Source organism: Falco peregrinus, chromosome 1 (genome assembly GCF_023634155.1).
Source record: "Falco peregrinus isolate bFalPer1 chromosome 1, bFalPer1.pri, whole genome shotgun sequence".
NCBI lineage: Eukaryota > Metazoa > Chordata > Aves > Falconiformes > Falconidae > Falco > Falco peregrinus.
Genome location: NC_073721.1, coordinates 90613904 through 90758082, shown reverse-complemented (window position 1 = coordinate 90758082; position 144179 = coordinate 90613904). Strand labels below are relative to the sequence as shown.

Here is a 144179-nt window from a genome sequence, read left to right as displayed (position 1 = left end):
ATTTTGCCTTTGAAAGATGAATCAAGTAATGCTGACGACACTTACTCTTTCCTGTCAGACACTTCTTTTACTCTCAAGCCTGTCGATAGCTTAAAAGTTACATTATATCTTCTCCAGTTTTAGTGCAGCAGTTTCCCATTTGATTTCATATTCAGTTCATATTTGTGGAAGCAGGAGGGGCTCTTTACTTTACTTGATAAATGGTAACATCTGGCTTTGTGATGGGCCATCACCAGCATGTTTAAAGAGCTGCTGACGCTTCAGGGAAAACTTGGTAAAACATTTCATTTAGAGGCAATTCTAGTTATTTATTCTATTTTCTGCATTCCTTGTCCTCCGCTTTATACTAGGGACATTTGCATGAAAACAGACTGCAGCTCCTGAAGAGTTCATCTTCACATAACTTTTTTTCATCTCATGTCCTAATCACTAACCATGTTTGTGTCACAGCAATCATATCCATAGCAACCACTTATGATGTCACAGAAAATCAGAGTTTCTGGGAAGGGTAATGAATAGGACATAATATTATTAAAGGGCCAAACCCCATATTACACTACAGCAGCGTAAATTTGTTATAAGTCTGTACCAGAAAACAGAATTGTGCTATTGCTGTTCTATAACCACACATAGGACTTGACCTTTTCTTTTGATTATAGAAATAGAATGAGCTAAACATGCCTGAAAATCAGAATACTTATATAAATGCTTTAACCTGCCTGTATAGGTACATTTAGCAATTGAAAAAATTGGCAGGCGCTTTCAAAATCATTTTTTTGCACATTCTCACAGGCAGCTTCTTTCCTTGAAGCAACAGCAGGTCAAATACTACCAGAGGTGTAGACACTGTACAAACAAGGCTTTTCCAAATGCCAAAACAAACTTTTGACTCCTATATGAATTCTTTAAGTTTTACGCTTACAAATATTCAGCACAAAACTGTAAACAAATATTCCCCATTTCTTTAAGCATGTGTTCAGTAGCTTAGCCATAGCTGGAAATCATAAATAATTAGCAGGAACAGAATATGAGGATAGAGATCTGGCCCAAGCTTTAGAATAGGATTTATTTCTTTACTGTGTGTTAAGTCCTAAACCAGTCTGAATTTCATGCATAAAGCAAAAGGAAGAAAAGCTCTTCATGTCTATGACATTTACTCCATAATTCATCCATCAAAAAGGTGTGGAAGAGATTCTTCTCTTAGGTCACTGCTAGAAAACATCGGTTACAGGAAGCCCACTTCTGGGGATTGTATTAACACGCCCAGGGAGACAAGAGCAGATAAACTAAGGTTCTTCATGGTGGAAGAACTAAGTTGTGAACTTTTGGGTACTTCTCAGGAACTGCCGGCAGGATAGAAAAGCTTAAAAGAGTCCTGCACTCTGAGCAGTCATTCCTCATCCTGTCATTGCACAGGTAACAGAGTCTGTGCAGACGATGGTAAGTGCAGTTCTTGCCTGACCTTTATGTTTTACAGCCTCACCTAGAGAAGGGAAACACAACTTCAGCCATGGGAGACCCCTCTTGTCACCATTTTCCCAGAAGCAAATCCTACTGCAGCTGAGCTTTGCCTGATGTTTGATATATGCTGCAGCTCTTTTCATTTCTGCTCCCAGCTGCACCGTCTGGAAATACCCATTTATGCACTTTATATATGTTATTATAATGTGCAAAAACTTGGAATTGAAAAGAAGGTAAATAGTGTATCTTTATGCTATGTTACATTTTCTAGAAGTGCAATTGAAATATCAATCATTCCATTCTGGCTGCATTGATCGGTAATTTTCATTTTGTAATTTCAAATAAAGCTCCTCTCCACAGCAGCAACGGCAGCACTTTCCAGCATATAACTTCAGTTCATTTTAGCTTCATGACTTAAAGATCTTCTTTCCCCGTCATTCTTGAACATCTTTTAAGTGGTAATTCCACTTTTCCAATTAGATTACTGGAACATGCCAAGCAAATGGGCACCTTTTCCTAGAGCCACAACATCGAACTAACGAGCAAAGTTAGTGCAAACAACAGCTTGGGCTCAGTCCCTACACTCCCATTGTAGCTCCAACATTTAGAATGTGGATCTTTGCACATACATATGCATATATGTGTGTATATATTTATGGAGAGAGAATATATATGTATATATATTAAAATAATATGTGTATATTAAAAAATAAAAGTTAACCTTAGACAGCACTAAGGAGAGTGATTGTTCAATTTTCAAGAAAAGAGACTTGCAAAGGAATAAAAATGTTAGGAAATTAAAAAAAAAAAAGAAAGAAAAAAAAAATACAAGAAAATACTCTAAGTGGCTGAAGCCAGAAGTCAGGCATATTCAAATCCTGATTTACCACATAACCCCAGGCAAGTCACTTTTCTCTGTACCTCAGTTTGCTTATCAGTAAAATGGGGATCATAACCACTTAATTCAACAGGCTGTTGCAATGACATACAAATTCATTGCCCTTTCAAAATCTGTGTGAGCTTTCCTAATGAAGGACTCCTTTGAGATACATAGAATTCATAGCGGGAAATTATTAAAGTAGGAGTAAGGCTCATTTTCACTAGTTCTGACCAACAGCCTTCTGTGATAGAAGGTTTGTTTTACACATAAAAGCTGAAAATTCTTACAAAACTGACTAGAAGACTGACTGAAGGAGAGGGATGAGAGTGACATTGTCAGGATTGGTATTCTGCTTTTTAAAATTATTCCTATTGTATTTAAATAGCATGTACCAAAATACTTCAGGCACATCAGAAATATTCAAAACAAAGAAGCTCCAGAGAATCTTTACAAATGACAGTAAAGCTAAATTGAGAAACCAAGACAATATCACCTAAAAGCTCCATGAATCCAACATAAGAGACCATGTTATTAAATTAATTGTAATACATATGCAACATTTTACATATTATTTATGTTACTGCAGCACTTTAGTATTCAACTATGATTCAGGCCACGCAAGGCTGGATGCTGTGCTTAGCATACAGAGTGAAGAAAACATTGCTGAAGAGCCATATTTGATGTGGACAAAGGGAAGGAAGAGGTGAGGCACAGAGGCAGCTGGAGTGACTCGTGACACTTGTCACACCACAGAAGAAGCCAGGCAGTTTGGTATTCCAACCCATCTGGTTCTAAGCCATACATGCACATTCACATAACCTTTAAGAACGTGCTCTGACAATGGTGGCACAACCTCTTATATTAATTTTCAACAGATATTCACAAAATAAAATTCCATTCCAACAATACCTACCGAAAAACGTTACAAGCTATACGTTTATGGAAAAAAAGAACAGTCCAAACAGAAATCATCAGCATGTTTTATAAGACCTGAATGAATATATGGACCATTCTGTTTTCACAAAGCAAATCCACATGAACTCATGGGAAACCTTGTTCTTTGAGGCCAGAGATCAGCAGCAGATGACGGGAGATGATGCGCTCTCTGGGAGGGTGGCAGCAACAGTAGGGACTTTACAGCAAAGTTTTCCCACTGAGGCAAGGGAGTACAGGAAAAGGAGCTCCAGTCCCAACTCTGCCACCTGCCTTTCTGGTGACTTTGATCACATCACTTCATGACATTCAGCATTTCTTCCCCAGTCTTCGAGTCCATACAATCTATTCAGGTTATATACTCCATAGGGTCTACTGGGACTTCCCAGCATCTATCTGATGCCAACACTACCACCATTCACTATCAGTGGATGCGATGAGGAGCAACTCCAGCCAGAGACAGGCTCCCAGTCACCCAAGTTCACGACACCAAAAATGTTCCAAAGATGTAATAGCATTGTGATAGAAGATGAAACAGGATTCCAGGGGCATAAGAGACTCCATCTCTCCTCCTCAAGGACTTTCCATTGCTCAGCACCTCTGAGGTGATTTTGCATAGGACCATTTCCTGGGGGACTTCAGCCATGGGCAAGGCTGCTGCCCAAACTGCGTGTCAATTCTCCTGCTGCTCTTCATGCATTAGAGGACCTGCTACCCCAGAATCTCCATCACAGAATACAGTGGCTTCCATTGACTCCAACCCCTAGCCATTCTCCTCCTCTCCCCAAACTCTTCTACTCCTCTTTTCCTTGCTAAAGATACTGCTGGGCAACAATGTGGGGAACTGCAGCAGACAGGCCGTGCAAGTCAGGTATAGCCCAGATGCCAGCAAATGATGGCAGCCTGGCCTAGGCTGACCGCAGGCAGGATCAGAGGTTACAGAGGTAGCAGGGTCCTGAGCATGGGTCGCTTGCTGTGGGCCAGCCTGAAGAGTCCCTGTGCCACCAGCAGCCCTCAAACACAAGCTACAAGCTAAAAACCACATGTCCAAAACCCCTGCTTTCCCTTAAGAAACTGCCACCTACCATTCCTCCAAGTAACAGCATACTACCATTAATCCACTTTGAAAAGTATTATAATCGAGAAAATTATGTATGTAGACTTATGGGAGTTTAAACCATTATAAGACAACAGGAATAAGGGGGAGAACCTCTACACTTTAGCAGGAATTTCCTCACAGTCCTTTGCATGAAAAGAGGCCCTAGAGGAAAGTTTTAATTTTAAGGGTAGTGCCAGCACCTCTTGCCTTGCCACCAGTATAAGGGGCAGTGCCTGCAGGGCAGAGGTCCCTTCCCTTCCCCTACAGCATCCAGCAGGACAGCTGGTGGGGCTTGCATGGGACCGGCAGACATTTTGTCCCATCTGGTGGCGGAGGCAATGGCAGCTGACAGGAAGAGCAGGGCAGTGGCTCAGGCCTGAGCTGATCCTTTGTGCCACTGTGGTCACCGAGGACTGACACTCACACACAGCCCGCCAGCGCTGCGAGCCCAAGCACCCAACAACCTCTTCTGACTGTGCTTGCTGGCTGCTGTGGCACCTGTCCACCATCTTAACTGAGGCTCTGAGCTCCGTGTTCCGACTACAGCCTTTCAAAAGGTGAGAGTGGGTAACTGAGGTAAGAAAACAGAAACTTGATCCATTTTATGGAGTTGTCCTATTGTATGCTGAACCTAAATGGGTTTAAAAGAAAGCTCAAAACAAACGAGTAAGGAAAGCACTGCTTATGCCCACTAAAGTCTATGGCATCATTTCTGGCCATAGAAGAATCCAGTCGAGGGTTAAACACTCCCTACTTTTCCTCTTTAAAAATTTGGCTTACCCAAAGGTAGGCAAATACAATTAGTTGCTTGTATCAACCAGATGGATTCTTTCCTTATTTTGTGCAAAATCTCATTGTTTGGTCATAGTTAGCAGCATCCAAATGACAGTCTGCCCTTTCCCTCAGCTGAAACAAAAATAAATGTTTATTTACTTAACACACAGAGAACGTGGAGATATGGAAAAGCTGAGTGGTTTGCAGGCTACAGCACAGTTTTACTGAAAGAACTTGAGGAAACCAGTTCCTCTGCAACCAGTACTTTTAATGACAAGACTACATACATACATTCATCTCTCTTTTTTTTTTTTTTAAATTTAAACTTTGGCATATATGAAATATTGAAATAAAATGGGCAGAGAAACAAATAAAATATGCCCAGAGCCACAAATGGGCCTTTTTTGTTTGTTTTCCTGATTTTCCCTCCACTTCCCATCTCTGCAGTGTCTGCCTGCAATGATTAAGTTGACAAATGAAGTTCTGACTACTAATTAAATTGAAAATAGCAGATATACTGTGACAGTGATCTCTCTCTCTCTCATACATCACCAGTAACGGCAACTGCACGTTGCTTTCCCTGCTCAGCTATCTCCGAGCCAGTGGCACAAAGCACAGCTGACCCTATGCTGAGGTGGGAGGGAGGGAGCCAGTGAGTGCCTCCTCTTGCATATCAAGAGATGAGAGGAGGAGAGTTTAAATGTGCAACTATCAAAGCCTGGAATCATCACTGTGCTGGTACAAGCACTGAGGAGACACCGATTTTAACTTGTCCTGCTTTGGCATGGCAGAGGTTTGTTTACATTCCAGGACACACCTCGTGGCCCTGGTGACAGAAGATCGATGTAACAGCATATACATCTGTATAGGTCTATTTTTTCTCACGTCAGACTCACAAACCTGTTCCTCGCCTCCCATGAATTCTAGCAGCTCCATATTGGGTAAGAGGTGGTCAGTGCCAGAAGTAATTGCAGGAAATCTCTGTTATCCATTGGAATAGCAGCGTAGGGATCACTTCCCTTCCAATAGCACAAGGAAGGAAAGATACACCTGGGCTGTAGTAATCTCTGCTTCTACCACCTAACCTTTGCAGTCTTTTCTAACAATGGTAGCCATTTCTCAGATAATTATTGTCCTAACAATTCTTATTTTGTGATGTTTTATTTCTGTTCTGTGGATGTGGAACGCAGGCATATGGTTTAGTGATGGATTTGGCAGAGTTAGGTTTACAGTTGGACTCAAAGATCTTGAGGGTCTTTTCCAACCTAAATGATTCTATGATTCTCCCTTGGTGCAGTTCCTTTCATCTCCATAAATAGCAGAAATTTGAAAGCCACTCTGAATGCTCTGATTTTAAAGAAATACTTGATGCATATGAGCTGTGAAAATTCTAAGCCAAATAATCTCTGAAGTTTATGACTTATAGCCAAAGACAAATTGGTTTGACTATTCTCATTGCACCTCCTGCTTTATTGGGGTGGTCTATGGATTATCTTTCAATATGCTGTGCGGGATGTGACTATCCCAGCCAAAAAAAATACAATTATTTAAAGTAAAAATGTCAGTGTTTGTATTTACCTATACAGATCAGACACATGTACAAAAATACAAAGATATTTTATGAATGGTAATAAAATAATTTGTGTTTGCATTTGAGTCATTCTGAGGTTTTAATTTTTTCCTCATTTTGGGTTAGTTCATTTGATTTCATTATTTAAGTATTCTTTTACAGAATTGTCTTTCTGGTTTCTTTTTTAGTCATACTGAGCCACCCGTAGACTTCTTTCCTCATGAGACAAAATACTTCAACAAATGTTTTCCAGTATTTCTGTAAGGAAGAAAATTATAGCCAGCCCTATCCTACTTTGATGTTAGTAAATTGACAACACCAAGAACAATGACAGAATAAGAAGCTGTTACCAAAAGAAACCGAATGATCTCTGGCTGGTTTTAATTCTTGTCTTTCTGTCAGAATTTCCTTTTTATTTTGGAAATTATAAGGAGTAACGGGCTTATTTTTTATACAATGCAATTTATATTTATTTCTAGCAGGTCCCATCTAAACTGAAGCCTTAAATGAAGTATTGGAAACATTTAGGCATTTTCTTAACGCATCAGGGTGCAGAGATACACATAATCACTCTGACTGGAAGTTCTTAAGGTCAACAACTATTTTTTCATTCAGTGTTCAACCAGAGCCTCATACAACAGAAGCTGTGGTGGGCATCCAAAGTACAATCACAACGGCCAACTTAATCCGAGCATCTTTTAGGAAAATACCAACTGAAAGCCAGTTGCTGAACTGTTTTGCCTATTCCTCCCCCTTCTTTTCAATCTCACAAGAATGATGGACTCCTTTCACTCCAGAGAAGCTTTTGCTGATATACAGGATGGAAAGTTGATGAGATGGCCCGACCCATCCATGATGTCCATGCTGTATAATGCCCCCAGTCTTCCTCACACCTCTTCCTAACCAATTTAGTTTGCCTCACTCCTATGCACAGAAATATACTTTGCCCTTTATTCACCCAATTTCAAGGTTATACTCAAACACGTACTGGAAGATAAAAGCTTTAAATAATGTACATTCTCTCATTGTCCTTTTCATCGAGATCACAGGTGCATGACCTCGTCCCCCAGCACAAAAAGCTGTTGTCATGGAAACAGCTCAGGATGCCAACTTGACAACTGACATTCAAACCAGGAGGGACACCTTGTCTCCCGCCTCCCCCACCAAATCAGTGCATTTCAGCAGGGGCCAAATCTGCAGTATACTTCCTTGCCAGGGCTGGGATGCACACTGCTGTGGCTCCAGACCCACACACCTCATACTGCACCCCAAAAACTGCCTTGGGAAAACAGCATCTGTCACTACGGTCTAATCAAGCCAGCTAAGAGTATCCTTTGATTCAATGTTTAGCAAGACATGGCAGGCGAAGAGGAAGCCACCTTTCTGAATGGTTAGAACAGAGAATCTCATACCAGATCTCTCACAGTGCCAGTAAAACTTTGTTTCTTCCAGAGTGCCAAAGGATCGCCACTTTCCTAGAAGAAAATCACTTCAGCACTCTGCATTTCAGTTTCCTGCCTGTAAAATGGGGATAACTAAACCTATGGCAAGCCTCAGATAAAGAGCTTTTAGTAATCAGTATCGTAATCCATTTTTTTCTTATTCTATTTCCAGCTGTATCGATACTTTGTGGTAATTATTCACCATTTAGCTCATCTAATTGAGTAATAAATAGTCCAGGAAGCAGGAGATAGACTTCTAGGTAAACATGCTGAAAAAGTGGATGCATATTCCAGAGAGAAATAAACTAGAGGGAAAGGTCTCTTATTTATTTATATTTTGTCCCCCAGGAGATTTAATTGCAAAGAACTATATAGTTAAAACATACCCACACTCCTTGCCTCCTCCATACCTAAGGATTGAGGAATATGTGAAAACGTGATACACAACTTTAATGGAAAAAATAAATATTTTAGTATACACATATATATCCACACACATATATAGAAATAGAAATAAATATATATAATTGTGGCTGGGGGAAGGGAAACAAAACAGACACAACGGCATTTGCTTTCCTGTAGGCTTGTGCATATTCTCGTGCCTGAATGCTGTCTTGTGATCTCTACATAACCTTTGAAACACAAGTGCATATTTCACCCTTGCAGACTAGCACAACCATTTTTTTGTCATTCCAATTTCATTTCCAGTGCGGTGTGGACTGCGGGCTCAGCAGTCACTGGAGTCTGAAGTGACTCTTGGGACCTCCTCACTGTTCTATATGCAAATGGCCCTGCACCTGGGCAGCCGAGCGGGCTTGCCGACAGTTTAGTTATGCAAATCTGATTGATCGAGAGCATATTGCAGAAGAACACACGCAGGCCTGAGACACTGGCAGCTATATTTCACTGGCTAAATTCCCGAAGAAAAAAAAAAATTAAATGCCAAGCATTTTGATGCATATTCCTTTCAACCCCTGAAGTGCACTAGCATTTATTTCAGTATGTTTTCAACACTTTGCTTAAATGTTGTTAATGCGATTTCTTGTGCTATTGCTGAATTCACAGAAGGACTTATTTTCTCTGTTTGTTTGGTTGGTTTTTTTTTTTTTTTAAAAAAAAGACAAACCCCCAAAAAACAAAGCCACAAACAAAAACCTGAAACAACAACAAAAAAAGAGTTACTATGATGTCACAAAACAATAGGTCTGTCAGTTTATTTGAAATAATTCTCCAGGCAAATGGAGTAAATGCAGTGTTAAAATATAATTAGGTCCTACAGTACAGAGGACTGCAAAGAAACTGATGTACTGGCACAAGTTGCCCAGACTTTATTCTTTCTGTAACAAAAGGTAAAACAAACAGTGGGAATTTAGATTACATACTGTCACCCAATGTTGAAATCACTTGTTTCTATTTACCAAACACTGTATAAAAAGGCAAAGAAAGAAAATAAAAAAGAAGAGAGAAAATAAAAGATTCATCTAGGATCAACTTAAAATAATAAATTCATTTTTATTTAACAAAAAAGCAGCAAATAAAAAAAAAGACAACCCACCTATGTGTGAGCATGTGGAAACCTCTAATACAGAACACGCTTCAGGCATCAAGTTAATCTCAGTTTATTGCATACAACTGATTTATCTTCATTTATAAATGAGTGGTGAGCCCTGGTTCTAATATTTGCATTTCTTGTAGTTGTGTTTATGTACTTTAATGCCTTGGGGAGCCATTTATGTTGTTGAAGTAACAAAATGTTTTATTTTATTTTCCCCCATTTTTTCCAACACCAGATACAGGATACAGACTATTTTAATGCTTGGACATTGGTAAAGCCACTGGGAAGAGACATGAAATCAACCTTTTGAATCATTTGTTTTATTTTTTCCCAAGTCACTTTTCGATAGAGGTTTTTAATAACAGTAGTGTTAAAAAGTATGAATTCAGGATATAAGGTTTTTATTGATTCAAGGTTGGGGTTTTTCTTTGTTTGTCTCTTCTCGGGCAAGTTTTGGGGTTGGTAGTTCAATAGCTAAGGACTTACAGTTGCACAGATCCCAAAGCAGAGAAGAAAGAAACTGTCTCAGATGGTATGCATAAAATGACTAACGCAGCAGAGTCTGATCTCAGTTGGAGCCACAAAGCATTCCAAAACACAAATTGTTATAACAGGCCACTAGACAAACACCTATTAGTCTGGTCCGACAGAATATGAATTCACAGAAACTCTCACAACAAAATATACTTCCACTGTGAATCAGTGCACAAAGCTCCATACTTGAGAGCATTTTTACATAAACAGCAATTAAATATGTATCATTGGGCTTAACTCAAAAGGAAAAAGTATTTTATTTTTAATCTCAATGTTAAATTTGTCAAAATCTCAAGAGGACTGTGCAGAGAACAAAATTTCTCAGTTACAGAAAATTGTCCAAAAACACTCTTGGAAATCCCCTTGAGAAATACAGTTAAAATTTCTAGAAAGAAGCCCAAGTTATCTAAAGGACTTGAAAAGAAAAGCAGCCCTTCTTTAGTGATGTTAGAGCACAACTTATTGAATAGAAAACATTTCCCTGCACGCTAAGTTGTATTGCCTTTGGCACAGATTCTTCAGCAGTAAATTTGTCCAAGGAATGACATACAGTACACATCAGAGAAGTAATGAAGGAAAGAGGTTTAGATGGGTACTTTGCAGCTGACGGGGAGCGGTTATTGAGCCTTGTCTGCTGTATTTAGCAAAAGCAAAAAAAAAAAAAAAACCCAACAAAAAAAAAACAACACAGAGAGAACATCTTTGTCTGTCCCCAACCCCTGCTACCTTCTATTTAAAATAATAAATAAATAAATAAATAAAAAATAGCCATCTGACAAGCAAAGCCTAGCCAGAGGGTCAAAAATAAAGATCCTGGGAAAGGTCAAGTTTAATCTCTACCCACGATGCCCTAGTGCATCCCTCACAACAGCTGACTAACAAAAGGGGCTCAGCACTGTGACTGACAGAATTCTTAATTGTATCCACTCATTCATGACAATTTGATTAAAATATTACGCCAAAGTCTCACCCCCTGTTTGCTTCGATCCTCCAAATCTAATTTTGAATTTTCAGAAAGGAGATTACCTCCACAAGCATGACTGGGATGCTATTAACTTCTACTTAATCTTTATTACTGATGTGAATTTAACATATGTATGGCTTCGTCTCGCTCCTGTTGTTTTCTCTCTAAAGTAACATCTAGGCAATATACAAGTGGCGGACATTAATTTTCACTTTGATATTCTGTCATACCAAAGCCCATACTTTCATATGAAAACTTAAAGATGTACTGTCTCAATACCATGGCACAATTAGACTGCATTAAAAAAAAGCAACCAAACATGCACTAGCTCCCTCCAGCCCCCACCAAAGAAAAGAACACAACTCTGCTGAACAGACTTCAAAGTATTATAACTTTTCACTGCTATGTCCAGCTATATCCCCTTCATTATAGAAGCTGCTCCAAGGCCTGACAAGAACTGGTAAATTCTAGTTAATGTCAGTAATGCAATTGTGAAGAAGTCAAGCAGGCCGTTAAGATTTCTAATCAATTTGGATTATTCCCAAATTTATGAAACTAGTAATTGAATATGGCCATTGTTACTCATGTCCTGATTTTCAAAAGGTATTCAAATAAAAGATGTGATTTCATTTTCAAAGATGCTTATTCCCTCACTCCTTTTCTCCCCACAATTAATACAGAGTGAATTAACATCACCAGCTGCAACTGTGTTTACAAGATTATTCACAAATTTATTGGACATGAAACATTACTAATAAAACAGACTGGGTTGGAAAAAATTCCATTGAAAATTTTGTTTTACTTCCTTCCCTCTCCCCCAGAGGAAAAAAAAGAAGTCTTTTGAATCCTTTTTTGCAAAACCTTTTTCATAATTTCTGTCCATGTCTACTAATTGTTATTGTAAAAAAAGTAGTAATAAATTAATCTTCCTAAATGCAGACTTAGTGATTTCCTAATTTGCCTGTCTAACTGCTGCTCCCATCAGCAGGAGAGCGTTTGAAGTCAATTCAGACTTGGGGGGAGATATCACCTACAGTCATTTAATGTGTATACCACTTACAAGGAGTTGTGGAACTACGTTAAGTTTCTCAAATCCCATACTACCTGGCCAATGAATGATATGCTGACATCTAGAAGTAATCACTGGAATAAGTTTCTCTGAATCCTTTTCCATACTTCATACATAATTTTGTTCAAATAAACATTTGCAGTACTGTTCAGAATTTGTTTTTTCTAATCAAAGAAAATAATCTGTATCTCTGTATGGAAACCTCCCTCATCAGCTCCCCAGGCCCCAAATTATACCTATCCTCAAAGTATTTAAGACACTTCTACCACCTCTGTATATGGGAATATACACATATTTTCTCTAGCCTGTTCTTTCCGTTTCTAGCACTGTAGTGAGGATCAGGAACCTCAGGTCAGGAGAACAGCAGCACAGTCAAGAGCTTCCACATCCTGAAACAACTTGCAAGATTTCCAAATTATTCCCACTGCAGTTGCAGAAGTGCAAAACTTGTCTGAATTTCCATCATAACTGTGATGATAATACTAATGAACACTAAAACCACAGATTTCACTGGGCCATTCCAGAGAAATCCCTACTTTGACAAATTTCACCATATTTTTTAATAAGACTGATACACAAAGGATAATGTCACAGGAAGCAGAAGAAATATGCAATAGATGTGCCAACCTCATTCTCAAGGAGCACACTCCTCCCTGACTCCAAATCTCAAAATTTGTTTAAACCTTGGTAAGACAGTACAGCATAACCAACCCCTGAAGGCTTCCCAGCACCATTAGGAGTACAGGTGTAACATCAAGCGTGTCATGATCAGCTTTGCTACCCTCCAGTGACTCAGGAAAGGGCGGATAAAAACTTCAAAAGGCGATAGAGAGCTCTGCTTCTCCTTTGCAAATGAATAGCAGAAGAACTTCTGCGTGCCCAAAGAGAAGGCCAAAAAGCCAGAGCTTGTTAGATGTGCATGAAAGGAAAATGTACGTGTGTTTCACTCTCCAAGGACACAGTGTTTTCTGGGAGCCCTCTGGATAATACAGACCAGAAGCTGAGAAACACAGCTGCATTGCAAGGGCAGGCTTTGCAAAACACTTTAACGGACAGTAGCTTCGTTCTGTTTAATGTTACATACTTTGCTTATACACAGATATCACTAGAGATTCCTTTTTCCTTTTGCCAGTTTTAACAATTGGAAAACTCCATCAGTTCTACTAGCTGGCTGTCTCTCAGTTTACAGTAAATCACTTCTGGGAAGATATGTACTAGCTGTGCAGGAAAAGGAACACAGGGATCTCTCCCATATCCCATAAGCAGAGGGACACTCAGCACACTTAATGACACTAACAAATACTCCAGCTTGCTTTGACTCACTCTTCCCCAGAAAATGCATCCCTGGCTTCCCATCTTAGCCCCCTCCACAGCGTGCACAAGTTTTCTGCTGCACAAAAGTCATCATAGCAGTTCCTCTGTTGCTACAGGACCAAAATGTCTAAAACCAAACTTGGCTCCTAGGTTTGGCCAAGTATGGTTGCGATATGACAGGATGATAAACTCAGCAAGCCAGTTTCTGACACTGTCTTAAGAATTCAGATGGGGAAGAAGAGACCAATTGTCACTAAGGGAAAGGAATTCTCTTCACACATGGGCCTTCTGGGGACACAGGTTCTACCTCAAGACTCCCAATCGAAAAATCCCTCCAATAACAGAATTCAGTCCCTTGCACAGTTTCACCCTAATTTTGACAAAGGCATTGGCTATGTCCTTAAATTAAATCCACATGCAACATAAAAATTACTAAGTGGGCAGAGGGTGACGGACACTAACACCACACCAAAGTACATTTCTCTGACTGTGGTAAATTTCCATGGAAGGTGGCCACTGTTCCATCAGCTGCCAACACTCCTTGATATCAAACTGGAAGTTACTTTCCAACTGCTCCACTCTACTGAATACCAGATGCACATCTCCCACGTCCCAAGACATTTCTCTAGGGAGCTGTAGCCAAAGGGTCACAAGATCTGGTCCCTCCCCCATCCCTGTCTTCCCTCTATCTCCAAAGCCAGAAGGGGGATTTTTCCTTGCTATAGTCTTCAGAGTTTTCTTCCTCATCTCCAAAGCCCAGGGAATATTACAGGACTTGTGGAATTATATCAACAGAAACCCACCTAAGTGCTCAGTCATGCTGAGCCTCACTGCAGCCAGCAACCACATTAATACGTTGCTTGCTCCAACATGCCAGAGCTCCCCAGAAGGCTTCTACACGGGACAACTAGTGTGAGGAACAATAGTCAAAAGGCTAATGGGGAAAAAAAATTATATATATATATATACATAAATAAATAAATAAGGGATAGCAGCTTGAAGAAATTAAAGTCTACAGAAGGAGGCAGAGCACTCTCTTACACAGTCCACAGAAAGACTGAAAGCTAAATATACAGTGGTTTTAAGGTTTCCACATGAGTATTTTTAATAGCCACACCAGGACTCTCAAAAACTTGTTTTCACCATATGCAGAAAAACTGCACTCATTTTCCAAACTGGAGGGGAACCTCACCTCTGTCTTTCCATACCTAAAGGTTACATGCACCTATAGGAATAAACCCAGGTGTTAACTCAGATATGGAGTTTACCTGGAACAAGAAATTAAAAAGGTAAACAAACAGCCTCTCCCTCCCCACATATATCTCTCGATGTCCATTCCTGGTGCAGAGGCAGGCCCTTTGTCAGGTGTTCCTGTCTGTTTGAAACATAATACTGAGCAGTCATTACTTTTTAGCATATAACTGGTAAGAGTTTTCAGTTTATTACTCTAGTATCCAAAGAACTGAAATCAAACTGGGGGGAAAAGAGAAGAGGACATCCCACAATCGCTTCAAGCCCCAAAACAAATCCGACAGCTGCTTAAGAATTCAACCATCATTTGAATAAAACCAGCCTGCTTTCTGTTAGCATATGCCAAATGGTTTACTGCCATTTCCAGTAGGATTTTTTTTCTTTTTCTTTTTTTTTTTCTTTCTTTTCTTTTTTTTTTCCCGCCAGTTCACAACTGCCTTCTATTGTCAATGCTGTGAAAAGCCAACAGCGATTTAAAGTAGTGGGCTCCTATCAGCATTGTTCTCCTGTTCAGAGGCACAGAGAACAAGAATACATCTACGTTTTCCATACAGTGTAGAAAAATGTAATTCTCTGTTTAGTGTCATATCAACAACTCATGTCCCAATTCACTGCCATGGGCAATGAATGACAGACTGAGCTGTCCATTCTGACAAGGTGACCAAGATATCAGTGGTCGAGACTGCTATATCATTTTTCCCCTCCCCAAAAAATGTTGCCAGAGAAATCTCCTATTTTTATTCCTTTATTTGTTTCTTTATCTACATACAAAGTACAGATAAAATGAAATTGAGTTCATTAAACAAGCTGCAAATAATGTCTTGATAGCGCAGGAAATGTTACATTCCCTCGCATTGCAGCCTGTGCTCTCAATGGAGTACAGCTTGCTTTATAATACTAATAAAAAATAGCTGTAGTCCCCTTCTTTCAACAAAGGCTTTCCCCCACCCCAGCAATTCGGTAGAATATATCTTATTTTCTAGTATAAAAAGAAACCTTTTCCTTCTTTATAGGTAGCAGGCACATCACAGTTAACAATATGTAGCTGAAGGGCGATTAACTCCAGGTACCATAGGCCTGGAACTGGCAATAAAGAGGTAGCTCCGAGCTGTGCACTGAAAACAGCACTTGTTCAAGGGAAGGGGAGAAATGAAACAAAACTTTGACAATGTTAGAAAAGAGGACGCAGAAATAGGTTGAGGCAGCTGTAGCACAGCAATGATTTACATGCCGTTAACGTACAGTGGCTGTATGTTGTTTTCAGGACAATATTTAAATAAAAGCAGTGTTAGCCTTGGCGGTCAGTGTATTAACACACTGAATTTATGTTGCCTCCAAGGTAAAGAGTATCTTTTTATTGCAACATAGACAGGAATTATAATGAGTTGAGAGCATTTTTGGTTGTATATTCTACCTTAAGCATAACTTACTGGATTTGTTTCAGTTTATTTTTATTCTGCCATCATTTTTTGAGTGATTTCATTTGTTCATAAATTGTTGAAGGTGATGATAATTTTTCTTTCTATTGCTTCAGATTTAAAATTTCTCCAGCAGAGGAAGAGTAAACTTACACAGGAAACAACAGAAACTGGATGTTTTGGCTTAACAGACAATTGGAGTTGATGGAGTAGGGGAATTCAGTCTGCAGACTTGTGGCACATTACTTTTCTTATCATGCAATAGTTAACTTTATAGGAGCTGTGGATTGGTGCTGTGGAGAACAGAGACAACGGTGATGTCTCTGAACAGCCTTTTTGACACTCTGCCAGCCTCAGTGTCATCTCCGTCTTGATCCTCCTTTGCCTCTTACATGGCCCTCCCAAAACTATCTGAGCTGCCAGGTAATGTTGGTCATAGGGGGATCTTAGCAGCTGGCTGTTTTGTGACAAATGACATAGAATCAACAATAGTACATGACCTTTATGGATTCTGGCTGTCTCTTAGAAGTATGTGAAATATTCACAATGAAATACAAAACCTACTTGAAATTCAAGTTGCTCCTCAGACAATTACTATGGAACCAAAAGACGTAACTGCCCTGTATTGGTAAGATATTCATATTTCTACTGCCCCCATAAAGTTCTCTGCCTTGTGCATCATTATAGAAAATAACAAGAAGTCAGAGCTTTTTTAAGTACAAGGCCTGTCCTAGATGACTGTCTGAAGTACAGATGAATGACAGTGAAAAAAGTAATCCCACTGGTAGCAATATGATCTGGAGGCATAGCCTTGGAGCTGAGGTGTGAAACCCTTCAGACTCAGCCAAAATAAACCACTGTTACTTGGAGGGTGAGGGGTGGGGAGGGGAGTGGGAAGCACATAGAAGTCAGGCATTAGTTTAGAAAAGCAACGGCAGCATTTGCTACAAACTTCTGAACAAAGCACACTGAATCAACAATGTAAGTAAATCATAGCATCTTCTCCTGCCTCCCAGAGCAAGAACGCTAATCCTGTTAGGTCCCTCTGAACACCTGTCATCCTCCACAGTACATGGAAAAGGGTGAGTTTTAGATCAACAGACTAATTCTGTCAGATCAAGTATAAGGAAGTTGGTTCCATACTTCAAGGGCCTCTTCGTTCATGTGTCATGCCCCCTTCCAATTCAATCGAGAGTGGGTTTGGCTGCCCAAATTCTTTATATCATCATTTAGCAGCAAACTCTGAGGATAAAGTTCTGGGCATTAAAAGGCTGTTGTAGGGAAATTAATAATCCCACTGGGTTTAAGAGCTCTCCATGCACTTTAATACATCTGGTAGGATAACAGGGAAGATAGCAATAGGTCTAAAGTTCCATATTTGACAATTACAATTCAAAAAGACTGTACCATCTCTTATATAACTTGATAATATGCCACAACAGAAAGCAGAAATTATGGGTCTAGGGCAGATGTATTTTTTATTTAAAGCATGAAAAAGAAAAATTCAAAACTCTAATGGCTAGCTGCCCCTGCAAGAGCAGAACAAATGCCTTTCTGCATCTCTGATGGCTGGGAAACAACTTGGACTACAACCGAGGGGTTCCATACACGCCCTCCTTTCCTCATCCTCCAGTAGTTAGGAAGGTATCAAAGGCTACACTTATGCATTCATTGCCAAAAAAATGTGATTTTATCAGAAGACAACTAACATACTTCAGCAAAACTTTCATGGAGGCATGGGACAAGTTTCTTATTTAATACACTACCGAAGCAAGATCAACACCACAGCCAGAATCTGTGACTCGCCTTTCAATAAATACCTTATTGCTTTTCTTCCAAAAGGATTTTGCAGAAGGAATAATAATTGTATAGGTATTGGGGTTTTTTTCCTAAAATACCTTGCTGTCCTTGGCATTTAAAATATAACTTATGTTTATATTGACCTGTAAGCTCCAGTACAGGCCTGAGAGCACTTTGGATGCTCATCTCCTCATCACAGCACTGAAACAGCAGCAGCTCCTGAAAGCACTTAAACATTTACTCCCTCAAACACAGTAAATTAGGCTATCATCCCAAATCAGGTTCAGTCCATCTGACAGAAGCTCCTAGGTGCTTGGAGAAGATGTAAAAACTTACATCAGAACAGCAGTCTTTCCCAACTATGAAAAGCACTGATCTCCGAGGTAAAAACTGATGTTGTTTAATTTCTCTCTAATTGTATTTTCTTTCTCTGACAAAGATGGATTGTTGTTGCCACATGCAAAATACCACAATCTTACTGTAGCTGATCACGTGCTACCCACAGGCCTGTTTTTCCTTTTCCAAAAAGGAAAAGTATCCTCCACAACTATTTAGATATTTTTTTTCCTCCCCAACCAATTCCACAACGTTAAAAACAAAAGAAAAAAAAAAAACACACCCCAAAATAAACAAAAACCCTACTTGTAAACCTCTTTGAAAGTTCCTCACACCATCGGATTTTTAAAAGAACAGAGTACAGATTTAAAGTATAAAAGAAATAGTTCTGGTAACACGTCATGGTGGCCAGATTTTTAAAAAGTTGGTAGTTTAAAAGGCTCCAGAAAAGAAGCCCCAGAGCCTGGAAAGCCTGTGTTACTGCCAGAGCTGAAAGATGTGGAGTGCTGAGTTTAGCAAGCGGAGGGATAACAGAGAGCTCCTGTCAGATTACAGGTGTGCATATAGGGAAAAGACTTCTGATAGTGAAAGCACCCCGAGTCAGAAGACAAAAGAGGTATCAGATTCCAGGCAGCATGTGTGGCCAGACTGATAAATGCAAAGCAGAAATAAGACACAAATTTGGAAAGCAACTATATATTGAAGCATCTTTCCTTGGGGCAAGGTTTTCTCATCACCTATAATCCTTAAATCAAGATTAACCAGACAGTTTTGCTAAAAGATATTCTTTGGCTCAGGAATCATCCAAGACAGTTCTACAACCAGTACTATGTGTGACCAGTGCCATGTAGGATGTTAGACTAAGTTGTCACAACAGTCCTTCCTAGACTTATATTCTTTAATCATTCAGAATTGTCACAGCAACCACCCTCCACCTCATATCTATGAAATTATTTCTGTGGGAGAACAGCATAACATACTGTTCTGAGAGTTACCATAAACTATTTCCAGGTCACAAAGATCTATGGAAAGGTGTAAAGTCAGGAAGAATTTGTGTAAGTAAAGCAACCTCTAGAGTGAAACATAAGAGTTAAGAAAAGTACTTTCAGATCAACTAATGCAAAAGCATATGAAGTTAGTACCAAACACAAAGTCCATGCTGATTATAATATGATCTGATTTAAGATATTCCTTAAGGCAAGGCTTTAATAATACTTAAAAAGTCCTGACAGCTCCCTGTCATGGTATGTCCATGTTACTAAGTTGTAAAGCAACTGTCCTGCTCATATAACAATTCAAACTGGAAAACACATGGTGGACAAAGCCAAGGACAACAGCAGAAATCAGTGCTGAGCTTTGGTTTGACTATGCATTGAGACGTGCCTCCTAAGAACCCGTATTCGCTTTGACGAGTCACATCTTCACACAATTCATCTTCACCCCACTGAAACATGAAGAAACAAATACTAGCCAAATGGAAGCTAAGCAAAGAGGAGGTAACACTGACAAGAGCATCATCAGGACAAATTTCCCAAGTCACTCCCAGAGCTGAGCACCAGAGCTGCAGTGAGAGACAAGATGACGATCTGTGAAAACCTCCTGTCGCCATGTCAAATGAATGCCACGGGATCACTTCATGTCTGCATTCCAGCCAGTATTCAGAGTTTTCTCCGTCCTTCTCTGAGGCGAAACGTGGGTCCTGCGATTAGCTTGCCATCCTCATCACCCATACATTATTTACATCCCCTCATCTGATCCTATTCCCCTATTATTGCTTTTCCAGGAACTTCAATGTAGTCTTGGATTGATTTTTTTGTACTCTACAATGCAGTTCTCTGTTCTTCCGTCTATTCTGTTGTTTCACACATCTCCCATCTCATTACTATACTTCCCAGTCTTCTGGTTTTACTCCTTGCACTTGAGCTCTGTATCATACATACAATTGATTTTGCTCTCATCATCTTTTCTTAGGATCATTAGGACTTTGGCTAAATATTTTTACTTTTCCAGCTTGGTGTTTTCAAAAATCTTACATTTTGCAGTCCTGTATTTTTCATGGCAAACTGGCCAAGTTTCTTAAGATTTTAATAAATTTGGCCCAGCCAGTCAAAACAAAAACCTGACCTTGCTCCTTCTGTTACCTGAGCTAGTTGCTGGTTCACCTGATTTAAGAGCTTACATCAATCTGGTTCTTTTCTAAAGTTTCACTCACTTCTATTGTGATGGGTTGGCGTAATGCTTGAGACCCTGAAACGTGCTTAGCTTTAAAGTTTTCCTTGAAAGTACATCTTGTTCACAAATACTTAGCATTTGCACCTGCTTTTCATCACAAAGTGTTTTATAAAAAAAAATAATCCTAAAAACATCCATGGACCTTAAGCATTAACCCATTTGGAAATGTGTCATAGATTGCAGGAACACAATGACAGAATTCAAGATAGTTTGAATTAGTCCACTCAGCCCTCCATGCTGCTATGCCCAGATTACATAGGACATGTTCAAACTCAATGTGTTGTATAGCCTGAGATGGGAGAGGGGAATCCTCTAACCTGCCCAAAAAAGGTGAAGAATCATTTCAGGATTCAAAATGAATAGAACAAGTAATTTTTCCACCATGTTCCCATTAACGTTTTGTCTTTTGTCTTAAAAATTCAAGCAAGTTTCAAGCCCCATTGTACTGGCTGCTCCAGAGAGATATGGCATATGACTCCCTCATGTGATACAAGGACAACTAGAAGGCAGTAAGAAGCCCAGGCCTTTTTAAAATTCTATATTAAATGAACAAGACAACTTGCAGGTGCTTTGCTGACTGCAAAGCAATAACCCCTCACTGCAGTATGATCTCTCGATCTCCAGGATGCTTTCTTACACATCTTTATTCTCTCCTTCCCAGTCCACTGGATGGTACAGCACAAGATGTTGGGTACTGTTGAGAACTAAGGAGGCACAGGGGAGTCCGGAGCTACACAGTACTTATACTGCTAATGACGGCCAGTAGTAATGAGAAAGAAAAGAGAGATGAGACTATAAAATCTTAGCCAAACTTTCTGCACATGGAATAAGTAAACTACTTACTTGTAAAGGTCAACAACAAAAAAAATTGGCACTAAAGGGATAAAACTAGGAAGGTGGATGTAAGTCTTCAATAACAAGTGGACTGGCATGAACCTAGCAATGTCAAGCTCCCTACACTAGCTCTTTCACTATCATCTTGGATATCACTTATTTTAATAACACATTTACTGATGAAAGTAAAGCTAATGTAGCATGAAGAGAAGGATGGAACAGAAGGCAACCTGTTTGTCAATACATCGTCACTGTCACCCAGCTTTGGTAATGAGGTGCAATGTGAATGGCAGTCTGATTTTCGAAAACACCATGCACCAGCATGTCGCTTTGTTTTAATCTGGAAGTGTGGGAGATCAGAACTACTGAAAAAAAGTTGTCATTGTTTGCTGCCTTTTTTCTCCCTTGACTTGTACGTTCATGGTTAATAACTTTATCCATTTGAGATGAGTTTTATAATCTATTAGTATAAAAGATTTATGTAGTAACATACCCAATACTCATCGTTTTATGATTATATTTACATTGTTGGGTGCTCTCCTTATAGTACACCTCACACCTCTGCTTTCATTTTTTCAGAAAGTATAAACTCTCCAATTTTAAATAGAGTTTGAAAATAGACCCTTCCTATAAAGATTAAACAAGAGAAGAGAGACAGGACAATATTTTGCTTCATGTCTTGAGAGAAAAGGGATTTGATTCATGATTTTTGAAAATCTGAGGTCAGGAGCAATTTGCAGATTGTTTTACTAAACCACAAAGTAATAATAATAATCAAAATCTTAGACAAAAGTTATTCTGTTGCTGCTGCTGAAGAGAGATTTACCTCCATTTCCCAGGGATTACCAATTTAATAGTCTTTAATAACCTGCAATTGTCAGACAAGCACATTTTATTCCTTCACTTCAACAATAGCCCAAAAGTGCCAAAAACATTTGCATTTATCTTCAGTCAGTGAAGGAGGTGGCAAGACCAGAAGGAGCTTTATCTAACAATAGCTCCAGTGCCTAACAATTGTCTTAAATATTTCAACAAAGAGATATCTCAGTGTATTTCCCTGGCTACCAAGGAGTTGCCAAAGGTCAATAACTTTAGCTTTAAAAACAGACTGATCTCTAAAGCTTTTCTTGCAGTTGAGAGATTAAGGCAGACTCTTATAAACATATTTATGAAACAAGAGCAAGGGACTTCAGCCCGGCAGTTTGGAATGTAATACCATTCTGTATCTATATTATTTTTGGGATTAGAAACCATTAATTTCTAAAATTGTGCTGTGGAGCATAAGTGGCAACAGCTGCAGCTATCTGTTTGCTGTCTTTCCACATGGGCTATTTTCTGTGCAAGATGTGCATGAAGAACACAAATAAATGGGGTGCTACCTCTTTAGACAGGGCCTGGGAAATTTAAAATAAAAAACTAAAAACCATGAACCATGTTTGCCTTAAAATTATGAACTTAGATGTTAATAAAAGTGGCATCTTAAAGGCATGTCCTTGCACACTTCCTGTTTCTGTAATCCATTCTTCTTGCATGCAGAAACTAATAAAATGCCTCTTCTTGTTATGTCAGTACTGTACATGAAACATTTCAAGCATAAAATATTAATCCCAGACACAGGTCTTTGAGAGCATGATTGTACTGGCTAAAGGAAGAAAGAGAGGTTTCTGAATATAGCTCCAGTAATGCTTTCCAATTCCAAAGCAAAATTGCAACTATATTCAAGCTCATGGCTTTTCAATGGCACAAAAAGGCAAATCTTTGGACAGTTTAATGATGTGAACTAACTGACTGAGCAAATCAGAATGAGACACCCCAACCCCATCTGGCCTATAAAGACAAAAAAAACCCTCACAAAGCCCAAAACTCAGTTACTTGGATCATCTTTGACCTTTACTTCTCACAAAACTTCACTTTTTAAAGAACTTACTTCAAAGTAAACCTGGGAAAAGTGGGAGTTTTCATTCCTCCCCACTGGGGGCAGGGGGATACTTAATGCCGCCTTTGCCTCAGTCTTTAATAGCAAAACCAGCTTCCCTCTGGGTACTCAGCCCCTTGAGCTGGAAGACAGGGATGAGGAGGAACAGAATGAACTCCCCAGAGTCCAAGAGGAAACAGTGACCGGCTGCTCCACTTGGACATGCACAAGTCTATGGGGCCAGATAGGATCCACCTGAGGGTACTGAGGGAGGTGGTGAAGGAGCTCACCAAGCCACTCTCCATCATTTATCAGCAGCCCTGGCTAACTGAAGAGGGCCCAGAAGACTGAAGTTTAGCCAGTGTGACGGCCATCTACAGGAAAGGCAGGAAGGAGGATCCGGGGAACTACAGGCCTGTCAGCCTGGCCTCAGTGCCAGGGAAGGTTATAGAGCAGATCAGCCTGAGTGCCATCGCATGGCACGTATAGGAGACAGCCAGGTGATCAGGACCAGTCAGCATGGGTTTATGAAAGACAGGTCCTGCTTGACTAACCTGATCTCCTTCTATGACAAGACCAGCCACCAAATGGATGAGGGAAGGGCTATGGATATTGTTTATCTGGACTTTAGTAAAGCCTTTAACACCATCTCCTACAGCATTCTCCTGGAGAAACTGGCTGCTCATGGCTTGGACTTTATGCTGGGTTAAAAGCTGGATGGATGGCTGAGCCCAGCAAGTGGTAGTAAATGGAGTTACATCCAGCTGGTGGCTGGTCACAAGTGGCGTTCCCCAGGGCTCAGTTCTGGGGCCAGTTCTGTTTAATATCTTTATCAATGATCTGGACTAGGGGATGGAGTGCACCCTCAGTAAGTCTGCAGATGACACCAAGCTGGGCAGAGATGTTCATCTGCTTGATGGTAGGAAAGATCTGCAGAGGGATCTGGGCTGGATCTATGGGCCAAGGACATTTGTATGAGGTTCAACAAGGAGAAGTTCTGGGTCCTGTACTCTGGTCACAACAACAGCCCACACAACAGTACAGGCCTGGGGCAGAGCGACTGGAAAGCTGCCTGGTGGAAAAGGACCTGGGGTTGCTGGTCAACAGCCAGCTGAACATGAGCCACCATGTGCTTAAGTGGCCAAGAAGGCCAATAGCACACTGGCTTGTATCCAAAACAGCGTGGCCAGCAGGACTAGGGACATGATCGTCCCCTTGTACTTGGCACTGGTGAGGCTGCACCTTGAATCTTCTGTTCAGTTTGGGCCCCTCACTTCAAGAGGGAGGCAGAGGTGCTGGAGCATGTCCAGAGAAGGGCAATGAAGCTGGTGAAAGGTCTAGAGAACAAGTCTTACAAGGAGCAACTGGGGGAATGGGGTGACTCCGAGGGTAACTCATCACTCTCTACAACTACCTGAAAGCAGGTTGTAGGCAGGTGGTCTCTTCTCCCAGATAACTAGTGACAGAACAAGAGGCAATGGTTTCATGTTACAGCATGGGAGGTTTAGATTGGATATTAGGAAAAATTTCTTCACTGGAAGGCTGGTCAAGCATTGGAACAGGCTGTCCAGGGAGGTGGTGGATTCACCATCTCTTCAGATATTTAAAAAACATGTAGATGCAGTGCTTAGGGACATGGTTTAATGGTGGACTTGGCAGTCCTGGGTTAATGGGTTAATGGTTGGACTTGAGGATCTGAAAGGGCTTTTCCAACTTAAGTGATTCTATGATTATATGATTCTAAGTAGTCCGTCTGCTGCCAGTGAGATAGCTCATCTGAGTAAAGGGTTATAGCATTAAGCATATTAGAGTTCAACACCAGAAAATGTTTTTCAATAGGTATAACTTTGCTAGCCTGCAATCATTCCTGATAATCCCTCCGTGGTGAGTTGGCCCTGGATGGACCCTAGGTGCCCACCAAAGCTACTTTATCACTCCCTTCCTCAGCTGAACAAGGGAGAGAAAATATAACGAAAGGCTTGTTGGTCAAGATAAGGACAGGGAGAGAAAATTCACCAGTTACTGTCATGGGCAAAACAGACTCAACTTAACTTAAAAATTAATTTATTACCAATCAAATCAGAGTAAGATAATGAGAAATAAAACCCAAACTTAAAACCACCTTCCCCCACCCCTCTCTTCTTCCCAAGCTTACCTTCACACATGATTTTCTCTCCCTCTTCCTTGCCAGTAGCACAGGGGGACAAGGAATGTGGGCTGTGGTCAGTCCATCACATGTTTATGCTACATTTTCCTCCTCAGGGGGAGGGCACCCTCACTCTTCCCCTGCTCCAGAATGGGGTCCCTACCACTAGAGACAGTCCTTCATGAACTTCTCCAGCATGAACCTTTCCCACAGGCTGTAATTCTTCAGGAACTGCTCCAGTGTGGGTCCCTTCCACAGAGCACAATCCTTCAGGATCAAACTGCTCCAGCGTGGCTCCCCAACAAGGTCACAAGGCCTGCCAGCAAACCTGCTCCAACCTGAGCTCCTCTCTCCACAGAGCCACAGGTCCTGTTAGGATCCTGCTCCAGCATGACCTTCCCATAGGACCACAACTTCCTTCAGGTATATCCACCTGCCCCAGCATGGGGTCCTCTGCAGGTGGATATCTGCTCCACCATTAACCTCCACAGGTTGCGGGGGACAGCCTGCCTCATCAAGGTCTTCACCACGGGCTGCAGGGGAATCTCTGTTCCAGCACCTGGAGTGTCTCCTCCCCTCCTTCTGCCCTGACCCTGGTGTCTGCAGAGTTGTTGCTCTCACATAGTCTCACTCCTCTCTCCAGCTGCAGCTGCAGTTGTGCAGCAACATTTTCCCCTCCAAACTATGTTACCCACAAGACACTACCACTGTCACTGATGGGCTCAGCCTTGGGCAATGGTAGGTCCATCCTGGAGCCAGCTGGCATTGGCTCTGTTGAACACGGGAAGCTTCGAGCAGCTTCTCAGAGAAGCCACCCCTGTAGCCTCCCTGCAATCAAAACCTTACCATGGAAAGCCAATACACCCTCTTTGGAGTAAACCAGGCAATTTTTCTTTTTTTCTCATTGCCTACAGCCTTCAAATATTTCTGGATATTTTTTAGCCTTTTTTCTTTAGAAGTGATTCTCTCCATCTTCCCCTTTCCATCTCTATTATTCTCTATTTATTGACCTCAGAGGTGATGCACTACAGTCCCAGGATGGTTTGTGGTGTAATAGTTGTGGTCTTACCTCTGGACTGTGAAGTGGTGCTTTGCACACACAGGCCACAGAAGACCACATAATAAATAGAAATTAGAGGCTGCTCTGTAATACAAATAAACTTACACTGAGGAGAGGCATGTGCTGCTGGAACAAAATCGACCACTTGTGCATGTGATTTCTTCAGTATTGGGTGGGAACAATGTCCAATTATAGGCTTTTCTTACAAAATAAATTAGAACTTCAATGAGGGTATCAACTAATTATCTCCTAGGAAAAGGGCTTTAATTTGATGTTAATAGGGCTAAAGGAATATTTAGCTCCATCATTTATGTACGAAATAGTGCTGTAAGCCCTTCAGTATCAAAATGCTAAAAAGTGCTTGAATAGTAGTCATGGTCCCACACAGTAACCTTGCTACCTTTTCCCACTTGGAATGATGTACGGAAAACTGCCAAAGCTGCACCACAGGATTAATTACAGACTCATCACAGAATTCTAAACTCACAATACTTAGGCAGCAAAGAGCAGCTCTCTAATAGATTTAATCAACTGCTGGGTAAACCCTCAGACTAGTAGAAGATGTGACATAAAAAGAGACATCAATGAATTTGAGTAGGCTACAGTGTCATTCACAAGGCTTTTTTCTTGAGAAAAAAAGAAGAAAAAAAAGACCACTGACCCATTACGTGCATTCTTCAACAATATTCTAAATAAAGTGTTCAAACAGAATAAAAAAAAATAATTAAAAGTGTCAGAAGTCGTGCTTACTTTATATCGAAGCCTGAAAATAAGTAGTTTCTTAACCTACTAAAGGTGATCTTCCTTGCCAGAAGGACTCCTACCAGGAAATGTAAGGGTAGCTTATTTGAAGGTTTTCTAACTGTTAGATGCTATAAATGTCATTCCCTACTGTTGGCACCAGGTTGCCATTTAGCTCTCCATACACAAAACAGGGGATGCCCTTTCCTAAATTTGTTTAAATGTCTAAGGGTATTACCTTGGTCTCTCACATAGTACATTATTTTATAGCAAACACAAACAAGTGCACTAGCACAGCCAAACTGTCTTAAAACCAATTAAAAATAAATAGCACCTGAACTAACTCACTGTCAATTAGCAAGTAGTTGGTTGCTTTGATAATCACATCACAGAAGGGGCATCCACAGAAATTCAATCACTCCAAAAATCAGTAGTATCCCAAAGGCTAGGCAGACATACACAAAGCAGTTCTGGAGCACAGGAAGGTTAATTTTCTCTCCCTCTCAACATCCACTACCCTTCCTCAAGAAAGGGAGATAGAACCAGGCCATTTTTCCCTCTAACATGCTAAAGCTTTCAAATAGCTCCCAGGCATTTTAGAAGCAGTTGTACAGTGTTTGCTTGCCACTTTCAATTAAACATGGTACAGCAGTCTGATGTCACTAAGATCTACTAATACGAAGAGTTTATTTAAGAGACTGTTCAAACTCCAAACAAAGAACTATTCACAGAGGTCTGCACTTTCTGGATAAACGCTGGGGCAATTTATAGAGACAAGAACAGGAAGAACAACACAAAACACTACGTTCCTGTCTTTAAACTCTCCCAACATTTGGTGAATCCAGATAATTTACTGCATAGGGCCAAAATGACTGACTTGTGAGATTCTGTAAAATCACTGCTAGTTTTATGCATCTTGTTAGAGGCAGTAGGCCTACAGAAGCAAAACTATTAGTATTTGAGCCTCTAGTAGATTCATATACCATTGCATTTAACAAAGTTCCTTTCTCCATATGCTTTGGTTAAATGGAAGCTTTTCTGGTTGGCCGTTCTTCTATTTTACCATTGCATTTTCAACGGCTTCAATACACAAGGCCTGAGGAGAACAAAAGTTCAGAAAATCACTTTTTTTCTGGGCCTCTGAAGAGGAGGCAGTGAGCAGCTTCAAGGCAGCAATAGAGAGCAGAGCAAAAGTGGGTAAGAGAGGTAAAGACAGGAAGACATTCAAGGATTGACTGGGAAACTAGAGTGGAAGGAAAGATAGTAGAAAGGGCATGGAAAGGCTTGGTAACTAGAAAGAAGTGATCAGGGGAAAGGGTTCTTAGAAGTCTCTGTTTTTTTAAGTCAAGGGTGCAATTAACTCTATCATGAGAGTTCTGAACTGCAGTTCCATACAAACACTTTTAAAAATATGTTAAGGTACTCACCAGACTCAAATATGGCTACTTAACAGAGCTGTTACTTTAACTAGGCATTTATCAAGTCTACCCACAAAGTTTGGCCCCAGCATCACATAACTTGATCTATTGGACTCCACTGCTTTGACTCGCAAGTTGTTTCAGGCTTAACTGCACTGCAACGTTATGAAAACCAAACAGCAAAGCACACCTGGAAGATCTCTAGATCTTCTTGTTAAGCCCCAGACAAAAGGCCTGATCAACTCCTTCCTTTTCCAGATAGTGCCTTCAATAATTTAAAGAATTGGAGGCAAAAAATTATTTTGAACTTTGCAAGTGCATTAGGAGTAGAAAATATTTGCATGAAAAATGATGATAAAATAAAGCCTAGTAATCTCATTTATATAAAAAGGAAAAAGAAATATTGCACTCAGTTGTACTCAAAAGGCATAGGATTATCACAACAAAGTCACATCTCCCCATGTAAACAGTTTGTTTGCTTTTCATATATAACTCAGAAACTGAAGGAAGGGAGAATCAATCTCACTTTTATTGATTGTGCCTGCTTCTAATCAGGTTCCCTGCCTGTTTTTCACACATGAAGATACAGCAATGTCTGAGTAGCAAACAATGCAGAGAAATGCTGCTTCTTTAAAATTAACATTCCCCCAGACTTTTTTTTTAATGTCATGGAAGCTTTTCTATTGCTGCCAGGCTTTATACATCATTGATTTACAAAACCTTGGGTATGATATTAGATTGACTTGACAGTGGCTCACATAATGAGTAAAATTTAAAAAGCAGCGATAGATTATACTCTTGGCATGCAGACCCAAGCCTGAATGGAAGTTGGAGAGAGAGAAGTGCCTTCCTTCCACATAACTGTGGCCTCTCGGGGTGTTTAACATGTGGTCGTTCTACTCAGAAAAGCAAGTAATTGCATGCAACTCACTGCATGTAGCCACCGTCATTTCTGCTTTGCAGAGGTAAAAATCCAGTGTCTTCTGCATTGATTTCTTGATGGCACGGTATTTGCACAGAGGCAACTAAAGCCTGCAGAATTTTTATGCCTGCTAAGGACCAGAAGATAACTCACCTAGGGTCTCAGATACAGGGGGACAGGTCTGCAGGGCTCTGGGCACTGAGCAAGTAATTTGATTTAGGAAAGTGAGCCTATCTGATGAAAGGCTTTGAGACACAATAGAAAGCCAGAATCCAATAACAAAAGTGTTTAATCAGACTTTTTTTTCTTTTAAGACTTTTGGGGTTCAGCCCACAGCCTTTCTCAGATAAAACACCTTCATTTCCTAGAAAATTACTTCCTATTTCACAGATGCTCAAGAATTATTTCTCAGTTCTTTCACTAATATTTCCAAATCCCATATTTTAACCTACAAATTATTCTAATATTTCCTCACATTCATATTTGTCAAAATACCAAAAAATTACAATAATTAGCTATGTTATGTAAGCCTAGGCAAAGAGAACCTGTGTATGACAGGACCAAACAGACTCAGTGCAAAATGAAAAAAGGAAGTAAAGGAAAAACTAAGTAGAAAGACTTAAAACAGCTTTTCCAAAGGTATACACGGATAATATAAATTATGTGTGGTGCAACTCAGTAAGAAACTGTCTAATCCATTGCTTAAAATACAGCTGCCCCAGGAGTACAGTTCCACCCTGTTTCCCCTCCATGAGAAGGACAACCTCCCTAAGGTCCTTGCTGCTCCTATACATGACCAGGACAATCTCCAAATGACAAGAGTAGCAGCCACACTCTTTACCACTGACTGTGTGGATAAGAATAACAGAAGTCTGACTGCAACTAATATTTTCTGTCATTCTTGATATATAAGTATGAAATTTCTTAATAATCAAAATGTTATTTGACAAATATTACGTTTTTTTCACTACTGGATAGATATTTTCGCAAGGTAGAAACAGAAAAGATCCAGCTCCCTACCTTGATTACATTTTTCCTGGGTGCTTTGTCCACATGCTTTTCCAGTCAATCCATGCACCAATTCTGAATTAGGCAAGATGCTGAAACAGTTAGAACTATGTTTTTTCATCCTTCTACAAAAAAACTACAGCAAGTGTGCACAGCTCTGAGCAATTGCATGACAGAAAATGAAGCTCATCTGTGAACCCAATATATGGAGCTGACAGGCCCATCACACCCCCAAACTGGAATTCTAGTAAGAATCAGAGCAGATGCAGTTTAATGTTGAAATAATTGAAAATATAAAAATGAAACACTTTACCAGTTGTAAAGACAATGTTTCTGAAAGTTTTATTTCCCCAAAGCTTATATATTTTCATTTGTATACTGATGTGTCTTTTGTGAGATCAAAACTCAATTTTTGATCAGTTTTGATTTCTAGATAGCCTCCTAAGACGAATAGCATTCAGCAAAATTAATCTCATATACAGAATAGTTTGGATGAAAATGTCTTGTTTCCATCAGCTGCATCAGAATGTTTGCCCCAGCTTTTACTTTGAGTTTGTATTATACACTTCTTTTTTGGATAAGTCTCAAACATCCTTTTCTCCAAAGATTAACACATTTCCTGTGAAATTATAGTATCCCAAAGGAGAGAATTTAATTACCTGCAATGCTGCGGTTTTGGTGTTGGTTTTGTTTTTTTGTTTTTTTTTTTTAGATTTCATTAATGAGCTCCTCTTTTTCACTCACAGTTCCTGCAAACTAAAAGTGTTTTAGGAGGTAGGTTTAGTCATGATGTTTTGATTCCAGGACTTATCTGGGGGGTGGGGGGAGGTGGGGGGTGGGGTGTAATGGTTTTGTTCTGCTGCGTTTCTTTCAGTATTAATTGTAGATAATCTACTGTGAAAAAACTCTCCCAATTTATCAGAGTTTCTGCCTGTGGCATTTCCCTTTAGCCCAAGGATAAATCTTTCTAACTCTGGCAAATGTCAGGAATGCTCCTGTGATACAGGTGATCCTACAATAATAAAAATCAACAGCTAAAAGGAGACTTTATTGTAGATATTCATTATGATACTTACAGCCTGTTATAAATTTTCATCTCATTCTTATTTAATAAAGGCTATATATTACTATCCTCTATATCATTGTGACCAAAACCAGAAGACCATCTTGAGTTATGATGTGCTATATACATTATCATTTTTACAGTAAAGCTAAATGCAGAAGTTATCATATTGAGATCATATCTAAAACAGTGAAATGGGTGCTAATATTTTTATATCATGACAAGGATTTGTACCACAGCAAAGACAAAAGAAAGTTAAAGTCTTTAACAATACTTACATCATTAAATATCAGAATACAACAGTCAATTGATTAAATGTTTGTAAAAACACTTCAGCAGTCTGCAACACACCTCACCTTTGCCAGAATCAGAGCCATCATCTTGACACCATCCCAACAGCCACCAGCAGCACTGTCTTTTCAGTTTCCCTGGTTACTCACAGATTTTGTTGAAGACAAGCATGGCTACTTTTCCGAAGTATAAAGTTTGTCTCATCTGGAACATGCTGAACAAAGCTTCAGCACACATGGACATTACGAGCATAGCATACATAGTGCCAGGCTAAGGAATACAGAAAATTAACATTTCTCACCTTCCCAGTATCTTAGCACATTTATTTTTATTTTCTAATACTCTTTTTGCTGGGCAGAGATATCATTATTCTAGTTTCCTGAAAATTACATTAAAATAGCTGCACTAACATGTTTCTTTGAGTTTTCTGCCCTCCACAAGCAAACAAAAAAGATCCAAAGCTTTCCTTTGGAAAAAGAGCACACCATTCCCAAACATGTTTCTCAGGACAATTACCAGTCATGTCAAGCATTGTCCTGAAACCCAAGCAGGAATTACTTGTTATTTTGTTTCCCATTTTACATTGCTTAGAAAACACTGCCTTTGTCTCTGCATCAGGGAAACTTATTTACAATTGCAGCTCTGTTGATTTCTCTTATGACAGTGTCAAGCCATTTATATATGAGAGGAGTAGCTGAGCCCATTACTTTATCACCAACACACACTTTTTCAAGAACACAGACTATGGAAGCAAAGCTTTGCATAGAAAAGCTTCGTTTGATTTTTGTCATCTTTGAGCCAGTGCTTAACCATCATCCCATTTTCAGATGTGTCACTGGATACTTCTGAAGTAAGGAAATCAACTGTGTTCTCCCAGTTGTTGTGTGTACGATGTTGACTCCAGTCTGGAAAACCACCCTGCCAGAACAACTCTAAAGGGAGTATGCAAATCCTTTTTAGTAACACTATTCACCATAAAACATCAAAACACTATCTGAATACATCTGGGAGATGAACAATAATTTTGTTCTGGTCAGGCTAATCTCTAGTCTTTAGTATAAAATCACAGCTACATGAGTGGGATGAGAAATAGAGTATTCAATGAGCTAAAACACTGAATGAGAACTTTCAGAAGGGTCTATATTCTGCCATTAAAATCACCATGAACAGACACACAGATTACAGGGAAATTTGTATTTTTTCCCATAACATTTATCAGAAGGCCACAGTTTACATCAGTGCTAAGTTTAGAAGCATAGTTTTTATACTTCTTATTTCACAGCAAAAAAAGGGCATGAGGACACTGTGGGGGACAATCTTCCCAGTTTGGAAGGAGTTCCACCAAAAATTAGAGAAACTGATGATTGTTTAAAGGAGCTACTTTTTTTCATGGTGGTCAAATATTTCAGAGAGAGTTTCTTTAGAGCTGGAGTATGATTAAAATTGCAAATGTGTTTAAGGATGTCAAATAACTTGCCGATTAAGACAAATGGATATTGCACAAAACACACTGAACCTTGTGAGAATTCAGTCACAAGATCTTCTTTGTAGTACATACGGCTTAAGCATGCTTCCAGGTTTGGTTTATCTTTTTCCCAGAGCTTTGATTTTGATGTCACCAGCAGAGCATCCTGAAATGCTGTTTGCTTTAGCAGTCACTTCAACACTACAAATCCCCACCAAAGATACGCTTTCTTACCAGTCATACCATTGTCCTGTCCCCAAAAATATTAACCCTAAGAGCAACTGGAACCTCTTTGCTCTGTTGCCGTTGCACAAAGTGCCTTTGCGGAAGCTGTACACACATCTCTCGCACAGTGACAACACATTAGATCTCCCCTCCTCCCATAGCAGATTTTGTATGGATAAAGCAATTAGATAAAGCATCATTGGTCCATTCTGAGCATTAAGCAGAAAACCCTTCGGGTGATTCTCTCAATATTCCATGTACATATGGACACAAAGTAGATTCACCCCACTACCAGCACATACTCTCTGTCATCTTAGGAGACAGCATCCTGTGGTTGGAAAAGGCCAGGTTCAGCTCCCAGGATGGCCACCTGCTCTCTGCATGACCTCAAAGATGCCACCTGTTCTAAAAATGGCCAATGAGTCTGAAGTGTTAAAACTGGCATTTCTTCAGTGTAGTTTTCAGAAACTGTTCATTTCATTCAGAAATACAGGTAGTCTCTGGCATCTGGGCAGGAGAACAGGGGGCAGCTCCTACAGAAGAGGAAAGATAGAAAGTCCTGGGTGCTTCAAGCCAGGCCCTCCAGAACCAGCAGCTGTCTTAAGGCCTTGAATCTCTTTGTCATTCTCCTCAATCTATAAAATGGAGACAAGAACATTTTCCTCCTGCCCAGGGATTGTGTGGATAAATACATTCCTGTTTGTGAGGCACTTAGATAAGATAGCTAAGGGAGCTATGTAAGTTGATGGATTCCTTGATCTTAAGGAACTGTACTCTTGAAAGAAGCAGCTTGACTGAGTTATAAATGTCCACATTATTCACAATATGAAACTGCCAAAAGATAAAAAACATTCTAATGATATTTGAGAGCAGGAACTCCCCTTCCCCCCCCCATACTTTGAGGACTGTCCCTTTGGATACGGTATGCCTTTCAGTGAGAAGGATTCCCTATTGTTTTCTTCCCTATTCTTTATAATGTAAATGTAACCTCATTTATTTATTTATTTTGTCTCCGAGGCCTCTTTTCATCTGGCAAGATGGCGGGAGAGGGGGGTGGAGGGAAGAGGAGCTTAAGGAGGGGGGCTATTTAATAATGTCCTATTAATCGCAGTGCACTATCAGCAGGCTTTAACCCTGTTCCAATTCTTTGATTGCTTTTTAGGGATTAGAGCAAACTTCATTGTCATCCATTACATTGCATATGGGTAAATTTGAGTGATATGTACACAAAATATAGATAGGCAGATAGTGCATAGATATATGTGCAGAGTATATACATGCATTTATATAGCTTGTACACACACACATAAAAATAAGCTACGTCTCCCTGTATGCCATACGAGAAAAATCAAATCAAGGCACGGAGAAACTGAAAAAAACCTACATGTATCATTCACCTGATTTCAATTGTGACTCCCTTTGAACCTCGGCCAAATCATTTTGTACATTAAAAATTGGTCAGGGATGATAAGATTCCATTTTCATGGTTGGTAATGCAGAACCGGTGAAAGAATACAATTACAGACCCCTGAGTAAACTCTGCGAATGTCAACTTGATGTAAATGATCAAGTGTCGACAAAGGGCTGGTGGGAGGGGGGGCAGGCAGAGATGGAGGGGAAAGAGAAGGAGAGGAAGAGACAGAAAAAGAGGCTTCAACTTCTTCAGCAGCCTCTCAGAGACATGCCAGCACCTTCCCCGCCCCAGCCCTTTAGGGACCCAACCTTTCTGAGCCAACACGGTGCCCAAGTCTCCCACTACTGCCACCGCCATTGGCCTGGGCCATGCTGGGGTTGTGACACAAGTGACCTGCCCCTGTCTCCAGCAGGCCAACAAAAGCAAGCAGCCAGCACAAAGAATTCCTGCAAAACAATAGCACGACTCCACATAAATCCTGCAAGAGCCCAACACCCATTAAAGGACTGTCAGACCCCAACTCCTGCACTGAGCAGCTGCATGACTGCAGGTGCAAGAGCCCCCAGTGTCACGCCCGAACCCTCCTGGCTGCCCTCCCGTGCACCAGCCCCAGTGTTGCCCAGGCGCAGGCAGCTTTGCTTGCTCCTCTTCACCTTCCCTGTGAGCATCAAGTTGATGCCATAGCAACTTTTTCTACATTGAGCTGACGTGGGAATTTGAAGCAGAATGCTATGACCAAGCAGGATGCACACAGGCTCAGGGACTGAAAAGGAGGCAGAGCTGCTCATCACTCATTAGGGAGATCAATGGTTTACAGGCTCCCAGAGCATGATCTTTATTTTCCTTACACCTCATAATTCCCCAAGGAAGTGGATAAATACCTTCTCATACAGGCAGGTAAACTGAGGCACAGACCAGTGGAGGGATTTAACTGTGTTTCCAAAACAAGTCTTGAGCTGAGGACTGAGTGCTGGGCACCTGTTTCCTCCAGCTTCATGTTGACCACTAGCCCACGCTGACTCTGGGTGATAAGGAGAGAGTTCACACCCAGGTCACGGCCAGATTTCATTGAGTCCCACACTGCCGTGAGGAGAAGAGGACTGCAGTGACCTTCTGGGAGGGAGATACATATCCAAAACCCTTTTGCCATTTATGAGCTGAAAACAGGAGCAATATTTCCATTTATTTTAGAATTATCACCTGAGCTGATTAAAGCACTTATCAACTTCAGTTGTTCTTTACATGTTGTTTTTGTTTCATATTTTAAATATTTTTCCTGTGCGCACTGCATAAATTATTGAAACATTATTTTATTTCTCCACCCCCCTGTGACAGAAATAGGTTCTCTGAATGGAAATCTTGCCCTAATCAGTTTTATTTGTCTTGGTTTCTCTCTTCAATATCACTACTGCTTTTGGGTTAGTGAACAACTAACACTATTTTGCTTCTGTGGAGAACAAAAAGCACTGTGGGCTGATAGACAGGGTACTAAATTAAAGGTTATTCCAAAATACATCACTGGTGGCTAGGAAACAATAGGCTTGTGAAACTTTTTGCAAGCTGGGTGGGAAAAGAAGATAACATGCTGAAGTTAGACAGGATGGGGATTGTGTAGACCCCAGCACCCCTGCTTCCCATTGAGCCCTAACCTCAGTGCAAAACTTGCTTGGTTCACAACTACCTCCAGAATTGGCCATCAAGAATATGAGACAGTGAAAAAAGCAAGCCCCGTGGTGCCAATATATGGGCTTAGGTTTATATCTTAGATAAAAATGGCATAATAGTATTGTCCGTTCCTAGCCTGTACTCAGTACTTTTTATTCACTAATATAGCAATAAAGCCTGATCACCCTACCAAAGCACTGTTACAGAAGCACCCACTTAAAATGTTGCCTTTTCGCCTCCTTTTCAGTGCTGTGCATGCCATCCTAATTATAAGCAAAATAAAATTAAGCAATGGTATGCACACGATATCCTACTAAAAGCAAATGGCATAATCAAGTTTGATGTAAATGTGATGCAACTTGCTTAGCTGGTAAGGGGTCTAAACTCTAGCTAACTACCTGTACTTTAAAATTAGCTCTGCTCAAAATATCTCAAGCAATATTATTAAAGAGCCAAGTGATGTTCAGAATGTTAGCAGGACTGTTCTGGTTTTGAAGCACAGTTTCAAATAAAATGAATTTTAAACAGTTCAAAACGTTGCAATTTCTCACCTGCACATATGGCTTATGACAAATTTGAATACTGAGTGTTATCTGAATCTTAAACTCTGAACCAGTGTACATAAATACAGTTAGGGGTGTTGGGCACTGCAGTCAAATTTATTAGCTTCTCAGGCTAAAATTATTTAAACAGTTATTATTTTTTTCCCTTTCCCTCCCTTGATTCTACATTCATGGTTCTCCTAAATGACACAAAATTATACATTGAATTTTTCCTCCCACGTCACAAACAAACTGGACTGAACCCCTTAACCAGGTGAGTTAAGTCAAAGCACACTATCCTTTTGACAAACTTTACTGTGTGTTGCTAGTCTTTGCAGATCATTACAGAAATTTAAATATGGTTGGTCTTTACTGAATGTAAGAATATGAAAGCATTTTTTCTATGTCCTACTCATATAATGAGAAAGATCTCAGTTAACATGAATTAATCTACATGGTATTTTTATAAAATACAGCACAATCTATTTCAGCAAATGCAGAAATGACCATTTTTATCTAACATTGCTGAAGCATTCTAGATTTGACATAAAAAAGCTGCAGCTCTAATATTAGATTTAAATAGTGCAAATTACAGCACATGTTAAATAACTATTCCCTTGTGTATTTATAGCTTTAGGTTCTGAACTTGCTGTCTTGCATATTTTTCACACAGTCATGTTAAAAAGTTTTCAGTCCCTTCACTGATATTTTATTATTAATAATGATTAACATCTCATTATTGTTGTCACACTGAAGATGATTTACCAATACTGTTTTGTTAATAAATGTGGTGGAGGCTTTATTCTGTAAAACACTCTTATGGCAAATATTTTTCCATTAAATGGTTTCTTTTCGCAATTCAAATCCAGGTTTTTTCCTTTTTTAGGTTTTTCAAAATACATATGCTTAATTTGGAAAGTAAAAAACTAAATCAAAACCATCTGACCCAAAATAAAGATAGATATCATCCCAGTCTGCTTTGCCAATTACACCTCACACAAATCTGTAAGTAGTTGAAATCCTTTTTATTTGAACAATTCTCTGAGACATGTTTTTTAGGAAATATTGATATTTAATGGCAATGAACGGTACACCTAGCAAAACATATGCGCAGCAGCAAAAAGTAGCTGTCAGCATTTCCAAAGCCAAGCCTGGGAAACTTTTCCAAAAAAGGGTAAAAAAGGGTAGCCTACCTTACAGAAGTTACACTCTGCTGTTTGCAAGGCGTATACAACTCCAGACCCAAAAGCTGGCCACCACTGATGTAGGCAGTAGAGGACAGCAGAGGGAAACCCCATTGCAGGTGGTGTGTCCAAGCCCTGGCTGGCTGGGCTCAGTTTTCTTCTCCAGTTCACCTTCAGATATCACTTTAAAGACTTGGTAGTGATTTCTGAGAGACATTTCTGTTTGTCCTTTACATATTCTAAACCACATAGACAAAAAGACGCTTTTTTTAAAAAAGAACACTCAGGGTTTCACAGTTAAGGCTATTTCTGTGTGTTGAGCAAACTGATTGATCTAATTACTGAAGCCCTAGAGAATCATCTCTTGGGGGAGCCTGCATATCCGTTTGCTGGCATATAGTAGTATCTCATGGTCACTGTTGAGAAGGGAGTAAGGAGTTCTGGAATCAACCTGAAGTGTTTTCGCAGTCCACCATGCATATTTGGACACAACAACTTCACTGACCTTTGCCCACATTTCCACACTGCTACAGAAGGAGGGAAAATATTTGTCTACTCACCCTGCAGGGGAGCTGTGCACCTACTATAGCTAGAAGAATAGTGAGTAGAACCAGTAAGCAATAGTTGCATACACAAGGTAAAGTAATATGCAGTTCCTCCAGGCTGAAGCTTTAAAGATACAGCAATACCTGGGGAACAACATACAAAGTTTTATTTCTTTGGACAAAGATTGAAATGTCATTCATTGGCTTGTGGGTATTCTGACTTTAGGAAGGGTATAATAAATCTGAGATTTTCTACAGCAATTAAAAATCTAATTTTTCCCCTCATCCACACTTCCATTTGAGAAGGAGCTTTTAAAATCTAAATTAAGTAATTAAGTAGTAATTGTACAATAGTTTAAAAATTATCCTAAAGAAGTAGTATTGTTACAGTTACTGTCGTGGTTTAACCCCAGCTGGCAACTGAACTACTGTGCAGCTGCTTGCTCAATTCCCCCTTCCCCACCCCAATGGGATGGGAGGAGAATTGGGAAAAAGTTAAAACTTGAGAGTTGAGATAAGAATAATTTAAGAACTGAAATAAAATTAGTTATGATGATGATGATAACAATTATGATAATAATAATAATGAAGCAACGGAGAGAGAAGGGGAGAGGAATAATATCCAAAGGGAAGGGAAAAAACAAGTGATGCACAATACAATTGCTCACCACCCACTGACTGATGCTCAACCAGCTCCTGTGCAGTGATCAGCAGGGCCCAGCCAAATCCCCCCAGTTTATACATTCGAGATGATGTTCTATGTTATGGCATATTCCTTTGGGTAGTTCAAGTCAGTTGTCTTGGCTGTGTCCTCTCCCAATATCTTGTGCCCCTCCAGCCTTCTTGTTGGCAGGTCCTAATAAACTGAAAAATCCTTGATTTAGTATAAACATTACTTGTTGTATTGTAGGGACAATTTTCTCTAGCTGGTTGTAGTAGGGGAGCAATTTTTACAAGCGCACCTCCACAGGTGAATACAGGAGCAATATAATGAAGACTGAACGAATGGGTTACACATCCTGCTGATCTTTTATATCAACAGTTCTGGAGTCAGAGTCAGTTTTAAGTATGAAAGCTTTCTAAATGTTTTTATACCTGTACAGATTTGTTTTTTCCCCGGCAAAATATTCACCACTATTAAGAAAGCCTAGTAGACAAGTAGCAGATGAGCTGCATGAAAAGATGCAGAGAGGCCCTTTCTCACTGCCCACAAGCCAGCAGCCTTAGTGCCCCCGTGATTGTCTTCAGTCTAGTATGAACCCCCTAAAAGTAGCGCACTTCTGAAGTGCAATACAAAATCTTGAAGGAAGAAACACTAGCCGAACAATTTCTGTCACCTCTCAAATAAAGGGGATATATAAAGGGAACATAATGTATTTAACTTCCTACAAAAAGGCTGGCTTATTTGGAACACCTACAGCGAGCCACACAGTGAAGCATTTGTAACAGTCAAACACAGAGGCTTAAGGTGTTGGGAAAGGAAATGGTCCATGAAAGAGTGGTCTACAGAGTTAAATCCCTAAACTAGGCTCACCTCACAGCCAATTTTGAAAACAGATTTCAGGTCAGGAAATAGTAGGGAACAAGTTTAAGTGAATGTCAAACCTGCTAACCCTTCTCTGCAAGAGAGGAAAAAGTAATTCATGAAATCGGCAAAGGATTAAGGCAATTCGGGTACCTCTACACAGCTAAAGAAAAGCAGGTCAGAGTGTGCCCTTGGGCACTGGATCCCTGATCATCCACACTGTTTGGTGATTACTTCACCGTCAGGTTTTGTTTCAGACCCGCAGCTCACATTCCAGTAAGCAACCATGGCGTGGCTCTGAGGATAGTCCCCTATATGGACTGCTCCCAAAGGGTGGTACGTATAAGATTATCCCAAGTTTGGCATTCCCTATCCAACAAAGTCCTCCAGATCCATTCCAGCAAGTTTCATGCTTACAAAAACCTCTTCATACTGTTTAGTCCTACCATTCCTCCTCCTCCACAAGCACATTGAGACCTTTCCTTGCCAGTCCACCTCTCTCTTCTGAAGATACACAAGAGAAAATAAATCATAACCTCTCTCACTAGGAGGCTGGAAGTGAGTCCATATGTGTCCAAGTGACTCCTGTCCAGACCAGAATATCCCAGGCCTTTCCAAGTCTCCCTCAACAGAAAGCCCTGGGTTAACCTCTACTGCAGCTGTTGAAACAACCAAGCACTGCAATTACTAGTGGAAGTTCATTACTTCCATCCTGTGAAACTGGGCACATACACAGCCCCCATCAGAAGGTTTCTACTCTCCAGTTGAAGGTGAATGAGGGTGGCTTTAAATTGCTCCCTTATATTAAATGGCCATTGCTTCTAAGGCTATGCCTTCACTCAAGAATTAAAACTTAAAATTTTAATTATTTTTCTGAAGTCACTCATGCTCACCCAGTAGTATGGCCATACTGTGGCATTACACCAAAACTGGTATATGCATTTGTTCAATAGACATGTGCTATTTCTACTGTTTCCCTAAGAAATTGGTACAGGCATTAAAAGGGAAAGGGCATTTCCCAGAAAGGATCTGCCCCTTCAGATACACTTGATTTTTAGTTCAAAACAGCCTTCAGGTGTCAGTGCAAAACCAGATTTTTCTGATAGCTCATTGGCAAAAGATGAGCAAAGCTATGGTTGGAAGGAACTCTGGTGGTGATTCGTTAGTGATTTTGATTAAATTTAGTGTAGTCACATGGCTGTTGTTGCATTTTTATCCATAGATAATTATGGAGTCTGCTCATTTCATGAGATGTATTTTTAAGAGTTTATCAGTGGCTTGGGATGAGTGCTCTTTTGTTTAGTGATGTATAAATTTGAATAATAATAAATAACAAAGTGAAGGAGAATGAGGGAAGGGAGGAGACTGAAGTCTGGGAAGATGCCTCACTATGCACGTCTGCTGCATTTGATCACAGCACAGATGATACAGCAGTGGGCATTATAGAAAGCCCTATTATAAACCAGATTAGATAAATATTAATTGCCGTGTACTAACTGTGCACTTTGCTGGGGTATATTGATGTTTTCAGTCAAAGGTTCATGTTACTACTGTATGTGTAATGATCAGTCGCTTCCCTTTATGCAGTTCTAATGTTTTGCCAGGCACACGACAGAAAACAAGACTGTGACGGTGTTGCAGCAACACAGGGTTCACTTCAGCTCTCCCCAGCGCTGCACCGTGTTAGCCTTACATTGTGGGGCACCCCTGTGCTTTTCCACCGAGCAGCCCAAGCTACAGACACCCTCCGGACTGACACTTCCAAGCCAAAGAGTATGGGGCGGCTTGTTACTAAGGATGTACCACGTCATGCCAGTGACATCGCAGCAGCTAAATATTAAGCACCCTGTCTTTGCCACACTAATTGTGGTGTTGGAAACTTTATGAATTTTTTGGATTACTGGTAGCATCACCTAGGCACTTGCAAGGTTTTGTACTCACCTTCATAAAAAGAAAGAGGCAGGACTTCCTCTCCTGCATACTAAGAAAAGTATTCATTAAAAAATTATTCCTATTCAGAATCAAACAACTGCATTCACTACAAAGTTAAATTAGGGGGGGGAAATTTGAGGTTAACTGTTATTGTTAAAATAGCATTGACTTGGAAATTTTTTGATATACTAAAAAACTTCTTAATTATACAAAAAATCAAAGCAAAGAAGGTATGAAAAAATGAAAAAAATTCTAACCGGATTAGTTAACATTTAAGAAACCACAAAGAGCCTCCCCCCCTCCTTCTGTCAAAATGTCATTAACCCAAGACATTCCTATGGAAAGCCTGATTTTGACAAAGCTATATTTTCTACTGGTAAAATACCATGTAGGGAGGTTTTCTAGCAATTAATATAAATCAGTAGCAAGGTGTTCTCTTTTAGGTTACTGTGGTACATTTGAGACAAGTTTTATTTCTTTTATGACAGTATGAGGCAAAGTGGTTTGTGACAGGGCTGTAGTACCACTCAGCACAATTAAATCATGCAGTAATGAGTGCATATGTCAGGCATGTATTCGGGTTTCATTATGGCCTCGTGCTGTGGGCCCAGGTTTGGTACCGGAGAAGTACAAGCTGTGTATCGGTGCTGTTGTGGGCTGCAGTGGGTGTACAGCTGTGGCCAGCAGCACCAGCACTGTGCGACCGAGTACAGCCTGCTTCTACTTTTATGTATAAAGATGCAACATGCCACCACACTTTGTGGCTGTGCTGAACAGCTTTAATCTATGTTATGACAATGCTGTATTGTGCTCAGTACTATTGCTGCTTGCTCTGTACTGTAGGCATGAATTTAGCTGCGTGATTATGCTATAATATCACTGCGCTCCGTGTTGCCCAGTTGTGCCAGGCTTACATTGAGTGCTGTGTATTATAATAATGTTGACAGCGTTGGATGGCAGCGTTCGGCACTTTGCAGTTCTGCTGTATTCGTGCAAGGTGGTGTCAGGGCTTTGTGTGGTGCGTTGCCAGGCTCGGGCGAGGGTAGCGCGAAGGGCTCCTCGCTCGCCTTACAGGGATATGCAGAATTAATGTTATGTAATCTGCACTTCGTGGTTCGTTTGTATTAGCGCTGTGTACCCTCTGCCGCTTGATTGTGGGGTATTAATGTCAAAATCCTCCATGATCTACTGCCATGTGGTTGTGGTGTAGTCTCCGATAAAATCATGGCTTGGTTTCTTAATAATGTAGGATTTTAAGAGACAACAAAATGTATAGGAATTGTTCTATATTAAAAATGCAGCATAATTGTATAATTACAGTATTCGCATCATGCTAAACAGATTGGCTGGGTTATTTCAGATTCTTTAAAGTCGGGATGGCATCAGGCCTACAGTATTTCTAAACTGTTTTGCCCGTCTGCAGTTGTATAATGAAACACCACAAATTTTACCCGGCAGTACTTGTGCTTTCTAAGTGCTGCATTATGAGCATAAAATTACCAAATGTACTGAACACACTTACCAGTGCTGAACTAAAATCCCTTATCTCTCACCCACAAATTAAGTCTCCACAGATCCTTTTTACAATGCTGAAGTAATAAATACATATATATTTATTTCTACAACCATTTTAAGAAATTAGAAGAAAACCCACACAGTAGTTTAGCAGTTAATTTACAACGGTACAGCCTCTCGAGTAAGTATGTAAAACAAACACACATCATTTATTTCCCCCATTTGAAATCCCTGCTCCCTGACGCACAGACAGACAGACTCATACACACAGATCACTACAGCCCAAATTGGACATCAGAGAAGAAACCAGGACTTCTTTGCTATCATCTGTGATTGCCCTGAGGGTTGAGGAGTGGCCAATTTACAGCATGAATATAGTCTGGGGATACATGAATCATGAATCATGTTTGATGTATGGAAAGGCACAGTCATTCTGAAAGGCTGCAAATGCAGTCATCTGCTTTTTAAGTGAAAAAAAAATGCTTGCAAAACAACAACAACAACAACAAAAACAGAGAGATGAAATACCTGGGAAATATTATTTAAAAAAGACACCATCTTTCCTTTTTTTTTTTTTTAATTGGGTTGGAAGGGGTTACTTCATTATGCAGCAAATTAGAAAATTCATAATTTATCATTGCACCCAGTCGAAATGCCACCCAACTGAGTCGCACCCCTGTGAAAACCATCACATAGTAACAAACTGTCAAAGCCTGCTGCAGCCGACGGGCAAAATTAATATGCAAATGTATGCAAGAAATTAAAAAGCAGAATTACCCAGGCAAATGAGGTAGCTATACTTGAATTGTTAGAATTATGAATAATTACTGCGAATTTTCTGCTCCTAATATAACTTGTTTTTTGATAAACAAAGACTTAATTATCGAGATGCGCTGGAGAATTTCCGTGGCGCTCATTAATCTTGCAAAAAAAACAAGTCCCTGGTGCCCAAACCGTAATGAAGAGCGCGTGCCCTGAATCTTCAGAAAGATCAGAGGCACCAGGGTGCCAGGGCTGGAGAAAAAAAATGACAGTGCCAATGTCCCCTCCTGTACCCTGGAGTGTCATAACGTCTTCCACTAACTATCAAAGGGACTTATTTATGCCAGCAGCTGAGCTATAAGTCCAATTTACGATGCCTTAAGCAGTGGTGAAATGATCTGTTGATGTGCTATGGAAATGCCATCTTGCAGTAGCTCGATTTGGTCCCAGTGATACCAACACGATGAGGACCCTCCGCTCCTCTGCTAATGGATGCAGCATGACAGACCATAATACACAAGAGGGACAATCTTTTAGGACCAGACTCAATGGTCCTCCATTAATCTTGGTTCTGCAGCGCTGTGGTGTCCATGGGAACAAGGGCATTATCATAAGCACTGGTTTTAAATGTTCCCATTAGGGATTGCAATACAGAGGAGAGATGCATGGGGTGAGAGGGTTAGGGGAGACAGTCCACTATTAGTTTACATTTTTTTTTATGACCTGGATTCGAACCATAATGGGTGGCTCAGAGAATTTTCTCTTCCTAAATAACATAAAGGAAACAACAAAGGAGAAAGCAGTTAAGTGTACAGCATGGCGTGGTGCTGCATGTTCGTCTTCTCTGTTTTTACAGCTACAAAATCAGCTTGGCCCTGGTGGGCTGAGATAATTTACCATGAGAAAGCAAAGGGAAAATAACCCCAGGTACTCTCAGCACAGACCAAATCAAACCCGCTGTGAGCTTATTATTACTTAAAAACTGGCATCTAAGTGGAAATGACTGACTCTCTGTCATTATCTCTATTACCACCATGATAAACCCAAGCAGATGATAAGGCAAAATTACAAAACATCAGTTCTGGAGCTCGGAGGCTACTTCAGAAGCTCAAGGCAGACTGCGTTTTCAAATGCTTCCTTCTTTGCATTCAAGTCCCCAAATTTCATGATGCCTTGGCAGAACAACTTCACTGCATAGGCAAATTGTCACCTTTTAAACCAGGGCATCTGTCATTTTTATACAAGGGTCTACCACTCAGTCACCCTTGCTCTTAATTCTCCAATTTCTCTGCACATATAGAATGGCTACAGTACTGTAACACTTGAAATTTCTCTCTCACAGCCTGCATTACACTCAGAAAGGGGAAGGATGGGGTAACAACTGCCTCATAACTGACAGAAAGGAAGCTCCTCCTGACCACTGGGCTTTATTTTTTTAATCAGCGGGAGAAGCAGCTTGCTGGGGATGAACAGTACTTCAGAGTGAGAAGAAGGAAGCTAATGGAGAATACAGAAAGGTACTTACAAGATCTTCCCTCCTCCTCTCACCCTTCATGTTACTGTGGCCAAGATAAGTGCATTTCCCCCACGTATCCCTTCTGTCTCCTCCCCCAACCTCTCCCTGCAGAGGGGCGATGGGCTTATCATCACAGAGTGCTGCAGAGCCTTCTCCAGCAGCTTCTCCCTGGTGCAGAGCCCGAGGTGACCCAGAAAGCAAAGCATTGCCTAGGTCTCAGCATGTTACATCTGGCTTAGCAGGCTGACAATTCACTTCGTCAGTTGTCTGGAAAAAAAAGGAGGTTATTATAAAAGGCGCAGTAATTGTGTCTGACGTGGTTGCCTACCTCCATGCTGCTCAGCAAGCAGGATGGCTGCTACAGTTCTTACCGATATAAACTTTCCTTTTTCCCTAAGGATGGGAGAGTTTAATTTTCCAGTCCTGCTATTGCCAAGGCAAGTTTCATACAAAGTGTTCACCAGTTACACGCACTGGTGTCACAGCCCTCTTAATGACTGTTACCAACCCAGGCTGTCAGGCGCTGGCTGGGGCAGCTCCCCAGATCCCACAACCCGACGGTGTGGTGCTACCAAATCAGCTGCCACCTCCCTCTATTTCAGTCAGTGGGACGTGCAGGATCATGCACTTGTTGACACTTAAACCTGTTTCTCAGCTAATGGCCACAGTGTCAGTCTTTGTTCAGTTTTTGCAGTTTTACGCTGATGAAAGCTCAGGAGGGATGATCTTTTATGGAATGAGCTTGTGAAAAAGCCTTCAAGAAACACAATTTCCTTCAAAACAAGTTTCTTGTTTTACAAGTACACTTCAGTACAAATCACTGAGTCTTTCCTCCGCCTCCTTCATGTGCCTGCATTTAATCATTTATAACAGAAGAAAAAGATGAGGTTTGAAATTAGATTTTTATCTTAGTGAAGAGTTGGGAAAAACCCCACAAAAACTGCTGTGTGTGTTGGGAGAGCCAATTTACCTGTCCAAGAAGTTAGGAAACAGCTTCAGGAAAGAAAAACAATTTGCACATAGCAGAGTACTTATGACAACGTGAAAATCTCCCTTACAGCACAGTTCATCCAGCAGCTGCAGGGGAATGGAGCTGAGGTGTGGAGAATGGGTTGGCCAGCAGCTACTACTACAAGGAACACAATAAATGCTAGTTCACACTCCGCCTAGGCCTAATATTACTTTGCATCTGCAATTGTTTAGTACTTTTAGCCAAATTTTGCGCAACCGAAAATAACATGAGGAAAGGCTCCAGTAATTCACTCAAAATCACTGTCACAACAATTTTTCAGCCCTTTATTAGACGCTCAAGCTTCAGGCTGACTCTGTCCCAGACAGACATCAGTACAAAAAAGGGAAAGAGATCCAAGCATGCAAGATGGAAATAATTATCATCTGTGGCCAAAGATTGCATGGTTTAGATTTTTCACAATCAAACTTTGGTCTTAGTAAACCGGAATAAGGATATAAACATATCCTCTGCAAAGGCCTGGGACACCAGTTGCAAAGAGACCTCCCCTTCTCTTCTCCATAATTAACACATCTAGGCAATCCTGAAAAAGATCCACATATGTATGTGTATGTATTCATATGAATATATACAAATGTATGTATGCATGTTCCTGACAGGAATGGGTGTATAAGGGAAGGTGGGCACGGAAGATAGAAGAGGGCTTCTCAAAATGCTTGTGTCACGTTTGCAAACTGTTGCAATGGGACCTGGCTGACAAATCACATTGATTACTTTCCAGTAGGAGAGACTGAGATCATTAGAAGTTAAGCAAAGATTTCAAGTCCGTATGAACATGTTACCACTTGCGTTGATGCAACTCCAAGCCTCTCTCAAAGAAACTTAAATGTTTTCAATCCAGGTCAGTGTGCTACCATGGCAGAGCAGCACACACACCATGTGTACCTTTCTGACACAACAGTTGTTCAGCTTGCTACAGAAATCCCCAAGGAGACTAACAATTTACTGTATTTAAATAACAAATAGTTTTGGGGTAGAAGAGCTGTGCTTCTAGCTGTCAGCTTGAGGGTCTTTACAGTGCTGAAAAGGGAAAAAAAAAGAAAAAAAAAAAGAAAAAAAGACTTAGATTATTCCTAGTGACCCACATACCGCAAAACATCTGCTGACAACATGGTTGGCTTTCTGCCCAAGTTCAACTATGAGCTGTCTCCAGCTGATCATCTTTGCCCTCACTGTAATCCAGAGTCCACAGCAAGCAAAGGCAATAGTCAGGGATGCAAAAACAATTTGACCAGTTGAGTAAGCATAAGCTTGCATAAACATGCACATGCATACCTTAAACATAAACCTGACCTTAAAAAATAAAAAATATAAATCTTCAGATTAAGACTCTTGAGGTTACAAGAACAAACTCACTTGTGTTTAGCATGATTCTTTGTGTTTGCAAAACTTGGGTTGTTTAAAATTTTAGGTCTTACAGATATGCATGTACAATATGATTAGACAAAGCACTGGAAACAAATAAAAAGCACTAAGAAATACCTTTTGTACTGTCAAGTTCCACCATTGTATTAAGTACAGTATTATTCCATTTGTAGAGACAGAAACAATATTTCTAGAAGCATTTGTGTTCCGTCCTTCTTTTTACATCTGAAATGGCGTTACCCTGTCATGCAAACACATTGATGTAACTTGACTGTCAACCTCCCCTTTCATTGTTTGTGGTTATTACTTTTTTGTTTAAATTTTTATTCAAATCAGTAATTACTCCCAACTTTCAAGTTTCTTGTGCTTTCTTTGTTCCTGCATTTAGGTGCTCATTCTCCTTTTTAAATGCATCTGACTGCTTAGAACACAGCCATAATCATAAATGATATTGTTCAAATTAATAGTCACTTATTTGTGATCATAAGGGGTTTTTTGCACCTTGTATTACAGATGTAAGAAACCTTGCCATGCATTTCAAAAAGCCATACAGCAGTCTCTCATTTTAGTGTTACCAACTGAGAGTACTAGCTATTCTGTTGTACTTTTTTATTCGTATCAATATGACTATTGTTTCTGCTCAGTAAAGGCCAAAGACTACTGTGATTCAAGGGGAGGAAAGGGTGCTCAGCCACCCTTCTGGCCCAGCAGAAAGCCTTCAGGATTGCCCTGAAATTCCTGGGCAGACAGTGCCTGTACTTGGGTGAGGGCTTGTTATACACAAATTGTTTGGATGATTTAAAATACAAGTATATAGATATGTAACAGAAAAATGTAACAGCAAGCGACAGAAAACATGATCCCTTAGGTGCCATAGCTGGAGGCTTAGTGACAGATGATGCTGCAAAATGGCTTCAAGATGGGACATTTACAAAATTGCTTTAAAAGAATTTTACACAGCTAATCACAAGGTTCTAATAATAAGTCTTCCTTTATTAATCGAAATCTAAGTACTAGCTTGCATTTTCAGATGTCTTTGTTAAAGCACGTTAGAAACTTTTAATATTTCCATTTGCATTTTCAACCCTGACTTCATATCTGACAGTTTCAGGATTGCCTTAGCCCTTCTGAACGTACTAGGCACAGCACTCCTCATTTGATTAATTCTAATAATTTTTAGTCATTATTACTTTTTAACATATATTGGTATTGCAGATTAAATATTATTTATAGCTTTAATTTGTGTCCTGTTTGGATTGTACAATCACACAAGTAACTTGGCTATCATTATTATCATATTGTTTTTATACTGCTCCTAAAATTAAAATCCATTCTTGTCTTTAAATGTTTTATTGTACTTGTCTTTCTTGTTTTGCATTGCATAGCCCATGATTAATTCTGTTAGCCAAGTGCATATGGCCTGCTTGGCTATCATCCATTACCTTCATCATTGTTGCCTCAAAACGAGCACTTTATTATTACCTTTTTCATCTTTTCAATTACCAGATGTGCTTTTGCATTCCCATACTTTTCCTACTAGACTGAGATCTACATTTAGAGCAAAAGTCCCCACTCATTAGTCATTGAAGAATAAGTGAATTTTCCCTGGCTAAATACAGAAAATCTAAGGGTCAGAAGTGTCAGTATTACAGAAGTAGAACTTTTGAAAAACAGAATCAAGAATGACTACTTCTTCCTCTAGAAAGAAAGCTTCATTTATTGTCAAAAAATTGGTAGTTTGGTAGAGGATCAGATTTAGATAAAAGGAAAATTCCCTCTGCAATTTCTGTAACTACATTTGATTCAAGTATCTTTCTGTAGTCTCAGAAGTCTTATCTAAGCTGAGGTTTGCCCTTACCCACCTATACTATAACTGTAATTTCCTGGAACGGTGCACACACACACCACACCACCACCACTCCCGCCCCCCCCAAAAAAAAAAACCCACCAACACCACCACCACAAAACTCACAAACCACAAAAACTGAAAAGGTTGTGAAAAATGTTGTGTTAAATGTCTACAAAGGGCTGGCAGCATCACCTCTTACTGTGAAAAACCTCTTGCAAGGTTTCCATCCTAATTTTCCAGGTTCAAGTAGCATAGTCTGTGCCAACACCTGAACATTTCTTTGACTGCATTCAAACTCTTAATCATGAAAACTTCAGTTAGCCACAAGGTTAGCTGAGCTAAATGTGGCATACAATAAAAAAACCTTGACAAAGCAAGGAAAACATTTTTTTTTCCAGTCATAGAATTTAAATAAAAATACCTACCTATTCACCTAAGGCCTCAGTCCACTCCAGTATTACTTCTGTGTCTTCAACACAGATAGGCTATTAATTTTTTGCTGATATTTTTATATTCCCATTATTGAACAAAATAAAAAACAACTAGAGAAACACTTCATATAATGCCACAAATTCTTCTTATGACATAGATATTTCTAAATGCCCATGAATTCTTTCTATAAAGGTCCTTTCATTAAAAAAAAAAAATGAAGTAAGGGAATATCTATCTCTCTTAAACCTTTGTACTGTAAATCTGTTTCTAGGCTAGAACCTACTTAGTGCCCCACAAAGCAATGATGGAACCAGACCTGTGCATAACCTAGGGATACATACGGGAAATATTATATGGTAAGTAAGGGAGGAAGCTGGCAGACAAAAACACACTAGCTTCTGTTTTCTGACCCAAGTATGCTGCTTTGGGTATTTTAGAAAAATCTGTTAATAATCACTGTGAAGGAGGAAGAAAACATTAAAACAGGAAAAAATTCCCATAAAGGGGTAGGAAAATGTAGGCAGAAATGTTCAGAAGCGACTAGGGCGACAAGTTTCAAATCTCCCTCAATACTCTGATTTTCAAGACAGATATTTATTTCCCAAAGCTCAGGTGCCTCAGTAATGGCAAGCAGAGCACCAAAACCGGAGGCCCTCTGATGCACCTTTGAAAGATGTATAGTCCAGGAGAGGTCACAGGAACTGTTGAAGTCCTGCAACTTACAAGGAAACTCACAAGGCTCTTTAGTGTTCTGGCATTTAGCACAAGCTTTTAAAAGTATTTTGGGGGACTTAATTGTTCAAGTAACACTTTATAATTAGCACTTCTTTTGCTGACCACAGCCTCTGAAAAACAGATTTTTTTTAAAAATTGCCCCCCAAATCTCACAATTGAGACTCCCTTCTTCCCCTAAAGAAAAAGGTTTGCTCCTCAGGCAAATTCTTGTCCTTGATCTCTCTAGATTTGATGTTTATACCTTTATGCCTCTCTATAGCCTCTTACTCCAGGCATAGTGACATTTACTTCAACAGAGCTCTGCCCAAGTGTTGTGCTGTAGTGACATATTCAGACTTGGTTCTTATGTGCCTGCAGAAGTAAAAGATGTCCCATATGTATCAAGATGACAGGGCAATGTGTTGAGAACTTCTACATATGAAGAGTCTTAAGATACCAGATCAAAAGCGATCGCAGAAGTGATAAATGTCATTTATACACTGGCAGATTAATATGATGGCAACGTCTGGATTTTCATCTAAACATCACCGGCAAAAGTTTGACAACTCTGGGATAGTAAGGCATGGCTATTTCTCTCATTTGGGCTGATATTTGCTTGATCTGCTCATATCTTAATAAGTTTGCTCTGAGCAGAAAAGCAACTCTGCATCTTCCCTCCTGGCAAAAGATACACAAAATACCTTTTTATCTCAGCGAACAGTTTGCATTTTTCTGCAGGAATTCAGAAACTTGCTAAAATATCCTCTCTATCTTTGGGTAACGTGGTTGTATTAGCAATGGCAGATTACCTTTGGTACTCCTTTGTTCTGAAGTTTTAGTAACAAAGTGTCTGGATACAAAACTTTGTCATATTATGTTTTGAAGGTTTTGTAGCAGCAGAAAGCAGTGTACGTCTATGAGCATTTATAATGGAGAAAAGCTAAGTGATAAAGTGTACCTTTAACATAATGACAGTAATTCAGTCTCAGACAGTGAATGCTATTATACCCTCTTTTAAAGACTAAAATCAGTCAATTGAAATGACAATTATGATAATACTTGTGTAATGAAGATTATTTTGAAACAAAAATCTTTTCTGGTGTGTGTGCCTGTGAATGTGTGTGTATTTACTGTACCTAAGTACAATCTCAATGTTCTGCTTGACTGGAAATGCTATACAAATATACTAGTATTTTCTAACCATTCTGCTAGTTTCAGTTGATACTTAGTGTAAATTGATTTCTTTCAAAAAAAAACCAACATAACAAAAAACTTCCCTAAAAACAAGCTTTATATATGCTTTTGAGAAATACTCTGAGCATACTCTGAGCTTAGAGAAATGGGCAGCCTTATAAAAGTGGTTAGCTTGATCAGTCTTAGAATATGACATGATGATCACTCCCCAAAGCACCCAATGCATTTATCCTGTGTTTTATCTTAACTTTCTGAAGGAAGCTGCTGTGAGCTTTCCATAAACTACATGGATAGTTAATAGTGAGCAATAGTTCCAGCAAACATTATTCTAACTAAAAGTCAGTCTATGATAGGTGGCCTGTCACAGTTATCTGAGTTGAAAGGCAACATACTGATCATCTGAATCTAGTTCTTATGTCGGCTAAGATTTTCAAAGTAGTCTAAAGGAGATAGGCACCTAATCCTTCAAAACTACAACCAAAGTTATGATTTTTCTTGGGTTCCTTTGAAAAACTCATCCCGTTTTAACAAATCAAAGCACTTACAAACATTGTACAGCAGAATTAAAATACCACAAAAGCCACAACAAAGACACACACTTACAGGGAGTTCAAATGAAAAGAAAGTTAATGAAAAGATTTGCTGGTCCAAAGGGGGTGATAAAGCAGGTAATAAGTACAAGATGACTGTAGGCGACTTGCCTCCATGGTCTGACATCCACGTTACGTAAAGCTCCTGCCCTATGAATCAGTTCTGACCTAAAATGCAGTAAACGTTAGTATCAAGATTGCAAAACACATTGGAGAGCTATAGACACACTTTAGTCAAACAAGCATCTGCTTTTTAGCAAAATACAGCTACATTTGTATATTACTTGCTGCCTCAGTTGTTATGAGTCTCATAATGATAATCCTTACCCACCTCTGCAAAATGCTTTTCAGGAAAATTGATATCTAAATATTACTTAATGTTTTTTGTTCAGATTTTGTACTTTCCATTGCTCAGTTGATTTCAAAGTACAGAACTAATGATAACCCTCACAGATAATCCCCAAGAGATTCCCTTAGGCCAGGTGGCAGTTTACCTGTAGCATTTAGCAATCATATAGGATACATTTCTTCTTTGTTGAGGCATGGCATTTAGGATCAGGTGAATTTGCATTTTGCTTGCAGAGCTTTATTAATGTGAACTACCACTTTTAGTGTTATTTCTGGTTACTAAAGATGGTTATTTCTTCTTAGACCTGACCTAGTTCTAATAATTTGCCATTCAAAAGATGCAGAACTTAGATCTTTGCAGGAAGTTGTTACAATTCACTGTGAACAGTGGCCTAAAAGGGTTGCCGTATGCAGTCAAATACATTGGCACAGTAGGGAAATGTGATCTTTTCTAAGGCTATTATTGTAATCATTTCATCTAGTCCCTTGTCCAAATATAATATGCACTAGCACAAAGTTAAATTAATTTTTTTTAATCCCTGCAACAGCACAAAACCCCATGACAAAGCAGGTTGTCGAACATGTGCTTTTAGGAAGTCCTTCATTGCCTGTTAATTGTACAATGCAATTGTGTCAAAGTGGTCTAGATAACATTGCTCTGCTGACTGTTTTGTGGAGATGTTTAATAGCTGGAAGGCCAAATGCAGTAGCTGGCATTCACCTTCGATATGCCTTAGTTACTGAGTACAGTTTCACACATACACATTTCAGTCATGAATAGCTGATTGTACCTTTCTGCACACTCTTGTTTCTTGGGTTTTTGAAACTGTCTTGGCCCTGATCCTGCCAGCAAACGTCACCCTGGCTCTGTAAGAGTTCCTAATACAGTAGTGAGGAATTCAGCTGAAAAGCTTGCCAGGGTGCCTTCTCAGGCTTGTATCCACCACAGCACAAGGCTCCAGGACTAGCTAATGAAACTTCTGGGCAGATATTAAGAGTGGTGTGTAAATCTTACAGACCAAACTCCGCCCTGGTCTTACATCAGCAATCACACGAGAACTCAACTGGCTGTCCTTCTCTCCATCCCTCCACTGTTCGTGTAGAAAAGGAACAAAACATTAGTCTTTTTGCCACTCCAGAAAGCTACATCATACCTGAAGGTCTGACATAAGAGTTCCACAGGAGCAGACGGAATCATTTCTCTTTTTTTTTTCCCCCCATCCTTAACTGGTGACTAATACTAATGCTAAGAGCCCCAGAGACATACACGTGTTCATCTGTTGCTTCAGTGGAAGTCAGACACTAGAAGACACCAGCAGCTCAAGCCCATATACTCGCCCAGTATTTTGTCTTCAAGGCTCCTTACAAAACATTAATTAATCCTCACAACTTTCCTGAGAGGTATCCCTACCCTTACTGTCCTGAAGGGAAAACTGAGGGAGATAATTAGAGCTTTGTAATGAAGTAACATCTGATGACCTGGAGCTCAATCTGCTATCTGGGTCAGCAGATAGATTATGTCCTTGGACTGACTAATTGTAGGCACCTAATTGTATTAACACACAAAAACAGCAATTCACACCACGGCAAAGAAACCATCACCCCCAGCAGTCCTTCCCTTTTGGAAAATTACATCACCTCAGGGCTGTGATTCATGATCCTTGTCAAATTTAGCTGTAGCAACTAAAGAAACTGCTGCCTCTAGTCCTGTCACAGCTAAATCTGAACACCCCTACTCAAGAATGAGACAGCAAATATTCTCCCTTATTAAGAATAAAATATAGCATTGCACATTATCTTGGAAAAACACTGTAAGCCCAGGACTGAAAGTGGATAATACCTTACCTTCAGCATATGCAAGAAGAAGGAACAAGTCACTGCCTATTTCTACCTCACTTTTTCCCTTTATATTTGCTGGTGATAAAGTACAAGCTTCCCCTAATTCATATGCTTAAATTTTGTCTCCTTCAACATTAATAAATTGTTAGGACAGGACTCTAATGAGCAACTAACTATTCAACTCCATCAGCCCCAGCTGGTGGACTGAATGTTGGCTATTCACATAGAGAAGCTTTGAAACTCCAGCCCTGAAGTCAGTAAATTTTCTGGGGAATAAAAGGAAGCACCGCTGTCATGCTTACGACTTATTACTGCTAGAACTGGTCTCAGTAATTTAAACTGAGATAAGTCAATTGCAATTTAGGGATTCTGTCAAAGTTTACTTCTTTGCTGATATTCTTGACTAAAACTTCTAAGTTTTCAATTGAAAAACTGCAATATCTCTATGACAAATGTAGGCAAATTTAAGTTTTCAACAAAAGAGAATGCTCTGAAATTGAATACTGAAGAAATGTGTATTTTGATTTTTTTGAATCATTGTGCTGTATGTAAAAGGATTGCAATTGCCCAAAGGACTAAAATTCACCAAATAGTTCTTATCAATAACTAAATGCATTCTCCTATAGGGAATATTGGTTCCATTATTATACATTTAATAGCGGCAAAAACCTTTTCAGCCTCAGGTTTTTAGGATTTGGGTTTTTTAATTATTTCCCCTTCCTCCCCCTCATATTACTGCTGTCTCAGAAGGTCATACGTATATTACTGACTTTGAAACAATATTTAGGGACACTCGGAAGGAAAAAAATAAACACCACCAAACCCAAAACTCAGATATTACGACCTGTTTTGTATGCTGAAATGCAAAACAATTGCATTTCATCAGAAATACATGCTTTCCTTCCCTCTATTACAGGAACTCCTCAGTATAAAAATTCTATTTGAAAATTTAGACAAGCACTACATTCTGTAGTCCTGAGATTTAACAGAGTAACACGATGAATTTCAGAAGCATCAGCATAAACATGAGTGCAGATTGCTGGGGTTTGTATGCAGCTATATCCATCCTTCAAACTTTTTTTTTTCTTAACCTACCTTGTGGCTAATGACCTCAGGTGGGAATACGAGAGTATTGCATTTAAAAAGTGAGAAATATACAGGCAGAAGCCAAATGTAGGTTTTCTGCTGTTCTATATGCTCTGAAGAGACAAACCAAAATCAAAAACTTAATCAAAACACCTCCAATTTACTTTTGCTAGAGCTGGACTCAGCAAAACAACAATTGCTTTTTGATTTTCCATCACAGAAGTCTGACAAAAGCAAAATACAGTGTTGGACACTGACTTCTAAAACACTGTAGACAGAGAGCATTCTGTGATTGATCTGTGCTCTTTATGAGAGGGCTTGGCTTTGTTTTTCAGCTGGACACCATAACCCTGAAAAAAACAACTGGTGAGGAATCCACACTCAGTGTTCTAGCAGCATGCCTGATCCCAGAGGCTAGCAATCACACCCATTTCAGGGGGCCCAAGCACCTTTAAAGAATACTAGCTCCTGCCAGCAGGCTCAAGACTAATGTCTGCTAATGGTCAGCTTCACCTGCTTTTCTTCTAAGTTTTGCCAACCCAAGAAGCTGTGATCTTCAGGTTGCTCTGAGACCAGATGGCTTTTAAGCATTGGGAAATAACTCCCTGACTGAGAATCACCATTAAAGATGGGAAATTGATAGATGTATTAAAAATAGAAATAAAAGCCACTTACATAATTTTTCATTTTCATACACTTAAAGAACGTCAATTTTTTGGGAAAAAATACCACCAAAAAAAACCAGTCCACTTACATCCAGCACACTGAGCCAATAGTAATGATGTATTTTGCAATGTATGAACTTTGCCATGCTGCAGAGGTACCAAAAAATCAATACATCCAAATTGACAAGTTTGTCAATGATTGAAATTAATTTCCTTTTTTCTGGTACTTCACTAAACTGAATTCCATAGTATCACATTAACTAACATCCCACTCATATGGTCTGTGTAGCTGGAAAACAGCTAGGTTATCTCTGTGCATAGGGAAAAGGTTGCATTATTGTTATTATTAAGATGAAGACAGTGGAAGGTATTCATACACAGCCATAAATGTTTTACTTATCGATTTAACCGCAAAGGCTCTTTGAGCTATCAAGGTTAAAGTTTCAAAAAAGCACCAGTCATGCTGGATTCTCAGCTGGACTCTCAGGACCCAGTGTTCTTGGAAAATGTATATCTATGGCATCCCAGAAAATTTGGGTCTGTCTGATGCAGAATTGCAGTACTTGACCAGAAGCAGGCCATAAGACCCAGTAACTCATTTAGAAAGTAACTAGCACACTGACTAAACTGGGTGGGTTTGTCTCAAGGAACGCAGAGGAACAAAAATAGAACCTGAAACCAAACTTAAACAGGGTCACAGGTCTTTGTAACTTCTGAATGTGAACTTGTGGAAGTGCTCAATTTAACATTAAACAGACGTAAGATGAAGTTTAGAGGGCTGGACTGCAAGTGTTAAGAAATCGAGTCCTTCCTCTTGAAAAGGTGAAAGGAATCAGGACTTGCAGCTATGATATGCAGTATCTTGTCTTTCTAGTCTTGTTTTGGGGGAGTCAGCAAATTTAATTTGAAAGACCCTTTGGTTTTGGTGTGTTTTCCTATTTATATTCCAGACCAAGGAGTATGTTTCTTTTCAGAGTAAATGTTTTGTTATTTACAATTATGTTTCTGCGGCTGAAATCAGGCAGCTAGATCAGAGATATCCTCTGGGAAAACTGCTTAAGGACCATGTTTTTCACCTTGGTCTTTTGGGCCGTGCCCTTAATTGGAGCTTAGTGTCCCGTTAATGACTGTGCCTCCTGGGATTTATATGACCATTTCAGAATTGCAGTTTCTGCCTAATGTACTGCTGAACAACAAAGAGTCCTTGTAGTCATATCCCAAAGGCCCCCCTATTAAATATACAGCAGTTCTCAATTAACCTGATGTTTAAAAACCACAATAGCTCTAAAGGCTATCTGCTTAGGAAAGTCCCTGGTCTAAACTGATATCATTTAATTGTGCCCTAATGCAATTCTGTCCATATGCGAAGACCAGCTTGCATGTGACACTAATAGTTGACTTCATGCTCTGTTGTGACCACGCTAACAGATTTCTATACCCATATGTATCAGTTTCAAGGCATTAGGATACTGAAATTAACCTTGATTGTATCTCAGAGTTCACAGTATCTGTAAGTTTAAAGAGTAAGTATAATGAGAACCTGTGAAGTTTAGGATGCTGCAGGAATAATGTGCCACAGCTCTTGCTGTGAGATCAGGAGGCTGGACACAAAAAAAGATGGTGATAAATTCACTAATCTCAGCAGAGTGTGGAAGGATGGTGCTGACAGATTTTCATGATCAGGAAAGTGAATTCCACCACCTTTCTGAAACATCTGTGACAAGCATCTTAAAAAAGAAGACCAGTTGTTTAACCACAAAAATACACAACTATACTACAAAGTCAACTAGTCAAGGTAAAATGAGGTTTCAAGTAAGAAAAATTATGCCAGCTGTTATTTTTACATGATCAAAAAAGATTTCCTGACATTCTTAATACATTTGCTCCGACTTCGGTTTTAAAAAGGGCTGGTGACACAGCCACAAGTAAAGAGAAAATACTTAAGATCTGCACTGGACCAAAAAACATGGCTCAGCACCAGATACGTATTTTCATATGTCTAGTAGAGGAAATTAAAAGCTTTCCCTTGTTGCTTACCTGAATTTCTGTGTTTTAGGCTCCTAGCATGCATTTCTTACTGGCTGATTCTCCAGGCTGTCCAATTTTGATTGGAAAAATGTATCAGTGGGACAAGAGATCTGGTTCCCTGCAAAATGCAGTACAGAGCATTGTTCGCAAAGTTATGGGAGGGGGAAAAAAACCCAACACACAACCACAAAGAAAAACAAGACATGAAAGCAAACAACAGGGTGTCCATGCTTCACCCACAACCCCATCATTCATCAGCACCTGGGCTTTCTCTTTCCACCCACTGCTGAAAAAGCTTTCTATGAGCTTTCAAAAATCAAAGCAAAATTTTAAAGACTGTGAACATTATAGTAAATTCAAGTCAAACAAACAAAAAAACCTGAAAATTATCCTGTGGGGACACAATTTGTTTTCAGAGAGAAGGTTTTTAGCAAAAGAAAAAAAAATCCTCCAAAGTACTCTGTCAAGGGAGAGACAGAGCTAGTAGCCAGGGCACTGTACTAAGTCTCCAGAGATCCCAGTTCAGAGCCATAGATCTCCAGTGTGAGCCCAGTGCCAGAAACACCTGCTAGCTGCTAGAAGAACATGATTCTCATCTTTGATTTCCTTAAAAATATAAACTTAGCTTTTATTAGTAAAGTTTGAAGATGTATGCTAAGGGAAGCACTTCCCTTAGGATCACCTAAGGGAGGTGAAAAGGAGCAAAAAATTACATTAGTTCTGAGCTGTGATCTTGTATGTTTCTATGAATAGATCAACTCTGAAATTCACTTTCCTAAATAATTCCTTCCAGCCAATGGTTTTAGAGCTGTGATTCATCACCTCAAAGCTTTAACAAATGACAGGGCTCATGTGAGGTTCTTTCCCATAAATAAGGTCCAGCTGAGCACAGAGGTTTAACTTTTTTTAGAGAAGGGAAGACCTAGGCTGACCATGGAGAATGGGAAGTTACAAGTTACCCATCACTGATGGCTACACAGTGCCTCTTAATGAGAAGGGGATTCCAGATAAAGATTATGAGAGATATTTCCTAGGATATTTCCAGGATCTCAATAATGCTTTGATCTGGCTCCTAAACTGTTCTTTCAGTCCCACTCAAAAAAAAAAAAAAAAAAAAAAAAAAAAAAAGTGGGGGGAAGGAACATTACTAATATTGATGAGTTAAGAAAAGAGGGGAAAGCACATGGGATCCACTTGTGTGGTCTCCCCAGGGGACATCAGGAAACTGGGGGAGTGTATTTCTGCTCTGTTCTCACCCCACTTACCTCCACTGCCCTTTTTCTTTTCCTCTTTTGCCCATTCTTTCTGCTACAACTCATCTATTTACAGCTTGCTGATCCAATTCATCAACTTGACCAGGAGATATCTGCCTCTTTTTGCTGAAAAGTTTTTATTTTTCTGATGTTTTACTTACTGGATCTCCTTCCCATTTAACCAAATGAGGTGAACAGCAGAGGCATATAGACAGGGGAAGGGATCTCCAAGTATCAGTCACGGTAAACTGTTAGTCTAGCCTCTGACAGTGCACAAAACTATGACTAACAGCTGGCTTTGATTGAAATAAGGTCAGTTTCTTCCTTCTCTTGGGTCAGTGTATCTGGTATCAGTATAAGTCAATTATAACTCAGCAGAGAAATGACAGAATGGTCAGGGTTGGAAGTGACCTCTGGAGATCATCTAGTCCAACCCACCACTAAAGCAGGTTCACCTAGAGCAGGTTGCACAGAATTGTGTCCAGGTGGGTTTTGAATGTCTCCAGAGAAGAAGAATCCACAACCTCCATGGGCAGCCTGCTCCAGTGCTCTGCACGCTCAAAGTAGAGAAGGTTTTCTTCATACTCAGATGGAACTTCCTATGTTTCAGTTTGTGCCCACTGCCCCCTGTCTTGTCACTGGGCACCACTGAAAAGAGCCTAGTCCCTCCCTCTTGACACTGATATTTGTAGACATTGATAAGATCTCCTCTCAGTCTTCTCCAGGCTAAAAAGGCCCAGTTGTCTCAGCCTTTCCTGGTAAGGGAGATGCTCTACTACCCTAATCATCTTTGTAGCCCTAAATATCTACTTTGTTGTTGTTCTTTTCTGGTCTAGTTTCTGTAGATAAATGAGTTAAATTGACTAGCTGAAGCACATAACAGGAGCCAGACCCAGCACAAGGTAAACAACAGGGGTGCAGAGCTGGGACTGGCTATGAGTTACAGTATGGGAGAGTTAAGCTCCACTCCTTGACAGTGATGAACTGGTACATTGGTTCAAATGGTCCTGGAAAAATGCCTTGGAACACAGAAAATTGAAATTACTCAAAGTTAATTCCAGAGAAAAAATTGATGAAGTTATAGCTCACAATTACCAAAAGAAGGAGGTCCCACTAAGCCAACTTGTTGAATCAACAGAAAAAAAATCACTGGGGGAAAAAAGTTTTAAATTGGCTTAAAGAGATGACTTAGCCCTGCAAAGTATTCAATAATTGCCAAGCTAGTCCATGGGAGAGGACCTGAGTGCACAGCTCAGCATAAAAAGAACAGGGGATGAAACAGGCAAAAGTTGTTTGTCATGGTTTGCAACCTCACCTGGTGCTTTGCATGTTCACCCACCTGTTATCTAAATGCCTGCAGCCAGTTCAGTGCATTTCCATTAACTTCTCTGTGAGGTAGCTAAGGTTACCCATGCCTTGCAGACGGGGAATTGAAACAGAGAGTGCTCAAATAATTTACATTAAGTCCCAGAGAAAACAGGGGTCTGCCTGGAATCTGAACCCAAGATTTACCAAGTTCTCTGGTGTTAATAAATGACAAGTTGCTCCTGGTTCTGAAGACCCCAATGAAGGCAATGAATGAAGGAGACAAATGATAGAACTTACATGAAAAATCCGCCCTTACTGCACTCCTTACAGAAGCCTTGATTATTCAGTATGTACTGCCTTCCTTCACAATGTTAGTATTATTAAACAAAATTTGTATTGTTAAAGATTTTAAATAAAGAAACTCCAATAAGTATATTGAGAAATCAGAAAATGCACTTAAAGCAGAAAGCTGCCTTTATCATTATAATAGCATGAAAGAGCTTTAAAAAAAATAATAAATCAAGTGTACAAATTATCCGACATTCATTGCATGACATCCTGACAGCTATGTTAGTCCTGTTAAAAATATCCAGGAGGACGGCACATTGCAGATGGTACTTCATAATGCGTTCACTTAAAAGCAGTTATTCTCTACCTCAGAGAGAGCACAGCTTGATGAAGGCCATAGGACACTTGCTTCAGCCAGCAAAAGCTGCTTGATGAGGGCGTCTTTAGTTAGTTAGTTAGTAACTTATTCATTCATTCATTTTATGCAGGAAAATTTGATGAAACTTGAAGGAAAAATCAAAGCCTTGCACCTTCTTTGTGCAATCCAGAATCTAGTTCAAATTATGTCTGCTTCTCCAAGAATTACAAGTGTGAAAAATGAGTTAAAATGCCCTAGACGTTCACCTCTAGAAACATGAGCTCAAACCTGTCTTCCTATAGGTTACCAGTGAAATGATTGACTATTTGTCAGCGCCACAAAGTCAATAAATTACTGGGCAACCTGATAGGACTGATTGTCAAAAGATGCCCAGGAGCGGAATATCCTGCCCAGAATGAGGTGTCTAAGCAGAACCCTACAAGTGACCTTCAGGAACAGTCCATCTCATAGCCCACCCCGCTCTTATCCCCATTCTGCTTTGCAACAGAAAAAAACATATTTGCCTAGAATATCATACAGAAGAATATTTTAATAAATGCCAAGTAAAGAAATATAATTTTCTTAGCAAACAAGATGTCAGCTCAACAGTACAAATGTCATATTTACATTCATTTTATTAAGATTTATACCATTTAATGCTGGGCTTTAAGAATTACACTATAAACGGAATATAATTTTCATATAAAAGGGATGGTATATTTTTAAATCAAGCCTGTAGAAACTCACTCATCAGTGGTTTATGAAACTTGAGTACACTGATGCTTCAGTACTCAATTAATGTCAGGCAATATGGATTTCAATCTGGCTTGAAATATATTTAAACAAATGAAGTAGATACAAATGTTGGCTCTTTGGCCAGCCAGAGCTAAAAATCCATTTTCTACCCCATTTATAATAAGAAGTAATCTGAATGTAATTTATCTAAAGCACAATATGTTTCCCTAATTTTTACAAGTAACCATTACTTACAGTTTAAGTAATAGTTATATCCGTGGAACTTAGTGCACTTAATTGAAAATGCATGGTATTAAAACGTAAGGCTCCATCCTTCAAAAATAAAAGCATTATCCTAAAGAATAATTGAAGTGGGGGAGTGGGGGCTGGGAAAAGACAAAGGAAGAGAACCTCAACAAAAATCCTTAAATGCAAACATTTCTTCCCATTTATGTTATATTAGGATTGTGTTTGAATGAAATTAGTCTCTCTCAGCCCCATATTTCAGTTCAGATTACAAAATTCTCTCATCTGATTGTCACATTTTGCGTTGAAGTCAAATCCTTCCACAGCAGAGTGACATGTCAAGGGTGACAGTGACAAATTGTCACTAAGTAAGGAATAACACATGACAAGGCATTCGGCCATAATGAGATATATGCATGCCTCAAGAGCGTTTGCAGGCATGAGGCTGAAGGGTGATTGCTCCCAGCACTCATAATGTTGCTAGGTCTCATTAAGACTTTACATGCACTGGAATAGATTTCTAGTGATTAAAAGAAAAAAAAAAAAAAGATTTATGAATGAGTAAATCATGGCAGCAAGTTTTATTTTTATTTATACTTACCTAGAAATTTGTATGGCTTAGAAGGCTGGGGTGAAAAAGGAGAAAGGGCCTTTTATCCCTCTTAAATATTTTATGCTGCTGTCCATCACAGCAACATACAAGTTCCATCCCTTCTAAATGAATAGCATCAGTGAAATCTTTGGCCTAATGGACTTGATGGTGTTCCCTGACACATATTTATTTGTAGCCATAAACTTTACATGGGCAAGGTGTTACTCTTCAAATATATAATGATTTTATTAATGTCTCTTTTTGTTGATGTGGGTTTAGAGGTAATAAAGGGGCATGTCAAAGTTCACAGAAAGGTTTTTAACTTATCCTTTGTGATTTGATTTCTAATGACTAATTAGTACCTCTTAATTAATTATAAGCACAACCGCTAAATTCTGACAGGACTATCATAACATAGAGACTTTTATGAAGAAGGTCAGGACTGTGGTTAAAGGGACATAGGAAGTCATATATTCAGCTCAGCCAGTGTCTCTCACCACCAGGTAAGGAAGGCAAGAAGATGCTGTTATGGAGTTTATTGCTGTCCTCAGACTACAGATCCACTTGACTTAGGATCCAGGGCAAGACACAGGAGAGTTGTTTGTGAAGAAAAGGCTCAAAGTCAGGTAAGGAGAAATGGGTAGGGCTTATGGTCCCCCTACTAGCAAGAGCAGGATGACAGAGCTTTCCATGCCTCAGTTTCCTTGATTAGGAAAGGTTGCCATGAAATTTAATTTCTCCACCATCTGTAGGGCACACAGAGCCTTTGGGGCTAAGAACAGTCACAATTCAGAGTGCAAAGCTTCTTGGTATTCATTTCAATGTATAAGAAGTTTGCCACCATAAGCAACAGAAATCAGTGACTTTCTCCCATTCAAGAGAAAAAAAAAACTTTTACTTTTTCTCTAAAAGTGAAAGCCAAAGTCTCATCCCATTCTCCCCTACAACACATGTACTGTCTCATTTTGCTTTAAAAAATGAAGAGATACTAGCAACATTGTGGCTGCTCATCAACAATATTTAGGAAGCTGCAGTGATATTCCCAGAAGATTTTACCATTGAAGGAAGCTAGTCGGTGATGGTTTGTTATATCTTTATCCAATCCACGAGCATCTTCTCCTAAACAGAACTCTCTCATCTCTCTGAAGGAAGGAAAAAAGCTATTATGACACACAGTAAAATGGAAGAAAGGATGGGTACTTTGAAAGAGAGAGGAAGACAGCCCGAAAGTCCAGAAGCTTAGACTGTGTCCCTGCTTGGATGCTGGACATGAGAACACCTGTTTGTTGAAACAAACCTTAGTGGCAAATAATTTTGTTATTCACAGTAATGCTTAGCATTTCTATAGCATCTGTCATTTAGGAGCTTTGCAGAACCTTCACAGAAAAAACTCTTCACAGAAAAATCCATTTTGCTACCAGATATGTATCTTTATAAGCTACAGGGAAGTTACGAGCTCAGTTCAGTCCATGACAGAGAAGAAATAAGGAAAACAGTTCTTCCAGATGTAAGGAATTTTTTCAGTGTGACATTCTTCTGGATATCCCAAACTTCTTTCCCAAATCTCAACCACAATGATGTGTAAACCGAGAACTGATCTTGAAAGCCTTTCCATTTGGGTTTGAAATAAAAAAGAATCAGTGAGTGCTACCACAGTGCTAGGAACGGGGCAAATCAGACACTTTTCATTATAGAAAATAGAGCCTATCAATTTGGCCTGAGGCCTCAGATTCAAACCCTTACTGATGTAAATGACTCCCGCTGAGGTGTTTTTCTTCCTGCCAAGGAGAGCAGTTTGTGCTCTTACCTCTCATCCAGCACATCCTCAGCCATACATCCCAGCCTCTAAACATCAGTGCCAATCACCAGCCTCAGCTCTCCCATTCAAACAATAAAGTCACAGGCCTCTTGGATCAGGGAACAACCCCTATGGCTGGAGCTGACAACCTTGGATTCGTCGCTCTCCCGGCAATAAATGAGTTATGCAAGTACATAAATTTCAATTACTCACTGCTTTGGAAAGGGATTTCTGGATTGTATTATCTGCGGTTATATCCTTGGCAGTGGGGCCACCCAGGCATTTCTCAAACAAGAGTGACACCTGGGTTGTGGCATTCACTCGAATGGGCTGGTTTATGCTTGCAACCCTTAACTGTCCCACAGAAATATGTTTCACAGATGGGATGGTCATTGAAACAAACTGGGAAGTGAACACAATGATGGCAGTTTTATGCATTGGCAACTTGTCTGGTTTAATTCTAGACCTTCTTGATGGCTGTGTTGGCCCTTTGCAGCCATGGCCCCCGGATATTGCAGAACAGGATTTTTCCATTTTTTAGATAGTACCATTTATACTTATTATATCATAGCCTTCTACAAAGCAACGTGCTTGCTGCTGTTATTTATGGAGAAAAACAATGACAACGAGCCTAATTGTGAACTTGTACCCATGAACTCTAACCTGCTTTAGTATATTGTTGCTGTTGTTTGCATTATGCCCGTCCTGGTGCAAACATAGAAAGGACAGTCCATGTTGAGTGGAACAGATTATGGAGATGTGCCCCAAAGACAGAGAGACTCCCAAGCTTTAGGGGGTCCTACCCTCCTGACATAAGCACCTTACATCCTGAGGAGATAATGCCTTCTTGTAGGTCTAGGAATTGTCCAAGTATCTTGGGAAGTCCAGGTCTCTTGAGAAGTCACATGAAGAGTCAAGAGACATGTAAGCAGAAGTGGATCTAGGGAACAAGCCCAAATATTTTATATGCAGGTCTGGGGTCAGGTTGGCTTAGGCCCAAAACTGAAGTGCAGGCAAGTTCTGGATCTCCCAGAACTTTCCCGCTTCAAGAGTATAGGACATAGTGGATCCCCAAAGAGAAGAATTGACACTGGATGTGGGAGGCCAAGTGCTTGTGGGGATTCAGTCTGCTCACCATCTATCCCAAAACACAAGAATATTAATTAAAGCCTCAGGGAGCTAATTGGACTTAAATAAATGAGGCTGCAGTAGCCAGAAAATTTTGAAACTGAGGAGGCTATGGATCTTTTCTCAGAGAATGGTAGGAATTCAAAGAGAACTCAAAGGAATGAGCAGAGAGGAAATTATGAAGGGAAAAAAGTAAACTGAAAGGACCACAGGAATGTGCATGGAGAACCTCAAAATGTGTATAGATTAGTGTATTTTTGAATATATTTGGATACCAAAATATACTGTACAAATGCACTTTAGTTTTGATTGCTGAACATTCCTTTATGTTGCCAAGTATAATGGAAGCTTTCTTCTTGTTTAAGTAGGGAATAGAGAGATGGGTCTTAGTTAAGGTAAGCATTATAAACAGTTAAACAAAAAGAAGGTGGAAAAGACCAGCATTCTGAAATGAAAACGTTTTGCTTTTGCTGACTGACTTTAAAACATGGCTGGAAAATAGATCCTAGGCTCTTTCCACCTGATGTCATAGTCTTCCATTTTTAAAGTCTGTGGTAATTGTATAAAGCTTATACTGAGGTGAGAAAAGGCTCATAGGAATTCTCAACAAGTTTCTAAAGCCTCTTCTCCAAGGAATATTTCTCCAAGTGATACTGCTGCATTTGCACCATCCCCATTCCCAGACATGGATACAGGTTCCTGGGAGGGGTGGGTTAGGAAAAGGCCAGTCTGCATAGCCAATGTTTCCAAAGATTTACCAGTCTTGAAACTGAAGGTTGAAATTAAAAAATTCATGTTGTACAATGGAGGAGATTGGTCAAATAAAGTGCAGTGCATTGTGGATTACTAAAGAAGAAGCAGGCATGTGGGGCCATGTTATGCCTTGTCCATCACCTGCGAAGTACCTGTCTGCCTGCCACATCTTGCCCGTCACTCTGCCTGGTGTTTGCTGGCTCAGCCCTGCGAAGCAGGCAGCAAGGGGAGAAAGGAGTATAGCAAAGGATGCAGCAGACTAGACAGTGCCGCCTTTGAGTCTTGAAGTTCAGCAGTACTCAGGGAGCTGTGGCATTCCTTGTGACAGAAGGAAGCCCGCAGGCTTCTTACAACAGTGGTTTCAGACAGACCCATGACCAGGGGACAGGAAAAATGGTATGAAGCAACTTTCCCACCACCTCCAGCCAAGCTTAAAAATCTGTTCAAACGGGAACTGAGTCCTGAGCCTTTAGACAGAAACCTCTCTGAGCTGAAAGTAAACCAGAAACAGTTCTAGGGTTGTCTCTTTTTTTAGTTTGGATGTGTTACTAACACAGTATAACGCTACAGTCAGCTACACATCATCCCAACTGTAAAAATTAAAAAGAGCTGTTGAATGTCGAGTGATGAAGCACTAAGTGTCACAACTTCAAAAGTCCTGTTTTTCTGGCAATATTTACTTATTCACATGACACATTAACATATGTAATAAGTACATAAAAGAACAAATGTCATATGGAGAAGAAAAGTCGATGTGTACCCATAATATAGTGAAGAGTATCAGAAAAACCTTAGATTGCTTTGATTTCTTGACTCATGTACCTGAAACACAATCCCTGTGCTGCAATAGCACTTCTTTCTTCTGTGACTGTACAGTACCTCATACTGTCAGGGTTCATGACTATTGCTCCTCTTTTCTGCTTCAACACACCTAACAGAAGAGTTTCCTTTCCACTGAATTTCTTATAGAGGAGTTTATGAAAAAAAAAATATTACATAAAGCTATAAAGAAAAGCTGTTCTCTAAGAAGTTGTTTTGAGTGTCTTTAGCTCTTACTTTGCCAGCAAAGGCTCATCCCATCAGTCCTTAACTCATATAAGCATTGCATGTTATTACGCCATGAGGCTGCCACAGGATTATTGTATAAGATTATGACCAGATCTTGAAAATTTGTTTTTCTTAGTTTTTCAGCTGGCATACACTTAACTGCTTTGCTTGCTTCCAAATTATGTCTAATGTCCATTGCATGTGTCATATGGCAAACATCAGCCAATTCTGCAAAAGCTGTTTCTAAACGTGTTTGGTTAGATTGTTTTTTTAAGGCAAGTTCATTTCCTTTGCTAAATTTAAACAATAGAAAGCCTAACATGTATGCAGCATTTCAGCTTCAGGGTCAATGGTCTTCATTCATTATTTGGGTGTGAAAATAAAGTGTAAGAAATGAAATGCTGCTACAGCCTTCCCTACATCTGATACTAGTAATCGGTTCCTCCAATGAGAATATTATGGGTTTGGCATATAGGCAAAGAAAACAGAAACACAGAGGCAAATGATGAAAATGTATCAGCCAGCTAAAAAAAAATAAATTGTATTATATTTTAGGCCAGTACATCCTAGATCTAAATTCTTTTCTTCTCCAAAAGAATAAAGATTGTATTGATAATCAGCTACTAAGTTAGAACAGATACACGTTGGCATTTTAGACTTCTAAAGAGTGTGGAGATCTGTGGCTAAATAAATCTCCCCATTTTTACACTAGCACAACAGTAGCAAAGATGCCGACTATGTGCTATTCATTATATAAACTAATACATTTGACAGCTGAACTGAGACTCTCACTGTCACCTTCAAACTTGAACTTCGACTTGACCTAATCCCATATCAAATGATAACAGTTTACCATCTGTCCTTGGTCAGCCCAATGGAAGACTTCAAAGGATAGATTTAATAGCATATAGTTTGGCCTTGACATACAGACTGTATCTGTTCTTACTTAAAGAACAATAAAACCTTGTATTTCATTTCTCTTTTTTTTTTCTTGTTTTTTAACAGATGGAGGGCTGGTGTCTTATTCCATTCTGTCACCCCATCTGGATGCCTTAAATGTGATACTAAGGGAAGCACGGGGTGAGCCCACCAAAAGCTTGGTTCTAGTTGAGATACAGTGAGAAAGGAAAGAAAAGACTGATACCTATCTTGAGTCATGGCAAATTAAAGACATTTAAGGCTGCCATAGGGGAATGTGGAGCAGAAATCAGCACTGACTTCTGAATTAACAGTGGCAGAACATAACAATGCAGCACTGGAGTGCACTGCACACTGTCAAAGAAGTACGGCTGCTCCATCAGTGACACCTAATTGAAAATAAACATTTTTGTCAGTCAGTTTATGTGGCACTTTTCAAAACAGCAAACTGCAAGTCTAAACATCACAGGAATCATTTTCTGGTTACTGTTCCTCCTGAGATCTCACCTGGCTGAGTTTACCACAGGAAAACCTTCTCTGAGGAATTCGAAGAATGTGTTTCACTCTCACTGCAAAATTAACTATTTTGCTCTTTTCTGAATGAGCTTTTCATTATAATCCAGAGTTTAAAAGTTCTTTTGTGAAACACCTTGATACAGCCATGGCATTTTTTGTAACTCGGAGTAGTAGATTTGGTTAACATTTTTTAAGGGACGAAGGACTACTAAAATCATTTAGTCTGAGCTACTATCTGTTTAACACAGGGCAAAGGATTGAATCCAGTAATTCCAAAAGGAGAATATATTTTCCTTACTCTGAAAATGTAGTGGAGTAGTAGTATGATCATAACAAATATCATACCAGTGCATGCTGACTTCTTTGCAAATGCTCTGCAGAGACAACTACGGATGAGGTCTTCTCTTTTCACATCTCTGAAGTAACAAGCATATTCAGCAGTGCTATAAAATAATAAACAGCAAACGGGTTTATTTTTAGTGGTCATTCAGAGTTTACTCAGGTCATTTACATATGTGGACTTCAAAGTCCCCTTGAATTGCAGAAGAGTGAAGCAAAACCTTATCAATGGTGCTTTCATGTTAAGGTGATGCAAGAGCTTCAATCCCCAGTTACCTTTAACTTAATACTTTCATCCTAGTGAGTCCTGACATTAAGAAACTTGGGGAAAGACATGAAGGATGGCAGGATAACACAAAAGCAAAAGATTCATGAATATTAGGAATTTATCCCTATCCCTTCCTGGTGTTTGTACCCCTCGGTAGACGTGAAAAAACAATGCAAATCTCTTCCATCCTAGCAAAGGATGTTAGATGAGTCACCGTGGACAAAAATGCATCATAATGTTGTCATGTCAATCAAAGCTTTGACAGACAATGCCAAGTCCATTGAGCAAAGATTTATAAAATTACAAACCAGTTTCTGCTCAATGAATCTCTGCATAGACCCCTCTAATCATATTTGAGAATATTATTTACCAGGTGAACCAAAACAAAAGAAGAAATGGACAAAAATCAAATGGATCCAGACCAAATATATTTTTGTGTTTTCTGCAGCAAAGATAAAATCCCTGCATTTTGTTTGGATTGAAATGAATCATGTTGGTAACTTCTTTTTTTTTTAAAAAAAAAAAAAAAAAGCAGAGAAAATGCAAGTCTAAATTGTTACAAAACTGCTGATGCCAACCTGCCCCATTTCCACCTCTGACTTCTATTCACAAATTGCAATACTTGGGTAGATCACTTGGAATGGAACAGCCCTGTTTTCAGTCTCCCAGGACAGCACCCCAGCCCTGAAGCAATAAAGCTATTTGAGGTATGAATCTCTCCTATTGACATTGTTCCACTTTGGGAAATAAGCATTTCCTAGACCAAAGGCTGAAACTTGAGCGAATATCTTAAACACAAGACCGCATAATTATTTTATATAAAATATATCTAGCTTGAAAGCTGCAATGTAATCTCAGCTTCAAAATGTACTCTGGATGGGGAGTTATGTGCTCTTCCAACACACAGGAAGGGCTTGATTTAAATCCCTGTTATTGGTTCCTCTGTAAGAGACTGCAGGACAACGCTTCCTTGAAGAGCAGCTCTGAGAAGCCAATTTTTCAGGAAATAGTAATGAATATGCATCTGCGTATGTGCTGCAACTTCTGAGCAGTCAAGAACTGGGAAAGGAGGATTTGAATGTGAAAACATCTGTCCTCTAGCAGTACCTTGGGCACTCAGCTTGAGGCAAGCCAGCCAGCACCTAAACAGCCAAATCCCTAACCCTCACCTGAACCATGAGGAAATGGCACCTACCAGCATTACAAAGTGGAAATCTTCAGAAAAGTGTTTGTTCATGGTAAGGGATGTTTCTACCTCCTCTCCTCTTACAGACATTTCTCCTATTCACTAGCATGCTTTTACTGGTGCTCTTGTGGAAGTAAACCAAAGCAGCCTGTCTGCTTTGAGATAAAACCTGCAATGATGCTGGGATCAGCACCAAACTGGGGGAAAGGAAGCATCCAAAAGCCCTTTACCGAAGATCTCAGCTGGTCTAAAAGGCTCAGTCTGCAGCTCTTCCAAAGGAAACCTGTTTTCTTAACGATCTGTCCTTTCTCATCTGCAGAGAGAAAGTCAAGTGTGTCCTTATACACTACTTTAGTAAAATGGATGTGCAGCACTCACTTCATTATAACCGCCATGGGGATTAAAAGTAACTTGAGCAAATGGCCCTAACTCCTTGTAATTATCTTTTGAAGACACTTGAAGACAAAAGAAAAAACAAAAAACAAACTAGCTCAAGAACAGCAGTGCTTGCCAAGGGACCGGTGAGCAGCTGGCAGGGGCTGCGGGCGCAGCAGTTCCCCCATGAGCCTGGCTCTCCCACACGGTGTCCCAGGCCGATGGCAGGACGCGTGGCACTGGGGACGTGCAGAGGGCCTCAGAGAAGGAGCTCTTCCATGGATGTGTGGCGGACAAGGCTGAAAGGCGTCTGGCTTTGTGTCTGAGCAATGCTGCCCTCCTATGGCTTGTCGCTCAGCCCACTGGCTTCTGCGCTGACACCCCTCGGTCCCAAATGCTTCAACAGGTCCCTAGCGCCACTGAAAAGGCAAAAGGAGGGTGTACGGGACGAGCAGTCGGTTATTCTCTCTGGCTCGGGGCCACTGAACCATACTCCCCGATGAGTGACCCAGATGGCAGAGCCCCACCTCTGCCCAGGCCCTCCAGGGGAGCACAGCCCTTCCCAGCCCTCATCCCCCATCCCTCGGAATGCTCTCAGCTGTGTAGCTCATTCCCCTGTTAACCCTTTCAGAGGTAACGCAACAGAGAAGCAAGAAGCTGAAAAGTTTAACTGAGAGTGCAAATATTCTTTTAAAAACAAACCTTCCAGCTATTCAAGTCCAGGCCTGTAAGAAGCTCCTGACTACAGCTGTGTGCCCCCTTACTGCGCCGTGCCAGGGGCCACAGCCCAGCCGGAGTCCTTAGGCCAACCCAGTACTGAGTCCTCTTCCTTCCGACGGAAGACTAGGACCTCTTGCTTAAAGCTTGTTTTTCTTTTGAAAACAGTTTCTAGCTCCTTTCTTACCTACTTGCTAGCAAAATTCCTCTTCTTCGCTGCCGCAAACTGGTTGCAAGTGGCTGTGGAGTTCTCTGCTGACCCTACTCGTGGTGCATCTCTACAGCTTTATGTAGACTCCCATCAGTACAAACGCTCAGCCCTGCTCCCACCTCTAGGCTCTTCTCAGCTTACAAAAAGGTCTTTCCACTACACCACCGGTCCCCACTGGAGTCAGCCGAGGCCTGTGGTTTATTGGTGGGACCTGGCTTTAAGTCCTGAATACACTTGAAGATTTATTAAATAAACACACCGCTTGTCTGCAGTGTGGCACAGAAGACTACAAGGTCAGCAAGTAGTCCAGCAATGACAGAAATTTCTTTATGCAGACAAAGGCCCACCGCTACATTTTTGTAAATGCTTCTCGTGGAGAAGGAGGCTCAAACTGGGTACATCTCAAGGGTTTACAAGCAGCTGCAGAATATAAATGTATAAGGGAAAAGAAATTATAAATTGAAGAGATATAGCACGGCAGGAGAAAATGGCAATCCATAGACTCTGCTGAGATCCAGCTGGTGCCCTGGATGGATGATAACTGCGCATTTTGTGCACTTAGTGAATTTGGTTGCATAAGGCGCTCAGATACATGAAGCCACTTCTAGATAACAGGGGATACTCCTCTACCTCTCCCTCAAATCCCCCAGATACCTACGAAATCACTTCTCCAGCGCAGAAATAGGTCTGCCTTAAGCCACGCCAGCCTGCTTTCCAAATTCACTGTGGTCAGAGCTCTGCAGTTCTGAGGAAAACCTGTAGCTTTTATGTAATAAAAAAGTAACTGACACTGTGTTTACCACGTGCCTTCTCAGATGATTTTCACATCTGGATTGTTTCCAGTGTACATATATAGTTCATCTATGTTTATAACTTTATAAAGTTTTAAAAACTTTGGCAGTCTCTCAGCCAGAGCTGTGATGTAGGTCTAGTGTGTGTTTATGGGGCCTGAGCTGTGTATCAAAATACTGGGAAGTTTCAAGCACCTTAATGGACTTGCAGGTGGAGCTAAGTGGAAGCTGTAACCCAAGTGAGGAGGATTTCTTCCTTGTGTTAAAAACGAAGTTTTCCTACAACAAATTCCTAACTAAGCCTCACTGCAACCACTTAATTCACCCAATCCCAGGCAGCGCACTCCTGCAGAGCCCCACAGCTGTCTGAATGGACACGCAGGCTGTCATCCCTCAGTACCACCCCAGGTCTCACACACACCCCCGGCCCCTCTACAGCCCACACTGCTTTGCACATGATGATAAGCCAGAGTTACAGGGCTGGCCCACCCTCTAGCCTCCAGCAGCCTCATGTGCCATTACCATAGTCTTCCTCTGCCAGGCGGGAGGGCCCTTGGCATGACTTAACCCGGGCCTTGCTGTGCCTGAATCGTGGCAGACTCCACTGGGGAGTGGGAGAAGAAGCATCAGCAAGTGCCCATCTACTCTCAGATGCAGAATTTATCTTTAGTCTCAGCTTTGGTCCCAAATCTCACCCCAAACATCCCTGGGCTACTTGTCAGTGGGTCCTCCTGCTCCCACCCTTGCTCTGTCCTTAGGCAAAACCACACACAGTGGTATACTCTGCTCTGAGAGTAACTGGCAATTGGATTAGAAGTCCATTCCTGAAAAAAACCTCATCTCGCATGTTTGTACCCTAGCCCCTATATGGGCTACACGTACAGTAATACTGTGGCTCTACTGGTTTTACTATCTCACTATAACAGGCTCTTGAAACCTGATAAATAATTTTTGACAGTAGGCCATAGCTGGCTTCAAGCAGGCAGCCCAGCAAGCAGTAGAGATTTTGCATATAAAGCTATTAGGGTAACCAAAGGGTCAGCTTCTTTCTACGCTGCTAGAGGAAGCAGTGAGGAGATAGAGACAGAACACATTTTTGTAATGAGTTAATTACAATTAATACAAAAGAGCATGGGATGTCTACTCAGTCTGTATTCAACACTGACAGATCTAGGAATGCTGGACACTGTAGTTTTCACTCCTTACAATACCTGAGCATCCATTTCAAACCCTTTCCTGACAATCTAATTTCCCCCTTGAAATACCTGAATGTGTAGGCACCAGTTTTGTCTTCCCTCACCACCCTCACAGCTCTTTGTACTAGCATCACAAAACACCTTTTATTTAAACCAGAATTGTAAAAACAATGGAAGACCTTTATTACTTTTATACCTTATGCTGAACATTGTTATTCCCCTTTTGAGAAAACATCCTCTATGAATATATATTTAGAATTCTTCCCACAAACTTAAGAACTGATTGCAATCATAGAATTACTCGAAAACTGACAAATTATAACTAAATATTTCGAAAGGTAAATATCCCTGGTCTTTTATTAATGATGTACTAGCAGCTTCCTACAAAATAATAGCTATCATTTTGAAAAGACCAGATCCTCAAAATGCAAAGAAAATATATACCAGCTCAATGTCCATACTCGTACAAAGAGGAAGGTTTCAGGAATGTAATGAGAGAGATTGCACTTACTGTTGCAAATAATTAAAGAATCAGAATTTGCTTTTGCACTATAAAGTACGAAGTTATCAGAAGCAGACTATGATTTTTCCCTGTTTCTTAAAGAGTTAAGAAAAGCTCCAAACCAAATCCGGTCTCAGCAACAGAGACAGACACTGAAACCAGCACCATGCTGACTCTCAGCACCCTGCTGTAAGCATTAGGAAGTTTCCCTCAGATAAAGAGGCAGAAATGTGCTAATTTCTGCCCTTCATAAAACCAGTGGAGTCCTAGAATTATAGTTAAGGTGATGACACAACCTAGTCAGTCAATCATCTCGTGTCTGCCCAGGTAATTATATTTTAACTGTTAAAGGGCTTTGGGAAATTGTCAGCCATGTGAATGCTTGGTTGATGCAGCACTTACATTTACCATCTTAAGGTGATCAATGTAATTCCCAGTCCAGGGGAGGCCAAATTATGAGTTCAATGCAACCCCTGGTATTTAAGAGAAACTGACCAAGAGAAATAATCCAGGACATACCCACACTGCTCTTCATTTGTGGCAGATAAAGGAGTTTAGAGAAGAACCTGTATAACTTCCGCTACAGATAGCTCCGTAGCTTTGACTGAACAGACTGAGGCTGTTTTAGTACACAGGGCCTCCATAGGACATTAACTTTGTTCCTAAATAATTTAGCTGGACAGTGAACAAAGAACAAATGCTTTTCAGGACTCGTATGAAGGACCAGGAGATGAAGTGACATGTGCTGGGTGGGGATTTTAAATGCAGTTTAGCACTTGACTTAGCATGTAATGCTGCGCCATATGAACAGTGTTTCTGGTCCCGTTTCCCTGCCTTTAAAAGGAAGAGGGTACCTAGTACCTAGATATGAGTGCCTCCTCCTAAGACCGTAAGGCTCAATGTTTGAAGAATAGCTTAGGATCTTTGGAAGAAAGATGTACGAAATCATTATTGATCCCAAATGTTTTGTATACTCTGTTGCTGCACTCAATAAAACACTCAAATATAGAACATGTTTCTGCAAAGCCAGCATGCAGAAAATTCTCTATTGTCTCTTTCTACTCTATCAAGCAGTCCACGGAAATCTTTAGAGTCCCTAGTCAATACTATTTAAAACATCAAGACTGATTTTACATTCCACATTCTTTGTAATTTCTCTTTCTCTTAAACAGGTAGTACACTTGTGGGAAGAATGCCTTCCCTCCATAATTATAACACACAAAGCTTCAGACATGCACATTTCAGGTGAAGGCCTAAAATGCTGAAGGATCTCATTATCCTTCCAACACAAAAAGACCTTCCTGGGGACCACTGATTTTCTGTGAAAGGATGTGTATTTTGTTTCCTTTCAATGTTACAGTATAAGATAATGTCATGACCACCTCATAGACTTATGGTAATCCAGTTCATGAAAAATCAAATCCACCCACTGTATAAGCGTACATTAAGTATAATACAAGAACCGATACAGGGTAGCCTAGAAGCAAACTGGTTCCAGCTTGTCCCTCCCAATCATTCAGCTTCCACTGCATGTCTCTTGGAGTCATAGGGCAAGCCAAGTGCACCTTGACAGCCCTGGAAATTATTCTAAACCAGTTCATCATATTCCCCAGCACTTCTGATTACAAAACTAATAGCTTGAAATGGACATTCTGGAGTTAACCCTGTGACCTGCTTAGCTGGTGACAAGAAGAGCAGCAAAATGTGGTACAAGTGCCATGCTGAGAGTGACAACACCTAGTGATGCTTGAGGCTCCAGTACCAGAAGCAATGCCAGAAAATGGAAGTAATTGAGGGGTTTTCATTTCTTCTTTCAGCCTGCATAAGTTTGCTTTCCATAATTGTCTTTCACATGTAACTTATGATGTGTATTTCTCAACAGGAAAATATCAGTGATGAGGGGCAATGATGCAGCTTGATCAGATATTTGGCTAATTCTCTACTGTCTGAAGGCAGAAGGGAATTTCTCAGAGAGTGCAGGGCTCTTAGGACAGAACATGTATTCAGAGCTGCCCAACAACCACTTTTGGCCAGTACCTGAATGACTTACATCCAGCCCAGTAACAGATGACATTAAAGTATTATGGGCCAGGGAAAAAGATTTATTTCTTAGATAAAAAGGGGCTTTAAAATTTCCTTCTGAAAACAAACAAAAAAACCCCGACCCCTGTTTAAAAAAGGATGTACCCTCGGGAGGTTTAGCCAGCTCACCACAGGCTCAAATGAGCAATAATACTAGCACAGCAAAAGGGGGCAGGAACGCGCAACTAGGGAGCAGCAGAAGGAAGCAGGACTGTGCTACTGACCCCATGTACCCATTAGATTAACTTTGTTGTAAAGCGAATCTGCTCTCTGACTGATATCCAGGCTATCTATAGAAACATGTGAGACAGGAATCAACTGAATGAGTCTCATTCTCCAAGTATATGACTTGACAGGTCTGAATGTGGGTTTTAAATGCCTGAACAAGGAAGGAAAGAGATTCTGGTGATGAAAACTTTTTGCAGAACAAAAAGATTCCAACCTGAATCCACATGGTGTAAAGCATTAAGGACATCTTTTTATCTTTGGAAATTATTTTACAGTTAACTGAATAACAACTCTGAAAATAAAGCCTCTTTTTATTCTCTCTCCTTGCATTTGCAATGGGAAGGTTTTAAAGAACAGTATTTGATCCATTAGGTTGAGGAACTCACAGTACTGTACATTGTTTTAGTGTACTAAATTTAGTTGACTTCTGTCTCTTTCAATTATCCCTGTAAAAAGGACAGGTGAAAAATGATGTCTCCCTTTATATCATTTTGTTTGCTGTTAATTCTTCTCTTCTGGTGCTCGCTTGTTTTTTAGGGTAGGCAGGACAAAACAGCTTAAGGGAGAAAACCGCCCTATAAAAAGTTCTTTTTCTGCATTTGAGCTTGTAGAGTCTTCCATTTCATATTTATATCTCATCAATAAAGTGTCAGGATTGCTGATAAGAAGAGAAAAGTCAGATGGAGAATGGATTGAATCTTAACTTTGGTAAAATAGGCTAACTGTAAGAAATCCTGAATGTAAAAATAAATTTCCATGCATGATATCCTCATCATTAATGGGAAGCAAAACTAAATACAAGTTTTACATAATTAATCCACTGACTTGTCCATTTCTTCCACAGCAAAGGGCTTTAGAGGAATAGCATGCCCTAATTCTTAGAAGAACTGTGCTCCTCATCAGAGGTGCTCTTAGACATTTCAGAAATAGTTTCATTCCACTTACGTGTATGCCCTCTGTAGGCTATGTGCTACTCTTAACACCCCTCAACCTCTCAAAAGGAGCTAGAAAGTAGGCATGAATTCTGGGGCAGGTCTTGAATTTGGCTTTTTCTTTGCAAAGGATACAACAGTGAGAGGCAAAAGGTTTCTGACTGTGAAGTCCTCCAACCATCAAATGGTAATCAAATATTTGATGAGGAGGAAGCAAAAATATTAATGTATCTTAGTGATCTGTTTAAATTTCCAAAACAGTAATTGTTGAATTTCACTGCTCTCAAAAACCTTGTTCTGAAAACAGAAAGATGCAGCAATGATTTGCTCTGAGTTACTTCTGAGTCTGAATGATCAAAGATATATTGAAGTTTTATTCCTCCACCTTTTTTCAGTGTTAGGACTGGGCTGATACTCCACAGGGACCAAAAACAAACAAAAAAACCCCACCCAAAACAACAACAAACAAAATATAATGACAAAACAACAAAAAACAACAACAAAACAACAAACAAAAAATAAAATAATTTAAAAAAAAAAACAACAACAAACAAACAACAACCCAGGCCTCTGGAGAAGAAGTGCTCCATTCAGAAATTCACTAATTCTATTGGAAAGGTTAGAAAAGCATTCCTTACTGCATTTGATAGTGCTTCATTAATTATCAGGATTAATCTAGCACTAAAATCCAATGCAGAAAATTCAGCAGTGATCATGGATCTTTCATTGATTCCTCCAGAGAAACACAAAACAAGAAATACAGATCCTGTAATAAGACCTGGAAGAATTTATGACAGGATTAAAAAAGTTTCTAGTGCATCCTACAACAGTGCTGGTGACAGTAAGTTGGGTAGTAGGCTAGTGTCAATGGCAGAGGTGATGATCAGCAAGCATACATGGAATTGTTGGGAGTTGTGGCTTCCTGGAAACAAGTGTCTGTGGAGCAGATATCCTGAAATCCTGCTTTCCCATTCACCTACCAGATGTTCCCTACCCTTCCTCTTGATGAGTGTCTTCGTCAGACGTTGGGATGTCACCAGGAACTGCAGAAGTACAGATCACATCTGCTGGTACAAACATAAGTAACTGGCAATGCCCACAAATTCTGCTCTAAAGTATGTGGGTAAGCAAGTCTGATAGTCTTTTGCAGGCTAATGGCTTAAAAAACTTGCCAGCAGATCATATACTAGAAACATGCCACGGCTTGTGATACAACGGCAGGTGTGTTCTTGCCCATAACTGAAATGCACCTATTCAGGCAGAGTTTGAAATTTACAAGTTCAGACAAAGAGATCTTCTTCAGGTTGTGACAAAGGCAACAAAAGAATGGAAATATCTTAGTAGACATCTCTTTTTTTTTTTTTTTTTTTCCTTTATGAACAACCTGTTTAATGAATGTTGTTTCTCACTTAAAGCTCCACTTTATGAACAGGCAGTCATTCTTAACATAGAAGATTATGAAAGTCCCTTTGCCACCAGACATTCAGATCCTTGTTTGGCTGGTGTTCTACTAGATCGATCAACAGTTGGGCACATAATATTCCCTGGCACTTCTCTAAAGAAGTTTTGCAGTTAGAAATAAAACTTGCAGTTTTAAGAAGTTGGACACTCTCCATTGCCTGCTGTTGACCTACATGGGCTATCAATGCATTCAGGCAAGTTTTCACAGTAAACAAGCTCCCAGTGGAATGTAATATGAAATACAAAAATCTCCGTCCGTCTTCCAATCCAGATACCTGAGAACTCATGAGATTATAATCTTAGGGTTTATAATCTATTCTGTCTCTTCCTTGGGGATCATTAATATATTAAGAAACTCAAATACTCCTGAGAAACCATACCAAGAAAATACATACACAGAAAACTATCATGCCTACCAAGTAAAGGAATACTCTGGTGGCTGAACATACACCTGGATAAAACTGTTCTCCAGAAGAAACCACTTCTTTGGTACAATTTTCTCATTCCTAGTTTTATGGTCTTTCAGAAAAACTAATAGAATTGTCAAAGGCAACATGGTAATGTGGAAGCACAGTGAACTGTAGGCTTCTTTGATGAGTTGTCAGATGCGTCTGTAAGGGAGAAGTAAAGGGAAAATGGGTGAAAGGGGAAGAACAATGTCTGTAGATTCTATAATGATATGAGGAGATGCTATGGTGGAAAAGAGAAATAGAAGGAGAGAATTTAGAGAAGAGCAGAGAACAAACCCTTCTCCGCTATTTCTGTCCCTTTGAAGGCTCCCTGGAATATCTCAGCCCCTGCCAAGCTGCAAAACCCAGCTGACCCGCAGTGATCTAGTGGGTCCCCCAGTACCTGTGCAGGACTCTTACTTCTGGTCCCAGGGCTCTGAACATTGCAAGCACGGCTCTGATTAGACATCAGTTGTATGATCACACATGCATCAAATAGCAGTTAACATTGTCTGCGCTTAAAGGGGGAAGAAATCAGCTTGAATAGGACTGACAGGGATGAAGGGAAGACCCAAGGTGGATGGCTCTGTCTTGTTTTTGCCAAGCTGATATGATGAAGAGGAAGCAGCAAGGCAACCGTTGTTGTAGGAAAGGCCCACACCTTGAAACTTCAACCCTAGGCAAGAATCAGAGAGGCTCTCCAGGAAAGCAATTCCATTTCCCCAGCTATAAGCACAACGGTCTGCTGTGCCCTGGCCTGTTTCAATGCCTGCCAGAGCCTCAGGTCTGCTATGGCTCATTTTCAGTGCTCTTCAGGGCAATGTAGATTTCAATAAGGCTAATAATTAGCTTAATGAGGCTAAATAATTAGTCTAATAAAGCTAAACTACTGGTTGGAATAACCAAAAAATTCTCTTGGAAGGCGGAAGGAAGAAGTATATTGACATGAAATAAGCAAAATACCTGATAAAAGAAAATTCACTTTACCATCAGCACTCAGCATCTCACATTCTAGTACACTAGGTACTATGCACATGGGTAAGAAGACAACCACCTCTTGAAAGAGCTTAAAACAAAGCCAACAGGCAAAAACTGTGAGGAACACAGCAAAAACATGAACACATTTCAATACATTTGTTTCTCATGCCTGTGGTTCCTCATTACCTTGGTCACAGCACCTTTGGTTTCAGAATGTCGAGTTCAAGCATAAGTTCTGTGGGTTAGCTTAAGAGTTACAGTGCTGCAGCATGCAATTTCACTTATTAATTGCTCATTCCTTGTTATGGCCTCTCTTGCAATTTTGCTTCTATCACTGCTCTTAAAGGTAATTCAGCAGCGTGCTAAACAGTCAAAAATATCATTATCTGTCTTGCAGGCAAGGGGTATATTTTTAGAGGAGCATAAACTTGATTTTCAGTGATACTGGATACCTGCAGCTCTTACTGGCTTCAAATGATATTTTGGGCACTACCACCTCAGAAAACTCAAGCTTTCCATATAAACAACTGGAATTCACCCCCAAAACAGAACAGTTTCCACACAGAGAAAAAAGTATTCTGGTCAGATTTAGAGAAAACCTTGTGTTGCACTTATACCAGAAATGGATGACAAGTTTCAAAGCTGTTTTTAGGAGGGCTTGGAAGGGAAATAAGCAATCAGTGAGATAACTCACTGCTACACATGAACCAGCTAATGCATGAAGATAACAGAGGCAAGAAACGTTGTCAAGTCTCTAAAGTGGTATATCAAGTAACATTTGGTCTGGATAAGAGATTAGTTTTAAATTCCACCTCATCCTAACTTTAACAACACTAATTAAAAAAACCCAAATCCTACAAATTACTGATCATCGGCTCCAACAGTGACAGAAGGAACTAGTTCTTAGACCATGTCCAGATATTTTCAGCACCATATTGTCTTCTAAATGTGGTGGTGTTTACTATATACCTTTCGCTACGGCTATCACCAAGCATTATTAGAAGTGAGTCAGGGACTGCACATTTGCTAGCGCAGATCTACCTTCACCATTCCAAAGAAAACAATTCCATAACGACAGATTAGTGAGAATGCAAGAATAAAGGCATTCTTATTTTTTATAGATATATCTGTTTTCAAAAAGGAATTCAGTTTATTATTCAAACTATTTTTGTTGAAGTTTAGCAGCAGATAGACAAAACTAGCTGGAGGGTTACTTACTTTCAAGTAGATCCAGTGTTCCACTCCTCTCCTGGCAGAAAAGAAAAGGAAAGTACCTTCAGGTTTTCAAGGCACAGATTGTGTATTTCTTGTGGTATGAACTAATTTCTTTTAACATTCAGCTGTGCAGCTCACCAATTCCCAGAACTGCCTGTTATAGTTTGCATTCTGAACAAAGCAAAGTACCTTCCCTTCCAGGGCTCTTTTGTCTTCTGAATGCATCCTCCTTGGTTGCATTTCATGTTACTGTGTTCTCACTGCTTCTCTATAAATGAACATATTAATCCTTAATTTTCTAGGTTTCTTGCTCCATTTGCCAAAGAAGCATTTTTCTCCTCTCAGAAGCTGCAGATGCAGATTACCACTGTGCCAGCTTCTTCCTGTCTGGAGTGGTCTGGCAAAAGGACTTAGTTCAGGAAAGTTCATAAACATGTATATTTTCTTTTCACTTCTACTATACTCCACAGCTGTCTCACTGTGTTCTTGTCACTTTTCTTTCGAGTACACTTATGAAAACCCATCACAGCAGCTAAGGTCTGCAGGGTTGGAAAGCTGACCTTCCAACACAAGAGGCAGAAATATGGGAGGCAATCTTTCTCCCACTAAATAACAGTTCCTTCACAACTCTTTTACTCTTTGGGATATCCCTGAGAAAATGCAAAACCTGTTTTGGCTTGTTGCAGCATTCGCAATGATGGAGAAAAAGCTGTCAGGATTCACTTGTCAGCAGCTTAGGCAGTTGAAGAACTTCAGGTCCATTTGAAAATATTTCAGTTATTTGTATGCAGTAGACCTAAATGCAAGGGCATTAAAATCTGGCATGAAAGCCTACATGCATAGGATATGCTCCAGTCTGAAATAAGACAGGTATTGGTTGAGATAAGATGAAACAAAAACAGCTAGAAAGAAGTACAAGTGCAATACTGCTGGTGACTTCATGTTTAAAAACACGGCACATCAGTGTAGAGAAAACTAGTCTGCAGCATCCAATTAGAGCTGCTGCATTTTTCTAAGCTGTCTGGCTTAGTCTGCATCCAGGCAAAACTCAGCTTACAGAAATAGTATACTCCCTTTTTTATGTATCACTTCAGGAGAAAAGAAAAAAAAAAACAAACAACAAAACATATAAAACCCCAAAACTGTTGCTATAGAGGTATCATCTACAGAGATAGAAGGCCTAAAATGAAGCAGAGAATTCATGGAATCACCCTTCTAAATCTTCAGCTGCTCAATCTTGAAATATGGGGGAAGAAAACTGAAACGCATGTGAGTTAGCATGCAGTTGCATAAAGCTATCCATGAGATCAACTAGGACTCTAGGAATTTCCAAAGAAGTTGATCCACCACACCTGCTTTCTCCCTACCTATCGTGAAAATCAACCTTCAGACAGATAAGATTCCTTCTCCCTTTGAGTACTGCATCATCACAAAGAGCCCAGCACCCCCAAAACAGCACGAGAGATGAAGGAACTGGCACTTACTGCCACAGAGCATTTCCCATCAGCTTGATACTGCAATGCAGCTACAAGCAACAGGATCCAACTCATGTTCAATGAGCTCCAGCTCTATGTCTTATTTAACAATGGAACTGGTGCACTATGGAATCTCTAATTTAGATGTCCCATTATATACGCTGGTAAAAGCATATATATACACACACTGGTTATTCAGACATAATCTGGGGTTTGCCTCACACCTCCTGCAATGAAGCTACTGATACTTACCTATCATCACACATACAGGGCACTGCAAACCATCCTTGAAACAACTCATCAGCAACTGGTAGACTCTGTATTAAAACTGTAGCAGTATTAATATCTGATGTCTTCACAACAGCAAAGATTTACTTATTTTTTAAAAAACAGAAAAGTCTGAGAAAGCCATTATTTGTCACAGGATGATCCAAAGGCTGTTAATCTCCTGTCTACACCTTAAGAAAGAAGAGAGAAGAAAAATCTAATGTAAACAAGTGTTACTAGGGATAAAAAATTCAGACTGATGCTACATTAAATTACTCGGGAGGCTGAGGTATCCAGCCATGGTCTTCAGTATAAAAGAAAATTATAGGGTCTATCAATTAGAGAAGCGGTGCTCTGAGCCTATGTGCTGGCACGCTTACAGTTTTTTTAATGTCTGGCAGGATGTTTTACAAACTAAACTCAGCAAGATGACAATTCCACCAGAAGGTGCTTCAGATGGTTTTGCTAATAATTTTGATCAGCTGAAATGGAGAAAAACATCACTTCGTTTATTTGGCTTTTCCAGAACCTGTCAAGTCTGAGCAGAACCACTAATTGCCCCCTTCTGCATCTCCCCCACCTTCTTCCAGAAAAGACACACTTCAATTTTATTTTTTTTTCTACAAGTATTCTGTATAATCAGCCTTTGTTCCCAAAACAAACTGGTCATTCTTTGTGCACTTCCTTTGCTAGAAGGAAGTGCCTTTTCTTGAGAATATTCATTGGAGGCTGGTACTGCTACTGCTGCAAACATGTAAGTGCTAACCACCATATATTGGCTTTTGTTTTAATAGCCTTTTAACCAACTTTGTTAATGGACTGAATGCAATTTAGATATGGAACTTGGCTAAAATGTAGCTTCAATTGGCTATTAAAATTTAAGAGCCAACTAAGATAGCTAATTACAAAAAAGCTCCAGTGATAATGCTAAGCAGAATTAGTAATAGCAAATGACAGTCTGTCTAGTCTTATTCCCAAAGGGAAAGAAACTCTTAACTGAGAAGTCAACCAGACAACGTGCAGAAAACCTAATTGCATTACTGGTATTATGGCATCCCAAATCTGGCAGCTCACTAGGACAAAACAGTGAGTAAAGTCTGTCAAACTACTCAGGAAAGCAACTGACCCCCTTCTTAGTGCTAGCTATAACAGACATCCGGAATTACGTTATCATTTTATATTAACTTATTAGGAAATATTCCTGTAAAAATTAGCAAAGCAGCACCATGTAAAAAATATCTTACACCCATCCTGAATTTGATTCTCTCTCCAGATATTTTAGATTTGGGGAAAAAAATATAAACAATCTGTCTGCAAAATGTTCAAGCACTAAAAGAAGCATTCTGTGCTTCATTATCAATATCCTCATTACACCATCAGCTGAAGTGCCGACTAGTTCTCCTGTGAAGATTTATCATGTATGGTGGCCACTTTGAAACATAGGTAGCGGAGTCTTTAACATTCCCTACTCAAGTGTCTCCCTGCTGTGCCTGTAAATGTCAGTCCAGTTTTTTCACGGCTGTGCGCACAGATTAGAAACAGCAGGAGAGCTTGGGAGTATGACTACAATACCAGTAAGGACACTTGTCTTCATGGCACTGCTCAAGTGATTCTTGGAATGCAGGACCCTGCTGTTTTCTAATATTTACACACAACTGGAGTCATCAAGAGCAGTAAATGCAGTCTAAAGGCAGCTTGCTTCTTTTGTGTTAGGGGCTTTACTTTCAAACAGGGATGTCAACAAATTCCTACTACACCCTCCACTTCTTATAAAGTGGTGTATTTCCCTATCCCTGTTTTGCAAAACAACACATGTGTGCAAGTACATACAGTATGCGATATGTACAGTAGTACTGCAGGGATTATCACAGCCTTCCTTCCACTTTGCTTATCCTGACCATCCCACACTTTAAAACATCATCACAGCTTACAGTGAGCCAAAGACATTCTTGCCTGCCAAGACTGTAGTTTTGCAGAGTCTGTTGTGAGCAAAGGCAAGCCCTGAAACAACATTCACCTAGGATGGAAAGCACCCTTTTTCTTCACAGAACGCTTGCCAGTACAAACTTTTTCCAGGACTTTTTTGGGGGTGGGAAGAGGCAGGGGTGGCTTACGAAATACGCACCTCAAAACATTTTTTCAAATATATGAAAATGTCTGTGTTTGCTGCATTTGGCTTTGGTAGTCTCAAAAGAAAACACACTCCTTGTAAACTTCAAAAGCAAAGAGAGAAAGTTTACTGGTAAATAAGTTACTAAAAAAATTAAAATGTCAAATAACTAAAGTACAAAAGAATGACATTAACTTTGAGTATGCAAGACAGCAAGAGAATACAACATGCTTTCCTGACAACAGTTCTTCAGAATACTGTAACACACTTTTTGAACAAAATGATTAAATGAAGTAATTAAAAAGATAGTTTCAGGAGTTTTAAAAATGAGAGGCTTTAGCAGTCCTATTTTTACATCTGAAACGAAAAGAATGCTATGCTTAAAGCCATCAGCCACACTTTGCTAATTGAGTCTATAGCAGTCAGAGAAGAAAGAAGGCAGTAGACCTTTTAAATATGTTATTCCAGTTTTATTTCAAAACAATGGATTCCCTTGTTTTCAAAACATAACCTCATCATTCATTCAACATTTTATGCTACAACGTATTTATTTCAGTAGCAACTCAGACATAAAATCAAGCAAGCAGAGCACTGGACATCCACACAAATACACCACCCACTGGCTCATGTGGATTCATTTTGGTTTGCCGAACTTCACAAAGCAGGCTCCCTGATAAGAATTATGTTCATGCCCTAACAATATTTTTTTTTGCAGTATCTAAATGTAAAGTAGTGGTATTTCACACCAAAATTAAATACTGCATTTTTTGACTTACAACTCTGAAAACAAGACTCAAAGACAGGCAAGGAAGTACTTTTAAGAAAGGTTTTGGAAGGTTACATGCTTCTCAACTATTAAAAAAAGGTAAGCCATTATTTTGTTATGAGAAGCACATGTGAGTCAAGCTTTCACCGGAACTAGACACTTTACAAAGTTATTATTAATTACAACTTTTCACTAACATAAGAAGAAAACGTGAGGGGGTGGCTGAGAATGGGCTTTGGGTTTTGGTTTGTTCTTTTCTTTGCCCTGGGCCCTATGTCTGAAATTCTGGTCTCCTCCTTTCCAGAGAAAATCTGAATAATTGGAAAAGTGACACAAACACAAATACTATGAAAAAAAATATAATAAATTCACTACCAGTTATCCAAATAATTGTTTAAACATATTTTGTAACAAACTAGAATGCAAGGATGTGATTTTTGTCTTACGTTCTCTTTTTTTAATTCAACCACTTGAAAAATATTTAAAAGGTGTCTCTACCATTTCAGACTTTATCCTGGTGTACATCTAAATGACCCTCAATATGACTCACTCAAAATTAGAAGAAATCAGATGCAACACCACTGTTCTTTATAAAGTACCCACAACGAAAGTAAATCAAGCTTTATTTCTACATTAAAAAGCAGAAAAAAAGCACTCTAGTTTGTCTTTAAGTTATGAATTTGTGTATATAAAGAAAACACATCCTCACTTTAAAGTTGGCAAAATTTTGCATTAGTATTTAAGTATTCATAAATTATGCAAATATTTTAATAAAACATCTATTCTTCAAAAAAGGTACAAACAACAGTTCATGTTTTTAGGATTCATCACTTTAAAAGGAAAGAATTAGATTCCAGTGCTACGGTAACTGATAAAAAAGACAACCCAGAGATAAGCTAAAGAGTAACTTAATTTGTTGCTCCATCTATAATTTACTTCTGGACTCTCCTTCTGGTTGCTGTGCCTTTCTTGGCTTTTGGTGAGGTCATCTTCCGGCTTCTGGTAGCTACTGCATCTGCAATTCAAACAACAAAAAAAGACAAGACTTTCTAAAAAATAAAGTAACAGAAACAGATCAGAAGAAAATACGTATAGTCTTTAAGAAGACAGATCGACTCAAATCATGCATTTAGTTTTGACTGGAGGGCAGGTGGACACATGATAGGGACTCAGAAGAATTTACCACAACTTCTGGGCACAACATTTTTTCCTGAAAAACACGCTGTACAATTCAACTTCTCAAACAGTAGCATTACATACCTTTGAGCCAACTTAATAGCTCAGCTCCCCTAAAGGATGAAGAATCAGATCCTCTTCAAAACCTAAACCCCTCCTTCCTCCCCATGCACCAACTTTTAGTTCCATGATCCTTCCCAGCATTAAGCCATTTTTGGTGCTCTTGAGCCCTTGTGCTAAACTGATCCAGCTCCACAGTCAGGCAAAGAACTTTTGTTTGGTCTAACAGTTTAGTGAGTTGCAGCATCTTGGACCATTCTGAATGAAGCATATACAAGGGGAGGTGGAAGGCACACAGGTAGAAAAGAGGAAGATTTTTGTTCGGCAGCGTTGAGCTGTTAAATCAGCTCAGCTATCAGTGCAACTTTACCTCCAGATTTCAAGTTATTATTTGGCAATAATTTATTAACAGGGGTAACAATCAGTGCCATCTAAGTAAGATTCCTAACAAACCTGGCGGGCAGGTTGTTCAAAAAGACCATACTCAAATGCAGCAATAAAAAAGTCCCCACACGTTGATTCTTCTCTGCCCACTAACAGGCAAAAGGGAAAAAAACCCCAACAAAACACCGCAGCTCATTTCTGTAAATCACATTCAACTGTAGTCACTTTGAGAAAAAATATTACTTACAATAAAAATTGCTACCATTTTCACAAATGCAGTAACAATAAAATGTTTTTCATCTCTTGGCCACAATATTATTGGGGTTTAAATGTTTTTTTTATCCTGATTTCCCCCTTGAAGTCAGTATGCCTAACTATTTAAGTTCTTGCTTGTAAATCTATATATAACTCTACAGTTCCTGTTAACCTCTTACTCTGGATTACTGACAAAGAAAAAAAGATAAAACTGAGTTTCATGGAAGTCTGTAAGAAAGAAGCTGCTTGCATAAGACAACGGCCTTTGAGCAGTATGAGTCACCGATTGTTCAAGCTCAATGAGTAAGTCTGGGGGAAAGTAAGAGGTAGAAAACAACACAAACCAAACCAGAACAGTTTTGAGCATACCCAAAGCCAAAACCACACCAAGAAAAAGCAACAAACTACTGCAAAGTTTTGCTTTAACGTTTGCTTAATTTTACATAACTTAATTTGCTCTGAAAATGTTGACTTGAAATTAAAAATACCAAAATTAGCTTTGAAGAATTCTAGTCTTGAAAATAAAATGGAGAATGAAAAAAGTCTTGTTCCTTTTTTGTCCAAAAGCACTTGCTGCATTCAACATATAACTATAAATAGATTGCCAGACAATACGTCTTTGATTAATAAATTGCTTTAAAAAAAGCCAAACAACGGATAGCTCTGGTGATAAGTCTCTCATTGAGCAGAGCAGCTTTATCAATGAAAAATATGTTCTGGCAGAACACACCACTGCCTCCCCTCCCCCAGCTGCCATGTAAAAATCAAATCCATTATGGTACCCTTACATAGCTAAAAGATATACAAGCAGGTATCATAAACGGAAGTAGTAAATTAACGATGCAAATCATTCCTTCTCCCAGCTAAATTCTGGTTTATGTTCAAGAATTATTTTATAATTTTCAAAGTCACAAAAATATTTCAGCTACTATAACTGTGAATTCTAGCAATAGACATGTCTCCTGAGTTTCCAAATTGAGTATTCAGTGGTATGTAGGTCAAGCTATCCTATCAACTGCATGAGCTGTAACAGTTTTCCCCTCTCCACCCCTCCTGAGATTTTTTTTTCCTGGAATCTTTGTATTGCAACAGAAAGCAGAGAATGACCAAAGTTTTCTCTTCAAGAAAATACAATAACATGATCTTTTCCCCTTTCATTAATCTTCACTAGTTATGACTGTGAACTGTGATTTTTCTTCTCATCCAATCATAAGACTGTATAATGAAACACGGCAAAGACAGGTCAAGTTCATGGTTTATTATCACAAAGATGGTCAATATGAAAATGATGACCTTCAGCAGGAAAATACTATAGGTGCCTGCTTATAGAGAAAAAAAGAAATGAGTTACCAGATTTCCACATTTGTATTTCAAGAATGTAGTATTTCATGGTTGTCACAGACAATACAAGCAACTGCAGCTTACTAATTCCTCATTCAGTAAGAGCTTACCCATTTCTAGTTACCCATGTTGGAACATCAAAAAGGAGAAGACAGCTACCCTGTCTCTGATTTTTCCATTATGTTTATTGCATTAACGAATTGTTTTCAAGGCTTTTCTAAACAAACCACGATCATGGAGAATCTCTAAGTGAATCATAACAAAAAAAAAATCCTTGTCATGGTTCTTCTATTCATAATTTCAAACTTAAGCAGCAGAAAGACTCAAACTAAGTTAATTATGTTCAAGTCAGAATGACTGCTCTGAACCCATGTTTAGCTTCAAACTTTGCAGCTATTTCAAAACTAAAGGTCTTTTGTACCAAAAAGCTTGTCTATGTTTTCAAAATTAATTAGTTTGATAACATATACTGCCCCCTCCCCACAAACATTTCTTGTGGGAGAAACGTCAATTCTATTCCTGAAAACAGAAGTCCTGTGTGGGCAGCACCAAATGAGGACACAAAGCTATTACAAGGAAAGGAGAGAGTTTTTATAAAGCAGATTAAACTGAATTAGGTTGAAACAGCAATTCAAACGAGGAAGAATTATATAGGCAAAAATAAACCAGATGGTGTCACTGCACAGCTTGTTTTGAGACTGGAACAAAGTTCAGTAGAGGCATAAAGAGTCCCACAGGCTCTAGAGGAATTATTAGACTAGTTGACTGTGATATCCGATCCTCTCTGTGTAAATAATATCATAAAGCAACCTTACAAAAGAAGCCCAGCAGTACTATGTATAGTTTGGGGCTCTATCCTTCAAGAAAGTTCTGAGAAAAATGGAGGTAGGGGAAATACCAGGAGTGGTGATCATGGTTTCTAACTTTAGGGGAAAAATAAATTGAATTGAATTTAACCAGTTTATCTGAAGAAAGGAAAAAACTAGAGAGAGATGTGATGTGCAAACGTGTACCACATGTGCAAAAGGTTGCTGCATAAAATGAGAGCAATTTTCATGCCCACAGTGGATAGGACAACTAATAAGCTTAAGGGAAATTTGTATTAGGTACTAAAAATATCAAAAGAAGATACTCAGCCTTATGAAACCCTTGTTACTAGTAAGGACAGTAAAATATTACAAGTGGTGTTGACCAGGGCTGTTTTAAAACCTTAATCATAGAGGTTTTAAGAGAAAATATTGGTATGTATCAAGATTAATACCCATGTAGACAGATAAGCCTGTCCTTAGGCTGGTGTATAGAGCAGATGACCTTTTGTCATCCCTTCTCCTCCTGTTTTCCAAATCTATACACATTGTTTTAGAAACACACATAAGTGGTGTGAGTAAGAGAAATAAAACTGTACTTGAATAAAAAAATGATATTTTATATGAAATGACAGAAGTTCCTTTGTAAAAATAAGCAGACACCAGAGTCCCAAGTTTCCCACTAAATTGCCTGTTCTGATGGAAATTAAGACAGGGAGGTGATTCTAGCAAGAAAACACAGCTACTGAGCAGATGAAATCAGGTATGATTTAGGTGTCAATGGTGACTTCTAGGTTACATCATAGCTAGCATATTTGAAAACATACATTTTTAGACATACAGATTTTTAGACTCTAGGCAAACATCAGTAAGTGAAAAATATCTAGTAGCAGGCACGCTGGAGGTTAGCAGCTGCATCACTTGCATATGCTGAATTTACACCTGACAGAGACCGAGTACATGCCAGTCTGTATAACAGTTGAAGAGTTCCAGGAATTTTAGTTAAAACAGGCTCTTAAACTAGACTTGTAGTAATCATCATTAAAAAACACACCTAATACCTTTCACCCTCAAAAGAAGCATATGCACCCAAGTACACTGATCACACACCACCAGGTTTTCTTTCTTTAAAAAAAAAAAATAACCTAATATGTTTACACATGTGTATAATCTCACGCATACACTCTGCTGTATGTTTATCTCTTTAAGAAATAAAGGTCAGACTGGGGGTATTGGACCAGGTGCTGAAGAGTTCTCAAGTGGTTTCTGGAAGAGATGTTCTCAAGACCCCACACAGATGAAGCTAAATCATCATTTCTGTACTACAGCAGGACACTTAGCACAGAACTGACGTTTCTTTCATACTGGTAACTTCGTGCCGCATATACTGAACTGCCACAGTTAAGCTGAGAAGCGATGAAGTAGGAATGAGAGGATCACTGTGACCTAACACAACTCTCCCTAGTCAACTAGATATGATCTTGCATATGTCACTATATCAGATAAATTAATCGAAGAGTATGTTTCGTTAATAGTTTAAGTAACTAATTGTGGACTTGTCACCTCCAAAGGAGACAAATTTAGGACACTGTTCTTCAAAATTCATCCATTGACCACAGCATCACCTTTTACTTGCAAAAGGTGCTTCAGTCATATTTCATCTGTCTCTGATGGTATCAAATAACAAAGTCATTTTGCTGGATGGCTCTGTAAGAGACCCTTTTCCTTCAAAAGCCCCTTAAAAGGGTTCTACAATCATCAAACTGAAACAGGAAAACAAGAGAATAGAACCTATACAATTGCTATTTACATATGGAAGGAGTAAGAAAAAAAAATAGCATTGGAAGATTGAAGACTACGCTCAGCATCCAGCTGCAAACATCAAATGGGAACAGAAGCCAGGTTGTGCAGCTTTTAAGGAGAGTTAAGCATCACACTAGTCTACCATTCCCAAATCAGTTTGGGCAGTTTGAATATGGTGCCAAGAAAGAGCGACTTTTCTTTTAAGAAGATAAAATACGGAAGAGTATGTAGTCCTCTAACAAACCCTTTCCCAACTTGGCCAGGGAACACTGCACAGCTGATAAACCTTGTAGTATAACACTTCTTAACCAAGAAATTTTCAGTACTTTGAAGGCTGTTGAAGGAACAGCAAGGGCAAAAAATAGTAGTTTTGCTTATTTGGTATATTCTCAGCAGTTCCTTTCCTCTACAAAAAATCAGAAACATGATTCAGAAAAAAAGCAGAGACCAGAAGAATGCAAATATGGACTGGAACTCCAGGAAATATGATTGTGGGGTGGAGATGAGAGAGTGGAAATTAAGTTTGAAGAGTTATGGGATGGGGTTTGGCTTTTGGTGTTCTGTTCCTTCAAGCCTTGTTTCCTACAACAAATGAAGCTGACATGTTTCAACATTATCATATGGAAAAACATCAGGACACAAGAACGTATTGTTCAATGACTTTATGCCTTCTATTTCTTAAAGATAACATTGAATCTATGAGTGCTGCTTTAAAAATTTTAATATAGAATTGTTTGAGATAAAACTGATTTACTTCCATTTGCAAAAATTGCTTTACTGAAGACATTCCAAAACACAATTGTACATACACATATAAATCAGCAGTCACACGCAGCATGTGTTTAAAATATCCCTCTTCACCACCACAAAGCAATTTGAAGGAGCAACAAAAGTTTAATTCAAATGTATAACTTGCAATCTTGAAAAAGGTTAGTACCCTGTAAAAATCTGAGTCACTGCAGTACAGTTTTTCTCTCTTTCCTGTAGAAAAATTTCACTTGCAAATTTTATATCCGAGTTTGAATTGCAACACTTGTTCAGCATACTGCAATACATCTTCAGGTTACAGAAAAACAACAAAAAAGCAGACATCACTTTTATGCTTAAATGATTTAGTTCTACATGTAAAGTCATTATACAAAACCTTACTCCATGAAAAATTTTCCTCAGAAGGTTTTTTGGTTTGTTTGTTTTGTTTTAATACTTTTTTATTAGCAGCAAACACAAGACAGTCCTGTGAAGTGTAACAAGGAACTTAAACACATTTAAAATGTAAATACATTTAAATGCTAGAAGCATTCTGAAGACATTGTATAGAAATAAGCTTAAAATACTAAGGAAGACTAAGTAGAAAACTGTGTTCTAAGCAGAGACAGGAGTAAACAGGAATACTCCCATACATCTTGGACATTAATGTTGCTGCTTTATTATTATTAAGTGACACACGTTCAAGGTGCTTTTCAGTGAACGCGTCATTTGCAAATCGTCACAGAAAACCATTATTCAGGAAGAACCACAAAGATTTGTTTGGTATCTGATTTACTTTAACCTTCCTATCCATAATACTCCAAGATCTTTATACTTAAAAAGCACCTTCTACCACCCCTCTTCTACTTTAAATAGCTTTGCAAGATCCTCAAACAATTTTGGGGGAGGCCATAAAAAGACAGATCACTTCATATCGTGTTTGAATATACTTAATGCAAAATACAGAAGCAAGTTTGTCAATATTTCTGAGAACTGAGCGGAGTATTTCTCTGCTTTAAAACCCAAATCTTGATGTTAATTTCAAGATACAACACAGCAGCACATGCTTTTAATTTTAACTTCTAAAACCAGATCAGGTAACTCTCATACTAGAACATTTAACTTGCAACATTCCTGAGACAGGGAAGGGAAGGCTAAGAATGGCACAGAAAAGGACAGATCTTTAGGTGACTAGTCACAGAAATGGATACACTGTTGTAAAACTACTATCCACTTACTCCTGGAGCATATTACTGATAACAGCCAGTATCAACTCCTTCACAAGAAGGAAAAGATGAGTAACAGACAATTACAGCTACAGGTTTTGCTGAAAATGTCTGCATTAGGGTATAAAATTAAGAGGTAAAAATATCTACCTATAATGTGAGCACTGGTGTGGAGTAGAAAGACAAGTAACAAGTGGCGCCATAAACAAGCTCAAAAAACACCGTATGATTTGCCTTCTAAAGCTTGATGACAAGGCCAATAATTCTCTAAATATAAAAATGAGCCTAAGTGTAGATTTAATCCAACATTAAGGAATAAATCTTGCTTGAATAAAGAAGCCATGCAATGTAAATAAAAAAAGCTAAGTACTTATTAATTGAGTAATACTAATAAACCTCCATTTTGGAATGCCTTCTAACCAATCCATCAGTATAACCATTTTTTTCCTTGGAGCTCTTTACATAGTTTTTATTTATACTGCAAGAGTATTTAGTATTTTATTTATACTGCAAGTTTCCAGTTAAGGCCTTACCATGCTAGATGCTATTCAGCAATGCAGACACGCACAATTCCTACCCCTAGCAGCACTGACTATTAAAAAAAAAAAAAAAAAAGTCCTTTACAGAAATACAGTACTTTCATTACCATGATTACTTTAGTATTTCTCTATACTGTCCCAATTAACAAACTGCAAAATTGTTTTAAAAAAATCACAACAGAAAATAAAAAAGGCTGGTGTTAAAAATCCTATTCTAAAAAAATTCTGTATTTCTATAACCCAATCACCATCAATCCCACGACTGAAAAAAATCTGCCAGTGGTAGAGGTATTATCTCTATTGGTAGCTTTGAGCCTAGGATTACTTACAAATTCCCATTAAACTCTTCCAGCATTTATGCCATTTTCACCAAAGCTCCCTATACTAGCTGCCTATTCCATGCAAACTGATTAAAAATAAGCATATGAGTCTTATTAATATTACGCAGTACAAACCTGCAGAAGTGATGCTTAATATGTACAGTGTATGTCAAAATTTGTTATTCTGCTTTAATACCATCACATATAAGCCTGTATATTTTTACTATTATACATGAAGGCAGCTGATACACAAAATAGAGCTGTAACAGCATGAAAAAAGCTTCATTCAAATAAGCATCATTTCTTCTGATAGCATTTTTTCTGGTGGACAAACAGTGACTGATATAATACTTCAACATCATCCATATTACCTTAAAAGATACCTCTACAAAATTCCACCTTTCAGGAAAGAATACGGGTTCCAGTTACCAGAGGGGGAAAAAAAAAAGAGGAAACTGATAACAGGCTAATTTAAATAAAAAATTATATCAGAATTCCACTAAATTTTGTTCATCTTATTTTGGAAGTACAACAGAGCTTGTTTCTTGAGAGCTTTCTAAAATTCTGTGTCTAGAGAGTCTAACACTCTTGCTTGACAGCTCCAGAAACACTGATGGCCAACATGACTGAAAAAAATGGCCTTCAGGGAACTCATCTGAAGCAGCCACTCTTCAGCTGAGAACAACCAGGGGGAGCAGAAGGAAAAAGCAAGAATTTCAAGATGCCTGTCCTTTCTTTTCTCAGTGCCATGCTTTCTTGCTCCTCCACCAAGCCTGGGGGCTCCCCAGCCTCAGCAGCGGCAGATTTCATTACTGACAGAGTCCCTGTAGCCACTGAGCACCCTGGTGTACTCAAACTGCTGCACAGCTGATTAGGGTCTTTTTGGGACAATTAATCTTTTGACTGGATTAGACAAACTGCATAGTCAGATGCGGTTAATACTGAGCAGCTGAGCAGCAAGAGGCTGCATGGCTGGCTCTTCTCACCAGCGCTGATAAGTCCAATAGCTAAATAACTAAACTTCAAGTTCTACAATTAAGAGGTATCAAGAAGTTATCCATTTCACTGGACAGTAAATTTCAGGATACTTTTTTAGTCACAGAACTAATTACATAACAGAGAAACAAGTCCACGGTAACATAAACTAGTCAGATTTGGAAACAGTTTTAAATATTTCTATAATAATCAGCCATTTTCAAATTGTCAAATGCATCAGAATCATAAGATTATGAAACAGTTGCACTTCCCTTCAACACAGATTTATGAATCATGTAGTAAGTGGTAAAGTTTTTAATTCCAAATCTGGAGAGAACCAAATGAGTAAGTGCATATATCACTTCTCACCTGAAATCATTTGATATACTCCCCTCACTTGGTATTCATTAAAATGGGTAGTACAAAAAGGTGAAGTTAGAACCATTTCACCTGTAATTCTATTGAATTGGCAAGAGGAGTTTTTAAATTTAAGCTTATGTCCCCCACTCATTTTAAGCACTGGATTGTGAAAATTATATATAACCTCCCAAATACCTTTGCTTAGTCTGAAAGAAACAGCATTTACAAAAAGCTGATATCACCACTTGGATTACAATTCCTCAAGTTCTTTTTCATCTCTATCCATGAGAATTTCAATCTAACATTCCAGGAAAAGAGAAGCCTAATATATCATATAAAATGAAAGTATATTCTGCTCATGTGTATCAAATCACAACCAAAATATAGTCATCCATATCTAATATTTTGTTATAGTCTTAAATAAAATCAAAAATGCTAAAACTATGAACAAACATCAACATCTTCTCAAATAATTCGTTTTTCCTGGAGAGAAAGCATAATCTAATTAACACTTTTTCAGCCACTGGTAGACTAGAAAATTCATAATAAATGGAAGTCAACAACAAAAGGCATTCAAATTAAAAAAAAAAAAATATCACCGATTATAATGATCAGAATTCTATAATGTGAGCTGAAAATGACCAGAGCAGTGTCACCTCCTGGAATACCATTAGCTTAATTACTTGTACTTTGTACTATAGTTTGAGTAAATATTTTAGGGTAAATCCATAACTTACCAATAATATTACCGTCTTTGAAATGCTACATTTTCCTGTATAATGCCATACTCCTTCATCAAACCTTTTTTAAACAAGTGGATTTGTTTTGGGATAGACTCCAGTGCTACTGCATTACTTTTTTAGACTACTTGATCACGGACAACACCTGGTCTTTTACTTAATAGTCTGAATCAAAAATTCTTTAGGAAAAACATGCTTGCAATTACTTTAATTTAGTTCACATCTACATAAAGGAGTCAGAAGGTTAGATCCAGAAAAGTTTGACTAGACACTCACTATACACATACCTTATACAAATCTACTGAAGATTTCCAATCCTGGACTTAGAATAATCCTACTTTATCTGTCCATGACTTTTTCCAGACAACACTGAAACTATACCAAATTATCTGAAATGTAGCTTCAGCATTTTCTATCTTTATAGCTGATCCTTTCCTCAACTGTAAATACACTCACTTTTGGAAGCTGCTACTGCTAGAGCCCCTGGCTTTACCACACTGTGACGAAGAAGTCCTGAGGAGTCAGCACATTCTGACAGTGAGTTGGACAAGATGGAAAGACAAAAATGAGCATGGAGAAGGGAATGAATGATGGCAAAAGAGCAGGCTGCAACCACCATTTTTTTATCACCTAGCATTTCTACCAGATTTAGGCAGCATGTAATTGGAAAGTATACCTTTCTGATACAGAAAGTTCAAATATTTCAATTTTATTAATCTAAAAAGAAATTATGCAAGATTGAAAGCACTTGAACTGCTGCAGGTAAATGATTGTATTGGGTATATGTGGCCATGTGGCAGGGTTTTGGTAAGCTGGGGTTGGCTACAGGGGTGCCCTCTGCGGGAAGAGGCCAGGTGCTGCCCTGTGCCTGACAGTCCTTCCCACCTGGCTCCAAATCAAACCCACTGTAGACCAAAGCTGAGCCAAACTTGTGAGGCACCTCTGTGAGAACACTTAAGGGCAAAAACCACTGAGCAGGCAGGCAGAGGGTGGCAGTGTGGAGAAGAAAGTGAAAAACAGCAGAGGGAACACCAGGGCCAGAGGAGGGGGTGGTGCTGCACAGCACCAGAGCAGATATTCCCTGTAGCTCATGAAGGAACCCAGGATGCAGCAGATATCCCCTGCAACTCATGGGAGAGACCACACTGGAGCAGACTGCTATTTCCTGAAGGAACTGGACCACATATTTTTTCCCTGAAGGACTGCAGCCCAAAAGAGAGTCCACGCTGGAGCAGAGATAAAAAATGTGTGGAGGAGTGAGCAGCAGAGAAAATGCCATATACTGACCGTAACATCCCTTCCATGTCCCCTGCACCGCACAGGTAGTAGAGTAGGTAAGTCTACAGTGAAGAGTTAAGTTGAGCTTGGGAGAAGGAAAGGTGTCCTTGACACTACCCGAATTTAATTTAAATGGCAATAAATTTAATTTAATTTTCCCCAAGTTGAGTCTCCTTTGCCTGCAACAGTAAATGGTAAACAATCTCCCCACCTTTGTATCTACCAATGAGTTTTCTCATCCCATTTTCTCCTGCTGTCCTCCAGAGGAGGGGAGTAAGTGGCTGGGTGGAAGTCTGGCCCTTAGCCAGGGTTAACCTACCACACCAGTACATGTGACTGTGAGAACAATCTTTTGACTTACTAGAAGAAGTAGGTTTCTTTTCTTCTGGACTTCCTGTAGCTTCCATTTCTGCTTCAGTGCTCTCACTGGCTGCAGCTGCTACTTTTCTTTTTTTCTTTTAGAAAAAAAAACAAACAAACAAAAAAAAAGGAACTGAATTCAAGACCAGAAAAGACCACACAAAGTAGAAAATATCTTATTCTCACAAGATATTCCCCAATTATAAGCATTATTTCTTCATATATTATAAAATGTCTCCAGCTATACAGCAGATTTATTAATGCAAGAATACTAGTAGTAGGCAATAGATAGTTTAAAAGTTGAGTTCCCGTACCTGTAGGTCACATTAGAGGCTGAAATTTTCACGTATGAAAACAGAAGTTTTTATGATTAAAACCTGGGGGGGTTATTTACTTTGAATAACTGTTACGAAAGGAGCAATCTGCAAAATCTTAAAGAACACAGAAAAACACTTTACCCAAAGTTGATGTTAATTGCTTTTTTTAAAAGCAATTACACCTCATGAAAGTCAAGTTTATCTGGATCCTTGCTTCTCATGGCTTTCTTTGCACAGCTTAGAAGTAGCTAACACCCACTGACAGTACATTATTATTTTCCTCTAATAGCAACTATTGGTTCTGTTCCACAGAAAGGTACTTGGGAAATCTGAACTCTATTCAAGGTACATTATCTTAAAACCTCTAAATGGATAGAACTGTTATTATCTGTGTATTACACTTAATCTTACTATTGCAAAGTATTCTTAAGGTGGTTATGGAAAGGTTATTTTTTTAAAGCCATGTGATTTTTGCAAAGGATGAGTTGACCTATATCTGTATCAGACAATAACTTTGATGGACATTGGAAGAGTCTCCCTTTTTTTTTTTTGTTTTTAATTGTATGAGACTAGAGCTTTACTAATACAGCTTTAAAAGTGGCTACAACTTCACATAGCTCATGAGAGAAGGGGAGAGTGCATTACATCTTTCCTTTCCAAAGTGTTGCTTCATGATTACCATCTAAACCCTGCTGGGCTGAACAGATTGGTTCGATAATTACATACAATAACTGCAGTGGGCAGGTAACCCTCAGCTGGCACAGGGCAGCTCCCCTGTGAGAACTTCCATATGCAAACTGCACTGATGGAGTGCATTAGGTACATCTTTCCTGCCGGTGCACAGGCCTGATTACCGCCAGCCAAGACTCCAAGGTTAGCATGTCAGCAGATTTGTGATGCATTAGGCAGGAATAAACACAGACACTTTTGTTCATTCTGACCAAAATTAAGGAGGACTATTTCACCGCTGTACTGCTTTTATATGAGAAATAATGCATTCCTCCCAATTGTACTAGAAAACATTTTAAATGCTCATCAGAAAAGCAGATATCCAATATACGCCACACAAAAGCAAAATACATTTATCTTGTTTCCAAGCTTATTTAATAAAAAGTGGTTTCTTAATCTTGATGCAGGTGAATTACATAGCAGCAGAAATCACACAGCATTCATCTGACAAAAGCGACATCTGTGCATCTGAAACTGAACAATAGAAGGAACCACAAATCACTAAGGTTCGTATTTTTCCAGTTTAGTTTACTCCCAGTATTTCCCAACAATTCTTCAGCACTAAATAAAGATATGGTCATTGCCCTAAATAATTTAGTCAGGAGCTCCAGATACTTTCTTCAACACATGGTACTGTTAGTTTGAGCAAAACAAGAAGCTATCATAAAATACCACACAGAGAAACCAATATGCATTTACTACACAGAAAACAAAACAACAAAAAAACCCTCCAGCAGAACTGTGGACTGTGTTTCATTTACTTATACATGTGGGGAAACTTGACTCATGATATAAAAAATAAAATGTTAACTTTTAATATAGCAGACAGCTGTGAGTTTTAGCCAGATACCAATACTGGAGACTGACTGAGATTCCAGAACAACCATGCTTATATGCAACATATAATGCACATCATAGCTCAGTTAGCTATATGAGCTGGAAGCACAAGAGAGTCCTACATTCTAAGAGTTTATTTGCACAGAAGCTAGAAATATTATCTCCTATATACGAAACAGCAAACTTCAGAACACCAAATAACACTTTTAAGAAAGTATTACAGTAGGTTGTCCCAAAGGAATTGAAAAGTAGGTGTCTTAAGACCTGTTGTGATTAAAAGATCAGTACAGCCAAAATGCCATAAATACTCTATATTTGAGGTCACTGTCTTCTCAAGGGTGGATGCCAGACTGCATTTTTCTTTTCCATATTGGACATTAAGCATGCCAAAAGGAATTCAGCATGTGCTAGAAAATACAGGCTTTCAAAGGCAAGATGCTACTGATCAATGGTAAATTATCTTTATGGAAAGCAGTTTCCAACAGTTTGGAATTTATCTTTAAAACAGTCATCAAGTTGAGCTTCCTGTCACAGCTGAAAGTACATATAATTTTAACTGGCATTCTATGTTCTTCCTTTCTTCCTCTGTGTATCTATGTGTCCAGCCATTCTCAACTAGCACTGATAGTCTTCCTGTTCTCGTAGCCTCTCAAGGTCTGACATCCTCTGGAAGAAAGACCTAGTAGCATGAGTTCCCAAACACATATTCTGGGAAAGAAGACATCCTGCTGAAGAGCCTCCGTCCACTCATTCTTGAAGTGCAAAATACACCCTTGGAAGGAGGACAGACACAATCTATTCTTCTACCCTAGACTATACCATAGGTGTTACAAGGCCTAGGGAATAGAATGTAGAAGGAAGAGTCATCTGTCTGGTATTTGGTCAAAAGCAAGCAGGTTATGTCAACTCTGATTTCAAGCAAACAATCTTATTCTGTCTGGACACTAGCAGTAGCTGGCATGAAGTAGCTAGCATAAAGTTCACTGCAGTACAAAGTAGACAACTGAAATTTTTGTTTTTATTCAAACAGGCCAGTAACACTCACTTTTCTTTAAGTGCTTAAAAATATTTGCGACAACTAAGCAAGCTGACCATACATAAGGTTCCTGAAAGAAAAAAAGTAAAATAAAAGAAACCCAATCTAAAAAACTAACTCCTAATTGATGCTAGTAAGTAAGAACCTATGGAAAATTATTATCCTACCCTTTGGGAATAGTCTTGACTGATATTGGCTAAATAAATAAGATTTTTGAAGTTTTATTCCATTGGAAATGTGCACCAGCCATCTCTGCTGGACAAGGACATTAAAGGTCACAGATGTTGGCTCTGCAGCAGGCCAACTTATTCAGCAAAGAAACCAGCCAACCATTAAAAACAAATATTTTTTTTTTCCCCCAAAGCACAGGTCTCAAGCCATGTTGATCCACGGGGGAACAGAAGAATTCATGCTAATGAGCTCTCCTTTTGGACAGATCTTTACACTCAGTGCAACAGAAAATATTAGTATAGAGACCATGGCTGTACAATCTTCATCAAAGTACTAACTAGGCAAAAAGTAAGAAAAGGTGGACATATATCCTCAGAAGACTTTAAAATCCTACAGCTTTTTTTCTTTTGTGCTTTTTCTCCATCTTTAACACACTGCTGATCATATCAGTAAGCAGGCAGAATTCTGGTACTATTATCCTGTATTATAATTCTCAGTCCCTAGGTTCATGCTAAAGGAACCAATAAACTGCCCACCTGTTATTAACAAATGCAAATAAACAAGTAATAAATGCAGTTTGAAGTACAGGATAATATGTATTATTCCATTATTTGACCACGTTTTATTGTTACTATAAAAAACTAACATAAATGTTCCTTAAGGCTTAAAAAGATCTTACACTGTATTCAAATAGGAGTCCAAATCTAGAGTTTAAGGCTTCTTAAATACAAGGAATAAAATACCCCTAGACTACCACCATAATTAAGACTCATAAACCACATATTAGATCACAGTGAATTGAGTATGTGAACTCCAGAATCAGATATTTGGCATAACATTGTTTACTTAAAACTAAGCTTTTCACTAGTCACGGAAACTAATATGAAACAAAAACAAGACTTAATTTACCTTACATGGATTTTGACCCATCTAGCGTTTTACCAATTTTACAAAAGTAAGTAAATTAGCTGCATGTTCATCTGTTCAAATGTCATTACAACTATATATACGCATTCTATATACTTCAGTCAAGGTATTAGCTATTACCTATTATGAAAGTACACCTACGAACATCATTCTGTATTACACTAACAACAATTAGTGACATTCAATTAGAGAAATAATGCATAAAAGAGTAGGACTTAAACATTTCACTATTTGCTTATTTCTTACTGGATGTACTTATGACACCTACTTCCAATACTTATTCCTACTTATTTAACTCAAAAAAAATACATTAAAAGCAGCTGATAAATTTTTAGAGTAAAAACCTTTTGCATGGGATTTGTTTGCAAGTCTCCATTCTCTGACAAGCCCAAGTCAAGTACTCCATCATCTTTTTGCCCAATGGCCTTAAGACCTTGCAGAAGTATTTCTCGGAAATGCTGATAAACAGGCTTCTCTTCATAGCTCAGTAGCTTCACCTTTTCCATATATTTGGCTATTTCATCTAAAGAAACAGTACCTCCAATTAATTTCTATTTGAAAACATTTTAATCATTCATTTTTACCACAAGAGCCAGAAATTATGCATGCACTACTTATGCTATTTTTTGAAATGGTTATTTATAAACTCATAATTATGACTTTACTACAACACGATTTAGAAAAAAATTATACCAAGGTTCATTACCCAGTGATGACAGCATCACTGTTTTTTACATGTTCATTGCAATGAAGAAAACAGTCAGTCGTGAAAAATGTAATAGGCCAATCTTCACCAATGAATGCTTGTTTACATGGTATTTCTTATGTCTATATTTTAAAATGTTGAAAAGGAAACTCAGTGTTACCTCAGAACTTCATCAGTTCAACACTGAAACATATAATAAAAAAAGAAACATTTGACCACTGAAAAAAGAGAAATCACATCTGACAGTGAAAACTCTTCTGATCACCAGGAGTAGCTGGAAATAACTAAATATTTAAGATCTCAAGAAAGTGTATTTCTAATAGTCAGGTTTAAAAAAAAATCCTACTCAGCAAATCACCAATGCCAAATAGAAATGATCTATACTTCAAGTTTGCACTATTTTATGTTTCGATTCTCTGAAATTCAGTTGTGAAAAATCAACTTATACATCTTACGTTTGCAAATACTTAATACAGTCTTTTAATCAGAAGCAACATAGTGTCTGCAGTTCATATAACTGCAGCCAAAAGGAAGAGTCTAAACTTCTCTTAATCAACGATCTAACACATGCCACTTCATTGTTGCTGATAAGAGTAAGAAGAAAAATAGATAGAAACTTAAGTAAACAAGGAGGACTTAAAGAAGCAACAGATCAGGGTACAATGTCCAAGACAGGCTTCTCAGAAAAAAAAGCTGCTGACAGTCTGACACCTCCTCACCTTTTGCAGCAACTGAATTGATCTGTTTTTATTTGAACAGAGTAGCATAGCCTTCCCTTGTACACACTCAACATGCCCCAAGTAAATACAAATTTCAGAGCTTCTAGCCATTCTCTGAAGTTGTGGACAGTTTGATGGCACCCAAACAGATTAAAATAGTAAAATCCATCAAAGAAAAAAGACACTAAAACAAATTATTAGAGAACATTTACCACATGGTACAAACCAAAGTATTTTAATTTAAAATAGCTCCTCTTACCTGGTTTATTTTTCCCAGGAAAGCATTTGTCCATCAAAACTGAAATATCATCTCTACATCTGAAAAACAAAATTATTCAGATCTATTGTTTCTTTCAAAGTTTGAATCTTGCCCTGTCCTGATAAACTTCCTAAGTACATATAGCTTGGGCTGCTGTCAGAAACAGGAAACACTACTAGGTAAAACTTTGGTATGACTTAGTACAACCATTTTTAGGAGTGCAGTACATCTGAGAACCTGATGAATGCCAGACAGGCTATTTGAAATAAGAATCAAAACCTGTTGAACAAAAACTTGCCATATAAAAGCAAGCAAGCAGAAGACTGAAGGGAAAAGAACTGGTGCATTTTAAGCTCTCACATACCAATCCCCTTGCCTCTTCTGGCTAGAGGACTCTTTCTCTACCTGATTATTCAGAGCAGATCCAGGACACTCTGTCTAGCTGATTATTCAGAGCAGATCCTCTGCCAAAATAATAACTGAGGGGAAGTGAGAGGGAGGGCTTCACCAACATTGGTGGAGGCCTAAGCGTTAAAAGTAAAGACAAGGAAGCCAGGAAACAAAAACTTGTTAATGAGACAGAAACTGCTGTGCTGGGACAGCTTTCTTCGTATTAAATACCTGACAACAGTTGAGCAGGGCAGGGGGGAAGATGAAGAAATGTAACAGTGAGGGAGAAGGACAAAAAAATAAATAAAGAAATCCCACATTAGTAGCCTTCCAGCTGGAATGATGTTCAAAGAGATTTTAGATCCATCCACTTTTAGTACTAATCTCTGCCACTGACTTCAGAGTATAGTGTTATAAAGGCTACTCATACTCCACACTTCCCTTTCTGTAAAGCAGGAATAATGGTTACTTGCATACCAAGAAAAGTGCTTTTTGGCTTAACCATGGCAGTACTCTAAAATGACAATACTGTGTCAGATAAGCAAGCATCTCACATATACAACAACAGCAGAGTAGTGGAAGTTAAGTTTAATTACAAGCCAAGGATACATGAGACACAATGAAGGGAAACTGGGGGTATACAAAACAACAGTCTACTTACCAAAAGGGAACATACTCAAAGTACAAAGCATTTCTAGACTAAGATATTTTCATTCGTATTTTCAATTTCAAAAGAGAGAGAAAACAAGTTTCTCACCTGATTTTGGAATCTCTGACAAAATTTGGATCTTTCAAATTATCCTCCCATGGTAGATGGCCGCTAAGCCAATGAATCATACAGTAACCCAAAATCTCCAGATCACCACGTCTCGATGGTGCTAAATATATATGCACACATAAAAAAAGAACCATAAAAGCAGCTAATAAAGTGCACACGGTTTAACAACAGTTAAAATTTGTAAATACATTAAGACAATAGAAAGCCAATGCCAACAATTTAACACTACTGTATCTGTTACCGATTTCTTTATTTTAGTGTGAAAGCAAGGTAGGAAAAATCCTACATCTGAATGGATAATTTTATTTTCAAGTTCTTTATCAATACCTTTCTTCTGTTCAAGGACATGACATGGTGCAGCTACCCCAGTTTGGGAAGCTTTTTAAGTACTCAAGATTGTGGAAAAAATAGAGCAAGTTAGTGAAGTGATTCACTTTCTGTTCAAAACAGTTTTTACTTCCCTTCTCTAAAAAGGTAATAGTGATGAAACCCCACCTCCTGAAAAAAAAATATTCCATGATGCTGAAATATTTCATGTGGCCTGAAAACTGAACAGAGGACAACAACAGATCAGATCCCTAAGCCCTGCCCAAAAAACCAAATCCACAACCACATGCACACTGACAACAGACTACACTAGAAATATAAATGGGCAAATCAAGACATCTTTGTTCACATTCAGTTCTAAGCATGGGTGCAAGAGTTCATCCTGAAGTAAATAATAATTTTCAACAACTGATATTTTTGCAGGACACACTTCTATGCTAATAAAACAAAAAAATAATAATGAATAAAACTGGTGTTCACTATGAATCCTCAATGTTTAATCAGACATAGACCTGTCCTTTTCATGTTCAACCTTTTCTCACTCCCTGCCTTTTGATGTTCAGTCATTATAATTATAAAATAATATTTCATGTTGTTTTGTTTAAAAATCTTCCAAATATTAAGCTATAAACAAGAAAGAATATTGTGCATCTTTGCCAAATATGAAAGAACAGTATCCTTCTGACAACAGGAACTACTTATCTCCTGAAAGCAGGGCCTGTTTTTCTATCAAGATCTCATAAGCACTCTTCCGTTTCTACTTAGTTAATAAAAAAACCACACTAAAAATCTTAACAGTCTATAAATCAAGGAAGTCTATTTAAGGAAGTTACATGAAAAATACAGTAAATTAATATCAAAGTAAACGTTAGTAAATGGAAAAAAAGAAAGATGGCAGCATAGTCCATAGAGAAGAAAACCGTATTTTTATAGATTCAGAAACCCGGTTGTTTACAAAACTCAATGCAGCAAATAAATTCTTTTGCATTTATGAAAAGGATGCACAAATGCCTATTGCTGAGAACAGTTTTACCTCCTTACCCACACCCTTGTGTGCATCAATACTGGTATATTCAATAGTTCCATCATGACACCTTTTAGGATCTTCTTTATATACTTTGTGGACTCCTTCAGGACAGTATCGGTAGGCAAGTCCATAATCCACCAAGTACACCTAGTAATTTCCACAAAGAATTCTAAGATTAAAGAACTATAGACACAAAAAATATGAAATAATAAATGTATAAGCATTCTCATAACTTCTTAAAAAGTATTAAAAATGGTGAGGTTTTCAACTTTATATGATCCTTTCTCAGTGCATTACTGAGATTACTACATATGATTTGAAAAGAACATGTCAGGTAGGTTTCGTTGTTTTCCATATAGCAGTTTGATCTGCAAGTCATTCCTTGTGATACAGAGAACAAAGTACAGTAAAATAGTCAGTTATTTTATAAATAACTGCTAAGATTATATGGGGGGAAAAAAAAGATGTAACGTTCATAGATTTATAAATACACTTACTGTCCTACTCTCTTTAAAGTCAGCTCTCTTATTTGAACATCACTACATACTATTACTTCTCACTAAGACCAGTTACTTTAAAAGAACTGAGATTACTTACTTCATGAGCTAAAACATTTGGGCAAGAAGACATACATAATTCTGAAACTCTAATATGCATTGTTTGAATAGTAAAGAGAGTTAAAAATGCAGAAAAATGGAAGACTTCTGTAAATCAGGTGGAACAATCAACACTTTAAAGACCAATTTTTCCAAGTAACAGAACACTTATCTGATGGATTTCTTGAACAAAGGAATGAGGTAACAATGCAGACAGGCAAACATAATTTACCAGTGTGCTATATAATTTTAAGCTTCCACCTGCAAATACCTATTTGTGAGTCAATTCTTTTTTAATCTTGAGAATTTCTCTAGAATATTATTTAGGCCAAATAGTCAATTTGATAACTGTCCAGCAAAATGCATTAGAAAAACCATAGAATATTAACTAGATATAAATGTCAAGCAGAAATAATGTATATATACATTCTTAAAAATGAGCTTCTGCTAGATTTCACAGGTTCAAAGCACTTCCATGTGTTGTCAAATAAAAGGTTTAAAACATGAGGAATAAAATGCATAAGAAATAACCTGATTAGGGTTCTTGTAACTCAGAAGAAGGTTTGAGGCCTTGATGTCTCCATGCACATATTCATGCTCATGGACGTATTCCAGAATATCAAGCTAACAAAACAAAACAGGCATATAAATGCAGTACCCCCGCTCCACCCAGCAGAGGACCTGTCGTCAGCACAAAAGTGTGATTTAAGGGAAAGACTTATATGGGGAAGCCAGGCTGTAAATACCTGGTTTTTAAACTTACTATTCTCAGGCCTAATTGTAGCACAGTTTTATGGGAAAATCGCTTTGCATTCTCTTCATACATCTTCTGTAGATCTCTGCCAAATCTGTCCATAATCATAAATCGATAACTAAACGCAAGGGGGGAAAAAAGCAGCAAAGTTACTGAACTGAACTTAGCAAAGTATTTTAGCAATGTGTTAACTGCACAAATTACTGATGAAAACATGTCTCTCAAAAGATAAACTGCAGGTACAAAGAAAAGAAATATGTGGGAAATACCTGACTTTTTTTATAATGTATATCAGTTCTTAAATCTTTTACATCAGCTAGTTAAGTTTGTCCATTGAAACAACTGTTCTTTATTCCTGGCTAGTACGATAAAAAGTACTCACGGGGGAAAATATCTGTATTGTAATTCACTATAGATAAAACCAAGCATCAATTACTTACAGCAATTTTTTTTTTACTTTATAAATGACCATTTCTTGAAATCTATAGATCTATAGCAATCTTTTTTTAACCTATTATTAAAAAAAAATATCTCACTTGCCAAAGGTGATCTGATATTCATTGCTATAGCCAAACTGGTTCTATTACTGCTGTATTAAATACTTAAATTAATACTGGCTGTATTAATGGAACTCATGCATTAAATACTGAATACAAAGAACAGTTTATGGGGGAAGTGTGGGGGAACGACAATAATAATTTTTGTTATATGTACTTTTGCCTCTTGAAAGTCATGTTGTTTTTACATTAGATTAGTTTTAACGTCAAGATCTACTGAAACAAAGATACTTCTGACACCATAGGGCATAGATATCAACTGCCCTACACAGTGGTCCACACAAAGCAGCCTGACCTAATATAAGCTGCCAGAGAACTACTAAAGCGCCTTTGCAGCACAGCTGTTTAGAGAAAGCCCACTATGAAACAAGGACTGTTACGCAAATAAGCATAACATTCAAGACCAAGTAACAAAAACCCTTCGTGATATGGAACAATACTAAAAACTATCCCTAGATGTAAGACAGATTTAACATGAGACTAGAAGTGATTCTAGCTCACAGATTAAGTAAAAAAAAAAGCAAACTATCCCTAGGGAAAATAAAATACATTTAGAGAGACCACTAAGTCTTTTATACTTGTGAGTAAAAATACCCTTTAAGTGCACAGCACACCAGAAGAAGAAAAACTTTAAAGGTTGTCATATTATTCAAGGACTTACACATTAGAAGTTGACTTTATTTTAATTCAAATATGAAAAGCTTCTATCAGCATCACTGTATAACAGCAATGTTCAACAGGAATGAAAAATAAATCACAAAGAATGTAATAGACACACATACAAAGAGAATACAGACAATATGCATCTACTCATCTATTCCTCAAACACACCCTGTTATGAACATGAAACTTCGTAAGAGAAATGAACAATATGAAGATAGGTAAAGTAAATTAGGTTAAAATGGATAATCGTTGTGGATGAAACAAATCCCAGTATATACCAACAATAGATATGTTCACCTGTTTCCATTTTTTTCATGCAAGCCAGAACCCCAGTATCTTGGTACACCTAGGTATTTCAGTCTATGGGACTTAGTCCACTTCTGAACTGAAAATACAAAAAAGGATAAGTTCATGAATTCGCAATAGTAGAGACTTACATTAAAAGTGAGTACTCACATCGCTTACAGTTTCTGCATACATGTGAGCTGCTTATTTCATGGAAACTTGTATGCAAAGTACACTGGAAAGTTAATGACGCATCCATTGTAGGGACAAAGATGCAACTAAAGTTTCAATTTAGACAATACCATCAACACAACTATAAAGAACATCTTACCAAAACCCCCTAATTTTACTATATGTCTGATTTAGATTTCAATAATTTAAAAAATAATTTTGAATACGACCTAAAAAGATTCTCTTAAAGTTCAACCTTACTCCTGTAGGCTCCATTTTCCTAAATACTTGTAGTTCATTAAAAATATTTTAATAGACTGCTTACTTTCATCTGGCTTAGCAGCTCGCATGTAGAACTTTAACTCAGTAAAAAGAGGTCCATTCTGGCTGGGTTCCTTTAAGACAATTTAAAATTAGTTAAAAACTGCTGTGTTAGTGCCCAATAATTATTAAAAGCTCACAAAGCGTAATGTCCACCCTATAAAAAACATACTTTCCCTCAAATCCTCTACCCAGTGCCAATAAATTCAAAAGAGTATGTTCTTTCTACAAAGAAAGTTGGCTCTAAAAACTTATTTTTATTATAAATTGCTTAACATTAAGGTATCAAAGAATCCTTTCCCATAACAAAAAATAAAAGAATAACAAATTAACTGAAATGTGTAGAAATATTACCAATAATTGGCAGCAAAAGTTTAGCAGAGAACATTAAACAACTTTTATTATATCAGGTTTTCCAGATTAAAGCTGGATTGCATCAGCTGCAATCATCACCAGTGAGCCTACAATAACATCTTAAATGATTTGATGGAAAAATCTTAAAAGTTAAATCCTTGCTGAACATGAGTAAGTTGTTCGTACATTAGTTGATCAAGGTAAAAATTACAGAGGATTTCACAATTTATCAAACTAAATTATAAGAACTACAGCTATTTGGACTTCAGAGTTTACCTTGTATTCAAGCTAACATAAGGTATTTCAGTTTCATTTTCTAGCAACAAATCTATGGTAATCATGCAAGCACAGTGCAAGAGAAATTGGTTTGAAAACCCCAAAGCTTTGAAATACTGCAGGAATTGCAAATGGACATGTACCTTGACTCTACATTTCCAGAACGTAGTGAAGGTGGGAAAAAAAAAAAAGTTATTTCAACTCCTGCAACTTTTAACTGATTGATTTTGAGATAAGCTTAAGCAATTTATTTTAGTCTAGCTAATCATGTATGTCCCAAGTCACCTAATTTCAGTGAAAATACCTTTTTGGAATATCCTACATTTTAAACAGCTAACAACAACAAAAAAAAAAAAGAATATGATTGGTGGCATGAAAGAATACAATCACATGATATTACCAAAAGTTCCAAGATATGTAACATCAGTCTCAAATGGTTTTAATTGTAACTTTTAAATGCAGATGTAGTGATGCAGAAATTTGCTAAAGGCCAGACTATACCACTCAGCTAATAGAGGTTTACTGCTGTCTGACATTAATGAAGCAATGTAAAGAGATCAAACACACTGATGCACATGGGCTTTAGTGTGCATCTGCTGTATTGGCTCAGAGGTAGAGTAGGAAGACTGGTCAGAATGAGAGCAGATACCAGCTTAGGCACCACTCCTAGGCCTGCAGTATGTATGTATATATATACTTATATAGCTACCACCTATCTCCACCTCATCTTCAGCAGCATTGCCCTGACAAACAATGGAGCCAAGACAAGAGTTTTCTGGCCCCTCCGTGTGGGACCAATGTTCAGACTTCAGCCATGAACTGGAAAAATAAAAACCAACCAGACCAACTGATCAATGCACATAGACTTTGGAACATGCATATTTACTTTCAGTTACTTTATTTATCCACTATGGACAAGTTAGTGATACAGAGGTTACATACAGAGAGAAGGGTTAAATAACTGCAGTATAAGAATTCAACTATCTCAAATAAATGTTACTTGACCTATTCATTTGTTTCTGTGTAGCATAATCCATTATACATATTATTTTGATTCAATTTACACAGGTTTGAAGAATGTTATTTTCTTACTGAAATACAACAAAAAACTGTAGGTGTTAAAAATTCTTAAAACATTTTAATAAATAATTCCACAAAAAAATTCTGTCTCAGTGCTGAAGAAAATATATCTTTCTCTAGTCAGAGCAAATGCTGAAAATTTAGTATGTTTTCTTACTTGAGGGGATGGATAAATGATTTAACCACAAAACAGATCTTCATATTGACCATGAAGCAGTTTTCCCATAATACTGTTAATTCTACATATAGATAAAGAAATGCATACACTATGTTAAAAAGGCTCACGTAATAATGTCCAATATTTGCCATAGTAGTCATCTTATAATATGCTAAAACCAGAAAGACTTCAAACACAAATTTCTACAACTTCATGCCCAGGGTCATTCTAAACACATGATTTGCAAAACTGCAATTAAAGTTTAATTAGAAAAGATATCATAATGGAACAGATTACGGAGTATGTGTCGAAACCAAACAAATTTCTTCTAGTAGTACTTTAAGAATTCTGGTCTTTTTCAGTCAGCAATTTAATGACGTGTTATTAAACTCTGCATCCACTCCTGAACAATGAAATCAGAAAGGTCCACATGTTAAAAAGCATTTCTTTTTTTAATAAAAACTGTGATTCATTTCATACTGCCCAGACATCAATACTATAAGGATATGTCAAAAAGTAAGTCAATTTCCATCCTGCTTTAATAGCTTAATTTGAAGAACATAACTATAGAAGCACATATTTTGTTAAACACTAATAATTGTTCAAAGCTGTTGACTGCTTTGCTTCAGCTGATGGATCAACCAGCAATCACCCAGGCATCAGAAAACAGGCTCTTACTCATAGTTGTGTTATACTACGCTGTAGTGGCATAACACATTATGGGTCATTTGTGAGCGCAGCACAAAGACTGGGGCTACTCTTTATTGCCATAAAGACAAAATTATAAAAGACAAATTAAAAAGTGAGTAGTCATCTGGGAGATTAGCAATGGAGGTATTTACAAAGTGCTGCAACAAAGTGAATTTAGCATAAAAGCAACCCAGAAGTTACAGCAACTCTTCTTATATTCAGAGCCCAAAGAGAAGCTGCTGATGGACAGGTTTCAAAATCCAGGAAAAAGTAGAATAGCAATTATGTACAGCATAAAATAATGCATATCTGACAATTTTCCAAGCAAGTCAAGCTGGATTCTTCCATGAAGGGTTGAATGGTGCTCTGCTTCCTGATCAGTTCAAACGTGGCAGGAGCCAGCCATTAGGAGCTACTGCCTCTCATAGGCAAGCCACTACTGATAACTTGAATGTCTGTTGTCTGCCTCTAAAACAGGCCACAGCTTCTGCACAATGGACACCTCCTGCCCTCAACGCACACGTTGGACATAGAAAAGCAGGCTGCCACCATGCAACAGCTGCAGGCTGGGGCTCCTGGTCTATGGGGGATTCCTGCCCACAAACATCTAAGGCAGTAGCAGTACACCAATGTTGGAAGTGTGGTAGACGTTTACAACGTAATCAGTACAATTTTCAGCAAGGGACAACTTTTCAGAAAGAGGTTCATCACCAACAGTCTGAGCAGTACCAAAACCAGTACTCCAGAATTTCCCCATAGTCAGCAGATGTAAATATCAAGAGTAAAGGCACATACTGACTAAAATGTATTTCATTCTACATTAACCTGATCTTTCAGTTTAATAGAAGTACAGTTTTGGTATTTCCTTTTGTCACATAAAAAATGAATGGTCTGGATCTACTATGGCTATTCACATAATCTTAGGCTTTTTCACTAAAACTGTACCGGGGAATCACATATAATAGTAGGTTCTATACAAAATAATTTAGCAAAATGTAAGAAAAAATACTTTATACCTTGGTGTCCTGGTTTTGGCTGGGATAGAGTTAATTCTCTTCCCAGTAGCCACTATGGGAGCTATGGTTTGGATTTGTGCTGGAAACAGGGTTGCTAATACAGAGATGTTTTATTACTGAGCAGGGCTTACACTGATTCAAGGCCTTTTCTGCTTCTAACAGGGCCCTGTCAGCCAGTAGGCTGGTGGTACAAGAAGTTAGGAGGGAATAGAGCCAGGACAGCTGACGTCAACTAACCAAAGGGTTTTTCCATACCATACGACATCATGCTCAGCTATATAAAGTTGGGAGAAGGGGAGGGGAGGATGTTTGGAGTCATGGCATTTCTCTTCCCAATTAACCATGAAAACATGATGGAGTCCTGCTTTCCTGGAGATGGCTGAACACCTGCCTGCCGATGGGAAGCGGTGAATGAATTCCTTATTTTGCTTTGCCTGCATGCACAGCTTCTGCATTACCTATTAAACGGTCTTTATCTCAGCCCACAAGCTTTCTCACTTTTACCCTTCCAATTCCCTCCCCCATCCCACTGGGGGAGGCAGCAAGTGAGCAGTGGTGCAGTGCTTAGTTAAACCAGGATTACAACCATGGCACTTAGGAAGAGACCATTACAGCCAAATCAAGTTAAGTAACTCTTTTATTTTAAGATTAAAACCAAGAAAATTTCAACTAATAAAAAGAGTCTGCTGATTTGCTACAATGGGCTAAAAATGAGCTATGAACAATGCTTTTTGTTCTCTCTAATCATTAGGTTAAAAAAATTATGTGTCAGTGCCATTTTAATTCAACAGAAATTAGAATATATGTATTTTACGATAAACTATTCAAAGGACTTCATATCTGTTGGGACCTCAGGAATCAAAGTTCTTCTGTTTCTACTCCCAAGCCATCTGTCAGCTTACCTACATCCAGTGGTGAGCAACAGTTCACACAGACTCACCATTGAATCACATAAATTCTCCAAAATCTAGCCAGATTTTATTCATTTTGTGTTATTTGGGCTGTTTACAGGAAGAAGCAAATGAAACAGAATCCGATCCATTTAATGAACCTTTTCCAACTTGCTGATATTCCATTATCCACCCTCATAGAGGAGTCCCAATTCTCAGCAGCATTCTTCTATATCACCACACTTACTTTTATTTTAAACAGCACTATGCAACTGTATTATTTTCAGCCAGAAGATGTTTTAAATTACACATGCTGTTCTAGAACAAACATTTTCAAGTTGTGAAGTAAAGATTCAAATGCTCTTACCACTTTTGCAACATAAGGTGCGTCACCGCCAACTGACTTTGAAGAATTAACATCAGCTGTTAAAAAGGAAGGAGAGGAAACTGTCATAAAACATACAGTTACAAACAACAAAGCAATTAAGTACTGATGTGAACATGTATCTGTATGTTCTCTGGTAAGAGAACTACTCTATATGGATATGGTCTTGCATTCTCCCTCCTGTTTGAGGAAAACGGGCAATTTACTAAATAAACAAGTTCTTTTTTATTATTTAGGAACTTTTTCCTAGTCAATAGCATTACTTTCTTTTTCCAGGACTATGATGAACATACACAGTGGACAAAGACGAAAAACACATTCTCTACTATTTTGCTATGTCATACATGCAAAAGAGACTTTCCATTGCCACTAAGCTGTTGATATTTGTGACAGAAGGCGATACAGGTATGAAGGGCAAGTTAGGCAAGTACAAAGTACAGGAACAGTCAGGGGCACAGCTTTGTGCTAATGATGGGGAGGAAAACTGAAAGCACGATTTGGCTTGTACAAAGCCAGAAATCTTAACATGAAGAACTGCACAATTTGAGTGAGCTGGAACTCCAGTCTCAGTAAATGTAGTAGCTTATTGAGCAAGGCTGAATAGGTAGTAGAGGGCAGCTGCTTTGGCAAGAAGCCACCCATTGGTCTTGTTTTCCTTCTTAATCCACTTATGCTGCAGTCTGTTCATTTTGAAATCAGGATAGATTATTAATAATTTTTTTTTCAACTCACTATGAACTCAGTGCAACTTTTTCACCAAGAGGAGACAGATCATAAATCCATAGCAACAAAAAACCTTACCGTCATGATCACATTAACTTTCATCCCTTCAAAATTGTGTGGAAAATTAATAGGGGCAATCAAGTTTTTTGGACTCCCTGAGGTATTCTCAAGACCCCTCTTCATCTGTTCAAGTAACAGAGATACTAAGTATGAAACACCATCCACTAACAGAAGTTTTCCTTCAATTCAATAACCAGCATTGCAAACCAAGATCTGTGCTGATGCCTTAAACTGTAAAGTCCAAGATTTCAATTTATTTTGAGCATTGGTAAAAGTATATGACTTATGTCATAAGTTCACAAAGCAATGAAAAAGTCACAAGCAACACCAAAGTCAAAACCAGCCAAAATACTGGCTGATCAGTAGCCTCAACAGGACAGACAGTTTCAGTTCAGAATTTGTGAAAAGGACACTCATGTGAAAATACTTTCTTTCAGCCAGACCAGAAATCAAGTTTAAATAAATACTAAACTATCATTTCACTGCTAAAAAGTAATAAAGATTTTGGTTTAAAAATTGAATGCACTACCATTGGAATCTCACACAACCACAGTACTTACAATGACCATTTATGCGCTCCTGGAATTTTTTTCCAACACCATGAACTAAGTTAAGGTTCTAGTAAAAAAGATCACTTGAAGACACTCCGCACTTCTAACTTAGGTTCAATTTTTCATTGCTTTGAATAAGGATAAACATCTCCCTCTCCATTTTAAAGCATTATCAAAGATAACTACACTTACCAAGATATAGCCGTCCAAAGCCTCCTTGCCCTATAGGGATACCTAATTTCCATTCTTTTCTTGATGTATCTGCTAGAACCTCCCCCAGAGCAAACACTTCAGCAAGTTTCCTTTTTGCAGGGGCTCTTTTTCCAGCAGTCTTCTTATAAGGCATTTTCCCTGGAGGGAGAGGAGGGAAGGAAAAATAAAACAAAAGCTGAGGTTACACGCTAGCCAGACTTACTTTATGTAGAAATTTATTAGAAGCATGAAAAAGTATGGATTGTTTAAGTTTTAATTTGTTACTACAAAAATACTTTAAAAGAAATACAGTAAGTAGTTTTATTGGCATGAATTCTAAGTGGAAAACCAACTAATTTTTCCAGGCATCACATAAAAATTTGACAGCAAAAATCTTCACAAGAGAAACCTATTAGAAGACCCTGTATAATACATGCTAGAAAAAAATCTCAGAATCTATTGCACTTAATCACAACAAATCATAGGTCTAAACTTAGGAAAAAAGTAAACTATTGAAATAAAGTTCATCGGTTTTCCTGGAAAGAAACTTGCATATTGAAGAAGTGTCACATAGTCTAAGTCTTCATTAATAATATGAGGAATTCCTCTTAGCTATAAAAAATACCAAAAAAAATTAAGCCATTCAAATGGGGTTTTTTCTCCTACATAACTGCATGCAACAGAAACATTGTTGTTCACAGGGCAGCATGTAATAGATCATCATCAAACTAGCACACAACTACCTAGTTTGAGAACATAAATGTAAATAAATTACTGTTGCCTTCTCCCAGCCTCAGGTCTCAGGTAAGCAATAGTTCTGGAAATAACATAAAAGCCCTCAGGAACCAAACACATGCATCTTTCTGCAGAATAGGCCGCATTTTGAGCAAATAAATGTTTTGAGTTTTTAGCAGTCAGAGTTTCATTTGGGAAAATAACTTACTGAATATGCAGCCACAATAGGGCAAAGAGTGCGCTGGATCTCTTTACATTAAAAACATTCATGATTTGTTTTACAATGAACTGATCCTTCCTTCTAAAGTGTGAAGATAAAAGTCATACAAACAGAGCCAGAGGAATTTTCTAAAAGATATGGTTCTGATTGGTGAGATTTTAATAGTATTATTTTATTTTGCGTGGGGAAGCAGGAAGGAGTATTAATACAAATTCAGGAAGTTTCTGGATAGCAAAATAACTTTTTCCCAGTCTAGCTACAAAATTCAATAAGCCTAAGCCAAATGCAGTTACTTAACATCAATTTTCCTCTTTTAGTTCCAATGCTCCTTTAGGACTTTTTTAAATTTCCCAAATAGAAAATTGCGTAACTACAAGTTAGTTTGCGTTGTTTCAAAAGTGCTCCCCACTTTACAAGTCTCTTTTCTGACTAGGTAGTATCTTTAGGAAATTTTCTTCCCCAAATAATGTCTATCACCCAACTAACATCTGAAAAGAGCAACTCATACTCATTTTTCTACTTACTAAATGCAAGAATAACTGTCGAGTTCCGTGAAAATGTTATTCTGTCTGCTAATACTCAAGTGTGCAGCTGTGACTCACCAAACCCCTTGGGGTGGAAAGTCACTGAAAAAAGCTCAACAATGTATGGAACAGTCCATCAAGATGGGCACAGTGACACGCCCAAGGAGCTCTGGAAATAATGCAAAGGAGCTCTCTAGCTCAACACAAAGGGAACGGGTGGGTGGCCTTTGTTTTGGGTAATAGCTAAACAACAGTTGAGTGGAGCTCAAAATTTTGGAGTGGATCAAATGATACGTAAATGTCTCCCGAGTTAGCCAGGCCAGTAACTATGAGGCTCAGCCCAACATAAGAGTATAAAAAAATAAACAACCAGCAAAAGAATTTGCAAGAGATCAACAACTTTGAGCTGGTTTCAACCAAGGTATCCTTTTGTGGTAAGTGGGGACACCAGCATTGTGACAGTAAGCATATTACACAGACCAGCAAAGGGAATCACATCAGTATTGTAGCCAAAACATGTATTGCAATTGCTGTATTTTGCCCAACACCACTTACATTTGTATTGTTTTCAGCATATTTTGTAACACTCTCCTGCATCAGAAATCTCATATAGCATCAACTACCTTCAAATAAGTAAAATTTTACATTAAATATTACACCCTTCGTACAAGAAGATCTAAAAGAACCTAGTCAGACCATACTGGACTGTGGCTGCAAGCAGTCTGCAGACGCTACAGTCATTCAATATAGAAATAAACACAGAATAGAAGGTGTAAGAGTCCATGCCAAAGAAAACTTCTGCTTTTTCAATGTCCTCATTAATCTGAGAAAAGTCTCAGTGTCACATCCGAATACCTATTGTGGTTAAACAAAAAACTTCAACAAAATGGTATTACAAAACACCCACATCACAGGAAGAGACTGGTATTCATCAATACCTACACTGCATAAGCTTCCTCATTATCACAAAACAGGATGTTTTAATTTTGCATTACTCTCCCATATTTCCACTTCTATACAGTAACATTCTTCCCTGTAATCAAGATACTTCTTCCCTGTAATCAAGATACAGTTTTGACATTTTACACTTAAATTTTAAGGCTAACTTTACCCACAGCTCTATCCATACCCCATCTTCAAGAAACTCTTCTCTCTATACCTCTTCAATGTTTGTTGTGGGGTTTTTTAATCTTCAAGGTGATACATACTGTACTGTCTTAGAGGAAGGTTCTTCCTCCAAATTTTCTACAGAAGAAAAATGACACTTCCAAAAACCAAATGCAATTCCAGCTAGCTCTGCTAGGACCATACCAATAAGAACATAATGGTGTCAAAGTGCCAGAAGGAACAAAGAGTGGCAGGACTGTTGATACCACAAGAACAGGTCAACCTTTTAGCAGCTTCTCAGGACACTCAGATCAAGAAAAAGATTAAAACAAAGGACAGGCTTAAACCATTTGTAGTGGTAATGGGATAATAAACCAGAAGCCTACAGCCCCAAGACTGACTCAGATAAGGAGAAACCCAAAGTGCAAAAATCAGCAGTGTTACTTAATGACTCAGATGTGGGACAACATCACACTCACTATCATCTAAAGGGTACAAAAATGTATACAAAATAAGCATACTGTCCTTAAGCTAAGAACAGTACAAGAGACATTAAGAGGGCTTGAAGGACTGCATCCCTTGACTCTCTGAATTACTACAATTCCAGCTAGACTTGGACACATGCGCTTAGGTGTTTGAATTCTGGACAGATTGCTGCCCAGTAAAAGAAAAATTTGTAGCCTCTGTTCCAATAAAACTAGCAAGTCAGTGAAGTAAAACTATTGATATGCTTCACATCTTTGACACTCACAGTGAGTCTCTTGATAGTAGCCTTGGTTAAAAGGGAATAAAGTTTATTTAAAATAGCTCCTCAAGAGTATCAAAGAAAGAGCTGGTGTTTCCCTTTTTTTTTTTTTTAATTCCTTTTTTCATTTAATGTGGTCAGTAATTGTATGCCTGAAGGTATTTAGTTAAAAAAAAAATAAAAATTAATCACAACTTCCCTTTATCCATAAAAGCAAAAATTCAAAATGGACATAAGTTTGAACGTCCCCAGCTGGGAACCCTGCCCTTAACAAATACACTAGATACACATACATGGTTTCTTGGCTGTCTATATTCATATCCGTCTGTTAAGATGGCACTGTGCCTACTTACAAGTTGGTCAAACTATCAGTAGGCCATAGGTTCCAAACACTGATCGCTTTCACTGGGCAGCATGCACAATACTAAGCACTCACTCTTTTGCAAAAAAGCTGTTATCCATGGAAATATTTAAGCAATGGCTGCACATGCTTTCCCATTTATTTGGATAAATCCATTCACGGATCTTCTATTGATTGAAACCACAGACACCTGGAGACTGCAAAAATTTTCTACAAGAAAAAATAGAACTGGGCAAAACAAACCCCACCAAATATAATGAAAAAAGAAAATTACATCTTCGTGCAAATTCTATCATTCTGTCTTCTTTTCAACTCATGATACAGCAAACATGAAAGGTTTGTCAGGAAACCTACAAACTAGCAAGCATGATGTAGAGGTCCCTACTGTAATATTGCACAACTGGAATAGACATACTGCTCCCTAAAATCACTTTTAAAAATGGACACACACATACCAAAAAATTAAAAAAAACCAACACCTTAAACTTTCCTGCATCTCAATTACTTCTCCCCACTAGTAAATGGAAATATTTTATATCCCACGGGTACTGTGAAGCTAATTCATTACTGCCTGCAACCATGCTGAAGTCCTTGGAAACAGTGCCATAGATGTCAAGTACTGTACTATCATTCAAGTATCAAACAGACCTGACCCTACTTAGCCAAGGTATCTGACAAGAACAATTTTCAGGGTGCATGACTGTAAACAGCAGCGTTTTATATGGCTACAATATGCTCAAAACAAAGATTTTTCTACTAACAAGTATGAATAACAGAAGTCTATTTGTCTAAACTCTCTCCAAAAGCCTCTTAGTACCACAAAGGCTATCTCTCCTGCTTCTCCCTAATAAAACATCCTGGAAGAAACTGAATACACTGTACTTGAGATACATAGACAATTTTGCATCAATAGTGCTATTAGTGGCATTATTCTTACAAATGCTGTCTGCAATCATTGCTACTCTAGCGATACTTGAACTCTTACAATAAATATGAATAGCCACTTCTCAATTTTTGTTGGCAGCCATTCCCAATAACTCTGAAATTAATGTAAATCAAACTTATTTTGAAGGAAGTATTTCTGCTGTGTGTCAAGTCAGACTGGTGTCTTCCTGATCCTGTTCTTTTATTCTCTGGATACTGCAATTTTTATAGTTGTTTTTCTGAGTAGGACCTACTTTCATTCTCAACACAGAGAAGGCATGCTGGCAACCTGTGCTCCTCTTTGTAAACAGGTAGCTCAGCAAGACCTGAAATCTATGCATCATTAACAGTGTTCATCAGCCACAGCAAGACATCTAACTGCTTGCAAAAAAAAGAAATAAAGACAAGCAGAAAACAAAAGCAAGTTTTTGCTCAAGGAGTGGCAGGGAAAGAACATGACGGTTTAAGACTTCTGAAAACTGTAAAACTGTTTCATATGAGGGACCACCAAAGCAGTACCTGAAGTATCACTGACTTGTAATACCAAGTGAGGTAGATAGTGAGCATGTTCTTGCTTAAGTTGGACTGTGACTGACTGGTCTATCATTGTGTTACATTTCTGACTGCTGCTATAATCTCACTTCCTGGCTATTAAGACATATGGCAAATAATGGTACGTATGGTAGAAGAGGTACTAGGGTTCTTTCCCCAGTAAACAGGAAAATATGTTTTTAGACAAAATGAATACATGTACATTGGTGGACTGCAATTAATGGGAAGCATTTCATCATAAGACAAACAGACTATTTTTTTTTTTCAAACACACCAATAACTTTTTAAAATTCCAGAATACAGCTTGTTCAGAAATAGGAAACAGGCATTTACAAGAGAAATTACTGTGTTACTAAGGTTCTCCTGAAAACCCTGAGCATCACCGAGAGAGTTATTGCAATAAAGAGTACAGTGAACTTTTTAAGGTACAAAATCATCTGTACTCCAAATCACCTCACCACCAAACCAACAGGAAGTACCTATGCATGGGAGTTAGACACTTAAAAGGCTTTTTGATAATTTGGCACACTGCATAAAAATCAACAGCTCTGAAATTCATTAGGAATCCTACATCATTTGGGGATTATCCCCAAAAATTAAGTGGACAGCTTATTCCTACAGAGGAAGACAAAAGTCTTTTGACGTGGCAATAGCTACAGAACGCTTCACAACAGCTTTTATATTTTTGTTCATGATAAGAAGGGCCTATAAATTCCCTATGAATTACTAGAAGGCTTAAGCACAACTTGAAAACCAAAGAAGATACAGGGTTTACCCTACCTGCAATTGTGTAATTTTTGAACAAGGAAGGAGAATGGCAAAAAAAAGGAAGTGAAGAGAGACCACAACCACTGACAAAAACTAGCTTAGCCCCGTTCTTACACAACAGGCCTGTCCTGATCCTAATATTGAAGATTTTAATTTGTGATTTGTAGGTTTGTATTAAAAAAAACCCAATTACGTTTACTTTAAAACAAAACCCAGGAATGCCTCCCAACCAAGATGGTAGTTTTTTTGGTAGCCACACCTGGATGCTCCTGAAAGCGACAAACCTCTAAGTGCACCGAGTATAGCTTTCACTCCACCTACCCCACCTAGTCTTAGAGCTAAAAAGAATAACCACGAAAGAAAGCAACTGAGGCCCCTGCCACCAAAGGCAGCTTTAGAGCCAACAGCCCATGAAGGCAGAGGAATGTGGGTGCAGCAGACCCCAAAGGTGAAACTCAGGGGAGCTCATACCCACCTCCCCCCATTCTCTCCCTCGCTGCTGACCCAGCGAGATGCCTCCGGCGCCACGGGCTGGGTCAGGAGAAAGCGGGGAAGGTGCTCTCCCCACCCGCGAGGGAGGCACAAGATCCGAGCAGGCCCCGGCGGTACCACCAGCCTCCTTAGCTAGGGAAGCGGGAAAACCCAGCCGCAACCCGCCAGAAGGGCCGGGGACGCTCAACAGGCCGAAGGGGAGGAGAAACAGCGCCCCAAAACTTGCCTCCTAAAATAAAAAACTACACCACAAAAGCAGAAGCCTGCTTCAAATACCTCCTCCGTGCCCAGGCCCGGCCGCCGCTCCCTCCGCCCTGTCCGAAATTCCCGCACTGCGAGGGGCCCTGAGCGCCCGCCCGCCCCGGCGCCCACCTGGCAACACCGCCCGCGCCCGTTGGGCTGCCACGCCACGGCCGCCCGCCCTCGCCCCGCCTCGGGCGCGGTGCCTGCTGGGAAGTGCAGTCCGTGAGCTGCGCGGGGGCCGGCGGCGGGAACGGGCTACACTTCCCAGCAGGCACCGCGCCAAAGCGCGCCAAAAGCTGAGGTGTTTCGCCGGGGAGCTGTGAGGAATCTCAGCGTTTGAAGCTGAAATAAGTTTAGTAATGCCAGTGTCAGGCTGATGCCGTGTGGTGATAATCCCTGTTCAGGAAACAGGGCAAGACACAGGTTTCCAGGAGGCAAGATCCATCTTGTGCAACAGATGCCTAGGCAAAAACTGACCCCTCCAGCCACCGCAGCACCAGAGCCTGCAGCTGTGCGTTACTTCATTACATACCATTACATACGTCCTGACTTTACCTACTTTCATACTTAACTGTCAGACCTTTTCTGATTTACCCTACTACTGATTTTACCTATCTACTGATGGAGTTTTCCCTGCTCCAAAGAAGCTTTTTATCTGCCCTTTGGCAAAGTCTGCGTTTAATTAGTCCTGACTGATTTATTTTTTTTTTAATGGGATCTCTAATACTTAGGTTGTTCAGAGTACACAAGAACATTCTGCAAAATTAATTATTACAAAACTTTATGGAAAAAAGCCCATGCCTTTGTAGGGTCAGCATGGATTCTGACTGCTCTGATTCTCTTTCCTCTCCTTTTCTTCAAGTCAAATCACATGGTGTTGGTTCATCTAGCAGGTCTGATCCAATCATCTGGTATCACTACATAGAATCAAAGAATCACGGAATAATTTAGATTGTAAAAGACCTTTAAAATCATTGGGTCCAGCTATAAACCTAACACTGCCAAGTCCACCACTAAACCATTTCCCTAAGTGCTCCATTGACACCTCTTTCTTTTATTGTTGGGTACAAGTATGGGCACACCCACATTTGCTTCTGCCAAGCGGTGACATAGGAGACAGGCCTGGAAAATTAAAGGCAGGCCAAAACAGGGGATTTATGGGATGAGGCAGGAAAATAAAAGGACAATGGTTTTGTTTTGTTAAATTCATGGGAATTTTAAACCCTTAAGAAAAGCATTATGTTTTCATGGCCACCATCTTCACACGCTGCAGGTTTAGAGGTATTAAACAGCTTAAACCAAAGAACTATCTTTCCATAGTATGTTCACAATGACAGTATTCATAAAGATTTCCATGAAAACCTGGGCTACATTAGGAATAACAGAAATATATGCTAGAAATCCTAGGTACTCCTGCAGATGTTCAGGAATCTGAACTATTCTGAATGTTCTAGAGTATTGCCACTTATAGGAAAGACCAAAAGGTTGTTTGAAAGAAATGGATGAGGCTATCACACATAATACCATTTCATTTGAAGTACCATCGTCTTTAATATCAGATTACTGGGATTGTGAAACCATTTTAAGATGCCAATAGAGAAAATGAGAAATTTAATTTCTACACATTAATCCCATTTTAATTTACTAGAATCTAGTACTTAGTTTAAAAAAAATTATTATTCAAATTTCAGTGAAAAGTTGACCTTCAAGATGTCATTCTGGACAGAGTCTTAACAATGAAGCTATGGAGATCTAAAATAAATTCTTCTATCCCATGTAAAAATTTGGCCAAAATGTATTATCTTTCTTATATGAAGAGAGAAACCTGGACCTCATTCTGCCTCAGATTTTTCTCTTTTGAGCCAGAATAACCAGTTCAGTTTAAATCAAAAAGTACAGTTTCAATATACTAATCCTGGCTCTATTAAAAAAATCATAAGATTCTGCCAATAAACTATCAGCGCAAGGACTTTCATATATTATGTTTCTATACACTAAAGGGATAGGGTTTTATTTAGCCAATCTGGATACATTTGTATTAATATTGATACAGCTAGAAATCCTTCAAGTATTAACCAAACCTGAAGTGAATACAATTTTTCTCAGATGTTCCCCATATACTGTCAATTGTTCGACTAGATATCAGAAAGGCAAATATTGACCAAACAATTATAGAATCATTTAGATTGGAAAAGACCTTTAAGATCACCAAGTCCAACCCTTAACCTAGCACTGCCAAGTCCACCACTAAACCATGCCCCTAAGTGCCACATCTACATTTCTTTTAAATACCTACGGGAATGGTGACTCAACCACTTCCCTGGACAGCCTGCTCCAGTGCTTGAACACCCTTTCAGTGAAGGAATTTTTCCTAATATTCAATCTAAACCTGCCCTGGCACATCTTGAGGCCATTTCCTCTTGTCCTATCACTTGTTACTTGGGAAAAGAGACCAACACCCACGTCGCTGCAACCTCCTTCCAGGTAGTTGTAGAGAGCGATAAGGTCTCCCCTGAGCCTCCTCTTCCTCAGGCTAAACAACCCCAGTTCCCTCAACCTCCCTCCTCATAAGACTTGTGCTCCAGACCCTTCACCATCTTCATTGCCCTTCCCTGGCCACGCTGCAGCACCTCTGCATCCCTCTTGTAGTGAGGGGCCCAAACTGGACACAGGACTCGAGGTGCGGCCTCACCAGTGCTGAGCACAGGGGGACGATCACTGCCCTGGTCCTGCTGGCCACACTGTTTCGGATACAAGCCAGGATGCTGTTGGCTGCCTTGGCCACCTGGGCACACTGCTGGTTCATGTTCAGCCGGCTGTCAACCAGCACCCCCAGGTCCCTTTCCACCAGGCAGCTCTCCAGCCGCTCTGCCCCAGCCTGTAGCACTGTGTGGAGCTGTTGTGGCCCACATACAGGACCCGGCACTGAGCCTTGTTGAACTTCACACAGCTGGCCTTGGCCCATGGGTCCAGCCTGTCCAGATCCCCTTGCAGAGCCTTCCTACCCTCCAGCAGATCAACACTCCTGCCCAGCTTGGTGTCATCTGTAAACTTCCTGAGGGTGCACAAGATCCCCTACATCCAGATCATTGATAAAGATATTGAACAGGACTGGCCCCGGTACTGAGCCCAGGGGAACACCACTTGTGAGTGGCTGCCAACTGGGTTTAACTCCATTCACCACATCTCTTCGGGCTCAGCTGTCCAGCCAGTTTTTTTACCCACTGAAGAGTAGACCTGTCCAAGCCTTGAGCAGCCTCTTTCTCCAGAAGAATGCTGTGGGAAACAGCATCAAAGGCTTTGCTAAGGTCCAGGTAGACAACATCCACAGCCTTTCCCTCATCCACTAAGCAGGTCACGATGTCATCAAAGAAGATCAGGTTCGTCAAGCAGGACCTGCCTTTCATAAACCCATAGTGACTGGGCCTGATCACCTGGTTGTCCTGTACAGGCCATGCGATGGCACTCAGGCTGATCTGCTCTATAACCTTCCCTGGCACTGAGGTCAGGCTGACAGGCCTGTAGTTCCCCAGGTTGTCCTTCTGGCCCTTCTTGTAGATGGGCATCATGTTTCCTAATTTCTGGTTTTCTGGGATGTCACCGGTTAGCCAGGGCTGCTATCACTAGTTACTTGGGGAAAAAAACCAACACCCATGATGCTATGACCTCCTTCCAGGTAGTTGTAGAGAGCGATAAGGTCTCCCCTGAGCCTCCTCTTCCTCAGGCTAAACAACCCCAGTTCCCTCAGCCTCCCTCCTCATAAGACTTGTGCTCCAGACCCTTCACCATCTTCATTGCCCTTCCCTGGCCACGCTGCAGCACCTCTGCAGCCCTCTTGTAGTGAGGGGCCCAAACTGGACACAGTGTTTGAGGTGCAGCCTCACCCGTGCCAAGTACAGGGGAACAAACAAAAGCATAGAGTGAGTTTCTTACTATCATCCTTCACTTTAATGCGTAGTAAGAACATTCCTGGAATGTGTTGACTACAACTTTCAAATATGCTTTAAGAATTATTTTAGATTTGATAGTTATATTTGATTCTTCTCCAAAGAGAGGACTTTGTATCTTTTCCTTAAAAGATCTCTTATCCTAAATGGCATGGGCAATCAAATCTATGTATGCACTACAGAAACAGCTGTAAGAAGAGTTCAAATGCTACTTTTAAATAATAGCAAATATGCAGTATATAATGAACTGTAGTATATAAACAGTCAGATTCCTTTAATTTAGCAACGGGTTAAAAAGAATCACATTTTGAATGTGGCTTGACAAGAACATCTGAAGAGGTAGCAATCAAACCACAGGATAAATTATTCTAAATCAGCACCTTATAAAATTACCTAGATTAAATGTGAAAGTTTTCAGAGGGCTGCTGAATCTCCAGAGTAAATGGAGAATAGCCATTGCAGAAACGGCTATTTGTTTGGGAGAGCTATGTGTACTTATGAATTCCAGAAGACATGCAAGTTACATCCTCATTACTAAGAGAATATTAAGAATGTTCCTCAAAAGACTTAAAATAGTACAAAAACATCCGAATCCTCCGACCTCACAAAAACAAACAAACAAACAAACAAAAAAATAGAGAAAAAAGTGAAATGTTCCAAGTGATTTAGCCCCTCTTTCATTCTACACTAAGAAAGCTGAGGCATAGGTTGAGTAAAATATTTGTTCAAGGTCTTCAGGGATTATTAGGCAAGGTCAGAAAAGTAGCCCAAATCTCTTGAGTGGGTTCAGTGCTTTCTCACAAGGCTGGGTAGAATGCAACACCAGAATGCATGAATGTGAGGGTTCCAGTAAAAATATCAAGAGAATGCCAAATGTCGGCAGGTAGTAGTGAGACAGTGTTATGCTTCAGTTAGGCTCATTTCCGCTTTAGTGTAGGTTTTCCAGGCTGTGATTCATGGTCTAAACTTCTGCAAGATATCAGAAAGGAATATTGGAGCAAAAGATGCATGCATGCTTTTCCACATACAGATGCAAGTAAACAAGCAACAATCTGGAAATGTGAAAGTAATACAACATATCCCTTGAGTTTTGTTCTTGGAAATTATAGAAAATGAAACCTCACAAGATTGCTGCTTATCTCTTTATAAAAACATGAAATTACCTTTGGATTTAAAAAGTTATTAAGTGATACAGTGGTATTTTTACATTATGTTCTTCACATTTCCACTCTTCCAAAAATTACAGAATGAAATGGTTCAGAACTCGAGCATGCATTCCCTTCCTGCAGTCTTTTATATTTTTCTACTTTGCAAAATAAGAAAATTATTACACATTTCACAAACACCTTGCCATACTGCACACAAAGATTTTAAAAAGGAAAAATTAAAAAAAAATAATTCAGCAGACAATTCCAGAATTAATGGGTAGACTGTGCCACCAGAGATACTTGATAAAGGAGTACATAGGCACTGCACTCGGCTGTCCTAACTAGGGTGTGAGGACCACAGGCAGGAGTAGAGGTTAGAGATTACTGGTCCTAAAAATTTCCACGGTATTGGCTTCAAATTACAGTCCTTGTAAAGTGCTAGACAAAAAGAGATTTGCTAAAAACCTGCTGGTCAGAGTTCATTAACAGTTTGAGAAGGAACAGTGATATGATCACGTTCCAAGAAGCAGTTCTTGACTCAGTAGCCTTGTGTTACTGTCCATCCACAGTGTACCTACTGTGGTGTAGAAATGATTATGCTCCCCATCATATCCATGTCTTAGCCTGCAGTGTGACTATAACAACACTGGGGGAAAAATGAGGTAACTGCAAACTTTCTTTTTTTTCTCTCATTCACATTTCATGCCATCTTCCACAGTGGAAAGATGTGTATAAATTAAGTGAAGCCTGTGGGGTTTATCCTCTACTCCACTTTTATTAAACTTTAAAAGGGTAATCACTATTATCTAAGAATAGCAATATGGCACTCCAGAGTTGTCTTTGTTCATCCATTAATATACATTCTGAGAGTATTTAAGATGGTCTGCCCAGTAACCTCAGAGCTTGTGTGTATTTTAGGAGAGCAGTAAAACATCCTATTATGTCCTAGTGCTTGTTGGAAGATAGCTAGGAACAAAATTGGTTTTGCCCCGTGTTTAAGATCTTTCCACGTGTCTTTACAAGTTAGACTCATTTTGGTGTTTTGAGGTAGGAATTTAATTTTTTTGTTTATTAGTTCCTTCAGAACGCAGAGAATAAGAAACCAGAGAGAATCAACTATTATTTTGAATATTCAATCTATTTGATGAGACTATTTATTTATATAATAGAGTTCTTACATATCTATCTAAAAAATTACACAAGATAAGGCTGTCACCTAAGTTTTCTTCACTAAAGGAAAGTACAACACTGTTTCATGATAGGATCAAGTTCTTACAGAACTTGATAAAGAGTCCCTTCAGCAAATAAATATTTACCCCTTACTACAAATGAAGAAGCAGTCACAGAGATGCTGAGTGAAGTTTGTTTAGCTTGAAGTGGCAAAGGAAATTTGTAATACATGTCAAAGTAAGGCCTGGATTTCTTGAATCCTGATTCTGTATTATGAATTAAAAAAACATTATTAATTGTACTATTCAGAACATACTAAATTCAAAATTAATATGCAGAGGCAGGAAAGGTCTTTATAAATCTTGCAGTTCTTTGCAAATATCCTCTGTATTCACTCCCCAAGTTAAGCAGTTAAATAGTTAAATGAAGGAATGGAATATGGGGAATAAGAGATCCAGACTCTACAGAGTACCCAATAATTTAATGGAAAGGGGATGGAGTATTAGAAGAATTAATGAAAATGCTCCAGAAGAAAAGCTACAGTCAGATCTGTTAGAAGTTTCACTTTTTCTGGAAGTTTTGTGATGCTAACAGACGTGATTTGAAGCTGTGAAAGGGAATAGTTTTAAATAACTTGAAGCTTCTAAGACTAGAGTTTGTTTGAAGTGCATTAAATTAATCCAAATTAAAGGACTTTCATGAGTTTCTAAATGGTTTGTATGTTTTCTTTGGTCAAGGTCCAAACTCATATGCATGGGCAGTTTTTTCTACTTAAAAATAAATAACTGGACTGTCTTGAATATGAAGTGTTTTCACCCATCTTAGAAGCTGTATTTATAGGTACGCATGCATTTTATCTGGGGAACACTGTATATCCTATGCTGCAGATACATTTGCATGCACACAAACAACAGTACATGAAGTCTAACTATAATTATACAAAGAACTTCTGTTTATCATCAAACATTTCATATATCCCATTACATGTGAAAGAATTATTATCTGTCCTGTTGCAGTGCAATGCTTTTTCCTATAATGGAATTTTATTCTGCAAATTTATTTTGGTATTAAAAGGTTCCACTTTATAATGTCTATGGTTCAATCAGTGATCTAAAAGGCACTTAAATACTTTGAACAAGATACATAAAATGCCTTTATTGCAAAGCTTTGCTGTATCTACCAATTTTACCATTGATCTTTTCCATGTAAGGCAGTTCTGGAAGCTGCCCATGCTGTATAAAATCACATGGTGGCTTTTGATCTCCAGCTGATGATTAAAGCACATTATGAAGGTTTGAAAATTTCTTGTGGTCATTAGCATACCTCCAAATACTTTTCTGCTAAACAGTAGTGGAGTTCTCACTATACGCTATTTCAATAACAAACCAGAATTCTATAAACTTATTATTTACTATCCTCTGTAGTTCAGATCTCTTGGATGAGATGAGCTTACTATTAGCAATAGACCTACTGATCAAATAATGATTTCTTAAGGTGATTAGGTTCTAGCAAAGTGCAAGGAAGAATGAGGTTATATATTTTTAAACCTTCTTTTGATGCAAACAGCCAGATGCAAAACTTTGTGTAGTTTACTCCCCATCTACAGTTCCATATTTCCTGTTGTTTAGAGACATCACCATGACTTCCAAGGTCACTGGGCTGTTGCAGGTTTTCTACAGTGGATTTTAAATACTGCAGCATTAACTCTGTTGCTTCAAAATAGCAAAAATAGCATCTTTCCCCCTGGGTTTTGAAAATGTGTTTGTGTAGTGGGAAAAATAAAGAACCACCATGTATTTGTTACATTCTCTAACAATCTCTTCAGAACTTTCTTTCACGGAAAATAAATAAGGATGCCAGCTTTATGTATTTATATTTCACTTTATTATATTACAGTGCATTTTATTTACGTATTTTTACTGTCTATATCTTGCTAGGAAGCAGTTTACTGAATGTTTTCCAGAGTCAGAGGAAAACATAACATTTGTTCAAAGAGAATACAGTCAGTGAATACCAGATAAATTCCAAAGCTTTCTGTTAGTTATTCTACCCTGTCCCTTCACTCCCAAAAATAGAATGAATATAGGTAACCTGATTTCTGACAAGTCAGCAGTTACAGGCTTTTAAGAGCGAGTATAATTTGGATTGAGAGAAGAGTATTGGCCTGGAATGGATGTTCCAGTTGTAAGGGAAACATTTGAGAGGACAGTGAAACTTGTAGAAGGGATGGGCAGGCAAAATATCAAGGTTAGCAGATATCGGCAGATCAGTGAAGGATCACAGTTTTGAGTCTATTATACTGTGTGGCAAAGCACCTTCAATTATTTGAATCTAAGAATTAACAGTTTCCCATCTCTGCTTTTATCCTGCAGTTTAACTAATGCTTGGAGGAGAAGTAGAAATACAGAGAGAGAGAGAGCACTAAATATTTATCATCTAGGTAACATTTTTCTTTTATTTTCAAACAACACTCTAAAATACCTAAAAACTTTTATAAGATTGGATATAGCATTTTTTTTCCATGGAGCTTACTGTTCAGAGAAGAAAAAACCTAATGAAAATCAGTGCACATTGCATCCTTTTTCATATCAAAAGTTAATCCATATTCATATAAATAGGTATTCGGTGGATTAATTGTCTCATACAAACTTTCTTTGAGGAAGTAGAAGGGGCAGAAGTCATTGACTGTTTCCTCAGAAGGAGATATCATACAAAGAAAATTGAAAATAAACCACTGCATTTCATTATAATCCACAATTTTCTGTCTTCTGGCAAGCTTTATTATCCAGAACTAGCTGTCTGGAGAAGAAAAAGTACTTACTGCTGCTCTTCTGTACGTGAGCATAGCATGGAATCCTTCCTGTCATGCTGCTGTACTGCATAGTTTTGCCGCTCATGACCATGCTAATCTACATAAAATTTACATGACATGTAACAAAATATATGATTTGCATAAGAACTGGTTTTCTCCAAGTCCCAAATGGCACTAAGAAGTTCTGAAAAAATGCTACCACTAGGTGTCTCATTGGTTTCGATATACTTCAACCTAAGAGGAAGAAATGCTCAACAAAATTTAACAAAAATACAGTTAATTACCACTGACATTCCCTCCTTCGTTACACCAGCACAACCTGAATTTAATCACATGCATTATTGTAATCAAGCTGTCAATCAGATTTTGAAATATTTCATTTTTTGACATAATTACAGCAGAATCCCTACAGCCTGTCTAGAACATGGATATGGCAAGATTGATATTGTGTTACAAAATGTGATCTGACAAAAAAAAATTGATGCTTCTGTGCAAAAATTAAAGAAACACTGAACTGCTAATGCATTTACCCTGCAAATATGTTGCATCAGGTAGAAAGTCAAGAGTTAATGTAACTGCCTGCCCATTTACGGATATATTCATTCTTGTGCTTTAAATGCTTAACTGTTGTTCATGTCATTTTTATTTTTGTTTAAAAATCTATAGCTTTAATTTACTTAATTAGAACCAACTGTATGGAGGATCTTTATGCTTTTAGGCTTACAGCAAAAGATATAGAAGACAATGAGTGGAGAAATGAGATGCCAAGAAAAGAGCTGGGCTCATGTTGAAACTCCTCTGAGACAATCCCATCTATGGAAAGCCACAAAACTAGTGGGCTGTTTGATTAGCATTTGCAAACAGCTCAAGATAAGACATCCATAGTACATATCGATATATTTTTCAAAAATTTAATGTTCCAGATTTTTAGTATATAGTGGGGACCATATTTTTTATGTTAACACTTCAAAACTTAGGAGATGCATGTAGCAGTGGAAGGTTTTTTAGATGAAGACCCATCTGTCAGCAATTACAAGGATTCCCCAGAACACATATCATACAAACGTCAGCCTGGCTCAGGTATTAGTCAGATACAGTCTGTCTCAGTTTTGGGACAGTAGTTTATCTTTTAACCAAGAAGGTAATTTTTACCATCTGATGACTATTTCATGGCCTCTGTGAACAAGTTTTCAGACCCCAGCCTGATTTTATGTAGACAGATGTCCCCCTTCGCAAAAACAACTGTCATAATTGGCAATAGTTGTCACACATGCTGGCAGCAGCGCAGGCTCAGGATGAATGGACGAGAGGCAGGAGAGTGTCCTCCTTGCTACGAGGAGGCAGGTGAAGATGGAGGATGTTTACAATACCACTGACAGTGCTGCATTTTCAGCGTGCAATATTGTTGATTCAGGCATCTTTTATGTGACCAGTGCTCTTTGCTTTAAAAGCCACTTGTTTGGATATTTGTAGGCAGGTATTCCAGTAGAATAACTTGATCTAAATGGGCTTGGATAACTTAAGACAATCTTTTGTCCGATAGTAAATTAATAATTCATTTCTTCCTTTGCAATGGTGGGTAAGGAAAACCGCAAACACATTTTTCACTGGAGAAATATGCAAGGTTTTTAAGAAGTTGCAAGAACACACATCTAGCTTCACACACAATCCCAACACTTTTCCACCCTTGACTTGAGGAGACACACTGTAGCTGTGCTCCTCTCCATCTTCATTCTGTCCTCAGGGTCTCATTTGCTTATTTTCCATATCGTTGGCACTGGCCCTGTTATTCAGAGAAGTAGTGTTTTACTTCAGTATTATCTCAGCTCCTAAGACCTCTGTTTATAAGATCTGTTTTTTCTAGTTGAGTTGCCGTATTTTCATGCAGACATCTGTTGAAAGCATTGAATTAATTAATGTAGTAGTAGCAACTAAAAAAAACATGATTAATCAGCTTTGTCCTCTGTCGCAGTGAACTTACCAGGGCGCTAAGAGAAGATGTCTAGAATCTGATAGGCTCTCTGTGTTACGGTTTGTTCTTGGGGAATAGGTTAATTTTCTTCCTTTTCCTTCCATCCCTTCACCTCCTTCTCTGCCTTCACACACTTGAACCTGGCTCCATCCACACATATGAAATATGACCTTACCTATCTCATGGTTGAGATGAGGAGTTCTGCATTCCCTGCAGACTGGGTGCTTTTTGACAGGAGATGCCAAGCTTTGTCCCTCCCCAGCTGTCTAAAGCTTGTATTCAATTGAAACATGCCAGGGAGAAAGTGTTTACCATCTATTGTTGAAACAGCTAATTTTTTCAGTAAAGACATGGCTTTGAAGATATTTAAATGGTGTTAAACCTGCCTCAATGATATAAATAAAGAAGCATGTTCAGCAGTTTTTATGACACCGTATACTGACAATATCCTAAACTGTCCACTAAACATTTTTCATTCTCCATGGAATATCAACATACTGACTACAATGTTTCTATCGGAGTTCTTTTACTTGCTAATAATCAAATTGCAGCCATCAACCTTTTCATTTAGAACTACTTGCTCCAAAAAGTAAGCACAGCCATTTGAAACAATTTTGTGGCTATCTCAGATGGAATCTAAATTTTCAATTGTTGAATTGTAAGACTGCCACCTTGTAAACATATTATAATATATATTGGTCTATTTTGGTGAACAGTTGAATAATAATGTACTTTTAAAACAGTTTGAAACGCATCTTTTAAGATATAAAGCAGGGATGATGACTAATATGAGAATATGGCATTTCACAGCAAACCTAATGAAAGCTTGTAAAAACTACAGTATCTCATCACCACACTGGCTACACTGGCTGCAATACAGTCAATACTACATTGACTGCTAGAAAGGCTGTAAGTATAAAGCAGGTGGCCTCAAACTACGGCCCACGGGCCGGACACGGCCCCCCAGGGTCCTCAATCTGGCCCCCGGTATTTACAGACTCCCCCTGCCCACCCCCCGCCAGGGGTTGGGGGGGGGAAACCAAGCAGCCGCAGATGGCTGCCTGCCACTGCATCCGCGCGCTGGCCCCCTGGTTACAAAGTTTGAGGACCCCTGGTATAAAGCATGCCATCTCTCGTGATGAAAGTAAGCGAGTGGGGCCAAAATAGATGGGTAGAAGAGTAAATCTTCCAGTTTCGTGAACTTCATATAACTTATTCTTGAATATTTCTCAGAATTGTGTCCCGTCTCCTTGTCCAACATAAACTTTGCTTTTCCTTCATTTTCAAAGAGTCTTTTGAGAATGATCATTAAAGTAATATCATATTTTTAATAAATAACTTATTTACAGAGCCCCAAAATTGAGCCTGCTTCGCCTACATTTCTAGTTCAGAAAACTCGAGAGGGTACAACTACTTTTAAAAGTATTAGATTGCTTGATCGGGTGTTTTTCCCTTTTTATTAAGTTATTTCTTTAAGGTTGAAAATGCTTCCTAAGTGTTGGCTGTTTACTTAGATTTACATTGCTTGTGCATGAGACAGGCCTCTAAGCAGAGGGATGGGTCTGCCTGGCTCAGGCATGAAACCATTGGTCCTGTTTGCTTGACTCTGCATGCAGAGAGCACTGAACCAGCCCAAAGTGCACATGCCATCTCTTTCTCCTGCTTGTACAGACTGTTATTCAAGCATTTGTTCTGGGGTGAAAAGCTCCCTCCCTGTAGTCAGCTATCACTGAACGCCTGTTCAACATAGATGCTACATTGCCTCTAACTCTTAATCAAGACCCCATGGCATAGTAAGACCAGAACACACAACCTAGGCCTCAAAAAAACAAACATACCTGTTCCATAAATAAATAATTTTAAAAACCTAATATGAAGATATATCCTATATAACCACCTAAAGATGCACTTCGCACCACTTCAGTACTGATGTCTTTGTGCTGTAGTTTGGATTAAGCTCAAAATGCAATTATTTAGTGACCACTTTATGTGTCATATGAAAGAGGGAAAGGCTACATTTGGGAATGCTCAGAATGAAGTGCAAGAAAATTTTCTCTTATAAAAAGAATCGAAAGGGGAATTCAGATGCATGGAAGTTTATAATTTCTGCATACAATTGGTGAGATAAGATATATAACCTTTTCCTGCAAGTGTTGTTTGTCACATCTTTAGATTGCCAGAGCATCTGTTGGAAATAGTAAATCATTATATCATCTTAGAATGATAAAAGTGCATGGAAGGAAGAAGTATGTACATGTAGGTGTGTACCTTCCCAGGGATATGCTAAACAACATTTGCACCTGGTCTTTCAAACAAGCCAGAAGTTGTGAACAATTAATTCACCTAATAGGTAGGCTATACTTGGATTTGTTTTATTAGTTATCAAGATCCTAATTTATTAGGTATAATAATCTTTAGTTACCAAAACCTCAAAAGATGGAAAGCATAAAAGACAGCAAGGACTTATGGAGAATTTTCTTAGTAGAATGACATATTTAACTAATGGTCTCAAAGTTATTGGCTTATTTTTCCCCCAGTAGAATGCCAAGCATAAGGTAAAGGATGCAGGTTATTATAAAGCATCCGAAAAGTTCCTTGCAAAACACCATTTTTAGGTGATTTTTTTTTTTTAATTAACAACATAGCGTAATAAAATTCAGTCTGCCCTTTTGTGGTAACTTTTACCAAGGCACTGTGAGCCTGGAGTGAATATGAATCATTAAAGATGTGGTCTAATAGTGTTTTATTCACCTTTTATTCATTGTGAATTTCTATCCCACATCAATAATAAGCTGCAAAAAACTTTCAAGAAACTAATAAACACAATAGTTGGAGCCTTAAAATAGTCTTGTTTCCTGCTGTATACCAACAGAGGAAATAACACCAAGAAAAAACATTGTGAAAAATACACAGACAGAAGTATTCACAAAACCCATAGAAGATGTTCCAAGAAAGAACCAGAAGGGACATTTGCCTAGGAATAAAGGAAGCCTGGGGATTTAACAGATGAGTGAGAGATGACAGCAGGTAGGAGTGGGCAGCTGAGAGGTTTGTTCTGGTGGCAGGGAGAAAAGAATTGCATCTGGTGTTTCTGGGCACAAAAGTTGTTGGGAAACAGGTAAAGCAGAAAGAAGGCAGGGAGTCCAGACAGAACAGGGCAAGGGGAACCAAGTTGGAGTTACCAGAGAGAAGACCTAACCAACTGGAAACCCTTTTCAAATCAGCACTGGTTAGAAAAGGGCAAGCACAGGCAGGAGGAGGAGGAAAAAGAAGACATATCTGTCATAAAGGTCTCCACTATAGTAAGTAAGCATTTTCCAGCTGAGGAAAGAGGGAAACTGAAGCAGACAAGGCAGCAGCTAGAAGATACTTGCCAGCTTCAAGTTCCCAGCCAAGTTTGTTTAGCATGGCCACACATGTTGTACTTGGCACCTGCCAAACTGACCATTTGCAATGATTCAGAATTTTACTTGTTCCCTTTTCACTGCATGAATCATCCTGGGACGCTTGCACCTAATACGTAGTTTAGGTTATATGATGAAGATGTGTATCTGGAAAAAAGTGAATTGCACAAGTAAAATTAGGTATGTACTGAAAAGCAGCTTTTTGCCTGCAGCTGTGCAGCTCTGCCAATGCACTTCAGGCTTGACTTGCAATACCCTGCATAAAATTTCAGTGCCGCTTCTCTTCAGAGCAGTGACTCAGTCATGCTGAACTATGCCACCTCTGTGGCAAAATACAGTCTATTTTATCTGGTTTAATACCTTTATGACTCAGAATCCAACATGGTAATTAGCACAAACCAGAGCAACTCCAAAAGATATTTATAATACAGATTATTTGATATATCATCATTCAGTGAGTATTAGAAATTCCAGGCTGGTACACATAACTACATCCTAAGTAAAGGGTTGCATTATTAATAAGCTGCATCATGTTTTTCAAGAACCACGGGGTGGAACAGGAGACGTTGAAGTGTGGTGTCTTTTTACTGTAATTGTTACTATCCAAAACACATAGGACTGGACAGGTCAGGGACCTGAAGCATGGATAGTTTTCCTTTCTAATCATAAGCTGGATTTGAGCTATTGACCTATATCAAGACTGATAAGAAACCAGTGGTTGCCAACTTATGTACGTGACTGCAAGTAGTCTGGTTGTCACAGTACAGTTCCTACAGAAAAATGGGGTACGGACAACAGCCCTATCAGTTTTGGAATCATCATTGCAGACTGAATAGCAGCAAAGGGTTAGAGCTTATTTAAGCAGGGAACTATGCTGAAGCATCTACCTACTTTCTCGTTTAATTTCATGCAGAGACACATGCTCCAGTGTACACCTACGTTGCTCCTGGTCTGTTTAGGCCAATGGTAAAGAAGCAGCCACAACAACATGTAACTGTTTCTTAACATGTCCATGAGCAGGCAAATTTTGAGTTGGCAATGACCAAGTTATTGTTTCCCTACTGTTCTTGATTCCGTAGTAGCATAAAGCAAACTCGGCTGTCCAAAGGCATTGCTGCTGTCCACAAAGTGTTTACCACCATCTTTTACAGGAGGCTTTGCAAGTGGTGTTACAGAATTGTAGCCAGAGAAAACTTAACAGCTCTCAATAACATGACCATCATGGCTACTCTGATCTTCATACCTTTAGCAAAATATGTTCAGATCCTTCTTGAGGAACAGTTTCCTCACAAACTGAATTTAACTTATACTGCTAACAGAGATTTCTTTTGTGACACATTGAGCCATCCAGTGGCACAGGCAGAAAAAACTACTACATGTACTTGTTAATGCATTTCTCCAGTGTCTTTCCTTATATAAAGGAGATGCTAGTGACTACAAAAAAAAAAAAAAAAATCTGTTTAGTGATTATTGCAAAGAGCTGAAGATAATGAACATTTCTAATAATTTAAGGTCATACAGAAGTGGTCTTTTGACGTTGATTGAATAGGGAAGAGTGGTGGGGAAAAAAGAAAGAAAACAATGAAAAAATCCAAAAAGTCAGTTTCAAATTCAGTGTTTAGGTTGCACATCTGCCCTTAACACACCCCTTTACACATATATGCTTTTCTACATACAGTGGTTAACATCAGATCTCAGTCTGTGACCACCTGCAAATTCTTGTCATAACAGTTTGAGTTATGTTAATTTATCCCAATCACCTCCTTTTGTCAATGCTGGTCTTGTGACTGCAAAATGATACTTTAGTATTTGAAATCGGAAAATATAAGTATCTATACTCAGAAGCAGAGGTCCAGCCACTGAGAACTTAAATGAGCCAATAATTAAGTATAGTGTGAGTGGGGTTTTTTTGTTTTAAAAGATTGTGAGCAAATTAAATACTGAATAATGGTGCTAGAGCAGTAGAGGGTAGAGCTTGGTTTTTCATGGGCAAAGAAGAAAGATCATTATCAAATAAAACAGGGAGCACCTCAGGGGACACGCCTACAGGCAGTCTGTCACCCACTGGTTTTAACATTTCATTTCAAAATTTAATTAGATATCAATTTCTGAATGCCTAAATAAAATCAGCCTCTTTGCATAGCATCAACATGCATCAGCTTTCACCGATAAATTTGAAACTGTAACAACATTCCTCTTCCTAAATTTTGAGGGGAAAGAATAACAACAGAAGAAGAGCCAGAGATTACATTCCTGGTTCCAGCAAACCAGTAAACCAGCTAGCAAAAGTAAACAATGTTAATACCAGTATTTAGCTCATCCCTGATGCACTGGAAGCAACAGCAAGGCTTTATAAAATGTATGTCAAGCAACAATATTTTGCACTAACTTCACAAAGGACAGGGCTGAAAGTCTCTGGTATCCCTCGTTAATTAGGAAATGCGTCATTGATCAAAAAAGCAATGAAAGCCTTCTATCATTCTAGTAAAATTTCTCTAAAAGCAGATAAAGTTTTGGTTACAGAATAGCTTGTCCACTCTTAGCAACAAGTGTTGCTTGCCTACCCATTTGTGTAAGGGACTATCAGAGCTTTGGCTTTACCTAAAACATTTCCAAAGAGACATTATTCAAAGGACTTAGAACTGTGTCATACCAAGACCTCTTTTTTTCAAAAAAATAAAGGTAAACAATTTTAGCTTAATGAAAAGGAGCCATTCTTTGGTAAAACATGGCATTCAGTAATTTTAGGGAAAACTTTTACCTTAAAAAGCTAATTTTGGATAATGTTGGAGTCAACTTCACCAGACCAAATTTTGTAGTTTACCTAGGAAACCACAGTAAGCACTACACACAGCACTAAAAACCCCAAACATGTAAGTCAGTAAGAACTATTGTAGACTTCATGGGACTCCCTATTGATGCAGGGTTGTTAGACAGATCGTTGCAGAATCTGGGTATAAATACCTAATGTAAGGTGTCATAAAGAATGAAAAGTGCAAAAGAAAAGCTGATAGTTCTGTTCTGCTCTAATCAGTGTTTCCCTTTCTAAAATAACTGCAGCAAGTCAATTCAATGATAAGGCAAATGTATTCTGTGTCACAATGTATAGTCTTAATTTTCTTACAAGGCAACCAGGCTTTGGAGAAGGCCAGTGGCATAAAGCACGTCAGGGTTTCAAGTGGACTGTGTCAGTCTAAAGTGAAACACCAGGGGGGTGCATGTTTTCCCCGGTACAGGAAAGCACAATTCACAAAGGGCTGTTGAGCTTATGTCAAAGAGCAAATATGAGTGCCAGCAGCGGGAGGAGTGGCTGCAGGGAGATTCAGGAGAGGGCAGCTGCTCCCTGGGGCTGCAGAATCTGAGACTGGGACTGAGGCATCCTCCTACTGCAAGAGCTGCTGGAGCAGTGTTGGGGCTGCTGGATACCAACAGCCCTGAAGGCTATGACTGTGCAGCAAAGCTGCCCTCCTGTGCCTCTGCAGGAGAGGGCTTCTACGGGCTGAGATAAGAACTGTATGCTTTTTTAAAAAAATATTATCACCAATATTCCCTACCTGGTTTGAAAACAGTAAGGCCTGGGCAAAAGGAGACTCCTTTCAGTAATGCTTAATAGCAAGTACATGCATATACAAAGAACTGCAAAATCTGGACATGTTTGAACAAGGTCTTACTGGGAACGCATGCTGTGTGCAGTCAGAACAGTATAGTCAACTGAAAAGCTGCACCTCCTCTGATTAGTAATGCCCAATATGACCCTCTTCCTGAGTAGGTCAACAGTAGTTCTTGTGTTTCTGTCTTTTCCATGATGCTGTTGACTTGCTAAGGTGAGGAACATGGCCATCTTATTTGCTAGGAACCTTGTAAATGGAAAAACAATTAAACTGTAGAGGATAGGCAATGAGCTCAGACCCAAAACCCTGTTGATTAATTAATATGGTATCATGTTTGACAGATTATCTCCACTATGGTAAGGGGCTGTCTTTGCTTGGGCACCTAGCCCAGTGGCAAATACATGCCGGTTCAGCTTCACGGAGCCCACGGTACAGTGCAGAGGGGTTTCAAAGTCTCGAGAGAGGTTGCTTCCTAATGTTTCTGGCTGTGTTATGAACCAGAGGAAAGTTTCTGACAGGAATCTCTAGTGGATAGAAGGGGACACACATTCCCGAATGAACAGTGGGCAGTGATAGCTCACTCACGCTCTGTGACAGCAAGTGCTGTTGAAACGTTGAATTGATCTCTGAAGTGTGAGACACCTCCTGGGTGCAAAGCCTACTGCCAGCAGTACCAGCGACCAGTTTAAGGCCTCTGTTTTACTTAAACCTGTGCACCTTTCTAATGAACAGTAAAACATGTCTCCTGGCCCTGGACTATTACTACAGTTCCTCGGTGTTTTCCTTCATTATTGCCCAGACCCCTCGCGATATATGCAGGAGTTGAGACAAGTTCACACAGTGCAAAACACCTTTATTTTGGTACAAGAACAGCAAAGCTTTGCTGTTCTCAAAGCAGAATAAATGCATCACGTTAGCGGAAATGCCAACAAATGACTCCTGGGCCGACAGTGCTTCCGGAACTGCTGGCACCAGCGGTGGGAGCCCCGGTCCATGGAGAAGGCAGCGTGGCTCACTGCAAGACTCAAACCACTCACATCCACACACGGAGCAGAAAACATACCTAACAAGCAGTTTGAAGAGGGATGGTGCACACCTCGGCTCTGCCTGCAGCCTTGCGGAGCAGCTGCCCCCCGTGTGGCAGGGCTGCGGGGGCAGCTGGAGCGCCAGCATCGAGCCGGC

At 39.0% G+C, this 144179-nt stretch overlaps 1 protein-coding gene and 1 long non-coding RNA gene across 4 annotated transcripts; both read right to left on the bottom strand.

Annotated features, from left to right (window-relative positions):
* Nucleotides 1-46350: 46350 nt before the first annotated feature.
* LOC129784976 (uncharacterized) lies at nucleotides 46351-84206 on the bottom strand. Its single transcript, XR_008748333.1, has 3 exons — nucleotides 83334-84206; nucleotides 70746-70843; nucleotides 46351-46587 (listed from the first exon to the last, which is right to left on the bottom strand). It is a non-coding gene; the product is annotated as an uncharacterized LOC129784976 (long non-coding RNA).
* A 3080-nt stretch (nucleotides 84207-87286) lies between these two features.
* On the bottom strand, nucleotides 87287-125117 carry VRK1 (VRK serine/threonine kinase 1). Of its 3 annotated transcripts, none has more exons than XM_005230582.3 (13): nucleotides 124967-125117; nucleotides 118263-118421; nucleotides 116719-116774; nucleotides 111893-111962; nucleotides 111409-111496; nucleotides 109901-110009; nucleotides 109669-109761; nucleotides 108556-108688; nucleotides 107167-107287; nucleotides 106020-106078; nucleotides 104680-104858; nucleotides 100320-100413; nucleotides 87287-88963 (listed from the first exon to the last, which is right to left on the bottom strand). In XM_005230582.3, exons 2-13 carry the CDS (start codon nucleotides 118414-118416, stop codon nucleotides 88881-88883), a joined length of 1239 nt encoding a protein of 412 aa, XP_005230639.2. In that variant the 5' UTR covers nucleotides 118417-118421; nucleotides 124967-125117; the 3' UTR covers nucleotides 87287-88880. The 3 variants fall into 3 exon arrangements, with proteins under 3 accessions (XP_005230639.2, XP_055667627.1, XP_027632873.2); XM_055811652.1 differs by lacking the exon at nucleotides 124967-125117 and adding an exon at nucleotides 124674-124865 and having other exon boundaries at nucleotides 87287-88993; XM_027777072.2 differs by lacking the exon at nucleotides 124967-125117 and adding an exon at nucleotides 124674-124856.
* Between the last annotated feature and the right edge of the window lie 19062 nt (nucleotides 125118-144179).

Coding starts and splice junctions, on each gene's coding strand:
- VRK1 (XM_027777072.2), bottom strand. Junction 110,010..111,408: donor CATGAAAAAAATGGAAACAG/GTGAACATATCT, acceptor CCTTGCGTTTAG/TTATCGATTTATGATTATGG. Junction 104,859..106,019: donor TCCTGGGAAAAATAAACCAG/GTAAGAGGAGCT, acceptor CTGTTTCTTTAG/ATGAAATAGCCAAATATATG.